This window comes from Diceros bicornis, chromosome 35 (assembly GCF_020826845.1).
Source record: "Diceros bicornis minor isolate mBicDic1 chromosome 35, mDicBic1.mat.cur, whole genome shotgun sequence".
NCBI classification, from domain to species: domain Eukaryota; kingdom Metazoa; phylum Chordata; class Mammalia; order Perissodactyla; family Rhinocerotidae; genus Diceros; species Diceros bicornis.
In genome coordinates this window covers 17,591,873-17,724,841 of record NC_080774.1, presented here as the reverse complement: position 1 = coordinate 17,724,841, position 132,969 = coordinate 17,591,873, and the positions used below count along the sequence as shown (strand labels likewise).

Here is a 132,969-nt window from a genome sequence, read left to right as displayed (position 1 = left end):
AGTTTAATGTGTATTTCCTCCAAACAAAGATGTTCTCCCACACAATCACAATACATCCACCAATGCAGGAAATTAACACTGATGTATTACCATCTGATACTCAGACCTCATCCCAGTTTCACCATTTGTCCAAATGATGTCCTTTTAAGCAAAAGAGTCCAGTGTAGGATCACCTGTTGCATGTAGTTGTCCTGTGCCTTGAATCTTCTTCAGTCTGGAACATTCTTCAGTCTTTCTTTGACTCTCATGACCTGGACACTTTTGAAGACGCAGGGCAGTTATTCTGGAGAATGTCCCTTAGTTTAGGTTTGTCTGATGTTTCCTCACGATTAGATTCAGGTCATGCGTCTTAGATTAGATGGAGACTGTGGATTCTGTGCATCATGAAATATCACAGAAGGGATGCTGTGTCCTTCTTAGTGCATCCTCACATGTGATACGTGACTTCAATTTGTCCTGGTATTGATGTTAACTATGATCCCTTGAATAAGGTGGTGTCTTCCAGGTTTCTCCACCGTGAATCTGTTCTTTTCCTCTTTGAAATTAATAAATATTTCACAGGGAGGTACTCTGAGACGAGGTGAATATCCCATCTCTCATCAAACTTGCCATTTATTTACTTATTTACATCAGTATAGACTCTTGAAGCCATGGGTTACAATCCATTACTGTTATTATTTATTTGGTTTGCCCAAATTATCCTAGGTTTGGCCTGTGATGCCCCTTCAAACTGGCTTCTGTGTCCTTTTGACATGTCCCCATCATTCTTTAAACTCATCCTTCCTCTCTGGCACAAGATATTCCAGGCTCATCTTCTGCATTTCCTGCCCTCGTCCTGCAATCAGCCATTTCTCCAAAGAGCCCAGGTTCCTTTCAGTAGACAATGGTATTTAGAAATCAAGATCCAGATGTGCTTATTGTGACTGGGGTGTCACTGCTCCTAGATCCTCTTAGCAGACAGAGTTACACACACACATGTACGCACACACATTTATATCTGTATTTATCTGTTTCTATAGTCATCTATCTATAGTGAAAACCACAAGTTCACTCTAATAGATCCAATTCCAGTCTAACTCCAAGGGTTAATTCTAGTTTTTTCCCTTTCCGTGTTGGTAACTCCCTTCTCCAACAGTGAGAAACCTAATAGTCTCATGGTTTTCAGTGTGTTCACTGACTTGACCAATCCCCCACATGTAACAATTTCTTGTTGTTGATGCCACCCTCTCCCCAACAAGGACGCCCTTTATACCCCACTCAAGCTCTGACACCTCATACCAGGCTGCCTTTCGATGAGGATGCCGTCCACACTCACATGAGTTCTGGCCACACATGCTGGCCCACCGTCACCCCATTGAGATACTCCTCTTATCCCGTTTGGATATGACGCTTCTCTGTGGAGCAGCGTGCACCCTCTCCTCTTCCCCCTTTGCTGATGCTTCCCTTGCTGGGACCCACCTAATGGCTTTTGGATCCAATTGTTCAGTTGTTCAAGAACAGAAGGAAAAGGAAGGGAAAGGAGGAGAGGGGACGGAAGGAAATGAAGAAGAGCCACCTAAACCTTTAGCAAGCTGGCTTTAGCTACGAGCCATCAGTTCCCCCCTTTAGCTTACTGTAGTGAGGCAGACATTCACGCATTCAATAAATATTTGTTGCGTGTTTACTCTGAACTAAAGAGGACAGAGGGTGAAATCAACAATAAATAGTGTTGCGGGGAAATACTGCCAGACACAGAGGAGCTGCCTCATCTTTTTGGATGGTGGGGACATCATACTTGTTCCATCAGTTGCAAACCTCCTTTCAAATCAATTTGCAGGACCAGCTTGGCCAGTAGAGTTCATTCTAGTGGTTGCAATTGACTCAGTGAGGGTGAGGTGTTCATCCTGCAAAGTTTCATCATTTTCCTGCACGAGCTCCACCCAGTGTTAATAGCATCTTCCCAGACTGAATCATCAAATCCTGGCTGCTCAGATTCTCTCTCCCCAACAGCATCTGGTGGGATGGATAAAGTAGGCCCAGTTCATGGTCTTTTTGACATTTTATCCTATAACTCAGCCTCCCCATGTCAACACAATAATAATAATAGGTAACATTTATTGAGCACTGATTACATTTAAAGCCCAACACCACCTCTTTCCAGCTGTGTGGTTGTGGGCAAGTCACTTTCTGTATGAGTTTCCTGTGGCTGCTGTAACAATGACCACAAACCTGGTGGTTTAAAGTGACCAAAATGGGGGCCTGCCCGTTGGCGCAGTGGTTCAATGAGTGCGCTCTGCTTCGGCGGCCCGGGGTTCACGGGTTCGGATCCCAGGCGCGCACCGATGCACCACTTGTCAGGCCATGCTGTGGCAGCGTCCCATATAAAGTAGAGGAAGATGGGCACGGATGTTAGCCCAGGGCCAATCTTCCTCAGCAAAAAGAGGAGGATTGGCAGATGTTAGCTCAGGGCTGATCTTCATCACAAAAATAAATAAATAAATAAATAGTGATAAAAATGTATTCTCTCACAGTCCTGAAAGGCAGAAGTCCAAAATCTGCATCACAGGGGCAAAATCAAGGTGTCAGCAGCGCTGCCTGCCCTCCGAAGGCTCTGGAGGAGAATCAGTTCCGTGCCTCTTTCCGCTTCTGGTGGCTCCCGGTGTTCCTTGGCTGTGGCTGCATCACTCCAGTCTCTGCCTCCGTGGTCACATCACCTTCTCCTGTGTGTGTGTGAAGTCTCCTTCTGTCTCTCTTTTATAAGGGCACTTGGGGTGGCATTTAGGGCTTCCTCGGATAATCTCTTCATCTCAAGATCCTTAATCTAATCACATCTGCAGAGACCCCTTTTCCAACTAAGACCACAGTGAGAGGGTCCAGGGATTGAAACCGAGAACGAAGGAGTTAAAGATCTTCCTTGGGCTAGAAGAAGAGAAAAAACTTTAAGATAAGCTTTGCTCACTGCAGCTGTGCATATTCAGCATAATCAACTGTTGTTTAAAACTAACCAGGTCCTTCTGCCCCTCCTTAGTACACGAGTGAGCTGATTTTCCCAGGAAGTCAAGGTCCAGACCTCAAGAAAAAGGAGATTTAGCCTCACAAGGCCAAACGCAGGCCTAGGATGAAAACTAACCAGAAAAGTCCAGACGGTCAAAGAAAAAAAGAGATTCAATCTTCAAGACCAAACACACAGGCTGAAGACACCAGCCAGCAAGGCCACATGCCCCACCCCCACCCTAGGGGGTTCTAGGGGGGTTCTAGAACCACAGATGAAAACTCCTGACTTGTTCCCTTCAAGAGGTAGATTTGAGTTTTAACTCCCATCTCCTCGTCTGGCTGCCTTTTGATGATAAACCTCTTTCCTTGCCACAAGCCTCAGTTAATTGGCCCTCCTGCATGTTGGGTAATGGACTTGTGTTTCTGTTTGATGACAGGACTGGGACCTGAAATCTTTGGGGGCCATTGCTCAGCCTACCACACATCCCCTGTCTGAGCCTCAGTTGTTTCATCTGTGAAAAGAAAATGTTAATAACTATCTCAGGGCTGCTGTGAGGTTTCAGTGGGTTCATGTAAATCAGGCTGTTGGCATGCTGGCAGGCAGGCAGTCTTCGATGAATGGTGTGGTTATTATGAATTGATTTCTTGAGTTATTTCTACCCAGGACTGGCAATTGTGGGGGTAATTGATTCCAATGATGTCACCTCTCCAACTGCCAGGTTTTCAGCAGGATTAAATGTGCCAAATGGGCTTTGTTGAGCCAACTCCTCTGGGTGTGAAGAGCCACCATGCCAACCCGCCTTGCTGTTTCGAAAGGCCCGTCTGCTGCTTCTCCCTAATTAACGCCAAGGCGACACCCACCAGCAGGCCCACTTGCTGCCATCCCAGGAAAACAGCGCAGCCCACTACAGCTAAATATTTGAACATTTTTTTCAGTGACTGGATGAAAATAGTATTTTTGGCATTTAAACAGCACAGAGGAGAGACAAGGAAGAAATGCCACCTCCTCCTTGTAACCCTATGGGCAGCCTCAGGGGCCGAGAGGGCCAGCCTTTGGACTCTCACATGGAAAAAATGCTCTAAGGAAACCCAACCATGTCACTAACCTAAGCCAACGTCACAGCAAACTACCATTGTTATTAAACTGGAGAAGATAAAAATCGAAAGTTGGCCTTCATTCCATTCCATTCTATAATCACTTCTAAAGCTTCTCCCTCAGATCAGGCTTTGCCGGGTATTGTGGGCTCAAAGATGGCGCTCCCTCAAGGACCTCACAGACTCCCGTATTCTTAACAGGAATGAATCACTTCCTGAGTTCAAACATCAGAAAATAAGGATGCAACGAAACACACAGGAGCACAGACTCTGAAGTGTGACAGACAGACACGGAATCAACCCTGGCTCTATTACTTCTAGCTGTGTGACCTTGGGCGAATGATGTAATCTCTCTGAGCCTCAGTTTCCTCATCTGTAAAATGGGGATCCTAATAATGCCTCCTTCAAAGTGTCAAGGAGAATATTTAAGAGATAGCATAAGGATTTAAGGGTCCACCTGGGACACAGGTTGGCCCTCGACATAAGTCGCATGGGGATGCTGAAGATGAGGATGTTGATGATTATAGAAATGCCCTCCCAGCTCTTGGTAATTCTGGGTGAAAGCAGGAAGTTGAGTAAAGTGGAAAGCACCCAGTCCAGGCTGTCAGGGGACCCAGGATCTGGTCCTAACTTTGGTGTTTACTGGTTTCAAGACTCTATTTCCCATTTTGAGCCTCAGTTTCCCAGTGTGTTAAGTGAGTGAGTCTGGCACCATAATTTCAGAGGATGCTTCTAATTCCAATAGTGGCTTTAGGGGTATGTCCCTCACCCCTACTGCCCCTGGCAGCTGGCCCTTCTCCAGGACGCAGGCCAGTCATGTGAGCATTCTATTGTCCCGATGAGGGTGGAGCGGAGGCACGCCCAAGGGGACAGGGCTGAGTGGTGAAGCTTCTCAGACAGTGAGGCTCTGGGAATTCAGTAAAGGAGTCTGGGAACATCCCAGGTGCTTGCTCAACAGGGTTGCACTTAATTTTCAGGAACCGGTCCGGCACGCTGTCTAGGTTCTGTGACAAACCTCTCCGGCAGAGGTGTGGCCCTCCAGTGCATGTCCCCATGCCCCCTACTGCAAGGGCACTTAGGCTAGTGCCCTGCTGGCCATAGTTTCATTCACTCATTCACTAAGTATTTATTAAGCACCTACTGTGTACCAATTAGTACAGCAGAGGCTGGGACACACAGCAGGAAGGAGACAGCAAGGTCCCTGCTCTCATGAAGTTCATGGCCTAATTGGGCAGGATGTTAATTTTTAAAAATCATGTACTTAACACTGCCGTGAATGCTATGGAGGAAAAATCTAGTGTGTCCTGAGGCCAGGCCACCTGAGTTAGTCACAGGGGATCAGGGAAGGCCTCTCAGAGGAAGTGATGTTTACACTGGGACCTTAAGGATGAGGAGGAGTTAGAAGGGGGAAGAGCCTTCCAGGCCGAGGGAACAGCATAGCGGAAATGTTGACCGTGAGGGTTAAAGAAGAGGCCAGTGTGGTGGGCAAGGTCAGCCAGCGGCCAGACCATGCCGGGTCCAGGGGCTTGTTCACGGCGTGGGCTTCATGCAGAGGGAAAAGGAGAGCTGAGGAAGGGTCACGGTTAAGCAGAGAAGGGAGCTGCTCCAATACCATCCACCAGTTACCTTGAATTTGGGAACTTAGAAAGTGGAGGCCCTCTGCCACCCAGGGACAGCCTGTGGGTGCCCATACCCCGGAAAGTCATGGAAAACACAGGGCTGGCTCGATGCCCCATCTTGGTGGACTGCGTCCACATCTGACAGCTCAGCAGAATGGAATCAGCATTGACTATGGGATGGGGACCCTGACTCATTATATGGGCCATGAAGGTTGTCTGCCCAACCACGCTAAGCCTCAGTTTCCCCATCTGAAAAGTGGGGTTGCGATAACCCATACTTCCTAGGGACACCATGAAGATGAAGGGAAGTCACACCGGCACAGGACAAGAGGTGTCAGTAACTGCTAAGCAGGTCCTGGCTGAGTCTCCTCTCCTTTGCAGCTTCTGTTTCCCGCCCCCACATGCATGCTGAGGCCACCAGCTGCTCTCGCCAGATACACTGGCTCCTCCATTTATCTTGTTGGGGCATCCCTCTGGGTCTCTGGGCCTCGGTTCCTCCTGTATAAAGAGAGAGACAGGGATGGGATGAGCTCCACTAAGCCGGGTCAGGGGGTTCTGGAACTGCGGTAAGGTCAGATGCAGCAGGGTGTCTTGTCACAGAGGCGTGTTTCTTGGGCCCCACTGCCTGGAGACAACTGGGGATGAAACTTTTACATCAGTTCCCCAGCTGCTGTCATGGTTTAAGAATTATGCTTTGATTCTAAAAGTGAGGGTCTCACCCCATATTTTTTCCGGAAAGCATGCTGTTTGCACATGGGACAGGTCTATCTTCAGAGATTCAGCCGTGTCAAAGGAAACTAGCCCAACCCATGAAAGTGCAGAGTTAAAAACCTCCATTCTCATCGCCCCTGCTGCACCACCAGGAAAAGCATCCTTCAGAATTCTCTAGAGCATGTAGGCCACAGCAAACTGCCAACCTGCCTGGGGGAGGGAATCTATGAATAGTTATTTTGTTTTCTCTTTCTAATAATACCTCGGTCATGGAAATATCCATACTCACAGCGTGATGTGTGCTGTAGGATTGCTATTATTATTATTGATATTTTCATGACCTGATGTTTTGCATTAAATAATAGCTGAAATATATTTTGAGATGTTGCACAACATTGTGAATGTACTTAATGCCACTGAATGGCATGCTTCAAAATGGTTACAATGGTGGATTTTATGTTCTGTGTATTTTACCCCCCTCTTCCCAAAAAGTCATATATGAAAAAAAAGAATTGCCCTTTGAGCAATGCTGCTGTAGAAAAATCTATCGATGGGATTGCTTCCTGGTGACTGAAAAACGACTTAAGCAATAAGACTCTATTTTATCTTCAAAAAAGAGGGGCTGACCCAGTGGGCTAGTGGTTTAGTCCACACGCTCTGCTACAGCAGCCCAGGGTTCACGGTTTCAGATTGTCTGTGGTTTAGATCCCGGGTGTGGACCTACACTCTGCTCATCAAGCCGTGCTGTGGGGCATCCCATACACAAAGTGGAGGAAGATGGGCACAGATGTTAGCTCAGGGACCATCTTCCTCACCAAAAAAAAAAAAGAAAAGAAATCCCATTGTATGTATGTACACATTATCTTTATCCATTTACAATTCCGTACAGTACACTTAAAATTTGTTAAGACGGTAGATCTTATGCTGTGTGTTTTTTACCATAAAAAAATAATGAAAAATCTTAAAAATGAAAAAAAAGAAGAAGGAATCTCAAGCTACGGGGCATGGGGGGTGGGGCACGGGATGGGTTAATTCCATGTCTGGCATCACTATCAAGGACCAAATTCTTCTCTCTTCCTGTCCTGTGATGGTCATGGTCGGCCATGTCAGGTGGCTTCCTCCTGGTGAGATGGCGGCTGCAGCAGCACCACGAGTCTCCCCCAGATATGACGACACCCAGCAAACCCCCCCAGTAGACATTCCCTCAAGTGTCACTGGCAGAACTGAGCCCCAAGCCCCCCCAGCCCAGTCACCCACAAGGGCGTGGTCCCCCCCCAGATGGCTCAGACAAATCAGGGTTTACCCCTGAACTACACAGAGAGGAGTAAATGCCCCACCCTGATCACCTTGAGCAGGGAAGCTGGGGGAATGACCAAGTTAATCAGCTGGGGTGAGCAATAAGTAACAATTCCCAGCTCCTTCTTTAGCGGAGAGGGAAATAAACCAAGCATTCATTGAGGCAGATGCGATGCTGAAATTGTCAGGATTAGGGCACTTATAACACCAAGAGTTATCATGTATCAACTGCTGATAATGTGTCCAAGACTGGGTTAGGGCGGCAGTTGATAACAAACTGGTAGATAAAAACGACAAACAAACACATAGAGAAGGAGATTGGATTGGTGGTTACCAGAGGGGAAGGGGGGAGGGAGGAGGGCAAAAGGGATGATTAGGCACATGTGTGTGGTGATGGATTGTAATTAGTATTTGGATGGTGAACATGATATAATCTATGCAGAAATAGAAGGATAATGATGTACACCTGAAATTTATACAATGTTATAAACCAATGTTACCGCAATAAAAAAAAAATAACAAACCGGTACTATTATCCCCATTTTACAGATGAGAAAACTGAAGTTCAGAGATATGAAATAATTTGGGGCTAATTGGAGGCTCCTTCCTTCACATCGGGCTGGCTTTGAAAAATAATATGAATACCAACAGAAGTTAGAGCCATTCCAACAGATAAATGTACTCCAGATGGAAGCAGGCTGAGCTACCTGAGGGTTCTGGATGGAAGGTTCTGGAACTGAATTCCATTTTCCAGCTTCCTCTACACAGAGTAGCAGGCCTGTTAGAATAAGGTCTGATGAGCTCACCTGATTTACAGATGAGGCATCAATGGAGGCGTAATGGGAGAGTCTGCCCACACACCAGAGGAGGGCAGGATTACCTGCACAGGTTTCTTTCACGGCGATGACCTCCACATTGGCAGGAAGGAGGTAAGCGCCATAGGCCAGGAGTGCTTGGGGGGATAATCGATGTGGTAGCATCCAGGGAAAACAAACAAACAAATAAAATTGAATGACAATAACTAAAAGTGAACCACGATGAAGGTTGTGCTCCCCTTCCCTCCATGGTAGGTGGAATAATGGCCTCGACCTCCTAATCCCAGAACCTGTGAATATGTTACCCTACATGGCAAAAGGGACTTTGCAGATGAGATTAAGGTTAAAAACCTTGAGATGGGGTGGTTATCCTGAATTATCCAGGTAGGTACATGAATCCTTAAAAGTGGAGAAGCCTTCCCAGCTGTGGTCCAGGGAGATGTGGCTAGTGAAGAATGGTGAGAGGGAGATGCTATGCTGCTGGTTTGAAGAAGGAGAAAGGGGCCACGAGCCAAGGAATGTGGTGGTCTCTACAAGCTGGAAAAGGCAAAGAAACCTGTTTCCTCTAGAGCCTCCAGAGAGGAATGCAGCCTTGCTGGCACCTTGAACTTAACCCCATGAGACCCATGTCAGACTTCGTCCTACAGAAGCATATAACGTATATAAAATGTTAATATCTGGAGAAAGTCGATGCGAAGTATAACCTTTGCAATTACCTTTGCAATTTTTCTATAAATCTAAAACTATTCTAAAATTAAAAGTTCAGTAAAAAAAATAGCCTCCTATGGTTGGCCCCGTGGCCTCGTGGTTAAGTTTGGTGTGCTGTGCTTTGGTGGCCCAGGTTTGGTGCCTGGGCGTGGACCTACACCACTTGTCAGTGGCCATGCTGTGGTGGTGACCCACATGCAAAATAGAGGAAGATTGGCACAGATGTTAGCTCAGGGAAAATCTTCCTCAGCAAAAAAAAGAAAAAAAAAAAAGACTCCCAGGCCCCATCCCTGGCCAATTAAATCAGAACCTCTGTCTCGGATCAAGTATCAGGATTTTAAAAAATCTCTCCAGGTGATTCAGACCTGCAGCCACAGTTGAGAGCCACTGGTGCACTGCAAGCACCTCAGGAAGTATAAAACATGATGGAAACGCAGGTTGTTATGATTAACCAACCAGCGCATTACTTTTTAATAAGTTACACAAGTAAGAGTGACCATCGTAAAATTAAAAACCCAGAGAGAAATAAAAATTAAAATCACCCCTCATCCTGCCCCCTAGTGATAGCCACTGTTTTTGGTGAAAGCCCTTTTACACTTTTTTCTCATGGATACCTACACATTATTATTCCTGTTGTTATTATTATTAAAACACAAAACTGAGGCTCTGAGAGGCAGCCCCATAGCCCCAGGGTCTTGGAGCTCCCCGTTTACTTCTGCATCCTTTGTCTTCAGGGAGGATGGGGAGCCCAGCGCAGGGCAGAAGAGAGAAGCCAGAATGGCTCATGTTGAAATGCATGATAACCCAGTGTAGATAAATGTGCATTGGCAATCCCACCTGCTAATTAAGTGACAGCCTTGCACGGCCTCCAGCGCTGTCACATTCCAGCTAATGGGGAGCTGCTCTCGGGCTATCACACCATCTCCTCATTCCTGTTTTCTACTCCCGTGGTAGGACAGCCAAAGACACAAGTCCAAGAACAGCCCTGAGTAACTGTGCGCTGGCCCAGGACCCAGTGTGTGCAGCGTCCACCTCGACAGTCCCCTGCCAGGGCTTCCTCTTTCAGCCCCCTGTGGGCCATCCTCATCAACCTGTCACTGAACATTTAATGTTGCTGAACTCTTGATCTGGCCCAGCTGGTCCGCATCCGCTGGCTTCTTTTAAGAGCTACACCTGCAAGCTGCAAGCTCCTGGAAAAGCAGACTGAAGAGAGATTCGCAAGCTCTGGAGGTTGGGTGTAAGTCCTGGCTCTCATAGTCCTTGCTGTGTGACCTCAGGAGAGTTGCTTCACCTCTGAGGCTCACTTTTCTCATCTGCAAAATGGGGGCAGGAACCTCACAGGTTGGAAGGAGGCTTAAGCAAGGGAATCCACCTAAAAGCATCTGGCACCTGGTAGGTATTCAAACAACGTTAGTTCCTTTTTGTCTTTCTTTCAACACCATCTTTCCCTTTTTCTTTGGGAGAAGGAAGAGAAGGGACTCCAAGCTGGGGAATCTACTCATTCATTCTCAACAAATATTGATTGAGTGCCTCCTATGGGCCAGGCGCTGGAACGACAGCAGGGAAGGTAATGAGTCCTGCCCTCGTGGTGCTGCTGAGAGGGCACAGGCCCTGGAGTCAGACAGAGCTGGGTTCAAATCCTGGCTCTACCACCTACACGCTGTGGTTCCTTGGGCAAGTGATGCCGCCTCTCTGGGGCTCAGTTTAGGCAACTCTAAAATGGGGACAACAGGGCTCCTGGGAGGAACAAAGGAAAAGATACTTGTAAAGATGCTCATTAGAAGTTGAATAGTGGGTGCTGGTGAGGATGACTGTCCAGCAGAAGAAGCCCAGAGGCCATGGCCTGGGGCTCAGGCTTCCAGGACCAGGCCAGTCTAGCCCTAGGCCCTTGAGTCCCACTAGTGGGGTTTGTTTGGTCCTTTAAGGCCATTATACAGATGAGGAAACCGAGGCCCAGAGAGAGGAAGAGCCTCACCCAAGAGGCACAAAATCAGAACCTAAAGTGACCCGATTCACGTATTTCTGAAGTTCTTACCACTCAAGGAGTCTTGCCAACAACAGTGAGCTCTTGCATTGGGGGGCAGCTCTGGCTGGGCTGGTCACAGTGGGTGGCTCTGCCTCTCTTGCCCGCTGGGAACACAATATGGAAAAGTGGCCGTGAGCTTGGCCAAAGGGGTAGGGACCAATGGGAGGGTAACCGTGGGGAAGCTCATGCCCGGGGCAGAGCAGACTCCGAGTAAACACATGTCAAGAAAAGGGAGATGAGAAAGAAAGCATGCTCGCTGGAGATGCCCCAGGTGCTCTGCTCCAGGGCACTCATCATTTAAATCTTCATTTCCTCTCAGGAGGCAGCCCTAGAAAGCAGCACTGTTGGTATTCTTGTTAAAAGGTAAACAGAGGCACATTAAAATTTTCAAGGGTTTATTTGAGCATACATGGATTCAAATTGGGGAGCGTCAAACCAAAGGTGTTTGGGAGCGCTCCACCAACAGGAACCAGGGGAGAGGTTTCTATAGAGAAGACTCAGAAGGAAATGGGTTGATTGGATGTAGTGGTGGCCTTATTTGGGGAAGCCTACTTGACTGTGATTGGTAAGTTCCATTTTCTTGGATTCGAGCACATTGACTCCGGCTTAGGTTTCGGTTTGGTAGCTGGGCTACAGAGCCGTTAGAGCCACCCTGGTCCAATGGCCCCCTTGTTCAATTACTGTAACATTCTCATTTCACAGACATGATGCTGAGGCACAGAGTGATCAGGTGACCCGCCCAAGACCACACAACTTGCGTGGTGGAGGTTGGAATAGAGACCACGATGTTCAACAGGATACTATACTGTATCCAGGAAAAACAGAAACTGATAAAGGAATGAAAGGAAGAAGACATGAAGAAAATAACAGGAGAATGAATGAAAGAGTGAATATTTTTCTTTATTATCTTTTTAATGAAATAGTTGATACATAAAACATTATTTGTAACACTCGTGAGTTATAAAACATTCTAACAGAATGAACACCCTTGAACCCACCACCAATCTAAGAGGACAATGGAAAGTCACCAATAACTCATATCTACTTACACCAGTGGTTCTCCCAGCTGGTTGCACACTGAACCCACCTGGGGAGCTTAGATAGCCACTGATACCCGCAGAGAGCCTGATGGGATTTGTCTGGAGTTTGGTCTGGGCATCTGGATTTTATTTTTTAAGGCATCTGTATTTTTAAGAGCTCCCCAGATGATTCTCATGTGCAGCCAGGCTTAAGAACCACTGATTGTTATTCCCCTCTCCTATCGTACCCCCCTGATTTCCCCCCACCCTCACCTTCATTCCTCCAGGTAACCACCATCCTGAATTTTGTGTAGTAAGTGGATTCTTTTCCATCATCCTTCTGTTTCCAGGACTAACGACGTTTGCGATTATCTCCCGCCCACCACGAGGGGGCGCCAGAGAAAAACCACAGCCTCCTGTCTCTGCGCGCCCGGCGTTGCGCGGGAGGCGGCTTGACCCTCGCGGCGCTCCGTCACCGGTCCGTTGCCCGGGCAACGAGAAACGGCCGGCGTTGGTGCTGCGCTGCCGCGGAGTGTCGCGGCGGGACCGGCCGGGCTTGGTTGAGGCGCGCGGGAGCTCGGGCCGGGGGACTCTTCGGAAACGTGAGTGGGAAGGTGGGGCGCGGCCGGGAGCCGGGACCCGCAGAGCCCGGCCGCAGGCGGCCCCGCGCTGGCTTCCGGGGTTCAGGGAGCCGCTCAGCTTGTGGGTGGCCGATCCGGCACCGGAATCTTAAGTTTCTTGGCTCCTGGTGCAAAGATTTATCCACGGGCGGCTCACAGGGCGAGGAAGAAAGTCTGTCAAGCCCGCCACAGTCTCGAGACAGAGCATCAACTGGCAGCCGCAGGCTAAACTTGGCCCACAGCCGCGGATGGTTTCCCCCAGCTCTGGAGGCCTCGGAGTCTGAGACCTGGCGTGGACCCGGGCCTATGGGCTTATTCAGCAGACGTTCCTTACGCACTGTCCCAGTCAAGCACTGTGTAAACCCTGCACATGCGGGCAGCTGTTGGGTCAGGGGAAAAGGTGTCCCGAGTGAGACTGCTCTGCATTCAAGAGTCCAGTTGTGTTCCCTGATTGCTCTGTGACCCTGGCAAATCCACTCCTCTCTCTGGGTAGCAGTTTCTCCATCTGTAGGATGAGGGATCTGCCCTCCATGTAACCCAGGAAACTTCCAGGTGTGACACCTAGGCTAGGCCCCTTCTGGCCAAAGCCGGGGCATCGTGCTCCCAACTGGCAGCCTCTTGCAGTCTACAGAGCCCGGGCCCAGGTCTCTGACCGACATGAATTAGGATCCCAGCTCTCTTATTTCCTCTGCTTCCCAGCTTTGTGGTCTTGGGCAAGTCACTTTACCTCTTTGAACTTAAGCTGCTTCACCTGCCGAATAATGGGGTGATTATAACAATGAAAAGGTCATGAATGTCAAAAGTTTGGCACATACACATGTTCCTTAAATTACTATCCGTGTTACTTTAAGCAGAGCATACAAGGCCCTGTTGTGCTTGGTCCAGCATTGCTAAGAGTGGTTCCCTGTCTCCATCTCCAGTGCCCTTGATGGTGTCTGCCCATAGCCGGGTGCCATCTAGGCTTATTTAAACCGATGATTCGCAACCGTGATGGCAGATCATTTAAAAAATGCTGATGTCTGGGGCCTACACCAAGACTTGTTTGATTTAATTGGTCTGGAATGGGGCCATCCTCCACCGGGCGATTCCAGCGTGCAGCCAGGCGGGGAGGACCACTTATGAAAGGGATGAGGCCAAGCTTGTGAGGGTTCCTGGGGTTGTAGCGACTCATTTTCCTACCATTGCTGTTCTCAGATGGCCCTCCCCACGCTGCCCTCATACTGGTGCAGCCGGAGGCTCCAGGATCAGCAGACAGCACGACAGCGACAGCGAGAGCAGGAGGCCCGGCTCCGGCAGCAGTGGGATCAGAACAGCCACTACTTCCGGATGTCCGACCTCTGCAGCTCCAAACAGGCAGAATGGAGCTCCAAGACCTCCTACCAGCAGAGGTAACTGTGTAGTGACTGTGATTGGATGATGCTGGGGGGCCATCTGCTGGGGAGGGGATGTGGCCTTAAGGACCAGGAGAGTGTGGCGTGACAGCATGTTTTCTCGAGGGGTTTGCGGAACAGCGTAGATTACCTGCATGAGGTTTTTCCAACTGTAAATTGAAAAAAAAGACCCTCAGTGAAGTAAAACTTTTGCACTGCAAAAGATAAAGCAATAATCTGGAGAATCTGGAAGTTTTCTTGTAACTCCACATCCCCAGAGAGAACCACAGTTAACAGCCTGATTCATGTCCTCTCATACTTTTTCCCATTTGTGTGTGTATATAAATATATACAAATATAAAACAAGATTCTACAATGCGTAGTGTTCTGTGACCTGCTCTCTTCACTTTGGCTGGAGGACACCTTCCCGTGTCAGCATGTTAAGTCTCCCTCAGCCTCTTTTACCCACACAGCAGAGCAGAGCGTTCCACGTGTGGCTGTGGCATGATTGATTTACGGTGGGCTCCTTCTCACCCAGCATGCATGCTTATCAGCGTGAGAAGATGAAGGAGGAGAAGAGGAAGCATCTGGAAGCCAGACGGGAGAGACTCAGGCAGCTTCTGCTGGAGGAGCAGGACTTGCTGGCCAAGGAACTGGAGGAGCTGAGGCTGAGCATGAACTCGCGGGAAAGAAGAATCCGGGAGCGGCACGGGAATCTGAAGTCGGCCCGAGAAGAGCAAAGGAAACTGGTAACTTCTCACAGCCCTTTAGGAAGCTATGGAGCCGGGGCATCCCGAGCCCATCAGCGTTGTGCATGTGGGGTCACCGCTGGGTGCTCTGGTCTGGTGAGATGGCGATAACTCCCGAGCCAGCTGGGAAAAGTGCTTACTCTAAGTTGTTCTTCACGTGTGTTTTGCATAAGTCATCCCTCTTTTCTTTGGCCCCTTAAATCATTACATCTGAGTCCTTTTTCTTTATTCAAGTTCTATGGTCCCACAAAGGCCTGGGACTGGTGTATTTTATCTTCCAAAGTAGTTGTGTGGAATGGTGAGCCCCAAGCTGTGTTTTAAGCCTGCTATATATTTGGAAGCAGGTCTGTAGCATCTAGGACCCATCTGAAACATCAGATTTTGGCCCCCTTTTGTCACCATTGTAAGAGTGATTTGTCATGCTGTCCAGGTCCACTCAAGTGTCTGGCTCCCGGAGCCAGGGGTGCCAGGCAGGCAGGAGGTCTGAAGGCAGGTGTAGTGACAGCGTGCCAGTGGAGCAGCTCTTAGCCTGAGCTGACTTCCATTGCCGGTTCTCCAAAATGTGAGTGGATTTGAAAAGCAACGTCAGCTTTCCCTCTCTGTGTTTTCTTGACAGCTTGCCGAACAGCTTTTGTACGAACACTGGAAAAAGAACAACCCCAGACTTCGAGAGGTGAAAACCAAGGAGATCCCTCCGTTGATTTGCCTAAGTAGATGAAATAATTTTAGCCAGCTTGTTTTAAACTTGGATCTTGTGCTGGGGTCAAACAGAGGAGGGAACACTTCAGCCACCGGAAAAGAGCACCATGCAGAAGATTTGGTTCATTTGCTTGTTTAACCACTGTTTATTGAACATCTGCTGCAGTGTCCACATGTCGGGGCGTGGAGATCAGAGGTGGTCTCCACTCTTAAGGAGCTCACGGTCCAGTGGGGGAGCAGTGGGCAGCTTGTAACAGTGCAGGATGCACGGTGCTGGGCAGGCCTGGGAAGAAGGGCGTCAGGGCAGTGCACCCAACTCAGTGGGAGGTCGGGGAGGCATCCCAGAGGAGTTGCTGGGGTGGAGGAGTTTGGAAGGACATGAGATGTTAACTTGATGGTGTAGAAGTGAGGAAAGGACATTCTAGATCGAGGCAACCGTGCAAGAAGCAGATCTGAGTCATGCGAGCAGAGCGAGTCCAGGGAGCTACAAGTGGCTGGGAGGCTAGGATGTCAGATAGGGAGGGGGAGCCCCAAGAGCTGAGGCTGGGGAGGCAGACGGGGCCAGACTTCGGCAGCCTTGTGCAGCCTTCCCTTGGAAGCACTGGGGAGCGCCTGGATGATTTTACACAGGGGTGGAATGGGATCCCAGCTGCATTTTGGGGAGCAGCAGCTCTGGCAGCCATGTGGAGAGGGGTGGGAAGAGGTGATGCCAGGTGAGGGGCGGCTGTAGCAGCCCAGTGAGTGATGGTGAGGCCCAAACTGGGGTGGCAGGAGAGAGGACAAATCTGCAGGACCTGGAGGTGGCGGGGGTGCGTCATGGCTTGGGTGCCATTGTTCAGTGGAGATTGGGCTAGAGGGAGATGATCACATCACTGAGCTCAGTAACTAATTTCAGCTAACAGTTTGTGTATGCGTTTGGTGGTGTTAATTTATATATTCATGATTACATGTAGAAATTGCCGGTCATGAGTAATGAAGCATCTGGGTGCTGTGGAGTATTGTGCAGTTAGCACTAAACCATGGGGGGACCCCTCTCCCTGGCCATTTGTTGGGCTAAGGGGTCCTCTAAAGTCACTCACTCAGAAAAGTTTATTCAGAACATTCAAGTTAGGTGTAAATGTTCATATTTGTAAGTTGAGACGGAAATTTAAACTTTCATAAACAATTTCCCAAACAAAAGCTTTTGGACAGAGTATTGCAATTCATGTTCTGATCCAAAAGATTCTCTAAACCCAGATTATTAATAACCCCACACTTGTTGCATCAAGTAGAGCGTGCATCTTGTGCTACAGGGATACGTGTTTGCACAGCCGCTGTTGTGTGGAGGAAGTGCTGGGGAGCCAGACAGGGAGCTGTCTGCCCCTCCCCCAGCTCCTGCGGCCCTGGGGCCCCGCGTCCTTTAGACCAGCCAGGGTGGCCTTTGAGGTTGTATTTCCATTTCAGTGTCTGCTGAGCTGTTCCTGCTCAACCCCAAGGGAACTTGACTTTGTTCCAGTCTTGAGGTTGGTTTAGAACTGCCTGGCCTGTGGTTGTCTAATTGATTTGCGTTCAGACTACGTGTGTTGGGCTCACCATGAGCTTCCAAGACCCCTGGGCCACTCTGAGTCCTCACAGAGGGAAGTCATGGTCACGTTCCAGTGCATGGCACTGTGCTGCACGTGAAGATCTGTCAGGTGGACCGGTGAGGACATTCATATTCTGCCCCTTCTCATCCTCAGATTGAATTGGACCTTCACAAGAAGCACGTGATAAACTCTTGGGAAACACAGCAAGAAGAAAAGAAACAGGTGTGGCTTGTGACTCTGGAAATAGTCCCACGCGCTATGGTGGGAGACTGTCTCCATGTCTTTGAATTTGTTTCTTGTTTTTAATGTTAATGAGGCCAATCCAGGAATAGACTCTTTCTCAGTTTACTTAACACATGTTAAAACTGAACGTGTGTTGCTCGTACACATACTTGAATCCTATGTGATCATTCCCGGGGCAGAATAAGACCAGGTGACCAAGGCTGGTCGATGGTAGGTGGAACGTGCATCTTAAAGGGTGTTTTTGTTGCTGGAAGTCTCTTTTGATATAATTTGCGTCATAAACTCTTGACCTTGGCTTACAGTAGCACCCGTGGGGATAAAAGTCTACACCTCCGTGAACCCAGCACTTTGCCTCCGGGTTCATTTTGGGAAGTAGTTTGTTGAACTATAGAAGTGGGAGGAGCCTCGATGCTCTTGAGTCCCCCCTTTGTGGCAGGCACTGTGCTGAGGACTTCCCCAGGCTCGCCTCTGAGGGGACCATCACTCGCACATTCCCACAGTGAGAACCAAGCCCAGGGAGGTGCACCCTCGCCCGCAGTCACACAGCTGCTCAGTGGCCCGGCCTACTCTGGTGTAGACATGTTGGAATGAGGAACTGGGCCCTGCAGATCCTGACCGGGGTTCATTTGGCCCATGCAGCAAGAAGCCACAGAAGGGGAAGAGAACAAGCGGTGTGAAAATGAATATGAAACGGCTCGAAGGGAGGCGCTAGAACGGATGAAAGCAGAAGAGGAGAGGAGGCAGCTGGAGCGCAAACTGCAGGCCGAGGCACTGCTCCGGCAGATGGAGGAGCTGCAGGTGAAGGAGATGGAGGTGAGGGCCGGCCCCTGGCCACCATGGCCTCCTCTCTTGACGCTGTATGCCCAGATTCTAGAATGTTAACGACATGGAGATAATACCTGTTCTTGTAGACGTGTTTAGAGACCTGCTTTCTGAGAGCTGTCTTAGAAATTGGATTTTCCAGTGCACTAAGTAGACTTGACTTAGTCTGATGTTCTAGAACACAGCTCTCCCCAAAACCTCTGCAGGTTTTGGGTCTTAAGGCATAAACTGTGAGGATCTTTGGTCCAGGAGGCTGTTTTTTGTTTTTTAATTTTTTTTTTTAATTGTGAAAATTTTGTTGTACATTATTGTTTATCAGTCACCATATAAGTGCATCCCCCCACCCCTTGTGCCCACACCCACCCCCAGCCCCTGGCAACCACCGGACAGTTCTGTCTGTCTGTGTGTTGGTTTATCTTCCACAGATGAGTGAAATCATGCACAGTTTGTCTTTCTCTTTCTGGCTTATTTCACTTAACATAATACCCTCCAGGTCCATCCATGTTGTTGCAAATGGGACGATTTTGTCTTTTTTTATGGCTGACTAGTATTCCATGGTATGTATATACCACATCTTCTTTATCCAATCATTAGTCGAGGGACACTTGGGTTGCTTCCATGTCTTGGCTATAGTGAATAATGCTGCGATGAACATAGGTTTTTGTACCAGTACCATGCTGTTTTAATTACTATCGCTTTGTAGTATGTTTTGAGGTCATACTCATATTGTGATGCCTCCAGCCTTGTTCTTCTTTTTCAGGATTGCTTTAGCTATACGGGGTCTTTTGTTGCCCCATATGAATGTTAGTATTCTTTGTTCTATTTCTGTGAAGAATGCCCTTGGGATTCTGATTGGGATTGCATTGAATCTGTAGATTGCTTTAGGTAGTATGGACATTTTAACTGTGTTTATTCTTCCAATCCACGTGCATGGAATATTTTTCCATTCCTTTATGTCATCATTGATTTCACTCAATAATGTCTTATAGTTTTCATTGTATAGGTCTTTCACTTCCTTGGTTAAATTTACTCCTAGATATTTTATTCTTTTTGTTGCAATTTTAAATGGGATTGTCTTCTTGAGTTCTCTTTTTGTTAGTTCATTGTTTGTATATAGAAATGCAACTGATTTCTGTAAGTTGATTTTGTACTCTGCCATTTGGCTGTAGTTGTTGATTATTTCTAATAGTTTTCCAATGGATTCTTTAGGGTTTTCTATATATAAGATCATGTCATCTGCAAACAGCAAGAGTTTCACTTCTTTGTTGCCTATTTGGATTCCTCTTATTCCTTTTTCTGGCCTAATTGCTCTGGCCAGAACCTCCAGTACTGTGTTGAATAAGAGTGGTGAGTGGGCACCCTTGTCTTGTCCCTGTTTTCAGAGGGATGGCTTTCAGTTTTTCCCCATTGACTATGATGTTGGCTGTGGGTTTGTCATATACAGCCTTTATTATGTTAAAGTACTTTCCTTCTATACCCATTTTGTTGAGAGTTTTTATCATAAATGGATGTTGGATCTTGTCAAAAGCCTTCTCTGCATCTATTGAGATGATCATATGGTTTTTATTCCTCGTTTTGTTAATGTGGTGTATCACATTGATTGATTTGCGGATGTTGAACCATCCCTGTGTCCCTGGTATAAATCCCACTTGATCATGGTGTATGATCTTTTTAATGTATTGCTGTATTCAGTTTGCCAATATTTTGTTGAGGATTTTTGCATCTATGTTCATCAGGGATATTAGTCTGTAGTTTTCCTTCTTAGTATTGTCTTTGCCTGGCTTTGGTATCAGGGTGATGTTGGCCTCGTAGAATGTGTTGGGAAGTGTTCCATCTTCCTCTATTTTTTGGAATAGTTTGAGAAGGATAGGTATTAAGTCTTCTTTGAATGTTTGGTAGAATTCTCCGGAGAAGCCGTCTGGTCCTGGACTTTTATTTTTTGGGAGGTTTTTTATTACTGTTTCAAGCTCTTTACTTGTGATTGATCTATTCAGGTTCTCTATTTCTTCTTGATTCAGTTTTGGGAGGTTTTATGAGTCTAGGAATTTATCCATTTCTTCTAGATTGTCCAATTTGTTGGCATATAGTTTTTTATAGTATTCTCTTATAATCTTTTGTATTTCTGTGGTATCTGTTGTAATTTCTCCTTTTTCATTTCTAATTTATTTATTTGAGCCTTCTCTCTTTTTTTCTTGGTGAGTCTGGCTAAGGGTTTGTCAATTTTATTTTCTCAAGGAACCAGCTCTTTGTTGCATTGATCCTTTCTACTGTTTTTTTAATTTCAATTTCATTTATTTCTGCTCTGATTTTTATTATTTCTGTCCTTCTGCTGACTTTAGGCTTTGTTTATTCTTCTTTTTCTAATTGTTAGGTGTAGTTTGAGGTTGCTTATTTGGGCTTTTTCTTGTTTGTTAAGGTGGGCCTGTATTGCTATGAGTTTCCCTCTCAGGACTGCTTTTGCTGCATCCCATATGAGTTGGTACAGTGTATTTTCATTTTCATTTGTCTCCAGATATGCTTTGATTTCTCCTTTGATTTCATCAGTGATCCATTGGTTGTTTAGTAGCATGTTGTTGAGTCTCCACAGCTTTGTCACTTTCCTGGTTTTTTCCTTGTAGTTGATTTCTAACTTCATGGCATTATGGTCTGAAAAGATGCTTGTTATGATTCCAGTCTTCTTAAATTTATATAAGCATGCCTTGTTTCCCAACATATGATCTGTTCTTGAGAATGTTCCACGCACACTTGAGAAGAATGTATAATCTGCTGTGTTTGGATGGATGTATATGTTTGTTAAGTCCATCTCATCTAGTTTTTCATTTAGGTCCATTATTTCCTTATTTATTTTCTGTCTGGATGATCTGTCCATTGATGAGAGTGGGGTGTTAAGGTCCCCTACTATTATTGTGTTGTTGTTAATATCTCCTTTTAGGTTTGTTAATAGTTGCTTTATGTACCTTGGTGCTCCAGGGGGCTGTTTTTACTGTGTAGTTTCCCTGAAGGGGCTAGATCTTCCCATTCAGATGAGGGAGCACCCCCCCTTTCCCCAGGCCTGAATGATTCAAGAATTAGACCCTTAGTGCCCACTACTTATTCTAGGGTCTGAGCACTGGGCTGGGTGTTAGAGAGACAGCTGTGAGCAAGGCCCACAGTCCTGGCCCTCAGGGCAGGAGCAGTGTCAGGTGGAGGAGACAGATGTTCAATTACAGTAAAGCGTGAACAGGTACAGGGTCCTGTGGGAGCACGCAGCACGGGGCTCATCCTTGTCTGCAGGGTTGGGAAAGGCTCTTAGAGGAAATGACTCTGCTGAGATGGGACAAATGAGTGAGTTAAGCTGGTCCAGGGGCTCAGAGCCCTGGAGGTAGAAGGGGATTGTGATCACCAGGCGCCAGGCCAGCCCTTGTTGTGTAGTGTCTGCTAACAATGGAGATGAGGGGTGAAGGAAGCTCAGGTTCTCGTGATCTTTATTGGGTTTACTGTCATCATGAGCACAGGCCACCAAACTGAAGAAGGAGCAGGAGAATCTGTGGAAGCAGCGGTGGGAGCTGGAGAGGCTGGAGGAAGAGAGGAAGCAGATGGCAGCGTTCCGGCAGAAGGCAGAGCTGGGGTGTGTGAGAAGGGCTTCCCCCGACCCCACGCCTGCCCTTCCCGGGGGCGAGCCTCTCACTTTCTCAGCCTTGCGTTGGTACCCCTGAAACCAGGGAGGATCCCACCTGTAGTAAGTAGCTGTTAACCTCCATTTAATTCTTTATAAGACACTCAAGACAACCCACGTTTTGCTCATTTTTAGACGCTTTTTGAGACATCAGTATAATGTGCAACTCAATAGACGAACACAGCAGATCCAAGAGGAGCTGGTAAGTCTGAAGAGACATCCTGGCATTTCTGTCCCCCCTCTTTTGAAAAACGTGTTTTCTATTGCTCAGGAATGTGTGTGTCCTGGTAAGAATTATACCATAAAGTGAGAATCTCCTTGACCAGCCCCTGCCACCCCTGCCCCTCCCCAGAGGTGTCTGTTTTGGTGTGTGTCCTTCTAGACGGGTGTACACACACACACACATACAGGGGAGTGGGGTTTGGTTTTGTTGTTTGTTTTTAAATGTACTTGCAGTGGCATTCCTGTTTACCCAACAGTAAGCCTCTAGCTTTCAGATCGGTCGACTTAACTGAGCCTGTTCTTCTTTACTAGCTGCCCGGTATTCGTGTCAGGTATTCTGATGGGCTCCCTCACTGAGACGGGACGAGGGGAGTGAGCGAGCAGACCCCAGGTCCCCCTGTCCTGCCTGCCACAGTCAGGGCAGCGCTCGGGTGGCAGCGCCACTGCTGCTGGTCCTGTCGTGCGGCTTTTCCCCAAGGACGTCTTTCCCCTCTCCAGGCCTCTAGAGCGCCTGCAGTCGCTTACAGCCTTCCGCTGTGTGGATGTCCATAACAGCTAATTCCCACTCGTGGGTATTTGGGTCGTTTCTGGTTTGTCCCTCTTACCTAATAGCTGCAGTGAGCATTTTGTGCATATGTCTCTGTGCATTTGTGTCTCTGTAGTCTATGTTCTTACAAGTGGAATTGCTGCCAAACTGCCTTGTAAGAAACTGTGCTCCAGATGTGTCTGAGGGCAGGGACACCGTGTGGTGGCAGAGGGGTCTCCCTTTAGACAGAGAAGAGCTCCCAGGCCTCTGCGGTGTCGTTTTAAACCATCTCTAAGTGGCTCTACCCTGACTCTTTGGGAACATCCCAGTGTCTTCCGTCTCTCTGTAGAGAACGTTTGGAAGCATCTCGAGTGTCTCTGGCAGGAGCAGGAGGCTGTGGCGGCAGAAGGGCTTTGCGCCGCACCCACTGTCCTCCTCCTTCCTCTAGGAGGCAGACAGGCGCATCCTGCAGGCACTCCTGGAGAAGGAGGACGAGAACCAGCGCGTGCAGCTGGCCCGGCGGGAGCAGGCCCTGGCCGATGTGGCGTGGATGAAGCGGGTCATCGAGGAGCAGCTGCAGCTGGAGAGGGCGCGGGAGGCAGAGCTGCAGATGCTGTTGAGGTGAGAGGCGGCAGCTGTCTGGGCCGGACACTCCTGGCCTCTCGTCTGGTACCTCAGATCCCGTGGGCGCTGTGAGGGTCGCCTGTTGTTATTTCCCCACCCCCCCTGAAAGCCCCAGTAGATAGTTGTATGTCACAGCTGCACATCCTTCTAGTTGCTCCATGTGGGACGTGGCCTCAGCATGGCCGGAGAAGCGGTGTGTCGGTGCGCGCCCGGGATCCGAACCCGGGCCGCCAGCAGCAGAGCGCACGCGCTTAACCGCTAAACCACGGGGCTGGCCTGACGCCTGTTGTTATTGAAACATGTCTGTTCGTGCGGAGCACATCTTTGCTAATGGACCTGGGTTGTGGGGGTGTTTCCTTTAGGTTGTTTAAGGTGGAAATCGTTAGGGTTTAGAGTAAGGATCTGTTCATCTAAAATCTTAGAAATTTGAAAGGAGATTGTTATAAATTATGGACGTGTTGAATGCTTCTTAGGTCTATATAAATGGGTCTGGATCCTAAAAATTAATCTAGTAGAGTGAAATAATCGAATAGCAGGTACCATTTATTGAGCACTTGCATACCAGACACTGCATTAAGTGCTTTACAGTCCTCATCTTATATAATCCTGATCTTATTTAATCCTGACATCCAGCCAAGTGGTAGGTCACAGAGACTGGAGGAGGTCACTGACTTGCCCCAGGCCACAGGGCGAGCTAGCAGTGACCAGGAGCAAGGTGACAGAGCTCAGGCACCGGCAGTGCTCCTCTCCCTCTCCAGGGTCCTGATGGTGTCATTTACCTCAGCGTTTCTTCTATTTTTTTTTTGGTGAGGAAGATCAGCCCTGAGCTAACAACTGCCAGTCCTCCTCTTTGTTTTGCTGAGGAAGACGGGCCCTGGGCTAACATCCATTCCCATCTTCCTCCACTTTATGTGGGACGCCACCACAGCATGGCCGGAGAAGAGGTGCGACGGTGTGCACCCAGGATCCGAACCCGGGCCGCCAGCAGCGGAGAGTGCGCACTTAGCCGCTAAGCCACGGGGCCGACCCCCACCTCAGTGTTTCGATGGCCTGGGTGCAAGTCATCGCAAGGGCTTTTTGTAAGGAGGTGGAGTATTAAAGAAGGGAGCTTAAGTGCCTACTGCAGGACTACTTTCTGTGCGGCTGTCCTTGTGTCATCTTGTGGAAGTCTGTGTGGATAAGCTTGTTTGAAGGTCGGCGCCACAGAAGATGTGTCTGCGCGACGCTTTGGGGCCCTGTTGGCTCTTTCATTCTCTTCTGCCGTCGCTGGTGGCAAGGAGCTTGCTGTCATCCGCTTTGTGTTTCCCTAGGGAGGAGGCCAAGGAAATGTGGGAAAAGAGAGAGGCCGAGTGGGCCCGGGAGAGGAGCGCACGGGACAGACTGATGAGCGAGGTAATCCTGCCTGTGGCAGAGGTGGCCTGGCCAGTCCCTGGGCAGAGGTCTGGGGGTTAGCGGCCACATACTGACCCCGCCAAATGTTCTGATTATTTTAAATGGACATTTAATATTAATATAAAAGTAATATAAGCTTATTTAAAAAAAAGTTCAGAAGTACAGAAAAGTGAGAACAAGTCACCCAGACCACATCATCTACATAGCCACAATCACTGTTTCCTTCTACTCTTCTCTTTCTATGCATAATATTTTTTTCTCCATGTTTTTTATTATACTGTGCTATTTGATTTCGCGCATTCTAAGGTACTATTACCTCTTCTTTATAAATATCATTTTGATGCCTGCATAATGTATCATCACTTGGGTATACTGTAGTTTGTTTTTTCCATTCCCCTCTTATGACTACTCCGTTTTTTTCTAATTTTTTTTTTTTTATGCTGAGGAAGATTCACCCTGAGCTAACATTCATTGCCATTCCTCCTCGTTTGTTTTTTTTTTCTTTTTGCTTGAGGAAGACTAGCCCTGAGCTAACATATGTGCCAATCTTCCTCTATTTTTTTTGTATATGGGACACCACCACAGCATAGTGGGTGAGTGGAGTAGGTCCACGCCTGGGATCTGAACCCGCGAACGCAGGCTGCCGAAGCAAAACACGCAGAACTTAAACCACTCAGCCATGGGGCCAGGCCCAGTTGTTTTTTTCTAATTTTGAGCCATTATAAGAAACACTGCAGTGAACATCTTGGTGCATAAGGCTTTTCCATATTTAGGATTTTTTTTCTTGGGGTGCATAACCAGAAATGGACTGAAGAACATAACCATTTGTCAGAATTTAAGTAATGCATATAAGATACACCCCAAATAAAAGGAAGTCTTTTGGGGAAAAAGTCTTCCTTATCCGTGCATTGAAAGTTATCTTAAAGTGGTTTAAAATGGAAATTATATTTCGTGCATGTCAGTACACTACCTTTGGAAATCCCTGGAAGTCACGTCGCAATTGGTGCTTTTTCACTTTTGTGAATACCAGGTATTCTCCAGTATCTTCTGATTTTCCCCATTTAAGATGTTCCTCCTAGTTGTACCACTTTTCATGTCCCCTCCAGAGAGCATAACTGTCGGGGATGGCAGGTGGCTTCCAGCCGTTCTGGTTCCTAAGTCCTGACCACAGTCTGGGCTGGTGGTAGGCCATGATCCTGCTTCAAACGCAGCAGGTATTTGCTGCTCTGAGCAGTAAATTTAAATCCAGAAGCTTGTGGAGATGATGCAGACTCTACCTCTGGTCATCTGACTGGCTTCTGGCTTCTTTCTTTTTCCTAGAACCCACTGATAGGAAGTGAGGCTCACCTTTGCTCTTGTGTGCCCTTGGGGAGGGAGATGCGTCCCTGCCTCCTTCGGTCTCTTGGTGCTCAGATGTCTCTCCATAATGCACAGTCTGTGGATACTTTGTGTGCCGGGGTGGGGCGGGAACCATGGCCGACATGGTTTTGACCAAATCCTGTCGTTGGGACTTGCCTTCGTCGGGCGTCTTTAGGCCTGAGGCTGAGGATAGGCTGGGTCTTGGTGTAGCTCCAGCTGCAGCCTGTCCACAGCTGGTAGAACAGGTGTCTGTTAGAGTCAAACTAAAATCTTCCCTTCTCCTTTCTGCTGAGGATAGGTTCTGGCAGGGAGACAACAACAAATACAAGAAAAGATTGAAGAAAACCGACGGGCGCAAGAGGAATCTCTAAGACACAGGGAGCAACTTATGCAAAACCTTGAGGAGGCAAGAGAGTCAGCTCGTCGGGAGGAGGAGGAGAGTGAGGAACTGAAATCGGCCAGGAAACAGGAGCTGGAAGGCCAGGTGGGGCTAAGCCCGTGGGTGGGAGGTGGCCTCAGCAAGGGAACAAGAGCTGCAGGCAGCAGGCCTGCCGTGGGTCTGGCATCGTGGCACAGGCCTCAGAGACCCTTGACTTATTTCCGTAGCCTGGCACTAGTACCTCGTCCAAGAAGCCCACATGTGAGCTCAGTGCATCCCTTTTTCCCAGCTGAAACCCTGACCCTCCTGATTGCATGTAGGTCAGACTCCACTCCAGCTCCTGCGTCTCACGTGGGAGCAAAGCTGTCATTACCGTCCATCATCTCTTTGTCCTGTCTGTGCCTGTAAGCGTTTGGCTCACTGGGCCACAATTCTCTGTTCAGTTCAGTACCTAACACATAACACAAAAGATTCTTTCAAACACGTGGCCACATCCAGAGCTTTTTACACGGTACATATGACCACACACGTAACCTCTTCCAATACCATAAATGCCCTTTCTGTTTATTGGCACATGCTATCACTGTTAGCTCTGGTCCTCCAGCCAGAGTAGATCCGCAGGCTTTCCCTCCTGATCAGAGGCAGGGCTCTTCCCTGTGGGCTTTGTCTCAGGTTGACTTTGCTCTTGGTGCCCAGGTTGCAGAGCGCCAGCTGCAGGTGTGGGAAGCAGACCAGCAGGAGGAGGAGGAGGAAGAGGAGGCCAGGCAGGCCGAGCAGGTCACAGACGCCCTGCTGCAGCAGGAGGCGAAGATGATGGCCGAGCAGGGCTACCGGCCCAAGGTAGGGAGCCTGCAGGTGACGAGCCACCTCTGCCGAGCCACTCAGCCTGGCCCCTGCTCCTCCACGCCTGTTCACAGCCCTGGGCTCAGCTCTGCTGCCCAGCCAGCTCGGATTCTTCCTTGCTCCTCTTTTGTATTTCTCCTTTCTCGACCAGTAGGGAACTTCAACATGGGGTCTGTGTCAGTCCTTGTTGGGCTTCAAACAGCCCTTGAGGTGATCTTGCTGTGGCTCCTGCCCCTGCAGCCCACAGGCTGAGGTCCTGACTGCTCAGTTGCATTCCTGTCAACCCCATTTGGCACAAAGGCAATCTAAGAAAAGCTTTGGTGCAGCTGGCGAGAGGTGAAGGAGCAGAGGTGCTAGGTGCTCATTGTCCAGACAGCGAAGCGCAGGTGAACAGGGGCCCTGTTTCCCTTGCTCTCCTCCTCTGGCACCTCCGGTTGCCCTCTGCCTGTTGTCTGATCCTCTCCTTCCTCCTCTGTCTCTCAAAGTACTTGAGTGGCCCCCTGTGCAGGGCACTGCGGGGAGCACAGAGAAGCAAAGGCTGTCACTCCTGCTCTGAGGGAGCTGATGACTAAAGCACTCGGGAACTGAGCGAGGGCCCAGTAGGCACGTGGCCTCTGCCCCTCGTTTACCAGGGCCACTCTGTCCACCGTGGCGCTCTCAAGTGCTGCAAGAGAAAGGGGCTCTCTCGGGCCAGCCCCGTGGCTTAGCGGTTAAGTGCGCACGCTCCACTGCTGGCGGCCCGGGTTCGGATCCCGGGCGTGCACCGACACACTGCTTCTCCGGCCATGCTGAGGCCACATCCCACATACAGCAACTAGAAGGATGTGCAGCTATGACACACAACTATCTACTGGGGCTTTGGGGGAAAAATAAATAAATAAATAAAATCTTAGGAAGGGGCTGTCCCCATTGTGGTCGGATCACCCTGGGAAGCTGATGAAACAGAGCGAGCAGGTACTACAGCTGCTGCAGAACATTACTGTCCTAACCGGCCGGGGCTCGCGGTGCAGGGAACAGCATTTTCTAAACTCACTTGAGCATGGATCAGAGAGTGTCTTGGGATCAGGGTTTCACAGAGCACATGAGAAAAAGGTACTTAGGTCTGGTACCTAAAAAAAGTCATAGGGTGCCTCATATATGGCTTAGGGTCAAAGCTTTTTAGCTGTTAATGAAAACAGCCATTTATATCGTGCTTTGAGCTCTTTCTTAAAATGGGATTAATACTCCAGAGACTGCTGATCTGATCAGTCTTACGTTTTCTTTCTTTTCTCAGCCTTATGGACATCCCAAAATTGCCTGGAACTGACTTCGTTGGTACTGTAAGCACCACGAGCGAGGATGCTGAGGCCTTTCCTATGCAGCTGCTGGTTTTACAGTGTTCTGCTCTAGGGTTCGGGTCACTGTAGACTAGTTCAGTGAGCCTGTTCAGGTCCACGATTAAACGGAGCCAGGGCGTGGCCAGACTTGAAGGAGTTGTGGATGCGCAGCACCCTCTGCCTTCTTATCCAAGAAATGGGCTTTTAAAATAGTCACCTGTTGACGGTGCTGTCACACAGTCATGTAATATATTTATAAATAATGTAAGATTCTAGATCAGTGCTAGAAGTTACAAGTTGTGTTCCATGGCGGGATACACAGTTTCTTGCTGTCTTACCCTAACTGTCAACCTCCAGTGAAGATCCAGCTAGAGATAAGGGGGAAGTTTTTCAGTTTTTAAAATTGCCATTTAAATTTAACTGTTCTATTGAAAACAAACTCGTAAGTCTTGGTGCAGTTTATTTCAGGGTTTATTAATTTAGTGGTCCCAAAGGGATTGCATCTTGTTTTCTAGAAGAAAAGAACTAGGAACCCTGAGACAGTCTGATGTGGTCTATGGACGCTTTCCAGAAAGGTGATGAGAAATGAGTCTTTCCTCCTCTAGGAAGCATTTTGGTAGGATTTCCATAGAGCATTGTGTGTGGCGGGAGTGACCCCAACCTGTATGTTACTGAGCTTCAAAAGGTCACTTGGATGGCTAACCTTTCAGCATGACACCTTGGACCTCTAGGGTCTTGGGAAGGTCGCAGCTACATGCAGCCTTCTGGGATTTATGTGCCCAGAGGAAGGGGCACTGAATCTGAAAAAACTAGATCAGACTCAACCATAGATCAGCCCAAAATTTCTTCTTGCACTGTTAGATCCATGTGACATAGTTCTGGATTAATCTACAAATAGCTACAAGTTCCTTGCAGCAATAATCATATTCTTATGACTTGTATTTTTTTCATATTCTTCCTCTGAGGTTTCAGTTTTCACTATATTGTGTTCAAGATTCCCTATCTCAGTAAATTACAGCTAATTACAGGGCTGTGTTCTGGGTTGTTAAAAACCAGAGTTTATTAAAAAACCCCGAGTCTAAGGGCTGCATTGCCTTTCATTTCAATGTGCCATAAAAACAAATTGAGCTGCAAACTGTATCCTTAATCTGGTTTTTATTTTCTTGTCTTGAATTTCTTTGGATGTGATCTCCTGAGCGCCGTTCTCGTTATGCTCCTGTTTACTTCCCGTTTCAGATGTTCATTCATTGTGAAATAAAGTTCTGGTGTGACGGCATCTCTTCCAGGCTTTGCTACTGTTGCTTTTATTAATTGCTGCAAAGGGGCGTGTGTAGAATGACAGATTCCTGCTGATTTAATCCACAGCTCCTACAGGTTTGGATATTTTCTATGACTGGTCACATTTTCTAGGTTATATTCATTTTTCTTGTGAAAGTGGTATTGTCTCTCCTTTCCATTGGAGCCTCTTCTAATGCCCACAGGGGATTATTAGCAGCCATATGTTGTCTTAGCTCTAGTAGAGAATCGACGTGGACAGAAAGCCTGGTAAACAGGCACTCAAATATTTACCGAACATTTTTTATTTCTTTGAATTTCTTTTCTTTTTTTTTGTGAGGAAGATCAGCCCTGAGCTAACATCCATGCCAATCCTCCTCTTTTTTTGCTGAGGAAGACTGGCCCTGGTCTAACATCCGTGCCCATCTTCCTCCACTTTATATGGGACACCGCCACAGCATGGCTTGCCAAGCGGTGCGTCGGTGCGTGCCCGGGATCCGAACCGCTGAACCCTGGGCCGCCGCAGCGGAGCGCGCGCACTTAACTGTTTGCACCACCGGGCCGGCCCCTGAATTTCTTGTTTTTGAAGCTTGCTGGTAATCTTCCTTATTAGCATTAAAAATCATGTTACATTAGTTCTCTACCCTAATTTATTTAAATATTTCCTCTCTAAGCTGGGCTAAAATATTTGTTTCTAAATTTAGTGCTCCCACTGTCTTACTATTTCTGGTATAGCCCATACTCCTCTCATCTCATATATATTTTGATTGTGTTGTGATTATATATGTATATTGGTTTTATTGTTTTTAAGCACCTTTTTCTACTTACTGTAAAATTAATGATTTATAGATTATTCTTCAGCATATTCTTCTACACAGTTCAGTTCCTTTAGAACAGATGGTGTTGAAGCCACTACTAACAAAATGATTCTTATTTTATTCTGTTTGTAAACGGCTTTTACTGTTTTTGCTCATTCAGCACACAGCCTCTCTGGGGAGGATGCGGTGCTGGGCCTGGGGAGGTTACAGAGCTGAACAAGACAGTGACAGGAGTGAAACCAGCACACGGATGAGCAGTCGTCACTGGCAGGCACAGAGCCAGGTGTAACTCGTGGGGCTGAAGGGACCATTTGTGCAATAAATGTAATTCAGTACCTCCATATCTTTTTATGGATATAATGAATATTTTTTCACAATCTGGGTTTTTACGTAGTTTTCAATGTTTATAAAATCATTATAATGCTTTCAAAAGCGTTAGCATTAACAGTGCTTGCTGACCTTGATGAAATTTAGCCATGAAGCCACATAGAGTTTTATTTTAGAGAGTATGACATTGTAATATCTTCATTTTAGAGAGCATTTACTTTTTTTTTTTTTCTTTGCTGAGGAAGATCAGCCCTGAGCTAACGTCCGTTGTCACTCCTCCTCTTTTTGCTGAGGAAGATTGTCCCTGGGCTAACATCTGTGCCTATCTTCCTCTACTTTTTGTATGTGGGATGCCTGCCACAGCATGGCTTGATAAGCGGTGCGTAGGTCTGCACCTGGGATCCGAATCTGCGAAACCCTGGGCTGCCGAGCGGAGCGCACGAACTTAACCATTACGCCACTGGGCCGGCCCTAGAGGGGGGCCTTTACTTTATGACTTAATATTATGATCACTCAAAAGTTCTAAAATGTAAAAAAAAAAATCTATCTTAAAGGATATAAATGTGATATTTTGATTTAATTTTTTATTGACTTCATTTTTTTAGAGCAGTTTTAGGTTCACAGCAAAATTGAAGGGAAGGTACAGAGATTTCCCATAAACCCCCTGCCCGCACACATGTGTAGCCTCCCTTATCATCAACATCCCCCACCAGAGTGGTACGGTTAATAAACCTACAATGACACATCATAATCACCCAAAGTCCATAGTTTACATTACGGTGCACTCTTGATGTTGTACATTCTACAGGTTTGGACAAATAGACAATGCCACGTGTCCATCATTACGGTATCATACAGAGTACATTCACTGCCCTAAAAATCCTCCGTGCTCTGCCTATTCATTCTTCCTCCCAACCCCTAACAATCACTGATCTTTTTCATGTCTCCATGTTTTGCTTTTTCCAGCATGTCATATACTTGGATCATACAGTAAGTAGCCTTTTCAGATGGTCTTCTTTCATTTAGTAATATGTATTTAAGGTTACTCCATGTCTTTTCATGGCTTGATAGCTCATTTCTTTTCAGTGCTGAATAATATTCCATTGTCTGGATGCACCACAGTTTGTTTATCCATTCACCTATGGAAGGACATCTTGGTTGATTCCTAGTTTTGGCAATTACAAATAATGCTGCTAAAAGCATCTGTGTGCAGGTTTTTGTGTGGACATAAGTTTTCACCTCCTTTAGGTAAACACCAAGGAGTGTGACTGCTGGATCATATGGTAAGAGTATGTTTAGTTTTGTAAGAAACCACTGAACTGTCTTCCAAAGTGGCTGTACCCTTTTGAATTCCCACCAGCAATGTGTGCGAGTTCTGGTTGCTCCACATCCTTGCCAGCATTTAGTGTTAGTGGTCCAGATTTTTGCCATTCTAATAGGTGTGTAGTGGTATCTCATTTTAATTTGCATTTTCCTGATGACAAATGATGTGGAGCATCTTTTCCTATGCCTATTTGCCATGTGTGTATATCTTCTTTGGTGAGGTGTCTGTTAAGGTCTTTGGCCCATTTTTTAAATCAGGTTGCTTGTTTTCTTATTGTTGACTTATAAGAGTTCTTTGCATATTATGGATAATAGCCTTAATTAGATGGTGCCTTTTGCAGGGCCGGCTCCGTGGCTTAGCGGTTAAGTGCATGTGCTGCGCTACTGGCAGCCCAGGTTCGGATCCAGGGCGTGCACTGACGCACCGCTTCTCAGGCCATGCTGAGGCTGCGTCCCACATACAGCAACTAGAAGGATGTGCAGCTATGACATACAACTATCTACTGGGGCTTTGGGGAAAGAAAAAAAAAGGAGGAGGATTGGCAATAGATGTTAGCTCAGAGCCAGTCTTCCTCAGCAAAAAGAGGAGCATTAGCACGGATGTTAGCTCAGGGCTGATCTTCCTCACAAAAAAAAGATGTGCCTTTTGCAGATATTTTCTACCAGGCTGTGGCTTGTCTTTTAATTCTCTAAAAAGTCATCACCATACCCAAGTTCATCTAGGTTTTCTCCTAGGTTATCTTCTAGGAGTTTTATAGTTTTACATTTTACCTTTAGGTCTGTGATGCATTTTGAGTTAATTTTTGTGAAGTGTGTAAGGTCTGTGTCTAGATTCTTTTTTTTTTGCATGTGGATGTCCAGTTGTTCTAGCGCCATTTGTTGAAAAGACTTTCTTTGCTCCATTGTACTGCCTTTGCTCCTTTCTCAAAGATCAGATGACTGTATTTATGTGGGTCTATTTCTGGGCTCTCTATTCTGTTCCACTGATCTATTTATCTGTTCTTTGGCCAGTACCACACTGTCTTAATGACTGTCACTTTACAGTAAGTCTTGAAGTCAGGCAGTGTCCATCGTCCACTTTGTCCTCCTTCAATATTGTTGCCTCTTCTGGGTCTTTTGCCTCTCCTTGTAAACTTTAGAATCAGTTTGTCAATATCCACAAAATAACTTGCTGAAATTTTGATTGGGATTGCATTGAATCTATAGATCAAGTTGGGAAGAACTGACATCTTAACAATATTGAATTTTCCTACTCATGAACATGGAATATCTCTCCATTTACTTCATTCTTTTTTGATTTTGTTCATCAGAGTTTTGTAGTTTTCCTGATATAGATCTTGTACATTTTTTTAAAGATTTGTACCTCAGGTATTTCATTTTTGAGGTGCTAATGTAAATGGTATCATGTTTTTATTTTCAAATTCTGCTTGTTCATTGCTGGTCTATAGGAAAATGACTAACATTTGTACATTAATCTTGTATCCTGCAACCTTGCTATAATTGCTTGTTAGTTCCAGGAGTTTTTTTCTTTTTTCTTTTATTCAATTCTTTTGGATTTTCTACATAGAGACGATCACATCCTCTGCAAAAAGACAATTTTATTTCTTCCTTCCCAATCTGTATAACTTTGACTTCCTTTTCTTGAGTTAGTGCATTGGCCAGAACTTCCACTACTGTGTTGAAAAGGAGTGGTGAGAGGGGACATCTTTGCCTTGTACCTGGTCTTAGTGGGAAAGCTTCAAATTTCTCACCATTAAGTATGATATTAGCTGTCATTTTTTTGTAGATTTTTTTTTTCTGGGAAAGTTGCATCCTGAGCTAACATCTGTTGCCAGTCTTCCTCTCTCTTTCCCCTAAGAGATGGTTCTTTGAAAAGATCAATAAAATCTATAAGCCTCTAGCCAGGCTAAGAAAAAAAGAGAGGATATAAATTACTAATATCAGGGGACATCACTACAGGTCCCATGGACATAAAAAGGATAATAAAGGGGGCTGGCCTGGTGCTGTAGTGGTTAAGTTTGCACGCTCCGCTTCAGCGGTCTGGGGTTTGCAGGTTCGAGTCCCAGGTGTGGTCCTACACACTGCTCATCAAGCCATCTGTGGCAGCCTCCCATATACAAAATAGAGGAAGATGGGCACAGATGTTAGCTCAGGGCTAATCTTCCTCAGCAAAAAGAGGAGGATTGGCAACAGATGTTAGCTCAGAGGCAACCTTCCTCAAAAAAAAAAAGGATAATAAAAGAATATTATGAACAACTCTATGTCCACAAATTTGATAACCTAGATGAAATGGACCAATTCCTTGAAAGACACAATCTGTCAAAATTCACACAAGAAGAAATAGACAATCTGAATCGTCCTATATCTATTAAAGAAATTGAATCATGCTGCTGACTTGTGCCCTCTGAGACAAACTGAACATTCTGGCTTATATATACATTTCTTGCTCCATCTGCGTTGATGATACAAATGGGGTTCTTTGGGCACTTTTGCAGAGTAACTTTGGCTGTTGCCAATTGTAACCTGAGGAGTACCAGCCTTTAGGCCCAGGCCTCTCGTCGCCACCCAGGCCCTTCCTAGGTGATGTGAACTAGGCCTCTGGCTTCCAGCACCCTCTCCACATCAGAAACTCCTGGATCTGTATCTCTAGTCCAGACTCCTATATTCACACTACTTGGACATCTCCACTATGTGTCCAAAGGTCCCTCAGACGCCGCACAACAAGACTATGACGTGATCTCTCCTAAACTCCCATCATTAACCCAAACAACAGCACAACCATCTGGCCCTTCTCCAGTGTGCTCAAATAACTGAATGGCACCACCATCCATTCTGCCAGCTGTAGGAGCCATGAGCCTAGGGGCACTGAGTCCTGCTGCTTTGACCTCCTGAAATCTCCGAGCCCATCCACTTTGCTCCCTCTCACCACCATCTGTCATGGCTTCCACTGTCTTCTGTCTCAAGTCACCCATCCACCTCACTTTTTCCTTCATTCTGCAGTCAGAGATCTTTTACAAACACACCTGAAATGAAAATCTTCCACCTTCTTCAATGGTGTCCCCCTGCACTTAGGACCAAGACTCAAATGCTTCCCTGGCCTACCAGGCCCATACCAGCTGGCCCTCCAGGAGCCCCACCTCCCAACCCTCCCCCACAAATGTGCCACGCTGCCTCCTGCTCCAGGAAATAGAAGTAACAATCAGATTGGTACAAAGATGGTCCTCACCCCATTAGTTACAGTAGCAAAAACTGATAGCCTAGATGTCCAACACCAGGAGGCTGCTTGAGCTTGGGATATTATGCAGTGCATCAACATGAAATGAAAGCCTTAAAAGTTCTTTAAAAGTTCTGGAGAAATGTTCATGCTGTGTTAAATTAAAAAGTTGTTCAAAAGTAGTATTTATAATTTAATTTTTAAGGAAACAAAGTATTACTCTGTGGTTATTTCTAAAAGTGGGGAAAATGGGTATTTTTCATTTTGGGCGCTTTTCTATATTTTATACAGAGAACACAACCTTTGAAATGAGAAGAAAATGTCATTTAAAAAATAAAAAGGGGGGCCGGCCCCATGGCCTAGTAGTTCAAGTTCAGTGTGCTCTGCTTCGGCAGCCTGGGTTCAGTTCCCAGAAGTGACCTACACCACTCGTTGGTGGCCATGCTGTGGCGGCGACCCACCATACAAAATAGAGGAAGATTTGCACAGATGTTAACTCAAGGCAAATCTTCCTCAAGCCAAAAAAAATAGAGGAAGATTGGCAACAGATGTTAGCTCAGGGCAAATCTTCCTCAGCAAAAAAAAGAAGAAAGAAAAAGGCAAATATTAGAGACAATTTGCCAAAACTACCAGATAAGACGAAACTAAACAACTCAGCCTCTGTTCCTTAAGGAGATAGTTCCCACCCACTGGCAGGGAAAATTAAGGACCCATTCCTAAATATGGGTGTGGGCAGTTTCTGGTCAGAACACAGTCCTACGATGGTCTCCAGGGCCCCTCCCCAGGACTTTGGTCTCTGAACAACTTGTTATGAAAAAAGCCAATTTCAGGGCCGGCCCCGTGGCTTAGCGGTTAAGTGCTCACGCTCCGCTACTGGCGGCCTGAGGTTCGGATCCCGGGCGCGCACCGACGCACCGCTTCTCTGGCCATGCTGAGGCTGCATCCCACATACAGCAACTAGAAGGATGTGCAGCTATGACATACAACTATCTACTGGGGCTTTGGGGGAAAAAAAAGGAGGAAGATTGGCAATAGATGTTAGCTCAGAGTTGGTCTTTCTCAGCAAAAAAAGAGAAGGATTAGCATGGAGGTTAGCTCAGGGCTGATCTTCCTCACAAAAGGATAAAAAAAATTTTTTAAAAAGCCAATTTCAGAGGTCATGTGCTGCATGATTCCATTTGTATAACTTTCTGGAAAGGACAAAATTATAGAGATAAAGAGATCTGTGGTTGCCAGGGGTGATTCTAAGGGGGCAGCAGGAGGGAGAAGTCTGGTGATGCAGCAGGTCTGTATCTTCATTACGGTGGTGACAGGAACCTACACGCATGAGAAGACGGCATAGAACTACACTTACCCACGCACACACACGAGTGCATGGAAATTCGTGATGTCTGAGCCAGGTCTGTGTGAGAACATCATGTCCAGACTGTGACACTACTACAGTTATGCAAGATGTCACCACCGGGGAAACTGAGTGAAAGGCACAGTCTTTACTATTTCTGCAACTATTTTGTGAATCTATGATTATTTCAAAATAAAACATAATAGTAATCTAGAGTAGGGGAGGTTTCTTAAGACACAAAGAACACTCACCATGGGGCGGGCCCCATGGCTTAGTGGTTAAGTGCGCACACTCTGCTGCTGGCGGCCCGGGTTTGGATCCTGGGCGCGCACCGACACACCGCTTCTCCAGCCATGCTGAGGCCGAGTCCCACATACAGCAACTAGAAGGCTGTGCAACTATGACATACAACTATCTACTGGGGCTTTGGTGGAAAAAAAAATAAATAAAATTATTAAAAAAAAAAAGAACACTCACCATATGGAAGAGATTGATAAATTTGACAATGTTAAAAAAGCTTCTCTTCGAAAGACACCTAAGAGAGGGAAAAGACATGCCCCAGAATGGGAAAGGATGTTTGTAACACAGATAATCAGCAAAGGACTAGTGTCCAGAACGTTTTAAAGACGCTATGAATAATTTTAAAAAACAGACAGAGAACCTAAGGGAAATAAGGGTAAACACTCAAACAGGCACTTCACAAAGAGGAAATCTAAATGACGAGTAAACATGGGAAGGCACACAACCATGTTATTCATCAGAGAAATGCAAATTAAAACTATAAGATACTACTACAAACCCACTGGATTGGCAAAATTAAAACAGCTTATTACACCATGTTGATGAAGATGCAGAACAATGGGAAATTTCATCTTCTGCTGGTACAACACTTTGGAAAACAGTGTTACAGTTTTGGAGATGCACATACTCCATGACCCAGGAGATCCATGCCTAGGTATGGACCCTACAGAAATGTGTGAGAAAACATATGTGCCAAAAGACATAATTTTTGTAGCAGTTTTTTTATAAGAGCCAACAACTAAAAATAACTCAAATGCCCATCAGTAAAATACTAGATAAATAAATCGTGGTGTATACATTCAATGAATACTACACAACGTGGAAAAATGCACTGTGGTGCTATGCACGCTGACCTAGTCAAATCTCACAATGTTGAGGGAAAGACAAGACTACATCAGTACGGTTCCAGTTACATGTTTGAAAACAGGCAAAACAGAGCTCTTACTTAGGGATGCACACACAGGGAGTGAACCAAAAATGAGGACGAGATTAGCACTAAAGTCTAGGGGAAGGAGGGACCCACAGGGACTTAAGGGAAAGGCAGTGTTCTGTTTCTTGACCTGGGTGGCGGTTACACTGGGTGCCACTTTATAATTCTACATGGGTGTGTCAGATGCATTTCTGTATTTAGAGTTCACAATGGGGAGGGCAAACAAACATGTAGGGGGGAAGAGTGGAGGCTGTGGCCCAAGCTGGCCCAGGTTCAGTCCTGATGCCCCACCACTTAGAGGCCGGGTGACCCCTTTGGGCCCAGGAACTGTGGAGAGTGGCGATGTGTGGATGCGGTAAGATAAATACAGAACGCACAAAGCTCAAACGGCCCTATTTTCCGTGCCAAGAGGATGCTCCCCAAAGCCCCCACCCCCAGGAAACAACCTGCCTATGGTAAAGCGCCCTTGTCTCTGCCATTGGACTTGGGCAGGATTTTCACCTTGTTTTAATTGGAAGAAGCAAGTCAGACTCAGGCCCCACTCCTCCTCCTCCACTGAGTCAGGCTTCCACCCTCGGTGGGGGGCGCTCTCCCCCTCCTCCTACTCTGGGGGTGGGGTGGACCCCCCTGGGGGGGCCATGCCCTGAAGGGAGCCCTCCTGCTTCCAGCAGCAGGTACAGGGCTGCTCCTTCCAGAAGGGCCGACTTGGGGTGAGTCAGCGTGCCATGCAGATTCCGTGAGGTCCCTGAATTGTTGAAACAGTTGAATTGGGCAACGGCCTCCATTCATGGATCAGAGTCTTTACTTGAGCAGTGGTTACCAAGTGTCTCATTTTGAAACAGACAGAAAAGATGAGAAATATTTGTGGCAAAAATAAGGAATTGGAAGACAAAATACAAACTCGGCCACCCAGGCTGTATTTCTTTAAGCCCTCCCACCCCCCAGATGGGCAGAGGACCACACAGAGACCAGCATCCCTCCTCCTGAGTCTGCTCCACATCTCCCTCTCACCTTACCTCTGCCAAGGTGGTGGCCATTCCTCACCCTCATCCCGGCTGGTCCACTCCCTGATTAAGAGCACAGGCCCTCTGCTCCAACGTGCTCCACCACCACTAACTGGGATCTCAGGGCCGAGGCTCGGTTTCGTCAGCAAAATGGGGGTAGTTGCAGTTCCTCTGTGAAATTGTACTTAGCCCAGTGGCAGCACACAGTGAGTGCTAGCTCTATCTCAGCCCCCGGGTCTGAAGGAATAGTGTGGGTGGGTGGGGTGCGCTGGGGAAGTATTGAGAGTGAGGTCCTGGGAAGGGGAGGGCTGGAAGAGGGGAGCAGACAGCAAAACATGGTGCAAGAGAAGGCTACGAGGCCAATCTTGGATCCTGGGGTAGGGTGGGGGGTCCGCGTTAGATTTCAAGACTTCCGTCCATAATGTCTTCTGGGGGTCCTGAGGAAAACAAGCCCTGGAGGGAGACGGGGCGTACAGGACTACACCAAGAGAAAAGGCAAAGGCCAGGTGCAGGGTAACTACTCGGGGGTTCTGAAAGGGAAGCAGGGTGGAGAGCTGGCCAAGGGGAAGGGCAGGACACAAAGAAGTCCATGCTATGAGGGCTGCAGAGTGTGGGGAACGAGGGGCCTGAGAGGAAAGAGGAGATGAGTTCCCAGGAGGGAAGGTGTTGGGAAGGGGTGAGGGGTGAGAAGAGGGATTCTGGAGGAGGAAGAGACATGGGTCTCCTCCAGGAGAGAAGCTGCATTTGGGAGAAATGGGGCTGAGAGGGTCTTAGAGTCTTTAGACAGCTTGGGGGCCTGGGAAGAGTGCAGTCAGGAAACCGTGCGGCAAGAGCCTGGCTGTGGCAGAGGGGAGATGGCGGCGGGGGGGCAGGATGAAGCAAGTGCACGCACGCCTCTGCTTGTCCCCAGCAGCCCCTCCCCTGGGCACCTGCTCTATGGTGAGCTGACACATGCCCCTGTAAAGCAGTGAAGGAGTCTGTCCCACCTCGTGTGGCTCTGGCTTCTGGCTTGGTGGCCGGCTGGCAGAGGTGGGGACCACGGAGTCTCCTCTGCCCGGCATCTGTGGGCACAGGGACCGGCTCCTGGACAGTCTTGCATGCCAGCCTGCTGGGCAGCAGGTCCCCTCAGATGGTCACTGAGCTGTCCCTGTGGTGAGGCCACTCCTGCACAGCCCCACGGGTGGGAAAGCGCAGCTCACGGTGCTTGGGAGCCAGTGGACAGTCCTTCCAGTTGGTCTCTCAACGAATGCTGGAGGGGTCCCGGTGCCCGGCGCTCAAGGGTGAGACACAGCCCAGCTTAAGGGACCTGTCTTAGGGGTCACAAGCCAACCGTGCCCCACTTACCCCGTAGTCTCACGTCACCCACTGGCCCCGCTCTGAGCTGGAGCGTCAGGGGAACATAGCCGCCACGTGGCTTCACCTCCACACGGGGGCCACATTCTGAGACTCCTCAGTCACAGGATCCCCGCCAGGATCATGAAAACCCAACTTGGCCGGTGAAGTGGAAGACAAACCGGACTAACAATAACTCACGTGCTCCCCTCCTTTCTTCACGGCGGGACTTAACCTCATCGAGTGTGAGCTTGCTCATCTGTAAGACGGGAACAACTCCTGCTCCACAGGGTCGAGTGAGGATTAGAGGAGTTAATTCGTGTAAAGAACCCAGCACAGTGCCCGGCACAGAGTAAACAGTTGATAAATGTTAGCTGTTTTTATAATTATTATAAAAGCATGTGTAAAAGCAGAAGGCAAGGAGCTGCGTGGTGGGGGCGCCTACAGCAGTGCTTCTCAGAGTGTGTTCCCCGGACTAGCAGCGTTGACATGCCCTGGGAGCATGTCAGACACACAAACTCCCAGGCCCCAGCACAGAGCTGCTGAATCGGAGATGAAGACTGAATCAGATGACTCCAGTTAAAGGAGGCTGCGTTTCAGTGAGCCATCCAGGGGCTGTGATACTGGCTTTTTTGAGACCCCATGCCCTAGGAGGTTCTTCAGAGTGGGATGGGTCTGACCTGCTGGTTCTGGCTCTTCAGACAAGCTGGATCACCCAGTGAGGATGCTCCATCTTCCCCCGACTTCTCGCTTGGAAAGGCACCTGTGATGGCCAGGTCCTGCCCCACCCCTTCTGCTCTTTGGGAGAAGAGCCCCAAGTCACCACTCCAGAGGACAACTGTTGGGGACTGAGGGTGGCCCTGATGAAGCCAGGTATAAATCTATGTTCCACAGTCCCCCATGTGAACCTGCACAATGGGCCTTGCTCTGAAAGTTAAAAAAAAAAAACTGGTGGCTTAAAAGACTGAACTACAATCCGATCACCTGGTGAGAGGAGGTGAGGGCACCTGTGCTAGGCTGGCTGTCCCTGAATTAAAAAAATTAAACTTAAGGAGTCAACACATCATGACAAAATACACGGAACTGATATCCTGATGCAGGATTTAAGTAAGCTATCTGCTAAGCACACAGGAGGGAAAACGCCATCATTCCTATAAAGTGATAGAGCCCCCAGGGCAGAAGCATATTCAATACTGTCTCATTAGGGCTGGCCCCGTGGCTTAGTGGTTAAGTGCGCATGCTCTGCTACTGGTGGCCGGGTTCGGATCCCAGGCACGCACCGAGGCACCGCTTGTCTGGCCATACTGAGGCCGCGTCCCACATACAGCAACTAGAAGGATGTGCAACTATGACATACAACTATCTACTGGGGCTTTGGGGAGAAAAAGGAGGAGGATTGGCAATAGATGTTAGCTCAGAGCTGGTCTTCCTCAGCAAAAAGAGGAGGATTAGCATGGATATTAGTTCAGGGCTGATCTTCCTCACACACACACAAATAAACAAACAAGCAAATAAATAAATACTGTCTCACTAAAGATGGGGTTATGTGAGAACTTTCTCAGAACTTTGAGCATCTGGAAACATCACCTAATTGATGAGAAACACAGAATTACCACAAAGACACTTACAGTGCCTGTTTATTGCATAACTAGCAGGCACAAACTCCAAAACGATTTTACAACGCTTAAAGGGTTATACAATAATTACAGAAATAGAATGTACAATAAAAATGAAAAACAAGAATAATGTGTGACATGGATAAAACACATTTGGGTAAAAGGCAGTTCATTTTTCCTATGCAGCATTTTCTCTTGTAAAAACCAAGGGGACCTTCACTTGGGACAAGGAAAGAACGAAAATCACATGATTAGGAAGTTCACAGCCGCTGTGGAGGACGAACACGTGTCAGTCTCACTCTTGGTTCTGCAGCTTACATCGCTTGAGGAATTGGATAACAGCTCCTGAGTTGTGCGTTTACAGTTCCAATTTTATGAAATGTTCTATTTCACCTTTGGGCCCAATTCACTGTTCTTTGGCAAATAAGAACTATTTGCATTCCGAGGCAGAAGATGACTTCAGTTAAAGGAGCTTAGGGGTGGAGCTGTCTCCTTCTCTTCAGCAAGTGCCAGTTCCGTAAAGTGCACCTCGTCCTATCAGCTTTGGGATGGGGGGATGGGGACTGGAGAATCAAGGGTAAAAAAATGACATCACAGAACGCAGACATTAGTGCAAGGCTATGGAACCCATGTGCAAAAGGCGGTGAACAACTGTTCAGACAAGGTGCAATCTGCCAACAGGCCCAGAAAACCTCCGACCCAGGATCCCAGACAAGGCTGAGAAAACGCGCAGGGCACTGCAGAAGGGAGACTGGCAGCCCTCCTATCAGCATGTGTCACTCTGCCTGGGAGCTTCTTTCTGGGGATTTGGCACTGTGGGCTAACAGAGCAAACTTCTGTGGTGTCCTTACAACTGAAAATGCTTTGTTGGTCTCCACGTTCCTTGACTTTCCCTAGGGGCACAGAAACATCCTCCATCACAGGTCCTCGAGCATTCAAGTGAAGACACCACTTCACCTGCCGCAGACGACTCATTATTCAGAAGCCTGTCCTCCCCGGGAGGCCAAGGGCACCAACTCAGGACTGCCGCTGGGCCTTTCCCGAGGACCGGCATGGGCCCCAAGGAGGGCGGGTGTTTGCAAGGAGGAAGGACAGCTAAGTAGGTACAGCAGGCAGAAACAGTTATCAGAGGTTACTTGAACTTAAGGTAGAGACATCCTTAGAGAAGGCAGCCCTCAGCATCCAGCAGGAGGATGGCACTTAGGGTTGTGCAGACAAGCAACTGGATTAGTCTTCTGGAGATGTGGACCCTTTTCGCACGTTACTCAGTGTAGCAAAGCCTGGCAAAAGCATCCACACACCGTGACGTAGTAAACCAAACACCAGCGTGGTGCTCCTTTCATAACAGCATACGGTCAAGCTACAAAGGTGTTTGTGAATCAAACAGTTCTGTGAAAACAGAGGCTTATTTAGCATGTATTTAGGCAGCTTTGATTATTTTGATTTCTTCACATGTGTGAATGAGCACTATGGGACAGAATATATGGGTAAAATGAGGACTAACAGTAACTTGACACAGGGTAGGGCACCCATGTTACAGGGTAAGGCTCAGAGGCTAAACCAGGTGTGACCAGGGAAGCCAGGCCCTCACAGCGCAGTTTACAGGGCCCCGGGGCAGAGGCTGTGAGCTGGCACCCTAGAGCCACAGGTCGCCCACATGTCTGCTGGGAAAATGTTTAATTAGTCACCAACATTTATAAACAGAGAGATGGCACAAAAAATATCGAAAATTCTAGTCTCTCTTAAACAAAGCTCTGGCACTCCAGGCCCACTTTTCCACACAGCAGCCTGAGTGGAGCTGGGGAGCTGCTGTCCCTATTGGGTGTCCACGGGCTTTCCCGCTGTCCCGCCCCCTGCCCTGCACCTGGTCACTTCATTCATCGACTTCACTGCTGCCTGGTCCCCTGGTCTGGGTCTGGGTCAGGGTCTGAGCCACACCACACAAAACTGCTACAATCCAGGGACAGGAATGTGCCTTAGCAGTCAGAACAAGAAAGGTCTTTTTGGTAACTTAAAAACCAAGCTCAGTATGTTTCAGAGCTTAAACCCATACTCTTTCATAGCTGTAGGATAGCCGGCAGTCAGCCAGAGCACGCTCTCTAAGGAATTCTTGCAAGTTGATGTCTGCTTTTTAAGTACAAGCAAGGTAACGGAGGAGAAATGAACTCAGATGGCTGTATAACTCTTACCTTATAAGAAGTCCTTAAAGGTGATGAGATATGAGAAGCAGGTCGTGTAAGAAAGCTTTAAATGGTTAAAGGAGTGACCCAGTTTTGGACGAGAGGTACAACACCATGTCAGGGAGCAGATTATTTCTCGTCCCACAGTTTACGGCAGTGACATCTGAATGGGGTGGTACAAAACGAGCTATGGCTTGTGGGACTCATGCTCCTCTTTGCCACACATTTGGAATGAAATGTCTGCTTTCCTGTGGTGAAGGCAGAGCATGGACTACGGGTGATAATGTGGTGGTGCTCCTACCTGGACATGGCCAAATGACACACGACGTGGAGGATGAGTGCTTATCTGACGCCAGGGAGACTTCAGGATGATAGTAAAATAGAAAGAGACAGAAGACCAAGATAGAAAAATTAAATAAAAGAACATCTAACATGATACAACAGTTAAAAGAAATGGAGCGATTCATTGTTTCCTTCCAAGAGAGATTGTTACACTATTTTTAGAAAGTGGCAAAGTCCTTTCTCTACACACGTGCTTGGAGATACCCCAAACTTGGAGATTCTTGCAGTAGGTTGGAAAATTTGCTTATTGCACAATGCCTGGTAGGGAAGAGATAATGTTGATTTTTTTTTTTACTCAACTCTCTCAAGAAAATGTTTCACTAAAAATCTCATTTATAGTTTTAACCATAGGCAGGGGGTTTTAAGGGAAGGAAAAGTTCTAATAAACTTGAAACAATGAAGCTATGCTTTTGGATGTCTATGAGCATTAACTCAACAGTCACTGACAGCACAACAGAACTTCAGAAAATAAACTGGCAAACAGGCACAAAATAAGGCAAGTAGGTTAAATTAATAGTTGAAAATTTGTTAGAAAACATGCAAAAATAATACTGAGTTTTTTTTTAAAAAGTTCTAAATTTCATTAAATGTTTGTTTCTGTAAAAATCGGAAGAGTTCCAGGTCTAAATTTGAAAGCGGACGTTAAAAAGCCTAGAAAACGGAAGGGCCAGCGCTCCGCTTCGCTGTTCAGTTGTTGTTCTCTTTGGTGGTGATGGTGACCAGCTGCTTGGCGGCCTTGGCGATGTCGTACGCACACTGGATGACCTGCTGCGTGACCAGCTGGATGTCCGTGGGCGGGCCGGAGTCCCCCGGGAGGGTCTTCTTGCACTCTGACTGGAGTCGGTAGGCACTGGATGTCAGTAAGCGAAGGGAAGTCCTCACCATGTCGGACTTGGGTTTCTAAACAGAAAAACACAGCCTTCACTGTGAACATCCAAGAGCAGGGACAAGCATTCTTCTGAAAACAACTCAAGCTGTTCCAGTCAACGGCAGTGCTGTCACGCACTTCTTCAGTGGAGGGGTTTGGAACACTGCAAGCTTTGCAACCCACAGTGTGGGAGATGCCGGAGTGTTCTGACTCAAAGGTCAAAGTGCATGCAGTGTCATTTTAGTAGTATGTGCTATTCTGAGGTAGGTTTTGAAAAATATTACTCCACTTGGGTGAAATATTCCAGATAAAACTTTATTCTGTAATGCTTTGCCTTTTAGCACTTGGCTCATACATTCTTGTCTTATTAAAACCAAGATTCATGTAGAACAAAGATATTTCAACGCCCTATATGACTGTTTGCATATTTAAAACTTCACGCTACTGGGCCGGCCCCGTGGCTTAGCGGTTAAGTGCGTGCGCTCCGCTGCTGGTGGCCCGGGTTCGGATCCCAGGCGTGCACCGACGCACCCCTTCTCTGGCCATGCTGAGGCCGTGTCCCACATGCAGCAACTAGAAGGATGTGCAGCTATGACATACAACTATCTACTGGGGCTTTGGGGGGAAAAAATAAATAAATAAAATCTTTAAAACGTCACGCTACAAAAAGGTTAATATAATATAAAGGTCACAAAGAAATTTCTTGCAGTTCATTTAAAAGGATCTGAAGCAAGTAAGTAGGAAGAGACTTACTTTGGGGAATAATGCTGCCATTTCTGTAACAGCTATGTGTATCCTCTCTGAGCAGGGAATATAACTGCAAGAATATTGAAGAGGTTATTCAAAGACAGTGAAAATAATTCAGAGATAGAAAATACTCAGGTTATATTCCCTTAATGAAGGGGCTGAGGCCACCCACTGCCAGCCCGCTGTGGATCCCACACCAACAGAACACACTTGGTTATAAAGCAGGGTCCCCATCCTTTCTTGAAAGTTCATTCAATCCGATAAAAACAGTCTCCAGGTATGAAATGCAGGCAACATACACGACTGGCCAGGTGAAGCCACAGAACAGTCTATAAAGATATTCACACCTCCCCAAGTTGGTCATTTATTTCTCATGTGTTTCATCTTCCTGATTTCTTGAAAGAGAAACAAGGATTTCCATGTAAAAGGCCACAGAAGTTAAAAATAAAGGAATGAAAATAATTCCTTAAAATTAGAATTGTAGCCTACACCTCAACACCCAGGCGTCTTTTAACCAACGGACACTTCTCAATTCCTCCCTTCCATGCATCTGAACTGAGTCAAAAGCTTTACTCTGAGTAAAGAGGAAAAAAGAGGTCTGCTCCATATACTTGTTCAGACACTTATCCACTTTCTCGTGAAGTCATCATGACTTTGTAACAAAAGGCTATGAGCAGTCAGCACTTTCTCTGCTCGTTGACAAGCTCTAAGAAGACAAACTGCATTCAATCTGCCCTTCTTCTTCCCTGCTTCCCGGCCGCCTGGCCTCCTATGGGTCCCTGAGATGACAGCACGAGAGCTGAGGCTTCAGGAGCACTGACTGTGTGCCAGGCTCCGCTCTCAGTGCTTTGCCGAGATTCACGTAATCCTCCCAACAGCCCTATGAGCTTGGTACTATTATCACACCCATTTTTCAAATGAGGAAACTGAGGCCTGGAGAGGTGGAGAATTTGTCCAAGGTCCCACAGCTGGTAAGAAGAGCTCAACTCTGGCCGTCTAGTCATGGACCCCACTGCCACACGAGAGGCCTCTCCGGGCACCAGAGAGGCAACAGATTCACAACTTTCTTCATAGCAAGCCTCTCTCCACTGATGACTGGTGACCGACTTCTTATGTGATAAGAACTGGAAGAAATGAGACTTTGGTTTCATCCAGTATTCTGAGTATTGTGACAAACAACATATGAGGCTAATCTCTTGCATCTTAAAAAATGTTACGTTTCTGCCCTGAGTAGTACGTGCTAGAAGGTGCAGAGACAAAGAAAAGTGAAGATGGTATTGCCACCAGGCCTGGGTTTTGTTTCTAGGAGAACGGACCCACAGAGGCCAGGAGGGAAATGGGATATGGGAAAAGCACTTTAGGAGCCTGTTTTTCGCATGCTAGGAAAAACGGTGTGAATACAGATTTGGCCTTACACAAGAACCCATGTGACTGTGTTTTAAAATTTCCCTTCTAAGATATAGAACCAAATGCCGTTCAGCATCCTTCCTAGCACTTAAAGCCCTCAAGGAACATTCTTTCTCCATTTTTTTAAGTCATGAAGTTGGCTTCTGCTTAAAGATTGTCATAAGCAACCTCTGAACTTCATCTTTGTAAGAAATCTAGTATTAAGACTATTTTAATTAAGACTGCCTACATTTTAAACCATTACACTTCAAGAAAATGGTTTATATTATCCCAAAATGCCTTCAAATGAGAAATCCTGACTTTTACTTTTGTGAGCAATTAGAACCACACACCATGTAATAACAAAAATGCCAGTGCAGAAGGAGTTCCTTAACTTGCAAATATGAAGGGGCAACAACCCATCTGGTCACACAGACACTCAGAAAGAGAAAAAGGCAATGTCCACAGCAACCACTGTATCAGGCATAAATGTTTCTTGAACCACTATGTCCATTAATGTCACATTAACTGAGAACCACATCTAAGAGTCTTGTTTTGCTGGTTAGGGTTTTCATTTTGACCTAGAAATATAATTTACCCTTTCCTTCTGCTACATAGAGAAGAAATTTTTCCTAAGGATGTCTCTCAAAAAACTCACCCTTGAAATATTTTAGGAAGTTCCCAGTAAGCCGCAAAAGAAAGCGCACACCAATTAATGAGAAAGTCCTCCTCCTCTATCAAAGGGAGTTCATGTTCACAACTTCAAATTGTTATCTTTCCTCAAAAAGGCTTTTGTGCATAATATGCAGTAATCTTGAATTGTGTAATTGTGTGTGTATGTCTGTGTGAGAGAGAGAGAGAGAGAGACAGACAGACAAACACAGAGACAGACAGGGAGACAAGGCTGGAGGCCCAGTGGACGGCACCAGGCTCAGGGAAGGCTGGGGGCTGTGGGAGCTCACGTGACCCAGGGAGCAGGACCAAACCTGGATGTGCCCGCATGGGCTACTGGTCTCCTTAGGATGAGCACAGGGATGGATGAACAAGGCGGGAAACAAGAGGAAAAGGGAAGGGTTTAATAAGTACAATGCAAGGTTATAAATGACAGCATCTCAGACATGTAAGTAACCAGAGATTTTAACAGAACATTGAATAATTTATAAAATATAAATTCTCTAGACCAATTCTGCTTTAAATCAAGAGTGAGCTAATGATTAAAATCTCTGCATCATTCTCTCATGGTCTTAAAAAAAAAGAAATCATATCATAACATTTATTGAATGGATTTGTACATCTTAAAAAAAAAGAAACTTCCCAAATTGTACCAAGCATCATACTGCGATCTTTGAAGCCAGAAATGGCCTCAGGGCAGATATTTATATTTTTGACAACTATAGAACAATGCAATGTAAGCAGATTTTTTTTTTTTAACCTGAAATACAAGCATAGCATTTCTGAGCCGGGGGAATGAAAAGTGAGCACGTTGTTAAATGGCAGGAGAGTGCTCGGGAAGGAGTTAATCCTGGTATCAAGATTACTGTAAAGACCGTCCATTGGGGAGCTGTGAAACATTGTGCTTTATGTAATAAGACAATGAAGTTGCTTGTTGCCAAGGCTGTGGCGCTGAGCAAAGGAACGAAACACCTGTAGCATGGGAGGCAGGAAAGGCGTGTGATAAATAGGGTGCCTGGGCAAGGAGGAAAATAAACAGCTATATGCTTTTCATGGAAGGAGGCTGAGAAATTATGCAGGTTCCTCTTTTTCTCTGAGGATCCTCCAGCAGTCCATCCATGAAGACGAACTCTTACCCTTCAGTAAACGCTGACTACTCCTCTGCTACCAAGTGGGAAATAATGACACTGGGAGAAGTCTGAGCTGTATCAAAAAAGGGAAAGGGCAGAAAAAAGGGAGGCTGCCATGACAGTGCCAGGAACACAGAGAACACCAAAGACACTGGCGCATCTTTACGTGGGAGAAGAAAACAGACAGAAGAAAGAAGGGAGAGTACTGTGTTCCCTGAACAACTTTTGTTTGTGCAAGGCACCAAGAGAAGTTCTTCACCGAAACCCTAACCTTTGCTGACCTAATGAAAAGAATAAGATTGTTCTTGGGTTTTGACCAAACTCTTCTGTTTCTCAAACTCAATGGGATGATGTTAAACAATGTTTCGTGAGTGTATGTGGATCAGGCCGGCCACGTGAAACTAGGATGCCACCCAGAACAGTTAACAACCTACCAGAAGTTCTCAGAGAATTTAACTCAGAGAAGAAAGAGATGAGTTAGAACAAGAGCCAGTCCCTTCTTCACAGTAAGGAGTACCTCTGTAGGATACGGCTATTCAGAGTGGGCAGACTCTTCTTTCAGGAGCAGAGAGTTATTTGGGTGATGATTAGATCAACTTTTATTGGTAAACCACTTGTTTCTCAGATGTTTACACAGATGCACGCACATACATGCACGTACACAAGGGAGACAGGTACCAGGTTCATTTCAGGGTCCGTTTTCTGTTAGCAAACTTTCCCCTAGCTAAGGAGGTCAAAGGGAGCAGCAGTGGCTAGAAGAATCAATTGCAAGTTCTCAGGTAGCTTCCTTTCCCTGGCCATCTAGAACCAGGAACATCACTATCCTAAATAAGCTGCAATTCTACTTCTCGAGGCATTTATTTTCAGAGCACTTTTATAAGAAGATGAAAAACTGAAGATACCATGTAAAACAAACCAACCAACCCAATTTTACAAATTTGTTCTTAAGTCTGTTACGTAAACCTGAAATTTTCAAAAACTTTTAAGATCAGCATACTGAAAAAATCCCTGTTCATACCTGGAGCCGCACCTCTTCCAGAGCAGGTAGCCATTCTCCCAGGCAGGATGTTCTAGCCCCCTTACCTGTCATGTTTATTTTCTTGGGCTGCTCTTAAGAGCTCCTGTATGTTTTTGGTGATCTGTTCAGTCTTCCGGATGACGTCTTCAGTGCTTGGGAGGATGGGGCTTGGGGCCGTGTGGGGTTCTGCTGTCTCTGGTACTGAGCCATCACCTTGCCACACCATACTCCGCTGCCTTCCCTTTCTGCTTGACCTGTGAACATTATTACAGAAGCGGCTACATGTAACAGGTGCTTATTGGCTGCTTCTCTGCTTCTAGGAGCCACTGACTGTGCATGTGCTGAATGCACAGGTGGGCTGCTCTTGTGGTTTCCTTTATCCTGTCTGGCAAGAGACTCATGGTGAGGCTGTTTCATCAACAGGCAGCCACAGCTCACATGGAGCTATTTCACTCTTCTGTGGGGCTGCAAATTATGACTCTCATAGAAAGGGAAGATGGGGAAAGGGAGGAATAACTGGAACAGGGAGGGTGTGTGTTACAAAGCCACACCTAATCAAGCCAATTCCTTAGGGTACAAATGCAGAGTGTAACCTAATGTCGACCTAAAGTGAAGTACTGATTTTAAGCACATCACACAGAGACGTGTATAACACGCTGGTAAAAGAAAGAAAGGCCCTATGGCAATAATGTGATATGAGAAGAGGTGTGAACCAACAGCTTATGCCTCCATATTTTAAGACCTTATGGGTCTGAAAATACAGAAAAAGAGTGCAGGTAATGAACTGTGTCTCCTGACTGCGGCCTGCTAGGTCTCTGGTTTAAGAGCCCGACCCCCGGCACATTCTTCCTGCAGATGTACCCCATGTCATCTGGGTCCGTGTCGTTGGGAGTGTTGTCATAGTCACTTTCAGGTGTGCTGTTCTGCTTCTCCAGCCTGGACGCCTGCAAGAGAGAAAAGGCGACCCCCATTAGTGTAGAGCACGAGACACTTCTTGGGAGCCTTTCCCGGGAATCATTACCTGTTAGGCTATGTGGCCTTCATGCCCCAGATCTCATTTGGGACAGGAGCCAACCCTTTATTGAAAATTTAGTAAAAGATGAACGGTGGATCCAGAAATGGTTTCTTTCCTTCTTTGCACCATCTTCTTAGCTCAGTGGCTCCTCCAAAAACAGATCCCTGGTACGAACTAACAGACATGCAAGGCAACACACCCACATTTAGTTCTCTAAGGAATATGGAGTTTAACTATACTATAATGAGACCCATTTAAAAAGTAAACATGCCAGCACTTATATAACATAGACCTTCAGTGCTGGAAGCCACCTTACCTAGTCTAAGACCAGATGAGAAAATGAAGGGCCAAAAAGCTGAGTGACCCACCCAAGGCCAGAGGCAGCAGAAAAACAGGACCAAGAACCCACATCTCCTGTCTCCTGCTATCTGCAATATTCCATGCCTGGGGCTCTGAGGATTGCCACTGCTCAAAACAGTATGGCTCTCCAAGAACTGCCCTCAGAGACAGTTTGTATGAGCCACACAAGAAAACCCATATTATTCATTTATTGTCACGTTGTTTGTGAACCAAAACGGATTAACCTAGTGTGATACTTGGTTTCCAAGCACTTTTATCTGTTTCCCAAAACGCCTATCCCTTACAATACGAAGATTTGGTGCAACTGTGGAGATTCAAAAATGGGACACAGGGCCGGCCCCGTGGCTTAGCAGTTAAGTGCGTGCGGTCCGCTACTGGTGGCCTGGGTTCGGATCCCGGGCGCGCACCGACGCACTGCTTCTCTGGCCATGCTGAGGCCACGTCCCACATACAGCAACTAGAAGAGATGCAACTACAACATACAACTATCTACTGGGACTTTGGGGGGAAAAAAAAGGAGGAGGATTGGCAATAGATGTTAGCTCAGAGCCGGTCTTCCTCAGCAAAAAAAAAAAGGATGATTAGCACGGATGTTAGCTCAGGGCTGATCTTCCTCACAAAAAAAAAAAAAAAAAAAGGGACACAGATTCAAAAGAGGAATCCTAAAAATGTTCCAAGGAAATGGCAGCACTGCTAAGTCTAGAGCCTTCGAGGACGACAAAATCTGAAGAGGACCACGTTCCTTGGAAGGGGACTATGTTAGTTCTGGAGTGTTTAACAAAAGTAATTTTCCCTCAGTATTTATTTTATCCACAATGTTTGAGAATTTCTTCACCTAAAACAGAAATCAGTGGAAGCTGATTCCAAACCTAAACTGAATACCTTGCAAGATACAAATATGAGCTATTTCTAGCTCTATACCTTGAATTTAATCCAAGTTAATCAAAACATGTGACTAAGGAATTTTATTGATGTTGCAATAAAACGTGGCAAAAGATATAGCTGTAAATTAAGAGCCTTGTTTAAATATATGGAGACCCTGCAGCTTTATCCAAAAGAATGGCTACCTTATGGTAAGTCGGCTTAGGAAAGTGTACAAAAAAATCTATTATTTGCTCCTTACTGATAATGCTGCTTGGCCCTCCGAAGGCCCTATGTGGCCAGGCAGAACAGCTAGTCCCCAGGTGGGGAAAGATTCCTTATTCACAACACACTTTGCTCCCTTATCCCCATGGCCTCTCTCTTCTCCTCTCCCAGGGCAAACGTTCTCTTTCTCTGTCTGCTGAGGTCTTTCACATTCCCTGCAATGTTCTATTTGGTCCTAGCCACTCTAATATAAGACACTTGCACTGAACTCCTAAAATTCAATAAAACTTGTACTTTACCCTCTCAAATCCATCTAGAAAGTGATTAGAAGTATTGGCTTAGAGCCATACAGAGAGTCTGTAAAGCTAAGTTCTGTAAAATCGACTACAACTTCTAAGACCCTTTTGTTTATATCTCCTCCAGCAAGCAGTTCTGCTTCACTTGCTGCCTTGTTCTGATCCAGCTTTATGAATCAATCACAGTGAGTTATTGGCTATTAGAAGTCTAGATGGAAGACCAAAGGTGTATCCAGTGCAAGGAACAGTGAAACCAGGCTCTTCCAGAGGTGATCTAAAAAAAAAAAAAAAAAAAAAAAAAAACCAAAACAAACAAGAAAACCCACCTTGTCTTACCTTTCACAGGGAATGTTTGACTAATTTTTAAATTTCTTTTCCTTTAGTTTTTATAAATACATGCGCACACATATGGATAAGTGTGTTTGTATGTGTATGTGTGTGTGTACATACACAAAAATGGAATGTAAAAACTTGCATTTAAATAATTATTCTAGAAAATTCATCCAGAGCTGATCCAGTGGAAAAATCTAGAAAATAGAATTAAGCCCAGAAAATCCCACATTTTTATAATGGATCTTTTTGCCTTCCTTGATGTAAATGATAATTACAAATCAAATGCATTACCCCACAATGATCAAAAGTACCAAGTTTCAATTACACATTTTAGAAGAGTAAAGACTCATATATCTAATAAAAGTACTCAGGCAATGTTTCCCAAGTATAGAAAACAATGTATAGCAGTAACCACCCAGGAAATCAGTTACTTACGCATTAAGTCCTTCATCATTGTCAATAAAAGCATATGTGCAGGATTTCAAATTAGCCAGCATTTAATTTTATGAAAATTATTGTAAACATGCAGAGCTAAGATCTATTAGTTAAAAGTGCTGCTCTCTTGAAGCTGTTAATAGAAAAGTTACCTATAGCTGGCGCTGGTTCAGTTTATTTAAGAGATTTGCAGTTTTCTCTTAATACAGACATGCCATAAAGACCTAAAGTCGTGATGAAGGTGTCAGAACAAGCAAGATTATCAGTTTAAATAACTTAACTGTTAATCTTGTATAAAACTCTGTCTCAGCAAGTAGTCCTTGCACTGATTCTCAAAACTACCAAAAGGAAAAAAATTTTTTAAGAAACATTTCAGGGCCGGCCCCGTGGCTTAGCGGTTAAGTGCGCGCGCTCCGCTGCTGGCGGCCCGGGTTCGGATCCCGGGCGTGCACTGACACACCGCTTCTCCGGCCATGCTGAGGCCGCGTCCCACATACAGCAACTAGAAGGATGTGCAGCTATGACATACAACTATCTACTGGCGCTTTGGGGGGGAAAAATAAAAATAAATAAAATCTTTAAAATAAATAAATAAAAAACATTTCACAGTGGACAAAAGAGGTTTGACTCTTATTAACAAAATTTCAAATGAGATATTTCATTTCTATTTAACTGTCCTTTAGTTTAACTGAAATATTATAATCAGAACTGCTCAGAAGACTTTAAGTATCATATATCAAGAATTCTTTTTAACAGACTACTTCAAAAGTGCACAGAAGAACCCCCAAAGGGCCTCAATGAGCCATCTGGCACTGGCAGAAGGAAAGAACGACTCTCCACTGTTCCCACTGATGTGCAGGGAATGGACAAAGGCCTTGTCTGTAAAGGTGGTCCCTTACCCACAGCCACCTTCCCTCCTCTCACCCTAGTTACACTACCCTTCCACTCACAAAAAGAGGGAGCTAGGACCTGAACGCAGGTCTTCAAAGCCTGTGCTCTTTCCACGACTTTCCCAGCTTGTCGTCACAGACTCTTCAGGTATGAAAGTATTGTTTAAATTGACAATGCCTATGAGAGCAGTCACCTAAGTCCCTAGGATCCTTTAACTGACTTACCAAAAGGCTGGGTATGGAGGAGGTGCTTAATCAATACCTATTGCCTGGCTACTCTAAAAGGAGCTTACCTGAACCACATACTTATTGGGAATGTAAACTGTACACCAGCAAGCTGGTCTTGACCCTAATAAAGTGAAAAAACATCACAACCAGCTTCAGAGTAACAGCTGCCTACATCTCCAGTGCTGGTATGTGTTGCAATCCTGACGCGGGACGTGGGGACTGTAAAATCTCAGTTTGTTAAGTATGGTGCTGACATACAATATGTCAAAAGACCAAAAAAAATAAAAAAGGATGATGTCTTAAGTGTTCTAGTTAGTCCAAATATACTAGTTTTAATCTGATAACTACCTTTGAACAAATCTGACAGATCTGCCCTATGACAATACTTAACCAGCAGCCAGCTAATTTTCCGATTAAAAAGACAGTATGCTCGGAATAAATGTTATAGGGTGAATTGGGAACTTTGTTAAATATTACATGAAACTGAGCAACGTAGAGTTAGACAAAAAGGAGGCCGTGTGCGTGTGTGCACGCCGTTGTGTTGTGAGACACCAGGAGGGAAGCGCTGCCTCATGCAGGACAGAAGGGCAGTTAGCAGAGGGCCAGGAGGGCCAGAAGCACAAAGCCCCCAGGAGCACTGCCCCTCCTCCAGAGAGCAGACCATTCAGAGTGTACTTAACCCTTCGGGCGCTTTCGTCCCTCGACCAAGAAAGTGTGGAGGGGAAGGAAGGCAGAGACGAAGAGGAGGTCACAAGCGCACTCCTCCCAATCTGGAAGGGGAAAAAGAAACACACTCGGGAAAACACAAAACAAACAAAAAACCCCACTACCTACCTGGCTTCAGCCCAGGTTTCCCAGTAAAAGAATCCTAAAAAGCAACTTACTACATGGGATCAGTGCTGAAATTTCTGTGACAGGAGGGCTGACTGCCACGCTAGCCAATGACAGATCCCCAGAGATGTTTAATCCCTTAGTGAAATGCCTCCAGAAAATGACTTGGAATTTATAAGGCTACTTTTCTATAAGGAAGCACATAATACCTAGCATAATTTGTCAAATTTGCCAATAGTTTTTTTTTTAATGGATGGCCGTAAATGAATATTTGTTTTTTAATCAGGACAGATAATATGAAATGAGAAACTACATGAATGATTAAAAGTTGGTATATGTTATCAATCTACTTTTTAGTACATATATAGAACTTTTGCAATAATATGACATTCTTACATTCTAAAAGTTTCTAAAATAAAAAAGTACACTGTGAAAACTAACAAAAGTTGCTTTTCCTAAATTTTGTTTTCAGTTATACAAAAATAAGATTCTTAACTTAGTTCAACCGCATTCATATTACACCAAATATATAAACCAATTGCTTTAGACTGTCTAGCCCCAACCAACCTAAAAGAGTTGAAGTAACAGACTACCAATTACAATATAACAACACTGCAGTTTTACCACACTGAAGCTTGACAAAATGAAACGAGAGTTTAATTTGCTAGACTATATCTTTTACTTTACATTTACTCTGAAAACTTCTTGGAAACTCCTGTTAAATTTGACTGAAGAAATAACAACTTTGACATTTAAAAAGATAAATATTACTCTCCGAAAAAAACATCACGTATGTTCAAAATGTCTGTAACATTTTGTCAAAACATAGGTTTTTAAAATAATCCAAAAGAAATATAGTATTTAAAAACTTCACAACACAATATTTATCCCATTGTAAAATAAGATAGTTAGCTTGTTACAGAATACAATTTTGGAATATAACACTTGTAAAACTGATGTTGAGTTTTTACATTTCATTCTCATGAAAACACAAAGCAGCGTTTTCTCCACGAAGGGGAGGAGGGGCATGCAGAAGCTAAGCAGGCACGCTGACCACAGGTGCAGAGGCTGCAGAGGCCCGGAGGCTTCCAGACCTACCCTGCATGCCAGGCCACAGACACCACCTGCTCAACTGGGAGGAGCAGAGAAGGCACCTTGAATTCTAGGGGCTCCAGTTCATAAAGGGGGCACGTACCTGTCTACCTCGAAGAAGATGGCACTTACTTCTGCTGGTGACTTTACAATTTGTTTTTGTTTTTGGAAGTGGGGAAGGAAGCTTATTACAAAAGAAGTTCCAATACTGGCTGGCTGGGATAGATATTACGAATATGAGGGAGAAAAAGGGGAGAGGGGCTGAGCAAGAGCCAGAATCCCCAACTTTGTTGGAAAACTTTTGGCCAATGGCCCTGTATGCTTGTGGGAACACCACAAGCATCTGTCGACATGTTAATACAGCAAACACAAGGACAACTCCCACAGTCCGATTTGGCAAAGCAGAGACATGGGGATCTGCAGGTTCAGAAGAGGGAATGCAGGAGGCAGGCTAGACAGAGAGTGAACAGCGGAAGCGCCAGTGGTGTTACTTACGTGCGCGGGGAAAGGCTGGAGTCTCGTCCTGCTCTCTTCGGGATGGTTCACTTCTCCCATTGGGAGATATGGTTTCTGACCTGATCCCGTCTCGTACATGGACATGGGCCTACTGCCCCGGGCAGACGGACGTCGCTTTAAGGAAGAGTGGTTGGAACTGTCTGTGTACTCAGAACCAGTTTGCACCTGATATATATTGGTTGTGGCCTGTTTCCTGAGGTTCGAATTTTCACTCTGGAGTGTTTGAAGCTGAAAGAAATGTTTGGCAGTGGGACTGTGTTTTTCTATAGCAAGCAGAAAAAGCAAACACCAAGTAAATGCATATAACTACCAGCTTTAAACAATAAGAACAGTAACAGCTAGCTGGGTTGAAAGTAAAAGGTAACTATCAACAAGAATTCTTTCTTCTGGAATGAGTGACATGCAACCAACTCACTTCACTTAGGCAAATTAAACAGCTTAATTTCTGAATGTGGAAAAGTTGCACTTTGGACTTTTTAAAAACGAAATGTCTAATCACTTAAAAATCGGTCATGGTGGGCCTGGGAAATGTTTGCAGGCAAGCTGTACTCCAGATTATTCTAAGGCTGTTTCAAGCAAGAGCTTGAGATCATTAAGACATCACTTAGGTAACCTGCTTTTCAAATGAGCCCTGAGCAATTTGCAAATGCCAAAAATGCCAGCAGACACCATGGAAGCAGCACAAAGATAACTAGAGTTGCTTTGCAAAGCAAGAAAGACAGTGAAGTTCAGCTTATGAAAAACCAGATAAGCTACTGCTTCCCAAAAAGCCAACCAGAAAAATATGATCAACAAGTTTTTATTACATTATACTCTTGATATTCCAGACAATTAAGCACTTTTTAAAAAACAGAGGGAACCGATCATGGTAAGTTTGCTATATTAACATATCACGAAGAAAACTGGAGGCCTATTGAACTATGTTAACATCTTCATCTGAATGCTCCACGTAGCACGCTCGCTTCCCTCTGGTGATCGATCATCTTTCAGCCAGGGCTGGAATACTGGGCCTCTCTCTCCTTTGGCTTTGTCACCCAAAAACGCGACCTTGGTGGTGCCAGCTTTAACCTCTAATCTGCCTGGCACCACCCCATTTTAGTTAGAGGCTGTCACTTGGAGACCCTGAATGTTCTTGCCATTCCTCACATGCAGGCTGCTTCATGGTGTTTGATGAATTAGGGTTAAGGGATCAGCAAGGAATCGTGTTACTCTTTAGCGTCTGGCATTTTAAACACAATTAACTGAGTCCAGGCTGCACAGTGTCCTTCCCCTCGGGTGCTCCTTCATCTTCCATGACATTTTATAAGCTGGGTGTGGTGTGAGTTCAGCTGTCTACTCTTTGACTGAGATTGTAAAATCTGACCAAATTTCCCACCAGGGCCAAGGCTTAAGTCCGCAAGCAACTGTATTTGCACCAGAAGATCATTACTTCTCAATAGCAAACCCATTCAGTGTTAGGAGTTACTTTCAATTTTTATTTAGAAAGCACCGATCTGTGAAAAATACACCAATAGTGGCTGCTCCTCTTCATTAATTAGCATCTTTTCCAAGCAACTGTTAAATGTGAGAGATCAGATACAAATCATGCTACTTTGTCAACTGTATAAGAAAAATTTTACCTAACTTTGAAATAAAATCAATACATCTTTGCTAAATAAAAATTCTACATACTTTATGTTAATAGTGCCAAACTTTCCTGAAAGTCTGACGTACTGCCTCTGCCACAGAAACGCCCTCATCCTTAGTTTTCTCCAAGAGTGATCCACTAAAGGATGACAGATGGCTTTTACCCCACAAAGGCTTTCAGGGTATAACTTATATCTGCAACTCCCTTTCCAAAGAAAGAACAGCTGCAAAGTGACAAGCAGCCACCGAAAATTCCTACATTCCAGGATCCAGACACACATAAGGTGCCTGCCAAAACTATTTATTAGGGAACTCACAGCCTAAAGCGAAATGGTCAAGGTCCAAAGAGTGAGACACATAACTGACACACGCCCCTCAGTGAAGGACCGGGTGTCTGGTCAACGTGCTTGTCTATGTAAAAACCTTCTCTTAGAGTTTTTTTTATGAGCCCTTGAAATATGAAACTTTATCTTAACACTTTCATGCCTCTAAAACATCCATCCTGGATTTTTCTTGAATGTGTTTTGATGAGCACGAGCTGCTGGTCTCAAGTTTTAAAAATTTTAGTACTCTGTATTTAGAGATGTCCTCGGATAAATTTGAATAATGCTTATCTTAATAAGAACCAGACTACGCTTTTTTTGTTTGGAAGGAGTATAACAGGAATCGAAAAGTTACAGATAATTCAATAGTTTCAGAAATTAAAAGCATTTTAAGAACTGAAGAGATAATCCACGAACAATGGCAAATAATTTCACTCTGCATTTCTTAAAGAAGCTCAAGACATTTGCTTTCAGAGATATGAGGTATCTCTGGCGATTTCTACAAATACTAAAAGGAGCATTATAGAATAAAAAAGGTGATGCTTAGCAGACTGATCTACAGTGGCAAAGTCAGCATGTTTCAGCAAAGGTCACTTCAACAAAATTATTAGTTCAATTACCAGGACAAACTATAATTCATTAAACAAAAGATGTTTCAGAAAACAGAGGAAGTGCAAGCCCTGTATGTTATTCCCAAAGGGCTCTTGGTCTGTATCATTCATGGCTGCCCACCAGCCCTAGAAAGAGCCAGGGCAACCCAGAACAAGCATTTGATTAAAATCTGATTGATCTTCAGGCATTCTTGTCTCCTTCTATTATAGGTATTGGGGCCATTTTTCTCAAAGTCTCACAAAATGATCTAGAACTCGACACCAAAAGAATCCTAGACCAAGGCACAGGCGAGGGTGCACTGTAGTGTACTTCCCTGACATGTGGAGGGGCATGGGCCTCTTTTTAGGTCTTCGGCATTCCTTTAGGAAGCATCAATGAAAAGGCCGCAGCCACAAATGAAATGCACCGTGTCCTCTGTTCTTGATGATAATTCTGAAGCATTACTCTTCAAATGACAGAAGGAAGACAGAGATATATACTTTGTTTTGTTTGTTTAAGGGAAATGTATAAAATCTCATTTTGTAGAGGACTGAATGATGGGAGCAGTACCCAGAAAGTCTTGGGCAGAATTGAGAATTTTTCAACTTCCTTTTCTTAGCATTCTCATAAAGAATTACAGATATAATCTCCCTCTTAAGCATATTCCTTGCCAGTATTAGTCACATTCCTTTTAGGGATTAATATATTCATATATTTCTAACTCTCTCAAAAGGCAGTGAACAAGAAAATGCTGACCAAATAGGACTATTTCTTACTTGTGTCCAGTTCTTGCTAGTGCAGACAAAATGTTTTCTTATATTTACTGAGTACCTACTCTGTGGCAGGCCCTGCATTAGCCTCTGAGGACATCCTAAATTAGTGGAAAGTACTGGTGAAAAATAAGGCAGGGATGTGGGACAGGCTGAGGATGTGGCTGCCAGGGCTGAGGTGGGTAACAACTCAGAATAAGAGCGAACAGGGGCAAACCCCCTTGCATGGCGTGGGGTAGGGTTTGGAATGCTGATAAACACATACACCTGTCCAGGGCTTTCATCTGCTCTGTCTTCACGGTGTGATTATTCTTTAGAATGAGCAATACGGAGAATCACACCCATGGAGTGCCATCCAGGTTCCAAGGAAGCAAAGAACAGTGCAAGGGTTACTACCACTGATACAAACGCTTAACAGGTCATTATGTTTCTCCTACTTGGGAAACTTACTCTGGGTTTATTTCTAATCAAAGCTACTTCATTTGAAATATCCAAATACATACTGCTTCCAAAAAGACAGCTTGGCCCAACAATGTTTAGGTCTGTTACAATAACTGTTTTTCTTCCCTCTGACCATAAGCATTGTGCCTGGGATTCTTCTTATAATATGGGGTTAAAGAGTCAATCATCCTGGCATTTAGTAACATGTTACCTTTTTCTGCATAATTCTCAGCTCGTCACTCAAGTTGTTATTCACCTTCATTAGCTGTTGTATCTTGGCCTCAGAAGCCACTAGAGCGTTTTTGACCTCCATAAATTCCTGCACAGTGACTGGTCCATCTGATAAATCTGAATCTAGGCTCTAAAAATAAATTGGGGAAAATGTTCAAAATCTGAGATGATGATAACATTCAAGACTAACAGCTAAAGAATTTCTAATTCTGACCATGCCAGCTGGATTGCAAAGTTAATCAAACCAAATCAAGGCTTCTGAGAGTAATGTAAAAAGAAAACATACAGGTAGGGTTACTATTTGGAAAACTTTAAAGTTAATATTTTCTAACAGAACAGGCAGTGGGGTACAAATCTACTTTGACAATGACTCTCTAAGTCTGTATACCTTGTCTTGTCTGAGTTTCTCTGCTCACTCATTTTTCTTTTTTATTCCTTCTTTCATTCCAACAGATTTTTATTGAGCATTGGGCAGTGTTCTAGGGTCTTGGGATATATATAGAAGAAAACAGACAAAGATATCTGCTTCCATGGCTTTTATATCCCAACAGAGTGAGAGAGGGAAAAAATAAAAATAAATAACTATACAGTGTGGCAGAAGGGATAAGAGCTGTGGAAACTAGATAAAATGGAGCAGGGTGAGGGTCGGGGGAGCTGAAGTAGGGGTGAAGATGGGTGCATTTTAATTAGAGATGTGGGGTAAGCCTTTGGGTAGGTGAGACATGAGCAACAGCCTGAAGGAAGTGAGGACGTTAGTCAAATGGCTGTCTGGAGGAAGAATGTTCTAGCCAGCAGCAGAGCACAGCTAGTGGGAGCGGATGTGCAAGGTGGAGAGGAGTAGAAGGCCAGTCAGTCCACAGAGGACCCCGTCATGGAGAGTCCTGTCCTGACTGTGACTTTCACTCCAAGTGAACGCGGTGCTTCTGGGGAGACTGCGCAGGGGTGTTTCAGAGGGGACAAGTGACTCCTGCTGTACCCTCCGCATTCCCTGCATCTGCCAATGACATCACCATTCTTACAGCTGTGTGACCTGGAAAACTCCGGACACAACTTTTGTAAGCCTATCTTCCCACTTCAAACATCCAACTTACTGCCAAGACCTGTCTATTCTATCTTCCTGTTCATTCACTCCCAAACATTTGCTGAGCCCCTCCATGGGCCAGGTCCGAGGCGAGGTCCTGGGGAGTCAGCAGTGGGTGGACCAGCCAGGTCCCTACTGTCCTTTCCTTGGACTCACACTCTCCTGTAGTGACTTCTCTTCCGTCCAGACCCTCCTAGCCCAGGCCCTGAGGCGGCCTGGGTCAGTTCTTGCTTCGACCTCTTCAGCAGTACCCTGAGTTCCCTTCCTCCACTCTCTGACCCACCAGAACGGTCCTCCCAAAACGGCCAACCATTGCCTTCCTGCCCTGCCTAAAAGCTCCCTTAGCTCTGCACTGTCAGCTGAGGGCCAGGCTCTTCAGTCTGAAGTCACCTTCCTCCACAGCGTGACTCCTGCCCTCGGCTGCAGCTTTGAGTCCCAGTCCCTTTAGGCTGGCCCTATACATGAGCTTTTCTACTGGGACACCCTTGTTTCACTTTCTCTCTGCCTAGAGCACCCTTCCCTGCCTCTCCACATGCTCATATCCCGCACATCCTTTAAGGTACACCTTAAAAGCCATCCCATATACAAAGCCTCCCCTGATACTCCTCCTCAGCAACAAGTTGTGTCTCCATTCACCCCATCCTCCCAACGTCTGTTTGTGCATCTTACGACATATCACTCCGTACCTTTTATTAGTTACCTCTCCAACTAGGCAGTGACAGCCTCACGGGAAAGGGACTAGGCCTCATTCAGGAGAGTATTATCCAGAGAAGTCACCCGGTAAATGTTTGTTGAAAGAATAAAAAACACCAGTCCCTACTTACAAGTTTCATAAGTCACAATTGCAGCAGGGCTGTGATTCAGCAATTGACTCAGGGACAAAGAACTCCCTATTTTAACCCTATTTACCTCGTTTGACCTTTGCTTGGCCCAAGCTGGCAGTAAACACAACTTTACCTCCATAGACTTTTCATAGGGCTCGCCCTCAAATGATTTACAAATAAGGCAATTTTGCAGGAGAAAAGATTTGAAAAAGAAACATATTCTCGCTTTCTGTGTGCAGTGTGTCACCTCACCTTCTGCCTGTTTGCCTTGCTTGCAGTGGCTTCCAAATCCGTGTCTTCGTCTGATGCCACACTGTCATAGTCTGGCTGGTCGTTGTCTTGACTTTCAATACTGTGCTGGTTATTGACTGTTTTCAGTATCAGCTCCACATTGTCTATCAATAGAAGCATATAATTTTACTTCAGGCTTAAAAAACCTTTTTTCCCAAAAAACTATTGGGAGGATTTTTGGGTTTAGCTATTTAAAAGACTGAAAGAAAAGGACAGAAATACCAATGTTATATTTACACCAATACAGCAGGAGAGAGCAAGTCATCAACCAGACAGATAGCCTACTATAAACTGCACAGAGAGATTTAAGCATCCCTCTGAGCTACTCGCCAAATGTGGGCAAATTAATTAGATAGTTTAGGAAAAAGCTGCTCAGATTAAGGAGGCAGATTCCCAAGTTCCTAATCATTCAAGGAGATAGACTGTAGCTCCAAATCATGAAAACAAAGATGTAACTAATGTAAGATTAACTATAATTCAATTATAAGTGTAACTTGATTACAAGGTAATGTCAAGTCAAACAGAAAAAAAACTGTTAAAGTGGAGCCTAGAAACTAGGTGCTCAAAGAACAGGCACATTGGCATTTAGTCAGCTGAACGCCAGTGAGAGAGAGAGAGAAAAGGAGAATGACCCAGTGGACACACATGTGCATACCAGCAAGGTATGGTCTCTAGCGGAGCAGGAATGATTCTGTAGGTTCTAACACATTTTGAATAAAAGATTTCACAAATTATCCAAGTCTCTCCAATTTCTTTCAGGCATTCAAGCTAATCTCTTATTTCCAATATTATTTCTGGATATTCTGATGGATAATATCTGGCTGATAAATTACGGTTACTTAAAAGGAATTTTTAAAATTAATATTTAAAATATACATATCATCTGGGGCCAGCCCAGCGGTGTAGTGGTTAAGTGCGTGCACTCTGCTCTGGCAGCCTGGGGTTTGCAGATTCCGATCCTGGGCACAGACCTACATACTGCTCATCAAGCCATACTGTGGAAACATCCCACATACAAAACAGAGGAAGATTGGCACAGACGTTAGCTCAGGGACAATCTTCCTCAAGCAAAAAGAGGAAGACTGGCAACAGATGTTAGGTCAGGGCCAATCTTCCTCACACACACACAAAAATATACATATACATATACATATACATACACATATACACATATCATCTGATTACACAGATAATAAAAATTCAATATAGAAAATTTGAAACTAATGATAGAACAATCATTCATAGCCATTGATATATGTTGGTCTATTTCTCGATGGTCTTTTTCCTAGGCACATATATACACACATAGTCAATTTCATTATTTTCAGTAGTTATGGTCTATAAGGTTACCGTGAAGACTCAATTAGCAAATACTGAACCATTGTTCTGAGTGGAAACACAGGGTTAGGTTCCTGGGAGCCTCTGGTCACGATATTTTCACCAACTGATCAACATATAACTTTGTTTTATGTGTTTCTATTTAAAGACATCTTCTTCAATATATATTGTTGATTCATTAACAATGAACTCAATGGCCAATGGCACTGTAACTCATGCCCAAACGAAGCTTATTTAATACACCTAAATACACATATTTTCTCCGTATGCCACATCACAGCCTTCTTGTGCTTAGGAACCCTAGACAGCACTTTGGCACTACACTTGGGGGCCATTTTAAACACCAACAAAAAGCACAAAGATGTGAAAATGTGGCACTAAATAGACCTTGAAAAGGACATTTGTTTACAGTATGAGAGTTGAAATAAAAGGCAGAGCGTGGCCTTGTTCAATCTCAGTTGGGAACGTGTGTTTTGGATGACTCAAATTTTTCGCCATTCTGCACATGTCCACAAATTACCATGAAAATGCTGTGAGTACTGATTTTGGGGTTACAAATACATTTTAGCGAATAAGTGAATTTGCAAATAAAGGGATCTGTGAATAATGAGGATTGACTGTATATTTATACTTACATGTGGTATATTCATTTGTACATATGTATGTATACAACAGTCTTCCTTACAAAATTGGGATTATACTAAACCTTTAAAAAAATGTATTACTTTATACTATATCATTACATATGCTCTGAAAAAAGTCTGTGCACTTTTCAAATATGTGACTAATTGTTGCTCTATTACTATTTGTTTCTAATGTTTTCAGTGTTATTTATAACATACACATAACATCTCTGATTATTGCCCTCAATTAACACATAGAAATGGAACCACCAAGTCAAAGAATAAGTACATTTTGAGACTTCAAATTTATGAAAAGACCCTTATCACTGCACCTTCACCAAAATTTGATAAACTTTCTTAGAACTAGTTTATTCCTGGTTAAACCAGTAAAACCGAGAAGAACAAATTGTTGTCAGTTAATGATTACTGTCTTTGGGGAATGCGATGCTGACTGAAAACAATTTTTATGTTATGTATTTCTTCTGTTTAAATGTTTTACAATAAAAAAATTATTATTTCTGTAATTAGAAAAAACAACGAGGATACAGTATTAGGGCTGGAGAGGAAGTACATTCCTTCTATTTTTTTTTTTGCTGAGGAAGACTCCCCCTGAGCTAACATCTGTTGCCAATCTTCCTCTTTTTTTTGTGTTTGTAAGCTGCCACCACAGCATGGCCACTAACAGACGAGTGGTCTAGGTCCACGTGCAGGAACCAAACCCGGGCCACTGAGGCAGAGCGCACTGAACTTAACCACTAGGCCACTGGGGCTGGCCCAGGAAGTGCATTCGTAAGCACGGAGACAGGACCCTGAGCTACTGAACTAGACTCAACAGGGCACCTTGGAAATAGGTGCTCAGCGCTCTCTTTACAATTTTAATTCTCACTGTAGACATCTAAAGTTTATAGTAACAAATCCTAACTATTTAGAACTCAGTTTTGTAGGTAAGCAACAGCAAGTGAGCCATAATTTAAATCCAGAGAGTTTATTTTCCTATGTCCTTTAACAAGACCTAAGTCAGACTTTTGGGTTAATTGCAGGATGCAATTTTATAGGGAAGATAGGTGACCCAAGAAGAAAAAAATCATATGTAAGGTAAATCTGAATAGCAGTTAATAAAGTTGAAATATTTATAATTCCAGGCTCAAAGAGGTAAACTTTTTGTCACGACATAGTACCAAAAAAACTTACAGGGCTTTAACTAAGCTGTCATGTTGATGACTGCTTTAATTAATTTATAACTTTAAATTTAACACGTGAAACTTAGAAGGCCACAGAAGCAAACATTTAGAGGTTTGAAACAGTTACCTTTTGAACTAGACAGAGGACTGCCTTGCTGTCTCCTCTTGGCGTCACTGAGAATGTCGATAACCAGCGTGGCAAACTCATGGGCGTTAAACCGAGCTAATTTCTGTCTGCCCTGAGAGTGAGAAAATAATTGGAAATAGTCCCAAATGTAAAAATATACACACAAGTATTAATATAAAACTAGTTAGACTATCTATTGTTAGACTTCGGCAAAAACCTTCCAGCGTGATCGAAGTGTCATTAATCACAGCCACAACTGAATCAAACATTAACATTCTCCTTGTTTAAAACCACTTACATAGAGGAAATATATAACATTTAAGTTCTCACAACGCACATTACTTTTGTGAACAAAATGAAATGGTTCTACCTAATGCTTTTTTTCTAATATCAGTTCAGTTTTGAAGAAGACCTAGTAACGAAAAATTAATTTGGAGGGAAATTTTCGAATTTCGAGACAAACAAAAGTATACTCTAGATGTTGGGACTCCATCATTATATATAACCATCAATCAATAAAAATTAAAAGACCTTTCTAATTTACTCAGTGGCTCTTTTTAATGCTCTATTATTATATACTGTGCTTCAATGAAAATCACAGTGCATAAATCTTTGTATTTTTATTTTATTAGAACATATTCCCAAATAAGAAATTCCCAGGTGATAGCATGTTCTTAATTTTGAAGCTTCTGGAACCGGTTAACAAATTTTCTGAAGCCTGCCGTAATTGAAACTCTTATCTATAGTATGAGATAGCCCATCTTGCCATATGCTTACCAGTTTGGAGTATCCTTTATTACATCATTAATTTGATTGATAAAACTTTCTTTAATGCCTTTAGGTTGCTTTCTTTGATTACTAACGAGGTTAAACATTTCTTCACATTTGTAAGCTGCCTGTATTTCTCCTGGGAATTGTTTTATATTCTTCCCCAGTCATCTATTTATGTCTATCATTTTTCTTATCAATCTGTGAGTTTTGTATGTGTGTATAAAAGATATTAACATTTTAATCAATCAAAAAACTTAAAATACCTGTCCTGGGAAAATAAAATACCATGGTATCAGCCATTCCCAAAATAACACTACTAGTTACTTTTCAGACTCAGCCACTTGCCTGGTTCCGTGTTGACGAGTACTCGGGATTGACCGGAAGGAAGGGGACGACGGTTGTCTCGGTTACCAGGGTGCTGTGGTTTTGCGTGGCAAGCCAGACTAGCCAGAGGAAAGAGCCAGAGATAGAATCTCATCACCATGAGTGTGCCACTGTGTCCCTGAGAGCCGCGGCTCCCGCGTTACTAGGGAGACTCGGGGAAGCACACTCCGAAGCCAACATACACAAAAGTAAATGTCAACACACGTGTTATCAGGACAGTAGAAATTGGGCAAGTAAAACACTGAGGCTAGCAGCTTGTCACTGCCCACTGATAACAGAAGCTTATTAGATAAAGCCACATGTTAAGTCACCTGCATCAGTCTCTCGCCTGTCAACTTCATCGTACACATCCATGGCAAGTTCTTCAAACAAATGATTACTTAGCTGAAAGTAAAAAAATATCAGGAACACAAGGGACAAGGGTTAACACTAGGAGAATGAGTGGCGACTGTGACTTATTCACCCTTTTATCTCCAATGTCTTATCCAAAGCCAGTGCTTAGTAAACACCCACTGTTCAACAGACAATAGCATTTCCAAAATGGTACAGATCCTCTAGAAATATCTGCCTCCCACAGCAGTCTCACCCTTTATGATATGCAGATAGGGTTGTGCTATAAAGGAGGTGAGAGGTATCTAAAGCACACAACCTCAAAAGCAGGGTCCGCTTCTCTACTCTTCCTGTGATATCACCCTTTAAAGGCTCCTCTTCTGCTCTTGAGCATTTCCCAGTTCCCCTAAACATAAGGGATCCTAAACCCTTGGTGGGATAAAGATGCCAAAACATGCCATTTTAAGAGGATAAAACACATGTTTGCACAAAAATATCACCCAGACCTCGGTGAATTCTCTCTGCTCTCTTCCTCAGTAGTAGTTCTCCATTCCCCAAAAGAACTGAGCATCCCTAACAAAGGAGAGCCCGTCTCATCAGTATGCTGTGTGGCGTCAGCTAACAAAACAATCCCCACACCAACTGGGGTGCCCACCTGGCAGCAACTGGGACAGGGAGGACAGTCTGTCTTCCTCAACCCAGATGAGGCCAAGCCCCTGCCCGGGCACACTTTTTCCTTATAAAAACACACCCTGATGCTTGGCGGCTGTTACTTTTTAGTTGACACTGAATTTGTTCTATTCCCTACTGTGTTTCTTACAACTGCACATAGTACCTAGCACTGAGACCAGGCTCAGTCAATATCCACTCACACAATGACCAGAAGGCATTTTATGCAGCAATTTAAAATGCTGGCTACACAGACTTCAGGGAACTTGACAAAATGCATTGCTGAGTGAAAAAAGCAGGATATAAAATTCTGTAATTGGGCCGGCCCTGTGGCTTAGCGGTTAAGTGCATGTGTTCCGCTACTGGCGGCCCAGGTTCGGATCCCAGACGTGCACCGATGCACTGCTTGTCCGGCCATGCTGAGGCCGCGTCCCACATACAGCAACTAGAAGGATGTGCAACTATGACATACAACTATCTACTGGGGCTTTGGGTGGAGGGGTGGGAAGGAGGAGGATTGGCAATAGATGTTAGCTCAGAGCCGGTCTTCCTCAGCAAAAAGAGGAGGATTAGCATGGATGTTAGCTCAGGGCTGCTCTTCCTCACCAAAAAAAAAATCTGTAATTATGATTGAGCTTCAGTCTAAAAAAAATGCATCTGAAACACGAATTAGAAGAAATACACCAAAATACTGACTCTCAATCCATTAATATAGTGAATGAGTATGATTCCCCTTCTCTATTTTCCAAATTTTCTCTAGTGCGGTTACATTACATTTATAATTAAAAATAAACCCTGAGAACCTTTTGCTGGATAAGGTGATGAAGGATTGGGAACTTGAACTTGCATCATAAATACCCACTGTCTTTCCTCTAAGAGGCTACAAGTTAATGCTATGATTTCTAACAATAACTACAACAGCAATACTGATTGAAGGCTTACATCCCAGGCACTGTGCTAATATTACCATATTTAATAGTCACAACACCTCTATGAAGATAGGAACTACTATTATCCCACTTTACAGACAAGGAAATTGAAGCACAGAAGTTAGTAGCTTGCCTCAAGTCACAAAAGCCAATAAGTGATGGACCTGAGATCCAAGTTTAAGTTTCTCAAAATGTTAACACTTACTAATTCAAGGACTATACTAGCCTTATTATATTTCTCTCAGCTTCTCACTAGGGAGGGAGGGATACGGATTGTAGGAAAAACAGTGAATTGGCACTGATAAGAGCCCTCACCTGTGAGGAGACCACAGTGTGGGGTCAACAAGTAATAACTGCAGCTCACCCTCCCTGAGCAGTTCTGATCTGCAACCCTTGCTGGATCTTTATCTCCCTTTCTAGAAGAGGACACCAAGGCACAGAGAGGCTAAGGGGCGTGTCAGAGCTGAGATCTGTACCTGCCACTCTGACCCACAGCCCAAGTTCTTGAGAGCTACACTCAACTTTGTTGCAGATATTCACCTAGTGCCTGCTACATGCTAGATATGACAGACATTGCCCCAGCTCTCATGCAGCTTTCAGCCTAGCAAACGCAGGATAGGCAAAGGGAGCTTGGGTGTTATCTATAATGTTTAAATTATTTGAAATAAAAATTGGCTTGCATACTATAAGAAATTAAAAGGAAATCATAGAATATTTAGTACTGACTCCAAAGTTTATCATCTTAATCTTCCTTAAGAAAAGTCAATAAAACACACAGACACACAAAACCGTAGATACAGAACACAGAGACACGAAACAAATTGCATAAAATACATTTATTTCATATTACAGTTAAATACTAGTTATGATAAATTCATTTTATGTAATATTTAGTACTTAACATTATATGAAGTTCTAGTGAAGGGTCTTCTGTGAAAAGGGGGATGAAGAAAAAGTCATAACTTGGTTGCAATTCCAGAGTTAGGCTGTGGGAAAACTCCTACCTACACCGTGAAGGCAGTCGGATTTCAGCCACTTGAGTGATGAAAGGGATGCAAGCTGGGAAAGGAGAATACTGCAGGCAAAAGAGCATTCCTGAAAGAGGGCTTGCAGGTGCCTCAGAGAGCGCTAACTCACAAAGAAATGCTTAAACACACGCAACATACACACGATGGGAATCAGCTGGGAAGTAGGGCAAGAACCGAAAGGTGCGAGTTGGATGACACCCTTAAGGGTTATGGAAAGAAGTGAAGAATCTTGACTCTGATCCAGGGAGCAATGAGAAGAGCTGAGGTGGGTAATCTGGTGGTTCAAATGGCTGGGGAAGTGCCCTGGTGAGGCTTCATTTGTGGGGACTAAACAAAGAGAAATCGTTCCCAGAGAGGTAGATTTCCTGGGGCCCTGACTAAGGCTGAGGTGGGCAGGATGGAAAGAAAGAAGCAGACTAAAGTGAGGTTGTCACCTGCAGAACTGGGCAAACTCTGAGCACATACCTGGGGCAGGACCACCAGCTTTTAAAAACATACATTTACAAAGCTCTGATGAATGGCATGAGATATGCACGACAGTTACTATGGTGGCTGGATCCCAAATGGCAGCAAGTGAATCTGTGGTGCTCACCATTCCAGCATTAGCTTTTATCCTTCTTTAGCATCCTATGAGGCTACAGGAAGTAATTCCAAGAGGTGTGTCCCACTTACTCATTTACACTGAGAGAAACTAGAGAACTCTTACCAGGAGAAACAACTTCCTAACATCAAAGGCATAGTCTTCACTTTTAAAATGATGGAGAAAAATGGCGTTATTTGAAGCAGAGCCAATAAACTGGATATACTAAACTAAACGGTACTTTCAGTCTTCTTCACGACATACTCAATGGTCTGCTTCTGATTTAACAACCCCTAAGAGCATGAAATAAAGTCATCTGATGCAATAGGTAATGGGCTGAGAGCAGTATTAGTAGGACACATGATTTCCCATACTGGGGTTCACTAGGAAATAGACATACTCACAGATTGAAGTTTCTTCTTAGCAGCTTTTGCCAATTCAGACAAATCCAGGCTGCTAAGAAAATGTACAAAACTAATAAGCAAATAAAACCATTTTTGGAGCTCTGTAGAAGATTAAGATAGCCAAGGGATCAAGATATTAATTACAGTTCATGGACATGGTCAGAGCCAAAAATTCTATAGCCCAATAGAGCCAGTGAGGAAACTCTGAACAGAGAACAACTTGGTGAAAGTAACTCCTTGTAGAAATACCATAATCATGTTACATGGTAAAGAGAAAAAGAATCACCTACTAACTAAAAGACAAAACTATTGCCAGGTTAGTCCCCAGGTTCTTTATGTGAGAAGTCACAATTTTTGAAGTTGTTATAAAAAAAGCATGTTGGAAGAAAATATGAAAAGGGCAGAATGTGAAACACCAGAATGGCAAGATTACATCTGGAATAGCAGTTAATCATTTCATAAACTCTTGTCAGTATCTGTGCAAAGGTAATTGGCTAAATAAGGGTTTAAGGTTCATTCCTACAGCCATGAACTCATCTGACCTTATAACCAGGGGTCGGCAGATTATAGCCCACTTTTTGTTCAGCCCATGAGCTAAGCATGGTTTTGACATTTTTAAATGATTGAAAAAAAAAAACAACAAAGGAAGAATAATATTTTATAACGTGAAAATTATATGAAATTCAAATTTCAGTGTGTCCAGAAATAAAATTTCATTGTAACAGACACACCCTTCATTTACGTAGTGTCCATGGATGCTTTCATCTACAAGTGGCAGAGCTGAGTAGTTGTGACAGAGGCCGTATGGCCCACAGAGCCTAAAATATTTACCATCTGGCCCTTAAGAACAACAAAAAAATTTGCTGATCCCTGTTATAGACAAAGGATATACTCTCTTATAATACAGAAATATTCTGTGATACAATCTACAGACACAATATACTGTCACATCTGGCTAAAACTGTGACAATATCACTGACTCCAATTTTCTTATTAGCAAATTTGTTACTTGTGCTCTTTCAAACTTAAGTTTTATATGGTGGTTTACTTACAGCCGTCTTATTTCCAAATTGTATAGCCATAAAAGAGAAAAATGTATGGGCTTTGTTAAACACAAAATATAATACACTTAAACACTACACAACCAAGGAAATATTAGTGACAGATAACATTGTTCGGTATTTCAGTGCCCTTACCTGTCTGCCATTTGAGGTATTATAAAGTGCTGTCCATTTTTGTGATCTGAAACAGAAACCAAGCCAAAGTTTTGTTCATATAAATACTGATAAGATCTGTAAAGGACTACCAACATTATTTTCTCAATTTATGTTTTGCAAGTAGTATCTTCCCATAATTATGAATATGTGGGGGAACAGAAGTTGCCAGATTGGCTACAAATTCCCAAAGACCTGGCCAGTAGCAAGGATCATATCCTCATTTTCTTCTGGTACAAAGGTCCAGACATCATTAAGCAGAAAGCCTATGCTCACTCTAATCCTACGCTTCGTTCCTCCCCAGTATAACTGATGATCTTCAGCCACGGACAGAACCTTTAGGAGCTGAATTAGCTCAGAGCAGGCTTCCATCAGCTCTCCATGTGGAATGGTGGAGCTTCCATGAGCTTTGGTGGCTCACCTTCAAATCAATCAATTAGGATAAAACAGACAGGGCCGGGGCAGGCGGTCTCAGCAGATCCAGGCAAGTGCTCCACCTCCTACAAGGCTTACTGACTCTGTCTTAATCTACCTTCTGGAGGACACTGACCATGTGCCAATGAATAAAGCCACTATAAGCATTCACATACAGGTTTTTGTGTAAACATAAGTCTTTATTTCTCTTGGGTAAATACCTAGGAGTGGGACTGCTGGGTTACCGGTATAAATGTACATGCAATTTGGTAAGAAACTGCTAGACCTTTTTCCAGAGTAGCTCTATCATTTTGTTTTCCAGTCAGCAATTTATGAGTTACAGTGGCTCTGCATCTCTCCCAGCACTTGTATTGTCAGTTGTTTTTTTTTTAATTTTAGTCATCCTAATAGGGTATATAGTGGTATCTCACTGTGGTTTTAATTTGCATTTCCCTAATGGCTAATGAATCTGAGCTTCTCTCTTCAGGTGCTTATTTGCCATCTGTATATTGTTTTTGCCCAGTTTTTATGGGTTGTTTGTTTTCTTACTCTTGAGTTTTAAGTATTTAGGTATAAATATTCTGGATCTAAGTCCTTTGTTGTGATTCTACACAACACATGATGTGATTTCAACATCATGTAGAAAATATCACGTAGAATTTCTTCTTCAAATGTTTGGTAGAATAGTCTCATTTAATGTGCAAAACTTGAAATGTGAACTCCAAACACTTAAAAATATCCATTAAGAATCACCACTGCACAGCTAGCAAACTATGTGAGTCATAAACCCTATTTATTGTATTGCTATATGACAACACTACTTCAGCTGGTTCACAGTATTCACCAGTGAAATCATCTGGGCTGGGGTTTTCTTTACTGGAATGTTTTTAAGTACAAATTCAAATTCTTTAAAATGTAAAATGATAAATATGTAAAATGTAATATGTAAAATGATTACATATTTACATTCTCTCTTTCTTCTTGGGTAGGTGTTGGTAGTTTGTGGCTTTCAAGGAATTGGTTCATTTTATCGAAGTTGTCCAATTTATGTGGATAGACTTATTTATAACATTTTTGCGTTATCCTTTAATGTCTGTGAGATTTGCAGTAATATTCCCCTGTGTGTATTCTTTCTTTTTTCTTTGAAAGTATGGCTAGACGTTTATCAATTTCATTGATCTTTCTGAAGAACTAGTTTTTGGTTTCCTTGATTTCTCTCTACAGTTTTCCTTTTTCAATTTCATTGATTTCTGCTCATCTTTTTCTAGTTTCTTAAGGGGGAAGGTTATATTAAAGATTTGAGACTTTTCTTCTTTTCTTCTTTTTTTAAAATTTTATTTATTTATTTTTCCCCCCAAAGCCCCAGCAGATAGTTGTATGTCATAGATGCACATCCTTCTAGTTGCTGTACATGGGACGCGGCCTCAGCACGGCCGGAGAAGTGGTGCGTCGGTGCGCGCCCGGGATCCTAACCCGGGCCACCAGCAGCGGAGCGCACGCGCTTAACCGGTAAGCCACGGGGACGGCCCTAGACTTTTCTTCTTTTCTAATATAAGAATTTAATGTTATAAAATTTCCTATAAGTATTGCTTTAGCTGCATCCCACAAATTTTGATATGTTGTCTTTTCATTTTTGTTCATCTGAAAATATTTTCTAATTTCCCTTGAGATTTCCTCTTAGCCCATGGATTACTTAGAAGTATGTTGTTTAATTTCCAAGCATTTGGGTATTTTCTAGTTATATTTTTACTATTTATTCTAGCTTAATTCCATTACGGTCAGAGAATATACTTTGTAGGATTTTAATTCTTTAGATTTCCTAAGGTTTGTTTTATGACCCAAGAAATGGTCTATCTTCGTGAATGTTTGATGTGTACTTGAAATGAACATGTATTCTGATGTTGTTGGGTAGAGTATGCTATAAATGTCAACCAGATGCAGCTGGTAGATGGTTTGGTTTCAGTTCAATATCCTTGCTGATTTTCTATCTATCAGTTCTATCCATTACTGAGTGAGGACTGGTGAATCTCCCACAATAACTGCAGATTTGATCTTTTCTCCTTTCAGTTCTATCAAAGTTTGTTTCATGTATTTTGAAGCTCTGTTGCTGGGTGCGTACACATTTAGAATTGTTATGTCTTCTTGGGGAACGGACCCTTTTATCATCAAATTATGTCCCCCTCTCTCTCTGCTAATTTTCCTTGCTCTCAAGTTTACTTTGTTATTGATATTAATATAGCCACTCTAGCATTTTTTTACTTAGGATTTGCATGGTATACCTTTTTACACTTTTTTTTTTTTTTTGTGAGGAAGACTGGCTCTGAGCTAACCTCTCTTGCCAATCCTCCTCTTTTTGGTGAGGAAGATTGGCCCTGAGCTAACATCTGTGCCCATCTTCCTCCATTTTGTATGTGGGAGGCCGCCACAGCATGGCCTGACGAGTGGCGCACTGGTCCGCACCCAGGATTTGAACCTGCAAGCCCTGGGCCGCCAAAGCAGAGCGCATGAACTTAACCACTACACCACCTGGCTGGCCCCAACACCTTTTTGCTTTTAACTTACCTATATCACTATATTTAAAGTGGATTTCTTGTAGATGGCATACAGTTAGGACTTGTTTTTTGTTTTACATCCAGTCTGACAATCTCTGCTTTTAATCGGTGTGTTTAGATCATTAACATTTAATGTAATTATTGATATGTTTGGATTTAAGTCATAATTTTCTTACATAGTTTCTGTCTGGGCTTCAGTTTTTTGCTCCTCTCTCTCGCCTGTCTCTTTTTTGAATATTTTGAATCAAAATATCTTCTGATTATTTGAGTCAATTTTAACATTCCATTTTAGTTTGTCTCTTGACTTTCTGACCATATGTCATTGTATAATCTTTTTTAGTGGTTGTGCTAGGGATTATAATATATATGACTTTTTATAGTCTGCTTAGAAATCATATTTTACCATTTTAAGAAGAATGCAGAAATCTTACCTCCATATTTCTTTTACCCTTTCCCAGAAACCTTTTAGGTAGTAGTTGTCAAATGTATTACATTAACATATGCTAAAAACCCCACCAGACAATGTTATAATTTTTGCTTTAAATTGTCATACATATCTAAAAGAACTTACGAGGAAAACATAGTCTATTATATTCATCCAGATACTGTTTCTGTTGCTCTTCTTTCATTCCCGAAGTTCCAAGATTCCCCCTGGTATAATTTCCCTTCCACCCAAAGAACTTTTTTTTAGTGTTTCTGTTGGAGCAACTAATTATTTTCCTTCATCTTAAAATGTTTTTATTTTGCCTTCATTCCTGAAGGTTATTTTCACTGGAAACCGAGTTCTGGGTGACAGTTCTTTTCTTTCAGTACTTTAAAAATATCGTATGGGCCGGCCCCGTGGCTTAGCGGTTAAGTGTGTGCACTTCGCTGCTGGCGGCCCGGGTTCGGATCCCGGGTGCGCACCAACACACTGCTTCTCCGGCCATGCTGAGGCCGCGTCCCACATACAGCAACTAGAAGGATGTGCAGCTATGACATACAACTGTCTACTGGGGCTTTGGGGGAATAAATAAATAAATAAAATTAAAAAAAAAATAAAATAAAAATAAATAAAAATATTGTAAAAATACTTCCTTTTCATCTCCACGGTTTCTGATGAGAAATCTATAGTCATTCAAATAATTGCCTATATGTTATGTGTTATCTTTTTCCTTGGCTGCTTTCGAGGTGTTTTCTTTGTCTGGGTTTTCAGCAATTTGATTTTCATGTGTTTGACTGAAGATTTCATGAGTTTATCTTGTTTGGGGTTCTCTGAACTTCCTGAATCTGTAAGTTTATGTCTTTTGCCAAATTTAGAGTTTTTAGCCAGTATTTCTTCAAATATTTTTCCTGCACCAGATTCTTCCTGGTCTCTTTCTGGGAGTCTGATAATACAAATGTGACCTTTTGATATCGTCCTACTTTTCTCTCTTGCTCAAAGTGGATAACTTCTAGTAACCTATTTTCAATTCACTCGCTCTTCTTTGTTATTTCCATCTGCTATTAAGCCCATCCAATGAGTTCTAAAATTTTACTTATTGTATTTTTTCAGTTCTGACATTTCTATTTGGTTCTTTTCTATATCTTCTATTTCTCTGCTGAGACTTTCTATATTTCTATCTGTTTCAAGAATGTTCACACTTACCTCTTAGAGCATGTCACTATCTGCTTTAAAATCTTTGATAATTCCCACATCTGTGTTCATGTCTGTTGACTATCTTTTCCCTTGCAAGTCTTTGGGATTTTCCTGTTTCTTCATATGTAAAGTAATTATGGATGGTATCATGGACGTTTTGAATATTATGTTGTGAGACTCTGAGTCTTCCTTAAATTCTACAGACAATGTTAATATTTTTGTTTTAGCAGTCAACTGACCAGGTCAGGTTCTGTCTCCCGGGCCAAGTGGTGAGAGGAGAGAGAGCAAAAAAAAACCAATACCCTCATGCTCTGGGTCAGAGATTAAGGCAACTGCGCTGCCACTGCTGTTGCCACCACTGCAGCCACAGGATTGCCTAAGGGCTACAGTGGGGGGAAAAGGAAGAAGAAAGAGAAAAAACCCCAGAGGAATCCCCCTACTCTCTCTCCCGTAGAAAAGTCCCATTTCCTGCTCCTCAGACCAGACAGAAAAGGCTTCTTTACATCTGTCATGCAGTCCCAGGCTTCAGGCTGTTGTGGAGGCCATATCAGAAGTAAAATAAACAGGACACTCACCACCACCTTGATGGTACTCTAAGTTCCCTAGTCCACCAGCTAGAGTCCTCAGATAGCTACTCTATGCATTTGGTCCGGGGTTTTCAATTGTATTCCTCAGGAGACACAGGGTGAGGTGTGCTTACTCTATCTCACCAGGAACCAGAACCACACCAGGGACTCTTAACTCTACTGTACAACCAGTGCAGAGAACCACCATATACATGTATGTGGATATCAGGGGTTGGCAAGCTTTTTCTGTAAAGGGCCAGATAGTCAATATTTTAGCCTTTATGGCCATATGGTCTCTGTCGCAACTACTCAACCTACTCAACTCTGCTCAGCAATAGATAATATGTAAATGCATGGGCATGGCTATTTTGCAATAAAACTTTATTTATAAAAACAGGTGACAGGCTGGATTTGGCCCACGGACTATGGTTTGCCAACCCCAGTTCTACCTCACAAATAAAGTTGGCTAATGGCAAAGTTCACTTTTGGACTTTGTTCCATTCCGTAGATAGCAGAATTCTTCAAATAACTACAAACGTCATTGCTTTGCTCTTCCATTTCTAGTCCCATTACGCACGAGAACTGTGGCGCACACTCAGTTTTGGTTCGATATGTTCTTTGATTCTTGAAACAGCCACTACTCTAGACCTAAAATAAAGTTTTAGAAACTAAAATTCAAGGAGATTTGACTGATCTTATATCTTTTACATATAACTGAAAATGCCATAGTTATCATTTCAAACAGAAATCCTTATTTACAATTTTCTTGAGAATATGTCAAAGCAGAGGTCATAAACAATAGCGTCTCAACTTGTTTCTCCAGAGACTCACCGACTGGAGGGGTGGAGAGGCTGTTCTCCTTTCACTCACCTGGTTTCCTGCCACAGAGATAGAAGGCTAGTCTGTCAGTCAGCTCATACTGTATTTCTACAAGGCGTTCTGCCAGCTCATGATGCCCTCCTTGCCTACCAAGAGAAAACAAAGTACCATTTATATCGCTCACCAGCCACTGGCTCTAGAATAGAAAAAAACAGAGACGTCTCCTGAGACACCTGAGTGATTTATCAAACGTGACTTTTTGGAACAATCAACCTTTTTGTGTGAGGTAAACTGGCAAGGTCTACTTCGATTCCCACCTTTATAAACTCTTTTCACAATCTGAACTATCCTCTTTCCTTTATTAATTTATAAGACAGAATACTTAATAAGGAATTCAAGGACTTATGAGAGGAATAAAGAATAACTTCATCTAATGAGGTAGAATATAAAATTAATAAATGGTCTAGGGTAGAGGTTCTCAAAAATTAACTAGAGTGCTTTAAAAAATATACAGATGTCCAGGCCCCACCCTTGGAAATTCGGAATCAGTAAGGATGGGATGAGTGTGGACATCAACATTTTGAAGAAGGTCCTTCCTCTAGATGCTTCTGATGCAGTCTGATTCTGGACGAGAGTTTAGTAATCACTTCAAGGTCTTTGATTCAGGGAAAGACAGACCAACCTAATGCACAGCTCACACCTGTAGCCACTTTCACCTCCTTATCTGTTATTTCCATAACAGAGAATATTAAGTTTGCCTTTCTTCATTCATGAAATAAATATTTAAGCTGCTTGAAATCCTTTTAGTAACAAGGCATATAAATAAATTATTACATTGAGAGACAATTATATGCAAGGTACACATGAGAAAATTCCAAGGTAAGTGATAGTAAGTATCATTTACTAAGGGCTCTCTTCCTCTTAAAAGATGAAGTCTAGTTTCTGCCAGTTTCTCTTTCCACCCTTCAAGACACTACAATATATTCTCCAACCTACCACATATCTTTGATTTCTGCAATGCACATCTTTTTTCTCATTTTTTTAACACCTGAAATGAAATGAGGAAGTATCCTACAATTGATGGTACATTATCATTTAATTGGCCAAGTTTTTTTTAATTGGTATGAAATAACAATGACCAGTACAATCAGTGGAATCTTAGACCTGATGACATACTGTATTCCTCAATACCTTAGCTCTTCTTATTCCCAGATACCTCTGCTCTATCCAGTCAGGTCCCCTGCTGTGCAGAACATGCCCTGTCCAACCCTCCCTCCTGAACTTGACTCATGCCTTTCTTCTCACCTGGAATGCCTTAGCTCCTCCTTACACATCCAACTCCAACCTATTCTTCAAAAACCAACTAAAGAAATTTCTTAATGATTTGACAAGGAAGAAGCTCCATATATGCCTTTTAAGACAGGTGTCCACTTTGGCAATGAATTCCACATTATCTTGCCTCATTTAACTCTTTCATGCACTTATGAATCATCTCCTTCATGAGACAGTAAATTCTGGGAGGGCCGAGTTTTGTCATTTCACCCATCTTATCCTCTGCAGAGCAGAGTATAGCGCTTTGCAGTTAATAAAGTTAATTTGGAAAAAGAAGGAAAGATACCCATCTTCTATCATTTAAATTATATTCAAGATTAATCTGTGGATTTATTTTTCCAACATTTCACAGTCAAAATCTTTAAACAAAGAAAAATTAAAGAATTTTACAGTGAGCACCCAGACATCCACTACCTAAAACCTACAATCAACATTCACTATACTTGTTTAATCACATATCTATCCACATAGATTTGTTTTTAAGTTCAAGCAATGACTAAAACTATTAAAAAACTCAGAAGTGGGTTCTGCAATTCTTGATACTTGATTTGGACTCTATAGCTCAAGTACCACTGCATTATAAAGGATTACATGGAAGACTGGAAGCTAAGCACACTGGGTAATCGTTCTACCTTCCCTGACTTTGCCAGGATCTGAGCTCATACGCGTGTGAAATGTCTTATCTGTAAAATAACAGAATGTAAACCTTTAAAGGGGTTAAATGGTAATCACACACAATTTAGCTACTTAACAATGAATCATACATGACATAAATAATCCCAGAGAGAAGTGACAAGAATCTAGGTCTCTTACCTTGCATAATCAACAGGAGTTTTCCCACTAGAATCTTGTGTGCCTGGGTCTGCTCCATATACTGCCAATAATTCTGCCTGTAAAATCTGCCCTGCTTTGGAGGCAACATGGAGTGGGGTGTTCCCTTTTTCCTAAGAATCATTAATAAAAAGTAGACAAAAAAGCAAATTAAATAAAGTCTCCACGAATATAACCCATTTAGTTTCAATTTAATATCTGAATCAAGTCATGCTTTCTTACAGGGTGAAAGAAGTTGGCTTGTGCTCCTAAAGATAACAGCCTTAAACAGGTTTCAAGATTCCCTGTTCTCACGCTTGAATGGAGTTGCTGAAAAACACACAAAGAAAAAAGAGTATCTGTGAACAGTGTAAAGAATGATGTACCACAGCAGCTGGCAGACCACTTTAACCTACGGTACATTACGAAAACATAATCTTTATCTAGCTCAGTAAGGTGGATGAAGTGGTCTTTCCCTTGCTGGTCACAACCACCCCTGAGCTCTAAGGTGGGGTCAGGCCCATTTTACTGATAAGAAAGCTAGGGCTGGAAAGGCTGCCCGAATGCACAACTTGTTTAAGTGGTACAACCAGACTCTGAGGGAGAGGCGTATGAGGAGGTGGTTGAGTATGGCTCTGAAGTCTGAGAGACCTCTATTTCAAACTATATACCCTTTAAGCTGTGTGACCTTGAGGAAGTTCTTTAAGCAATCTCAACCTCAGTTTCCTTATCTCTAAAATAGTGATAATAAAGTCACCTATTCACAGGGTTACTGTAAGTAGACAATGAAATAGTGCTTAGCACGAGCGTGGTACATAGGAAATGCTCACAGAATACAGCTGCTATTATTATTATAATTATTGTTGTTGTTTGTTGTTGTTGTTATTGAACCTGAGGCTTTAGGGTTTTATTCTACACTGTGTAAACTACAGGATTCCGCCTTATACCATACCCTCTCCACAATACTAATCTTGGCCTTGCAAACAATGCTTTAAGGAAGTCTTTCAGGGTGGGAAATAGGCCTGTAGTATATCAAATTCTGTACTAAGGCAGAAAAGCTCTTACACATTCAGAAGATGAGCTGCCTCCCTCCAAGTCTAACCTAGAATTGTCCAAAATGCAATGATCCTCATCATAGGAATGGGGAAATCTACTTTAACATCTATATCTAAGTCTTATTTTTCTTTACTTAATTAATTTTATTTTTAAAAATTATGGTAAAAAACACATACCAAGTCTTACTAACTAATGGAAGTAACAATTATATACACTTCTATGCAGTTTAAAATTCTGAATTGTGAGTGCCTGTGCTCTGTGTGAGCACTTGCAAAAAGCAGTGCTTTGAAGATAAAGATACGTATTTTTCATGGCATGTCTCAAAAACATGCAAAGGCCCACATAAAGAAAACTAGCTATTCATTTTACAACTATAATAAACCATCCCGTGTACTACAGCTTTGAGTCACACCCTGCTTCCTGAAGATCCTACTCAGTACGCAACCTAGAAACCCGAAGAAGTCCCACAAACTTTCTAGTCCCCTCTAGAAACAAACTCGGAGATGATTCCTATTTCAAACTTAAAAAACAAAAAACTTATTGAAATATAATTTTAAAACCATATCTGAAAAACAGAAATGGTTTTCTAGATACTTATTTTTCCTCTTTGCCCTTGTACCTCCACTAACATGAATGGCTGCTACTTGAATTAAGATTAAAGATGATACCAAATGCAAAAAAAACTTAATTATTTAGTGTAGAGAAAGGAGTTTTTTTTTTGCTTCTCTTTTCTTCCTTTTTAAGTTTTTTTCAAACAAAACAACACACTGTTTCATCTAGCCATTTTAAGGATTCCAAAAGGTATGACCCACCTTACTAAGATCTTTGGCAGTCACACTATCGTCATCCCGGCAGGGCAAGCGATGGACAAATGCTAACATCTGATACTTGGCTCTGATGAATTCCTCTTTATTAGGACTGATTCGAAAACAAAAAAGAAAACAGTTCACTTGCAGTTCAGATACAACATTCCCCATTCTTTAGACTGTAAAAAGAAGAGGAAGTGACCCACATCCCCCACTCAAGAATAAAATGGACAATACCAAAATAAGTTTCAGCAGTGTGTGAGACCTGAAGTCTGAAAATATATATTAGCCATTATAATGGTCAGGACTGCAGAATACCTGCTTTTTATAGCATCTTTCTTCTCTGTGTAATTTTCTTAATTGAGCTAGCAACCTTGTGAGGAAGCGGCATTTTGTCCCATCTCCTAGGTGAGGCTTCATGCAGACTGGAGCCCCAAACCTAGATTTCTGGTCTGACTTCCTCTTGTTCAAGCACCTAAGCTTAAATCTGATTACATCAACAGCTTCCAAGTCTTAGTCTCAAACTGGAGAAACCATTGACTTGTGCTGGGTAACCATGCAACAGAGATGGTCCCGGGCCCGGCCTCGTTCTGCATTTCTAACAGCAAAGAGCTCAACACACAAATGGGGTAACCACCTCCTGTGCTGCCCTTGTGGATGCTCGTCAAACAGCTGCACTCCTTTCAGTGGGCCCCATGTGTTACAAAGAAATAAAAGTATTTATAAACATTCCACTCACTGTACTTTATCCTGTGGATTAGCTTTACGTCTTCCACTCATAATAGAGGCAGGGTCCAGCAAACAATGCTCCCATATAGAATTAGCACCATTATTACACAAAGTTTCAACCATCTAAAATCAAGCAGAATAAAATCATATTTTAATTTCTTTCCACAAATATTCAGTGGGAACCAGTGATTGAACTGATTTTTGTTTGAAAACAAGGCGCCATTACAAACACTAGCGTGACTGGGATGTCATGCACAGTATTATTTTCTGATTTTAGAAAGAGAAAGATGCACCTGTACACAGGATTCGGGTTTGACCAGGAGGATAACTAAATACTTCAATGGGTTTGATTACATTGTTCTTATAGATTATGAAGGAAGAGTACGTCGACACTTTAGGGTAGTGTTTCTCAAGCCTGAAAAAGCAAATACTACTTCAAGGTTCTTAACAACCCATGTACCACCTAGACTACCCACTTAACACTGTTCTTTAAATTCACTCACTTAAAATGTTTACTAGCAGTTATGGTTTGATGTGCTAGTTATAGTTTTCTTATACACATTAAAATAATGCAACCATTAAAATAAATATTTGAGTATGACCTACAACTGCCTTGAGTACCACCGGTGATTCATGTGCCATACTTCATGAATTGTTGTTTTAGGGTCAACCCTGGCATTTTAAACTACTCATCTCTGGACTTTATTCAGATCCTATAATAAAATCTGTAAACACAGACCTGAGAGCTGTAAACACCCAATTTCACATGAGAATGAGCTGTCAGAAACTTCTGAGCAAAACTTATTAATAAACCATATCTCCTAATTTCATTTCAAAGTGTGACTCCTGACATGGCCCCAACTGTTTTTTTTTTTTTTTAATTAATTAATTAATTTATTTTTCCCCCCAAAGCCCCAGTAGATAGTTGTATGTCGTAGTTGCACATCCTTCTAGTTGCTGTATGCGGGACGCGGCCTCAGCATGGCCGGAGATGCGGTGCGTCGGTGCGCGCCCGGGATCTGAACCCGGGCCGCCAGCAGCGGAGTGCACGCACTTAACCGCCAAGCCATGGGGCCGGCCCTCCCCAACTGTTGAGATCAGCCCTGAGCTAACATCCGCCAATTCTCCTCTTTTTTTGCTGAGGAAGACGGCCCTGGGCTAACATCTGTGCCTATCTTCCTCCACTTTATATGGGACGCCGCCACAGCATGGCTTACCAAGCAGTGCGTCGGTGCACGCCCGGGATCCGAACCAGCAAACCCCGGGCCGCCGCAGCGGAGCGCGCGCACCTAACTGCTTGCGCCACCGGGCCGGCCCCCCTCCCCAACTGTTTTTTACACTACTGGAGATACTGTCACATCAGAGACCCAAACCTACTTGTTTTAGTCCCTTGGCTTGTGTAGGCAAGTATAAGGGACATGTTGTGCAGCTGCCATAGATTTAGTAAAATATGTACTCAAGACAAATGAAGGCGAAACACTTGCTTAATTCTGAGTTCCAATAGAACTTGAAGAATGTGAACCCCAAAATAGAAGTACACATGACATGACATCGGACCCCAAATAAAACAAAGACCCACTTAACACTTAACAATCAATCAAAACACATTAACTTAATTTGGTCTCTAACTAGTAACTAGAACTTTAAGCAAATTTAAATCAGATGTTTCAGAAATTACTGAGGAATCCCAGTCCACGCTTCTATCAGAGCAGGAAAAAATGTTCTAGAAATATTAGCAGGTACTCAGGAATAAGTGCATTAATGAAAACTTTCTAAGGCAGTTTAGCTTTCAGAAACGTTCATCATAGTATGTGGAAAAGACAGACTGTTTAAAAACAATTTCTGGTGACATTCTAGAAAGTCAGCAGTGAAACAGTACTAAGAAATTTGAATCTCTCCCTCCCTCCCACCCTCTCTCTCTCTCTCTCTATGCTTATGGTACAAGTTTTATGTTAGAAAGAACAAGATCTTGAATGAATTCAATACTTATATATATATAGCATTGATGGTCATGGTACCTCTATTCAGCTATAATTCAAACATTTTTGTAAGATTTAAGAAGTACAGTAGGAGAAATTTTAGTTGCTAAGACAGTAAGCCCTAAAAACTGAAATTATAAACCACGAGAAGAAGAATTCTTATCCTACCTGAAGCAATGTTGGAGGCCATGGTGTGTGTTTAAGATGCCTTACTTGAGAGATGTGCCGCCCTAAACTCCGATGGACACTGCAGCACTCGTCACATATAAAAGTTCCCCTATTTACTGATGCCCAGGAAGGATCTGGAAAGAAGAATGAAATCTCAGTGGCCAGGACACCAGTTGGTTGCTTTTACTGACAGATGGCAAAAGATGACTGAGGTATAGTTTTTCAGAAAAACAAGACATTTTTGTTGTTTTAGTATGTTAATCAACACATCAAGCTGGTAAGCTTGTCTAATGATACTACCTATCTTGGCTGATTGGGTACAATGTTAATTGAGACTGAAAACATGAGTTGAAGTCCTAAATAAGCGGTTCTCTCTTTTCTGGTTCAGGGCCACAGTCTGTAGCCCTAACATGATGTACCATCTCAGATGCATGCTCTTTCACTCAACATAAGAGAAGCAAATTGAGAGGATACAGATGAATCATTTCATATCCATCTCCACAAATGGCAAGATAATATCATCGTGACAGTGAATAATCCACATAGCATTATCTGAAGAAAATGGCGAACAGATTACTACAAATCTACACGCCTATCTGCTTAGCAGAAAGCTGCAAGCGACAGAACTATAAAACTGTTCAGCTGCTGTGGTTCTGAGGACAGACTGGGAAACCTGGCCCCTTCCACTAGGAAACGTTCTATGACATCCATTAGTTGTTTTAAATAAACTTGAGTCCAATCTTGCAACTGATCTGAAAGAACAGAAGCTGTAACAGCAGCTTCACAGAGGCAAAGATGTAAAATAAAGACGAGTAGTATTTTTTGGTGTGTGTACAATACTTTTTTCCTGTGAAGTCCCACAGAGCTTCATTAGACATCCTTGGACACAAAGAATAATTCACACTTAGGAAGCAGTAAGAGTAATTCACACTGGGTAAGTAAACTGAATACTTAGAAACCCAAAATAAAGACAGACCTTCTACATTTCATCAGACTCACAATGGGGTGACAATAGGTGCCACTCAAGCTGCTTGGTCTAAGGGTTATATTTTAAAATTCTTCAATGTCCACAAAAATCTCTAAAATGCATGTATACCATCTTTACCATTTTTAACAGTTTATTCAAACTCTTTCCAACCATATAATGAAAAGTTATGGGATTTCAATCAAAGACAAATCCTGGGAGTCAGAGAGTGTGGTGGTTAAGAGGGTTGGCTCTGCAGACAAGCAGTCCAGGGCCTGAACCCCAACTCTGCCACTTCTCGCACAATGATCTCAGGCAAGTTACTTCTATGAGTGTCCTCACCATGGATCAAATGGGAATAATTACACATCTCAGGGGAGTGAGGATATAAAGAGTAAATAAAGTTCCTTGCAAATAGTAAGTACTCAGTAATGTTAGCCGTTGTAACTTTTCCAAATCCAAGTACCATTCAGATATTTTCAAGAGCACTGGAAAAAGTTTTTCATTGTTAATACTTAAAATGTCCAATGTTTTACATGAACACTGTATTACAATAGTTAAAAATCTCAGTGGAGTGTTCAGGTAGTTGAACTCAGAGTAGGATATATTTTAAATGGACTAGATTCATTAAAAAAAAACGTAAAATTTTTACTAAGATGTGATCATGGTTAAATGTTTGCCACAAAATAAAACAGGAACAAAATAATTCAATGAACTACCACTCTGTCAGTACTACTATGCTATTCTAAAAAGCAAAGGCTGGAAACATCAAGATGAAGGATCCCTACAAAGATATATAACAACACTGCTTTTTGCAGTATGGTACTATGTACTAATGAGAAAAAAGACTGTTTTGAAGCATAGCTTTGGTTTTCACGTGTTATTCAGAGGATTCACAACCTTCTCGGAAGAAATTAAACAGGAACAAAACAGCAAGGATTTAACATACATTAAGCAAGGTTCTCGATTAATAACTTTAGCATCATGGATCAGAATCTCATGGAAAGAATATTAGAATGTTAACACAGTAAAATCAAAATTGAGTTCGTATGAATGAAGTTGGGTGAAACCATTTCAGTTTATCTCAATGTTCTATGCCAGGCCTTCTTAACTTGGGCTCCAGGAACACCACAAATGAGCTTCAGAAATGTCTGTGACCCCACTAATAAATCTCAACAAAAATTCTGTGTGAAAGGCTAAGTACGTGTGCGTTTTCTGGGGAGAAGGTTTTAGCATGCATCAGAATCTCTAACCCTAAAGGTAACTCTTTCACTACGGCTTTGCAGAAAAGGCAGCACAAATTCCTAGCTGCTCAAGTTCACAGAACACTTCAAGGTAGCCTAATTATATTCAAAACAGGAAGGAAGTGACTCAAGTCTCTGTAGATTAGGCATATGAGACAACAACTAAAACGATACAATGGAAGAGAAAATGTTCTGAAATGCACAAAATGCTGCAGAAGTGCAAGACAGTTTTTAGGGTAGCAATGGAGGAGCAGTTTTCCTTTGTCCCCCATCACCCATTGAGAAATAAATACACATTCCAAGAGGAAGTCTGAATCTCGACTCATGTGAATCAAACACATCACAGAACGTTCAACCGAAAACAGGCAAAAAAATAAGGAAGTGGAACAAAGAACATTTTTAGAGAATACGATGGAGTTTGTATAACCCATGCTAACTTGGTTTACAAAACACCTGTTTTTAAAGTCCTCCACCTCTCTCCCTATCTGCAAAGGAAACTGGTAACCTCACTTGCACTGTACAGGCCATGAAATAACCACATAAGGTCTGAGTTATCACAGTACTATTGAAAAGCAGTCTCCACTTCCACATGACAAGATGAAGTTCAGAACAGTTGCAAAAACACCAGTGCTCAATGATTTCATTAAGATGGCTTATTGGATGCTACTGTGCCAAGGAAGCCATCTTACCTTTGAATTACTTCAAACTCAAAGGAGAAAAATCCAAGCTCCAAAAACAGCACAGAGACCTGCCAATTCAGTTCCAATTGCTAAGACGGATCTGAATGCTAAATCTGGAAATTATGCAAGGGGAGAATGGTTTCGGCTTTTCAAATGCCCCCATATGTCTATACTGCCCGAATACCCAAGTGTGTCTATTTGCCAGTGATTCTGTGTTTATTTTGTAAGTTGCAACTAATGTATGACTTAGAAATTCACCTCTAGCTACAAAGGACTGCAAAGGTTCCGCACTAAAGAACACAATACAAAAAAAAGGGAAAAAAATTCAAAACGTAGATGAGATGATCCTAAGAAAATTCACTGAATCTTCCTAACCACTAAGCATGGTACTCCCGATTATCCCGGCCAGGAAAATGAGGAAATCAAAACTCGGCCAAAGGAAGCCACCAGGCCAAGGTCACCCAGAGGCAAAATCTAGTTTGAACTCAGGCCGCTCAGACTCCAAAACTTCAGACACGCGTTGCCTCCTAAGAGCTGGTGGCGTTTGCAAGACCCCGACGTCCCCGGGATTCTCTCCGGTGGAGTGGGCGCCGGCATGTCAGGAGCCGGGAAACCACTGACCGGGTCGTCTGGCAAGTCTAGGTGAAGGGAGGCGGGGGGTGTCGCCCACTCCGAGCAGGGCCCCCTCGCGGGGAGGGGGTCTGGATGCTGCAGGGAGGGGAGGTGACACCTGCAGCCTCTGGGGGCCGCAGCCGGGAAGACGCTCGAATTTTACTTCTGTAATTGGCCTTCCTGTGGATTGCCCAAGCCCCTTCCTGTTGGGGAAGCGGCCCCGTCCCCGCCGCCTCCTGCGGCCCGGGATAGGGGGGATGCGAGGGAAGGGAGGGCGGCGGCCCCCTGCCCGCCCGGTTCTGACAGGCCCGGGACGGGTCCCGCCCCAAGGCCGCCCCGGTTCCTCCTCGTCGCGACCCCAGGCATGGGGTGCGGGGCTCGGCCGCCGGGACCCGCCCGACCCGAGGGGGCGGCCCCAGGGCAGGGGTCCCGGCCAGGAGAGCTGAGGGGAGCGGGCCCGGCTGGTACGACTCACCCGGCCCGCTGCAGTCCGCGCACACCTCGCTGCCCCGGAGCCGCTTCGACATGGCTCCCGCCTCCCACCTGCCGGGAACCAGGGGCCCCGGGACCGCGAAGGAGGCAGCGGCGGCAGCGCTTCCGCTCTAACGGGTCCCCGCGGCGGCGCTGGCGGCGGCGGCGCCTCTCCCCTCAGCGCCTCCCAGCCGCGGCGCAGCACGCACGCGCGGGGAGGTGGTCTTAGGCGACGGGTGGGTCATGTGACCGGAAAGGGCACGCTGACTTGGCGCCATCTTGAGTGAGGGCAGATGTGTTCCGCCTGCGTTAAATCTGCATCTTCTTGAATTTGGGTCTCGCTCTGTGGAAGAGATTCACTTCGTACCCAGCACTGATTAACACTGGGGGAAGCAGCAAAATCTAGTGGGCAGAATTCTGCAGGTACAACCTGCCTGAGGCAATCAATAGCCAAGTCACTTAGTATAACTTTGGCCAAGTTCATTCATTTATTCATTCCTTTAGTCAACAAATATTTCTTGAGCGTCTACTATGTTCCACACACTGTTCCCAGGCGTTGGCGAAATAGCAGTGAGCAAAGAAGAAATTTCTTGTGTTTCTGGAGCTTACGTTCTACTGAGGTAGAGCTACAATAAATTAATAAGACATTCGATGTTTCTTTAGGCTGCAGTTTGAGTCTCATCTGCAAAATGGAGTTAATGTGTTATCTACGTCTAGCCCACGATTTGCTTTTGTATGGCCTGCTACCTAAGAATGATTTTTACATTTTTAAAGGGTGTAAGGAAGAAAAAGGAGAAGAGGAAGAGGAAGAAGAATATTTGATAAAACTCATATAGGACCTGCAAAGCTAAATATGAACTATAGGGCTAAGGACAAATGGAATAATTTACAGAAAAGTGTGGTGTGCCTGCCCCATAGTAAGCCCTCAATGATAGTAGCTCCTATTATTATTGGTATTTGGTATTACTATTATTTTCTAATCACAGCTTTTTTTTTTTTTGAGAATAAAAATAGATAACCTAGAGTAATTTATAGGATGGTGTGAGATAAACACAATGAGGTGAGTTTAATTGGTGTGAAAGCGAGAAGAGATGTGAGTTGAATGCTAATGAATATTTATTGTACTTGTTACATGTCAACACAACTATGATCTCCATTCAGCAAATATTGGATGCCTATTATGGGCCAGGTACTGTTTTAACTTTAGGTACTCTGGTAAGCAGCCATTGTGGAGTTTTCTCTCTTAATGAATAAGAGAGATGGTCAGTAAACATGGGACGATGAAGAGAAAGAAGATTAAGTTGCACAAGGTTTCTGAAAGGATAGGAAGTCCTGGAAAAAGTCTCAGAAGTACTAGTCTTTGCTCCATCTCCCCATTTTTTTAAATGTGTGGTGTGGGAATAACCACATAATTCCCACACATTCCAGTTAGAGCCTCTGGGTGCCATCCTGATGCTCCTGCATCCTGTTTTGGTTCGCAGACTCACAAATCTTCTGGACCCAACATGTGTGGAGAATGGATTAGGCCAGGATTCTTGAACAGCTGTTGTTGCAGGCATCTGAAAAGCTGGATGTGCACAAGCAGAGAAGGCAGAGGGTATGCTTTTAGGATGCATTAAATAACTTCGCCCTGCTATGTGGTCTAGTTGTAGACAGCTGTGCAGAAAGCTCAGGCTGGTGAGTAGCTGTAAGTTGATTTGGTTCTTCATTGAATCAAGGAGCTATAGGGTCTTAGGTTGAAACCCCAAGAATGAACTTAATATTTGCATACTGTGGTCAAGTCTGGGTATTATCTATTTGTCCTTTCAGCCATAATCCAAAATTCAAATGGCTAGCTTAAGAAAATAAATGACACTCATATGTGGAGTAAACCACCATAGGTAACTGTGAATCATAACTCAGTTTGGAGTTCATATACAACAGTGGTTGTCAACTAGGGGTGACTTTTCTCCTCCAGGAGACATTTGGCAATGTCTGGAGACATTTTTGGGGGAGTGCTACTGGCATCCAGTGGATAGAAAAGCCAGGGATGCTGCTCAACTTCTTACAAAGCACAGGACAGCCCCCACAGAAAGAATTATGCAGTTCAAAATGTGCCAAAGTTGAGAAACCTTGAGATAGAACTACCCCCTGATCATGGAAATATTTAATGCCACTTCTCCAGAGTTCATAATTCCCTCTTTAAAATTGTTTAGTGTTGCCCACTTCCAAAATGGCTTCTAACCAATCATGGAAGCATCTGCCCTGGTCCAAAAAGGCTGCACGGGAGTCAGTAGCTGGAATGGTTTGGTCCAGACGCCTGTTGTCACCCCCTGACCGTAGAGCCAATGGAAGAGGCCTAGTTGTGGACCGAACCACGTGAGGTTGCTGGAGCAGGGGGAAAGGGGCTGGTAGTGGGTAGACCGAGTTTTCCATGTCGAGATCCTGGGCTAAGGGAAAGACTTCGAGTTGTTTGGGCGGACTACACTGTGTTTTCCGATGTGGAGATGGAGGTGGGTGGGACTAGGCGAACTCCGGACTGGGTGGCTGGCCTCGCCTACCCCCGACCGCGGCCCGCGGTGGTTCGCTCCGCGCGCTTCCCTGTTTGGGGCAGTTCGGCCCGCAGAAGTCGGTTCGGGAGCTGTCAGCGCCGCTGGAGCGCGGCGGGGCGCGGGGTGGGCGCGGCCGACCCGGTCCCCGACCCGGCGCGCGACCTCCGACCTCCCGCGCGCCCAGCTCCTGGCCCGCTAGGCCCCCGGCCGCGTACCGCGCCCCTCACTCGCCTGCCTCGTTCTCTCTCTCGCCGGCCGCCGGACGGGCGGGCGCGGGAGACCCGCCGGGCTGAGGCTGGGCCAGCGGGCGGTGAGGGCCCGGCTGCGGCCTCCTCGCCATGTCCTCGGCCCGCGACGCCGGCCGCCACTTCCCTTTGCACCTCCTGGTCTGGAACAACGACTACCGGCAGCTGGAGAAAGAGCTGCAGGGCCAGGTGAGGGGCGAGGCGGGGGGAGTCGGGGGTCGTTTCCCCTCCCTGAGCCCCTCTCCTGTCCTCTTCCCTGGGGCCCCGCAGAGCCCCTTATTCTGCAGCCGTGAGACAATCATAAGAGGACATGTGTCGAGTGCTTACTGTGTGCCAGGCCCGGTGCCGGGGCTTTCTATACAGGATCTCTTTTTGCCTTTCCAATAATCCCAGAAGGTAGGTAGTTATTATTACATTTGACAGAGAAGGAAACTGAGGCTCTCAGAGGTTACCTGTCTTGCACAAGGTCGCCCACCTAATAATACCAAGTGGGGATTTTAACTCTGGCCGGCCGACTCCAAAGTGCACTGTCGTAACCCGTTAGGCTCCACTCCCTCTCCCAAAGAGGTAAGAACAACACACCCCTAACCCTACCCACCCTTTCTGTAAGGAAGGGCTTGGTTGGATTTGGAGTCCAGGTTCTAACTTGCCCTATGACCTTGGGCAAGGCATTTTCTCTTTCTGGCTCAGGAAGGCTGATACATACCAAAGTTTGAGAATCACTGGTTTACAAGATCCTTCAAATCCCTTCCTGTTCTAAAGTGCTTTGATTCCTTGTCTTTTATTGATTGCCATCTCTTTAAAGCAGTGGTTCTCAGTTGGAGGTGATTTTGACACCCCCCCCATCCCCCACATGGTAATGCATGGAGACATTTTTGGTCCCAAGTGGAGAGTGGTGCTACTGGGATCTAGTGGTGGAGGCCAGAGATGCTGTTTAACATCCTACAGTGCCCAAGACAGCCCCCTACAACCGGGCATTATGTGGCCCAAAATGTTAGTAGTGTTTTGCTTGAGAAAACCTGCTTTAAAGGCATCTCAACAATTCTGGTAGTTATTGGTGCCGTCAAGTTACAAGCTAACAGACTTAGTAGTTAGGATAAGGATTTGTAATTATTTGGTGTAATTGTTCTTGTTGACTTCATTTTATCCAGTTTGCTAAAGTCCTGGTTTTTGAATGGCTTGAAATTGATGCTATAATTGTCAAGAAATTTTAGAGGGAAGGGAGCATTGGTTTTCTTTTGGTTGGCAAAATTTGAGCCAAGTCAGCATCACCCCGTTTGGTGAATGGTTACTGCTAAGCATGTTCTTACACACTGCCATATTCCTTTTAAATCTGTTGAGCACCCACTGGAAGTCAAAAGTCCCTCTTTTTTTCATTTAAATCCTGTGTCCAGATAGAATAAACTTTTATTGTGGAGTCAATGGTCTTAATTAGATCATGCCCCCAGAGTAAATGAGTCATCATTAGGCATCCCAGTATACCTGATGGTTTACTTCTGTCTCTGTTCCTAGACCTGACTCAGAGGGACTCCTCCATCATTTTACTCTCAGCTCTAAGTCTCACCTGGGACACTTGAAAAATGACCAGACAGTCCTGGTTTTTAGGTCTGCTCGTTTTGCATCTGCACTTCCTCAGTATCAGGGCCACCCAGCTTCTGGCAAAATATTGTGACAAAATACAAGGAAAGTCACAACTAAAATCCTTTTGATAGAGAGGTTCATCATCATCATCAAACCACATACTCTTTCAATACCGATTTCTGAAAACGGCAGGCTTTCTATTCATTGGAGGTAAGGAAAAGAGTTTAAACGAAGTGCAGTTTTTCTTTACAGAAAAACTGATAAGAACGAAGTCTTGGTTTATAATCTAAAATGTGGCATAGTTGAATTCTCTCTTTTTCCTGCAAGCTGTGATAAAAGTGTTCCGTGAAAGTTCTGTGTGGCCCTTACCTTAAAAAACGTTAGGGACATCTGTGATTAAAGAATTATAATTTTGTGGCGGATTTTCCTGGAGTAAACTAGTCCTTAGTGCCTTTGGCGGTCAAGGAGGTCAAGGAAGAATATTCATACTTGCTAATTATTTGGTTTTGACTTTGTTATTGATTATCACTGTAGATCAATTCACAGTGTACCTGTTCCCTCTGAAGAGGTAGTTGAAGTATATTCATAAAGAACATCTTGACGGTGGAAGGGTGATTGTCATTGCCATGTAATCCAGTTACAATCCTGAAACTTGGCCTTTGAAGGGGTGGAGACGGGGCTGGATTCAGGGGTGTGCGACCTGGGCTCAGAAGGGGCTCATGCTTGGTTTAATGCTCTGCTCTTACTGTCTTGAAATTCTTAATTATTTTTTTGAGTATGGGACCTTGCATTTTCATTTTTCACTGAGCCCTGCAAATTATGTAACTGCTTCAGGGTCAAGACGTTGATAATTGATATCATTAAAATATGTGGCAGGAAATATTTTGTTGGTTTCATATTTATCGAGATTCTCTGTTGATTATGAAACGGGTACCTACTTCTGTGACTTGGAGGCAGGTGGGTTAGTGGCCAGTACTAATGCTGATTAAGTTGCGAGCTTGGGCACGTTATTTATCTTTGCTGAATTGTTTCATCACCTGCAAAAATGGGGGAGAGTGACTCTGAAAGCTTACCATTTTGCTGGCGCTATGCTGAAATGTTTTATGTGCAATTTTAGATTTAATTCTCACACCCATCCTTGAGGGTCAGGCTATTATGATTCCCATTTTACAGATGAGGAGGTGGAGGTGGAGGGGCTCAGCTGCACACTGAGCCAGTGGCCGAACCAGCTTGTGAACCCAGAGAGTTTGGACTCTGCCCTAACCCTGTATTCTTAACCCTTCCACTATACTTCCTTCAGTAAAAGTGCCTCTGTTTCAGAATTGCGGCAAATAAGGCAGAGAGCAGATCTGAAAGCGCAGGCAGGTCGTAAATGGGAGCAATACCATTTACCATAGTTGCTGCTGTTATTATTACAATCATCCTGGGTATTGACCTTCTTTTATGTATGTTCCAGTTTTTCTACAAGGAACGCGTATTGGTTGCATAATTAAAACAAAAAATTCCTGTCACCCCAGCAATAAAACCAGCTGTTTCACTTAATGTTTTGTTTGCCAGTAAGTTTCTGTTGTCCATTCCTTCATTCCTTCCATCCCACGACATGAGCGAGACTTGAAGCAGGCACACTGGCAGCTGTAATGATTTTACTTTGTTCTAGGAACAGCAGCACAGAAAGAATCAAGTTTATCCAGATGAAGAGGATGAGCACATGTTTCGGAGCGTGTGTGTCAGCCGCGACCTCACCATCGTGCTAATAGCTGGACTTCGGTGTTTGTGTAGCTTTGCCAGCTATGAGATGGTTTCAAGCTTTCAGTGTTTGCTCAGCAGAAGCACTTTATTAAGTGCCTCTTAGCCCATCAGCTCAACTGTCTTTAATATTCAGTGGGGCCTTGAAGTTGGTTGGTGCAGTTGAAATGATTTGTGTTATGGTTATGTCATTTGTCATTCAGCTAGAGAGGTCTGTTCAACAGCTTTGGCTTTCTTCCCCATGCCGGGGGAATGAATGAAAACTTAAAGGGACAATGCAAAGGTCGCCTTAGACAGTCGGGGGAGAACCCTGGGACTGAGTGGTGTGGAGGGTGGCAGATGAGGCTTGACTCTAGGGCCAGCCCCCTGTTAGGAAGCCAGCAGGTGAAAGCACAAAATCCAGGCAAGAGGAAGAGGACATTCCAGGCAGCAGCAGTGCTGGAGCCTGACAGGGTACCACCTTGGGGTTCTCACCCCAGCCTGTGGCCGGCCAAGTGAGGCCGCTGGGCACACATTCAAGTCAGTGCTGGTTGCCTGGAGGCCTGCCATGAGCCAAGGGCCGGGCATCTAAGAAGAAGAGCCTAGAGTCTACTCTCAGGTGCTCCTCCTCGGCCCTCCCCTCAGGGGCTCAGGATCACCTGGGGAACCAGGCCTGTGGATCCCTTTCCCCCCTAACTTGGGGTGGGGGAATCAGTTCGGGACACAGCTGCAGAGGAGCAGAGCAGTCTGAGAGTTGCACAGGAATGAGGGAGTTGACTGTCTTGAGAGAATGGAGGGCCAGGTAGCAGCCTTTTGCTGGAGGGCCCCCAAGAGGTAAGAGTGATGGTTTATGAAGCACTTACTTTGTGCGAGGTACCGAGCACCAGAAGTGTTGAATAATTCACAGAGGCTAGTGAGGGACCTGGAGGTGGGCCTGTCCTCTGGCTCTGCAGCCTGTACTCAGAGCTCAGCCTTTTACTGCCTCCAGGACAGCGGATGGTAAAGAAGCCTTTAAGCAAGAAAAGTCAGTGGGCTTACATGAGAAAATAGGAAAGAGATGTGCAGAAATCTCATTCTTTTTCTTCTTTTGGGGTGCTATTATAATTAAAAGAGGTGGGTATTTTAATTTGGTACAGCTCATGATTGAAGAAACTTAAAGGAAAAACTTAAACGATCAGCTTCAAAAGTGAATTCCAGTTAAATTCTGAAAGCTCTTGCTCACTGAACTAATATCATTAGTTGAAGACCCTAAGCTCCACTATTAACTGTAATGAAATTGGAACAAATCCCTTTTAGGAACAAAGTGACAGCTTATATAAAACTGCGTCGTGTGGGTGTATGATCTAAGAGCTAACTCTTCTAGTGCTTACTGTGGGGTTGCATTGTGCCTTTACCCTTGTAAGAACTCTGCAAGGTAGGTGTTTTTTATTGTTCCCGTTTTACAAGGGAGCAAACTGAGGTTCAAGAGAAATTAAGCAACTTATCAAACAGTATACAGATGATAGATTAGTTTTATGTATTAAATAAAATACATATATACAGTGAATTTTAAAAACATCTTTTTTTTTTTTAATTTTTATTTATTTATTTTTTTCCCCCAAAGCCCCAGTAGATAGTTGTATGTCATAGTTGCACAGCCTTCTAGTTGCTGTATGTGGGATGTGGCCTCAGCATGGCCGGAGAAGCGGTGCGGGATCCGAACCTGGGCCGCCAGCAGCGGAGCACGCACACTTAATTGCTAAGCCACGGGGCCGGCCCTAAAAACATCTTTATTGAGATATAATTCCCTTACACAATTCACCCATTAAAGTGTATTATTCAGTGGTTTTTAGTATATTTACTGAGTTGTGCAACCATCACCACTATCAAATTCCAGAACATTTTCATCACCCCCAAAAGAAACCCCATACCCCTTAGCAGTCACTTCTCATTCCCCCCCAACCCCTTCAGCCCCAGGCAACCACTAATCTGCTTGCAGTCTCTATAGATTTGCCTATTCTGGACATCTCATATAAATGGAATCATATATGTGGCCTCTTGTATCTGGCTTCTTTAACTTAACATGGTGTTTTTGAGTTTTATCCACATTGTGGCATGTATCAGTACTTCATTTCTTTTTATGGCTGAATAATGTTCCATTGTATGAATAGACCACATTTTGTTTATTCATTTACCAGTTGATGGATATTTGCTTTTTTTCCTACTTTTTGGCTATTATGCTGCTATGCACATTTGTGTACAAGTTTTTGTATGGTTGTATGTTTTCATTTTTCTTTGGTATATACCTAGGAGAGGAATTGCTAGGTCATATGGTCACTCTATGTTTAACTTTTGGAGGAACTGCCAACTGTTTTTCAAAGTGGCTGCACCATTTTCCATTCCCACCAGCAGTGTGTGAGGGTTCCAGTTTCTCCACAGCCTTGTCAATACTTGTTATTGTCTGTCTTTTGGATCACAGCTGTCCTAGTGGGTGTGAAATGGTATCTCATTGTGGTTTTGATTTGCATTTCCCTAACGATTTGTGATGTTGAGCTTCTTTTCATGTGCTTATTGGCCATTTGTATATCTTCTTTAAAGAAGTGTCTATTGAAATCCTTAGCCCATTTTAAAATTGGGTTGTCTTTTTATTCTTGAGTAGTAACAGTTCTTCATATATTCTGGATACTAGCCCCTTATCAGATATATGACTCGCAAATATTTTCTCCCATTTTGTGGTTTGTCTTTTTACTTTTTTATGCTATCAGTTGAAGTACAAAAATTTTCAATTTTGATGAAGTGCAATTTATTTGTATTTTCTGTTGTCTCTTATGCTTTTGATTTTTTATCTAAGAAGGCTTTGCCTACCCAAGGTCACAAAGATGTACTGCTATGTTTTCTTCTAAGAGTTTTATTGCTTTGGCTCTTACATTTGGGTTTGTAATCAAATTTGAGCTAATTTTCGTGTACGGTATATATAAAACTTTATTCTTTTGCGTGTGAATACCAGTTATTCAAGCACCATTTGCTGAAAAGATTATTCTTCCCCCATTGAATTGTTTTGGCATTCTTGTTGAAAATCAATTGACCATAAATGTGTAAGTTTATTTCTGGACTCTAAATTTTATTCCATTGATTTCTATGTCTGTCCTTATGCCAGTACTACACTATCTAGATTGCTGTAGCTTTGTGTATAAGTTTTGAAATTGGGAGTGTAAGCCCTCGAATTTTGCTCTTCTGTTTAAGATGGTTTTGGCTATTCTAAGTTCCTTGCATTTCCATATGAATTTTAGGATCAGCTTGTCAGTTTCTGCAAAAAGCCAGCTGGAATTTTGATAGGGATTGCGTTGACTCTGTGGCTCAGTTTGGGGAGTATTGCCATGTTAACAATATTAAGTCTTCTGAACCATGAACATAGGATGTTTTTCCATTTATTTAGATCTTAATTTCTTTCAGCAATGCTTTGTAGTTTGAGTATAAGTTTTATATTTCTTTTGTTATTTATTCCTAAATGCTTTATACTTTTTGATGCTATTGTAAATGGAATTGTTTTCTTAATTTCATTTTTGAGTTATTCATTACTAGTGTATAGAAATACAATAGATTTTTGTATATTGATGTTGTATCCTGCAACCTTGCTGAACTCGTTTATTAATTCTAACAGTTTTTTAGTGAATTCCTTAGGATTTTCTATATATGAGATCATGTCATTTGTGAATAGAGATGGTTTTACTTCTTCCTTTCCAATTTGGATGGCTTTTGTTTCTTTTTCTTGACTTATTGCCTTGGTTAGAACCTCTAGTACAGTGTTGAATAGAAGTGATGAAAGAGGACATCCTTGTTTTATCTCTTATCTTAGGGGGAATGCATCCAGTCTTTCACCATTAAGTCTGATGTTAGCTATGGGTTTTCCATAGATGGCTGTTCTTTGAGGAAGTTCCCTTCTAGTCCTAGTTTGTTGAGTGTTTTTATCACAAAGGGGTGTTGGATATTGTCAAATGCTTTTTCTTTTTTTTATAATTTTATTTATTTATTTTTTTCCCCCAAAGCCCCGATAGATAATTGTATGTCATAGCTGCACATCCTTCTAGTTGCTGTATGTGGGACGCGGCCTCAGCATGGCCGGAGAAGTGGTGCGTCGGTCTGTGCCCAGGATCCGAACCCAGGCCGCTAGCAGCAGAGCGCGTGCACTTAACCGCTAAGCCATGGGGCCGGCCCCTCAAATGCTTTTTCTTCATTGTCTTAGTTCTTTTGGGCTGCTATAACAATATACCACAGACTGGATAGTTTATAAACAATGGAAATTTATTTCTCACAGTTCTGGAGGCCGGAAGTCTGAGATCATGGTGACGGCAGATTCGGTGTGGTGGCTGGTGAGGGCTCTCTTCCTGGTTTATAGAAGGTGCCTTCTCACTGTGTCTTTACATAGTTGAGGGATGCTAGCAGGCTCTCTGCGGTCTCTTTTATAAAGGCACTAATTCCATTCATGAGGGCTGTACCCTCATGACCTAAGCACCTCCCAAAGGCCCCACTTCCTAATACCATCGTCTTTGGAGCTTTGGATTTCAGCATATGAATTCTGGGGGGACACAAACATTCAGACTACAGCATGCATCTATTGAGATGATCAAGTGTTTTTTATTTTATTTATTCTATTGATATGCTGTATTACATTAATTGATTATCAGATATTAAACCCCCCTTGCATTCATGGGATAGATCTCATTTGGTCATAGTGTTTAATAACCCTTTTTATATGTTGCTCAATTTGCTAGTATATTGTTGAGGATTTTTGCATGTATATTCATAAGAGATATTGGTCTGCAGTTTTCTTCTTTGTGTGTGATGTGTTTTTCATCAGAATAATACTGGGCTTAAAATAAGTTGGGAAGTTTTCCTTCCTCTTCTATTTCTTTGAAAGAATTTGTGAAGAATTGGTATTCATTCTTTGAATGGTTGGTAGAATTCACTGGTGAAACCATCTGGCCCTGAGTTTTTTTGCTGGGAAGTTTTAAAATTACTTATTCAATCTCTTTACTTGTTATAAATTTATTCAGATTTTCTATTTTTTCTTAAGTCAGTTTTGCTAGTTTGTGTCTCTCTAGGAATATGTCCATTTCGTCCAAGTTCTCTAATTTGTTGGTATACAGTTTGTAGTATTCCTTTATAATACTTTGTATTTCTGTAGAGTTGGTACTAACATCCCCTCTTTCAATCCTGATTTTGGTAATTCGAGAGTCTTCCCTCTTTTTTCTTGGTCAATCTAGCTGAAAGTTTGTTGATTTTGTTGATATTTTCGAAGAACCAACTTTTAGTTTTGTTGACTTTTCTCTGTTGGTTTTCTATCCTGTATTTCACTAATTTTAACTCTAATCTCTATTCATCCATTGTTTTTAATCACATTGTTACCATCATATATTATAGCATTCTTCCTCCCTTCTCTCCTTTCAAATGAGAAAGGGAGGCATAGGAGACTCTGAAGAGTTATAATTAGCGGCGCAAAGTATGCTGCTGTGTGGCTCACACCTACGGTTTTCTCTGTGGTCCAAAATAGAAAAAAGTCCACAATTTAATGTATTGGGCCTTGATTTTATACATCATATCTAAGGGTTGCCCAAGAGCTTGAGTGTTAACTCTTAGTCTGAGATGTTAATTTTGTTCTGGGGTGTGAATTGCAGTAAGCTGTTTCGCCTTCTGTGTGATAAATATTGTTAAGCATCTCCTATATGTCAGGCAGTATGCTGAACTTAGCATCTTTCACGTAGATTGAACTCCATAGGTAAGAAAACAGTTTATATAACAGACGTGTAAGAAGATGATGAATTTGCTAATTATTTCTTTCCTGCTAAGCTTCAACTAAGTTCATAGTTTTTAGCCATGTCTTTTTTTTTTTTTTTTTTGGTGAGGAAGATTGTCCCTGAGCTAACATCCATTGCCAGTCCTCCTCTTTTTGCTTGAGGAAGATTGTCCCTGAGTTAACATCTGTGCCAATCTTCCTGTATTTTTTTTGTATGTGGGTTGCCACCACAGCATGGCTTGATGAGCGGTGTGTATGACCATGCCCAGGATCCGAACCCACGAACCCCGGGTCTCCACGGGAACTCAACCACTTTGCCACTGGGCGGGCCCTGTTAGCCATATTACTTTTTAAAAAAACAATGCAAATTAGAGACAGGGTGGCAGAAGCCAGGAAATGTAAGACCTGGATCCTACCCTTTGGAATTCTCTATCTCTTTGGTGAGACAGAAAAGCCATACCCTTGGGAAAAGTCAGAGAATCCTGAGAGGTGGCGTGGGCCCTGCTCCGGGAGACATGTTGGTAGTTTAGCACCTGATAGAACACTGAGGCCTGAGACTGGTTCGGGAGGACGTGTGTTCACTTAGCAGAGTGTGTTTAACCCCTTCTGTTATTCCTCCATAACAGTTCCTATCTTCACTGCCCACTAGCCATGATACAATTAGCAAAACAGGGAGGTTCAATGGCTGTTGGATAGTGGTTGTTTACCCACAGTCCTGCTTACTTTCCTTCGCTGTGGCCAATAAGTGGCAGGTTCTGGATATCTTGGGAGGCTGCAGTTAATGCCTGCACAACAACTAGCATCTCAAATCAAGATAAAGCACATTTTCTAAAAAGCATTATGGCATGTAAACAGTTTTTCTATTCCAAAAGTCCCATGGCAGTTTACTGTGTGCTTGGAAGAACCTTCAGAGCCATCTTTGGAAGGCAGCACCCAGTCATTCAGACTGAGCTCACACCAGAGAAACTGCCGCTTGGCTCTGGAGACCCAGTGCAGGTGCTGGAAGGAGGGCCAGAATAGGAATGAAGAGGAAAAGCTAAATGAGTATATCTAGCACGGGGAAGAAAATCCTCAAGGGGAAATGGACCGAAATGGTGTGTGTGTGTTTTTACATTTCTCTGTAAATATGTCCACATACACACCTGGCAGATCATCCTCGTTGTCTGTAGGATCTGTGGATGCTTCTACTTCAGGGCACTTGGAACTCAGTACACAATAACGAGAGTGGTGTTTTGGTTGGAATCCAGCTAGAGAATGTAATTTTATTCTGACATAAATTATCTTCTGTACTTTCAGTTTTGATTAAAGTCTTGCACTTCCTGTTCTAGACTTGAATGCTGATATGTGCTTGAGAAATGCCCCATGTTCTATGTCATAAGGTGGTTGCATTTCATGAGAGCTCCTAGCCTTATTTGGACTTATTTTGAGTGCTATTGAAAGCTTAAGGTTGTGTTTGATGATCTGAGGCCTACAGGCAACATTTATTTATTAGGCACTTAACTTTATACAAAAAGGAACTTACTAACTGTTGTCTTTATTTATAGCCCCCAAATTCATATTTCAATTGTGCCCATGTGCAAGCATTCATTTTTCCATATATTGCTATAATTAATCTGTAAATACCATTTTCTATTTTTATATTTATTATCTCTCAAACACATTTCTATGTTTTTATATAATATGTCAAATTATATAAATGCCAGTGTTTACTTCACAGAATGTGGAGGCTCTTGATCCACGAGGCCGAACCTTATTGCATCTTGCCGTTTCTTTGGGACATTTGGAATCTGCTAGAGTTTTACTCCGACATAAAGCAGATGTTACAAAAGAAAATCGCGAGGGATGGACGGGCAAGTATACTTTAAAAATACTTCAAAGCCTTTCATTTCAGTTTCTTTTTCTGAATAAAGGCCAATCTCAATCGTCATTGTCCTCAGAGTCATCTTTATCTTAAGGCTCTTTCTCTCTTGGAACTAGAGGCCAGAGTGGGGAGATGAGAGCCTCAGATGCTGCTGGCTGATTGTAGCACAATGGCCCGAATTGTGTCCTGGGCCAAAAGCCCTGGTAGAGGGTGACTCCTCATCCAGAAGGCAGCTCTGAGTGCAAACTCTTCCCACCACGCATGAGTGTGGAGGTGAGATTTCCCCTGGGGAATGTGATGGTATAACTCCAGTGTATCCATCTGGATACGCAAAATCAAAAAGAAATTATGGCTAGAAATAGCCTTTTCTAGTGAAATCCTGGCATTTCACGTTGTAAGCTCTCTTACTATTGGTCAGAGTAATTTTGTGTTGACTGAGCAAGAATACACACAAGCACAAGTCCGATCTACATGTAACCACAGTTGTATGATCACGTAGTTCAGGCCAGCTCTCTGATGACACTGTCAGGATTTCAGCATCAGTGGTAAGAAAGGGGGGTGAAGGGAGGATGGAAGGGGTTTGATCAAGAGGCTGATAGTGCGCTATTTCTCTTTCCTCTCGGTTAAGAGTTAAGAGCTAGCAATAAGCAGTTGTGGTCATAAATGATAACGTGGGACTACAGCCTCTCTTCTTTTTTGTAGAAAATGTTGGTCTTTGATCTATAGAGATAGTTTTCAGACTGGCTTTGGAATTTGCCAGGAAGTCTGAGAAGACTGGGTGATTAAATTTCACCTTTTTGTTTTCCAGTTTTACACGAGGCTGTGAGCACTGGCGATCCTGAGATGGTGTACACAGTTCTTCAGCATCGGGACTACCACAACACCTCCATGGCCCTGGAAGGAGTTCCTGAGCTGCTCCAAAAGATTCTCGAGGTATCTGTAAAAATGTGGCCATGCCATAATTTGAGTTAAATGCTGACACAGTAGCTGGAGACGCAGTTTGACCTCCTGTGTGCCTTCCTGAAGAGTTTTACGAATAGTGAACATGATACATTGAGTACCAATGAGCATTATTTCTTGCCATTCCAACTTGTTAAATGTATGAGGTCTTTTCACAAATTGTGGTTCTAGGTGACTAGGTTTACCCTTTAAGTGCTGTTTAAAAATTATAACTTAAGACAAATGAACATAAACAATTAATTTGTCTAGGTGCCTGTTTTCTTAAAAGTAGCATCTTGAGCATAGGTCGTCTTGGGGAAATCGTGATGAGCCTCAGTTACCGTACAGGGATTTTCAGGGCCTGTTGAGGCTCAGAGGTCTGTGTGCAACTTCTCCCTGCCCGCCCTGTCATTCTATCCATTAGCATTTTGTGACTTCTTCTTCTTTTTTTTTTTTTTTTTTGGTGAGGAATATTAGCCCTGAGCTAACATGTGATGCCAATCCTCCTCTTTTTGCTGAGGAAGATGGGCCCTGGGCTAACATCCGTGCCCATCTTCCTCTGTTTTATATGGGATGCCGCCACAGCATGGCTTGACAAGTGGTGTGTTGGTGCGCGCCCGGGTTCTGAACCTGTGAACCCTGGGCCGCCAAAGCAGAGCGCGCACACTTAACTGCTACGCCACCTGGCGGCCCCAGCATTTTGTGACTTCTAATCCATTGCCTTGGTTTATTTACAGTATTGGCTTTTGGGGCGTTTATCTGTCTTGAGAATTAAAGTGTAGGGGCTCTGTGACACTTAGAGACCTTTCTTCAGAAAATTTACTTCTAGGCTCATGAATTGTTTTGGATGACGGTTGCCATTCTTCAGATAATCTTTGTTACTGCAGGAACCATCCTATCAGTCAACCACGTGCCATATTCCCAGGGTAGCAGGAGACGATAAAGTACCAGTGGTTCAATTTTCATGTTATTTATTCTCAATTTAAGCACAGAAATGAACTCTCCAAAGATATTTGCTAGATAAATCGGCTTTATGTCTTTAGTCAAAACACATTTCTTGGGGCCAGCCCTGTGGCGCAAGTGGTTAAGTGCACGTGCTCTGCTGCGGCGGCCTGGGGTGCGCCAGTTCGGATCCTGGGTGCTCACTGAGGCACTGCTTGGCAAGCCATGCTGTGGTGGCATCCCATATAGAGTGGAGGAAGATGCGCATGGATGTTAGCCCAGGGCCAGTCTTCCTCAGCAAAAAAAGAGGAGGATTGGCAGATGTTAGCACAGGGCTGATCTTCCTCACAAAAAAAAAAAAATAAAAAGAACAAAACACATTTCTTGAGAAAAATTAACAGCTCTGTTGAGAAAGGGAACAATTTTGCTATAAGTAAGACAATCAAAGCTCATTATCTGAGCACTTTTTAAAAACAATATATTTCTACGCAAGCTAAGTCATGCCTAAGATATTCATTTTTCACATACTACAATGAAACCTTCCATGAAATATGAAATAGTTGTATGCTGTTGTTTTTAAATAGGTGTGTGAGTGTGCAAAGATCACGTGGATTTATTATTTTCTTATCTAACTTACTGTAGGAGGAACTACATCATTTGGCCATTTGACAAAACAGAAAATGACTTATTTAACTTGGGGTCATCTTTCATTTAAAAAATTCAATGTAAAGGATTTTCTTCTTTTACCTGTGTTGATCCATAGCAATGAACTGCATTAAATTGTATTCTCTGCTTGTAGTTATAGACAGCCCATAGATGACCTGTGTGCTTGTGGCGTCAGAGGCTCTTGTTGATATTTTGTCTTTCAATAGTGTTTCCTTAAAATATGTCCGCCTTTCTTATCTGCTGCCCCTTTACAGTGTCTTTGCCGATCATTGGAATCCTGGCTGTTTTTACTCTATAGAGGGTAGATTCTTGGTCTTCCTGCCCTGGGCTTCTGTAAAACCATGGCAGAGCCTTGGGGATGGGAGAGAACAGAAAAACACCTGGAATTTCTAGCATTTCTCTTCTTGGATGGCAATTGTGGGATTTCTTAAGTAGCTCTCCAAGAACCTTCTGTAAGAGTTCATGGTAGGTCAGAAAATTATCCTAAACAGGGCTGCTCTGGTGGTGTCAACTGCAAAAAGCCAAATTCTAAAAGTTTAAGAGGAAAGTGGGGGCAAAAGTATTCTGTTAACTGGATGGAGAAATCAACTTCCTGGGGAAGTGATATCTAGCAGCCTATTTCGGTTTCACAGAGTGGTCCCGTAAATATGCAGCACTTGCCAGCACACACAGCCTCTCATGGTCAAGTTCCCAGTAGAACAGATGGAATAGAGTTGATGGGATCCATGTCCCTTCTCTTTGCTTGGAATAGCCCATCACCCACACTGTGGAGCAGAGCTTAAGCGCATCCTTCCAGACTCATCTTTCTGCCACTGTTAAGAATCTGATTGAGCCCTAAATCAGATTTGATTTTATCCCTTTCCAACCTTGTTGCTTTCAGGTAACTTTATTAACTGTCTAGACATATTTTGTATCAAGACAAAATAGCAGCCTGAATATAAAATAAACATTTATTTTCATGGGTTTACACTTTATGTTCCTTTTTTGTTTTCTCTCTTCTCTCCCCTTATCCCCATTTTTAAACCCTATTAACCCTTCTTATGTTTGTGTTTAGTTAATAGTGCCAAGGGTAATTTATTTTAAACCTTTGTCCTTTAGGCTCCGGATTTCTATGTGCAGATGAAATGGGAATTCACCAGCTGGGGTGAGTGGCTGTGGGCTGGTAACTTATTTCTGTTTGCAAGTTTATTGAGCCTGAATATAGATTTATTTTTCCTTTATAAAAGTTACGTGTATTTTTGAAAAAATCTAGGAAATGCATAGATAAGAATAAGGAAAAACAGTCACCGATAGTCTCACTTAAGCACAATTACTATTAATGCCTTGGGTGTTTTCCTTTCAGTTCTTTCCCTCATGCATAGGACTTTTTCTTCCAAGTATCTATAAATATGATACAATTCTGTCTCCTCCTTTTGTCACGTATAGCTGACATTTATCCATATTATTCGTTTTTAAAAATGTCACTTTAAATGGCTAAAATTTTTAGTAAGTAGCTTTATCATAATTTACTCATTTCCTTATGTAGTTCAACTTGATTCTTTTAAACTTGTTACTCTAAGGAGGTAGATGAGATGAATATTGGAATAGCTTGTTTTTTACAAAATGGATGTATTTCTCCACAATCTTATGTAAGGCAAATTGACTGACAGTAATTTTCATCAGTGTTCTACTTTTATTTCTTGTCAATCAGTTAAAGACAGTTCCTAACTCCCAGGTTTTCAGCCATTTTCACTTCCAGACTTCCCTTTCCAGCAAGAAGTCATATTTGTTATGAACATTTAAATGAAGTAAAAAGTATATAAAAGAAGAGAACTTCAGATTCTTCTGTGAAAGTAATGAGTTCTTTTCTAATGCAAATAATCACTCTGATTTCGAGCTTTGTGAAAAAGCAGCACATTTTAGACATTTGATATTTTGAATGGTGCATGTGACAATATGGTAGGCCGCAGCCATATGGCAAGAGTAGCACACGTGAATGAGAAAGGCCAGATGGACACACTCTAGCCCTGATGGCCATCAACAAGAGGGGTTCATTGTTGGATTGAGAGTACTCTTGGGAAATTCATTTAGAGTTTTCTCTGGATAAGACATATATCTGTCCTTTTATAAAGAGCTCTAGAACAGAAAGTCCATTTTTATTTTTTAAGAGTGACTTCCTATATCCTAAGTGTGGGAGCCAAGTCCCATTGTATATGATGGTCGCCATCTTGGCACTCCTATCCTTTTATTAAAGTCAGAATCCTGATTTCCTAGGCCTGGGTGTTCTGCTTGGCCCTTGGGTTTTTCTCAGTGGTATACTTCTCTTCTCCAGTGCCCTTGGTTTCCAGAATATGCCCGAATGATGTCTGTCGCATTTGGAAAAGTGGTGCCAAACTGCGTGTCGATATCACATTGCTGGGATTTGAGAACATGAGCTGGATAAGAGGGAGGCGTAGTTTTATATTTAAGGGAGAAGGTGAGTGATTCCATTCTAGTATTCACTGCTCTTGCTGGGCTGCAGAGTGTTTTTTAACCATCAAAATGCATTCACATGCATGTGCCTTATCTGATCCTGTGTGGGGCACTTTTTTTTTTGTTATTCTTATTAATTATTCAGCTCTCAATTCCTATATCTTATTTCTTGTCTGGATAGTTCTCTTGCACATATCATTTACCACCCAACACTGTTACCCTTTTGACAAGTATTTGTCTCAGGTTCCTCTGAGTACAAGACTGTCTTGTATCTCTTTATAGTCCCTCCATAATCAGGCATGACCCTGCTAACAGCAGGTGAGAAATGGCATGGCTAACCCAGTGTTGTACATAAATATTTTATATTATTTATATAGGCATATATTTAAAAAAGTACAGATGAAACGTGTTGCTAGCAAAGAATGAATATTATTTTAAAATAAGTCTGCATCTTTGGGAAACATGTCCCGGAGCCTCCTAGGAGTTGTGGAAAGCTGGCCAGATAATCCCTGTGTAAGCAGGTAATTGATAATTAATAGTGCTTAGGTTTTATCAGGTAGCACCTGGGGGAAAATTTGAAAGATGGTGCATTTTACCGTATGAGGCTTCCTTGTTTTTGCATCTTCGTGTATTGTGCTCAGTTACGCCCTTGTTTCCATTAACAGACAACTGGGCGGAGTTGATGGAAGTCAACCACGATGACAAAGTGGTCACCACTGAACACTTTGACCTCTCCCAGGAAATGGAGCGCCTCACCCTTGACTTAATGAAGCCAAAAGGCAGGGAAGTTGAGAGGCGGCTCACAAGCCCCGTCATTAACACCAGCCTCGATACTAAAAATATTGCTTTTGAAAGGTATGAATTTAGGTTTTGCATTTTAGTGTCTAGTCCCTTTATTGCTGTCTGTAGTGGCATGTATATGTTAATTGGAAATTATGGGTGGATTGGGATTTTTCTAATATGGCATTATAAACACTCGTGGGTTTGAAAGTTGATCTCTGCTCTAACCAAATAGAAACCATAGCTGACATCCTCCATCATAGATCATTTTTACAGCACGTTGGTTAAGTCTTGGAGAAATGTCTTCATATTCTTTTATGGGCCCTTTCTAATGGATTTTACTTGAATTTTATTTTTTTATTTTTTGGTGTTTGGGGATCCACAGTACTCCCTAGTCCGAAACCATAGAGCCGTGAGTTTCTGCAAGCTAGAAATGATCCAGTATTAAATATGGTTATACTGATAGTTGTCAGTCGGATTCACACTTATCATACAGTTAAATGTGGTTCTTTCCCCCCACTGTGAGGCCTAATAGTTTAGAGCAAGAGTCTGGAGGGGTTTCAGTTCTCTTCCAGACTCTACCTGAAGAAGGCTCTAGAGAGGTGTGTGCCTTGGTTAACCCAGATGAGAACACTGTCTCTGGTCATCTGTCTCTGGGCTGCGCAGAGGCGGGGGGGGCCTCTGTAAGGGAAGCAGAGGCTGTCACAGGTGTTAGCCTGTTTCTACCATAGGACACACTGAACTGAGGGAGTCCGTGTGAGCCCTGCGTGTTTGCCTAGGATGTCACATCCAGCCCTCTGTCAACCACAGCAGCGTAGCCTTGGCTGACATGGACACTATTGTCTTGGATTCAGGCTTTCTTTTCTCTTAATGAGTGTACTAACTGTCCTCTGTTTTTCTTTTCTTCTTGGTTTCCAATATAAAATTTATTAATAAAACTGAAAGTTTTCTGTTTAGTCAAACATAAGACTTAACTGCCCTTTTCCTGTAATTTAGATTGAGCTGTGGAATCAGGATATCTGTTGGTAGCAGAAGAAAAAGCCCAAACGCCAGGTTTGCTGCTGCTTTGCTAGTGGCACGCCCCTGAGGCAGGGTCAGTCCCCCATCGCCAGCCTCCTCACACTGGCCTTGCCGGGTGACAGCTGATGTCTTCCAGGGACAGCAAGGTTTAGGGACTGACAGTGGCCGTACCTGAAAGGCTCTTGGGAAGATGTCTCCAGGCTTCCGCGTTCCCTCTGTAGACAGGGAGGGCACTTCAGGGTAGGGTTCTGCTCGTAAAGCTGGAAGATAGGGGAGGCTGCCCTCGCTGGCACAGCCCAGCAGTGGAGGTGAGCATTGGAAGGACCGAGCGCCATTGGCAGGGCTGCTAACTAACCATGCAGCTTTGGGCAAGTGGCTTAATCTCTCTGGGTTTCTGTTTCCTCAGCTGAAAGAAAAAAAGGAGTGAATCTAGAGATGAAGTCTCTCAAGTCCTTGACTCTAATATGTCATGAGAAGAGCCAGTGTTCCCTCTAGTTCATCAACAGAGTTGCTAGAGTCGTTGTTTGTTCTAAACTGTACTTTATGAAGAGAGTGTGATGGTTACTGGCTGTTACCCGAGTGAGGGTGGATGGGAAATGATGGCCCGTTCCATTTGTACTGAGGACTAAGGCACATTTTGTATTTGTACGGTCACAGCGTTTTCAGATGGTTCAAGCTAACTCTCCTCTTGCAACTGACAGTGGGTTGCTGCAAGAGAATTTCTAGAAGACAGCTGCTTTTTTTTGTGGTGCTCAGAATTAAGTATGTGATCAGTGAGCTTGTTGTGAATCAAGCAAGGATTTGAGGCACTCAAGTGAGGTTTGCTGGTAGAAAAATGGTGCATACTTACTTCTTACTGGGGGTGTGAGTGCTCATTTGATGGAATTTGGAAGGTGTGGCTCTCTTACATTGTGAGAGTCATTTTCATCCATTTCTTTCTTCTAATCTGTTACTTGGAGCTTGATGCTTGCAAATTAATCCCCTTCCTGCATGAATATTTGTCCTGCCAGTATATACTCTCCGGTTGCAGTAGGGATTTTTCTCTTCTCTGAAAGATTACGCTCTGCCCACCTGAAACAAAACATTCCCTGCCACCCTCAGAGCCTTCCTCCAAATCGTGAAGCTGCCTCCAAGCCACAGCGCCTGCTAAGTGGCCTTTGGTGTGGCTGTCTCAGTGGAGACAGGCAGAGATGACAATGGCAAAAGAGGGAAGCTGGGTGTCCTGTCATCTTCAGATGCCTCTGCCTGTAAAGTTAACCAGTGGCCAAGGAGTTGCTAGAATCTTGGTTTTAAAATAAGGTATAGACATTGAGTTTAATAACTAAAGTGCTGTCAGAGAGTGGAAATGGGAAAGAAGTGGCACAGCCAGGAGAGCCGATAGAGCAGACATAGATGAGTGAGGAGCGTAGTAGTTCCTGGGGAGAAACGTGCAGCTCCGTCTTCTCAGCCTACGTGAGGATGAAGTGGAGCAGACCCAGTCATCCTTTGGTACCTTGAAGACAGTGTGCCAGAAAATGATTATTTCCCATGCCAAACTATCAAGTGACTTCCTGAAAGACAAATAACTGAGGATTGAATTCATTAACTAAAAGGAATATCTCCATTGTCAATTATGGATGACTGAAAGGGACTCTGGTTTGTTAATCAGTCAGGTGTGGTCCCTAACCCCTTGCCCCCAGGATTGTTATTTTGCTTCTGAAATGTAAATTGGAGAGAGCTAGCATTTGGCATAATCCCTTTAGGACTCCTCTCTTTTCCCTCCATGGGTCATGCTGCACAAATTGTATACAACTAACAGGAGAATTAAAGCTCTGGTCCCTCCTTTCTCTGATGGGCTATAGTACACACACACCACTCATTATACCCCATCTGGACTAACCTCATTTACCTAATCCCATTACAAGAAAAGCAAACTGTTCAGAAACACAACATGCAAATAACTTCCTACCTTCTTTGTGAGTTGGCTAACGTGCCACCATTTCTGCTTCCTGCGTGATGTGCCACTTCACTCCACAGTCAGAGCAGAAGGCAGGCAGTTGCCCTGCACAGGGCCAAGTGCAGCAGTCACAGCGGAGCCAGGATGTGATGTTCTAGACAAAGGGGCAGGCTGGTCAGGGCTCCCCTGTGAGAGGTAGCCTTTCCCAGGGTGAGCTGCTCTGAAAAAGAATCAGAGCCTCTTGGCTGCTCTTGATTCCCAAGTGCATTTTTTCCAGGAGTATGTTGAGTTGAATAACTGGGTTTTTGGGCACTTTACCAGCGCTGCAGCTGCAGCTGGAATGCTGGGCTACTTTAAAAGCAGTTCCACAGAGCTGGAATCGATGGCTGGGCTGGAAAACTGGTTTTAACTTCCTTTCCCCCTGCTGCACCAAACCTGATAAAATGCATGACTCCCAAGCCATTTTGTAGGCATTAATGGCTTCTTCAAGCAGCTCACCGCGGTGACGAGTCCCTGCCCCACTCGCTGTCTCCCGAGGAGCAGGATGGTCTGTGCCTCATTGTTCTAAGAATTCCTCAATAGAGACGTGGCTGCTTATGGGGATAGAGCTGCTGACGTCTGTGTCCACGTTTAAGATGACCCAGATAAATGCTCTGACCCAGATACCACCTTGTTGCGAGCCCTTGGATGCTGGTCATCTTCACTCACTTCTTTAGGACAGCTGGCCAATAAATGTCACCACCTTTGTTGCCTATGCTGGCAGTTTTTGTAAAGAAGCCAAGAATGGAGGCTTTCTATGCCAGGGGTGAGGCAAATTGATTAATAACTGTGGGAGGGGGGTGGGGGATGCTTACTCCATCTGTCATTGATAACATCCTTTTGTGGACAATAGGACCATAATTTCCTTCACTAACTTAAGCTGGGGGAGAAAAAACTATAAAGGCTGCAGGGATAAATCTGAATGGCATATTGTACATGTAGAAATTTGTGGTGTTCACTTTTTATCAGAACTAAATCCGGATTCTGGGGCTGGAGGACAGATAAAGCAGAAGTTGTTAATGGTTACGAAGCAAAGGTAAAAGGAAACTCTTAAAATAAGATTTAATATAGCTATTTAGCTTCTATGCAAATGAGGAGTCTGTACAGATTTTGTCATGCGTCTGTGCCATGGAGATGCTCTGGGGAATAAGGACTGCCTAGTGTCTCTCACTTGGATTTTTATCTTACTTGACTTTCAGAAAATGGGATAGCAGGTCCTGAGGAGGTCTCTAGTTATGGCAAAGAGAAACGATGTTGTAGAGAAATGAGTACAGGTACCATTGTCCTGGAATGACAATTCCTTTAATTCTTTTAAAAAAAGAAGAGAGAAAAGGTTAGATTTAACATGCTTGTTCACCTTTTTAAATAACCTGAGTGGGTTTAAATATATATATATATCGTAAAATATAGCTTTTATGTGTCTCCGTTCTTTTAGTCAGCCTAATTGTAGCCAGCAGGCTTACAGCCCTATTACGTGACCTCAGTGAATTTAGAATATAGTTGTCGTAGTGGAGCCTGGCATTTTGTCAGCGGGAAAGCTCTGCTCCTGGTCCTCCCCAGCCCTGCAGTACAGCAGGGATTGATGGCTCACCGAGACGGAGCCAGGAGCTGCAGCATCCTCTGGTGACCTCTGAGGGAGTGAAGAAAGCTTAAGTCATGCTCAGCAAGACGCATTTAGAAACAGTCGTGCCAGTGCTGAGCCTGTTTCCTGACTCTGAACACTGAGAATCCACATATGGCATATGGTGAATCCTCTGTTAACCATGATGTTTGATTATGCGGATCCCGTATGCCTCAGTCAGCTTGGGTAACAGAGCATCGACTCTGGCAGTTAAAATAATTTTTTGTCAATATCCAGAATACCTTTTAAATAGTGACTTGCTGGTTTTCCCTAAATCTTCTGGGTGAAGAGATCCTTGTGTACATTCCTTTCTCCTCCTGCCCAGTAGATGGCTGTCCAGGTCAGTCCTATTATAAGATTACTGCCAATCAGTAGAAGTACGCGATGCAGGTGTGGGTCACTTAGTACAGTAGCAGTCCACCTGGGAGGCCTAAATTGCAGGACATTCCTTGGAGAGTTTAGCAACCAGAAGGACAAGTAGGAAAATGCAGCCTGTCGCTGTTAACTCCTCGGTATTTAAAACTGTCAGAGATGCAAAGTAACGCTGATGCATTTCTAAGTTGAGAGCTTGTGTCTTTTCTCTGAAGATCCTCATGATTGTTAACCATTTCTTATTTTTATTTGGCTGGATTTTTTTTTTTTGGCTTCAGCATTCTTGCTCTTGCTGTGCTTATTTTTTGAGTTTTGATTCCCTGTGTCACTGTTTTCTTTTGCACACATCTCTCAAGGTTTACACAGTAAACAATGTGAGTGTGATAACCAAAATACGGACAGAACATCTGACCGAGGAAGAAAAAAAGAGATATAAAGGTAATCTCTACCCCCCTTTTTTTAGCCTAGAGAGAGCCTTTGTCGTTAGGTTTTGGGGTTAATGGGATCGGGTCATGCTAATCCTAACTCTGATTTCCTTTTTATAAAAATTCCCTTAGTCTGACTCATTCTTGGAGGTATTTCCCCATAGTTGGCTTCAGCTGTAATTAAAGCCATTCATGAGGGCTGGTTTATGTGTTATGAACATTTGTTGGATTTGGCTGAAAAAGTAGATAAGGATATTGGAGATTATTTATCACTGGAATGAGTGATTCAGTCCAGACTATCACTATGAAAGATTTGGACAGAATTTGGGCTCTGAGCCAAAACATTGCCAGTACGTGGTTGCCATATCCTGGCTCTGCCAATGCCTGGGTCTGTGGCCTTGTGAAGTTACCTACCCTCTGTGCCTCACTTTCCTCAGCAGTGAAATGGAGGTGCTGCCAGACCTTCCTTAGAGTTATTGGGAGGATTAGATGAGTTACTACATGTAGGCCTTTAGAACGGTGCCCACAGTATGTGGCTAGCCTGCCACATATAATTGTTCAGCACCACTACCACCACTGTTACTATGACTCCAGTTGGACAGATGAGGAAACTGAGGCCCAGGACACATGGGTAGTGCCCAGCCGAGGTGAGACTGGAATCCAGATGTGGCTCACTCCTAAATCCAAACTCTTTCTACTTTTCTGCTTTAATTCTTTTTTGTGTGTGAGGAAGATTAGCCCTGAGCTAATACCTGTTGCCAATCCTCCTCTTTTTAGCTGAGGAGGATTGGCCCTGGGCTAACATCCGTGCCCATTTTCCTCTACTTTATATGGGACGCCGCCATAGCATGCCTTGATGAGCCGTGCCTAGGTCCGTGCCCGGGATCCAAACCCGTGGTGCCCGGGATCCAAACCCGTGAACCCCGGGCTGCCAGAAGCGGAGTGCATGAACTTAACCACTACGCCACCAGGCTGGCCCTCTGCTTTAATTCTTAACTGTTTTTCATCTAGTTTAGAGATCCTAATAAAAAATGTCCTATAAAGGATAAATTAGCTGATGATTATGGTGGATGATTTTATCAGCCTGTCCATAAATGGATTTCCTAATGCAGGTAGCTTGGATCAGAAACTTTAAAATGGGATGAGAATCTTTTTCTGTAGTCACAAGTAAGGTATAATATTTTATATTAAACTTTCCCCCCCTCTGTAGCGGACAGGAACCCACTGGAATCTTTGCTGGGAACTGTGGAACACCAGTTTGGTGCTCAAGGGGTAAGTTGAAGCAGTGAGCTTTTGGCACAGTTTAAAGAAAGGAGGTGACTTTTCTGTGCTTGTGATGGCATTTATTGAATCCTGAACAGGCCACTCTGTTTGAAAAGGCTAACGAGTACTCCCAAGCTGGAATTCGAGATATTCTTTTGAAAGAGAAGTAGATGAGTGCGTTTTTTAAAATAAAGATTTTAGAGGAGGGGTAGTGATTATAGAAATCAGGTGCTATCTCTCTCATCTGTTATAAACTAGGACCTCTCTATAAAAATGGCCTTAAAAAGGATTCAAGACTTGATATATATATATATATATTTTTTTTTTTTGAGGAAGATCCACCCTGAGCTAACATCTGCCAATCCTCCTCTTTTTTTGCTGAGGAAGACTGGCCCTGGGCTAACATCCATGCTCATCTTCCTCTACTTTATATGGGACGCCGCCACAGCATGGCTTGACAAGCGGTGCGTTGGTGCGCGCCCAGGATCCGAACCGGTGAACCCCAGGCCGCTGCAGTGGAGCGTGCGCACTTAACCGTTTGTGCCACCAGGCCGGCCCCCAGGACTTGATATTTTAACAGAGCACCTTAAACATTTTCTTACTTGATCTTCACAGTAACTGTATGAAATTGCTACACTGGATATCGCTGAGGGTCAGAAAAATGAAATTACCTTTCTAGTGTTACAGGCTAGAGAATGACAGAGCTGGAACTCTAAATCTTCCAGATCTCATGTACTTTCAAATATTTCTGTCTCTCTCTTTTTTCCTTTCTATAATCAGGAGATAAAAATGCAAAGGAGAGTGGAGAAATATTTTGAAATGGAGAAATCCATTAGACTTGCCATGTCGTTTGGTGACATGGCACCAAAGAAATCTTGGTAGATTTTCTTGTTCTGTGCAGAAATAAAAAACAGTAATGACTAGAGCTTCCTGATCTGTAGCTGGTTAACATGTCCACCTCAGAGACTGGGTGCCGTAGGCCTCCACTTGTGAGCATCATTTGGCATTTCTGATTCCCCTGAGTTCTGGCTCGGCAGGACCTCACCACAGAATGTGCCAGCGCCAACAACCCCACAGCCATCACGCCTGACGAGTACTTCAATGAAGAATTTGATCTGAAAGACAGGGACATCGGAAGGCCAAAAGAACTGACGATTAGAACACAAAAGTAAGAGAGAGTCAGTGGCCATTTTCAACTTACGGATTCTTATTTGTTTCAGAAGTTGTGCTGTTTTATGGTGTCATGTTCAGTCTTCTATCCCCTTCCTTTAAAAATAATTTTAAATTACTTTATCTGATGAAAGCTAACAGTAGATTGCCCATCTTATTATTAGTCCTTCTCCAAATAGAATATAGATTGGATATAAGAATTCCTTTTTTTTTTTTTACTGCCAACAAGCTTCAGCTGATCAAGTGAAATGGTTCCCACCAGCTATCAATGTTTTCGAGCTTGCTATCAGTTAAGGCTGTTGCAGGGGGAGGTTGTAGTCTAGGTCATTTCCTGACTGCCAGATTTCAGAGTGGTCTGAATTCCACGTGGTTCTAGTCCCTTCATAGCTCCGAATTCAGAGATATAAGCTAACCGGGAAGACTGTGGAGTGGGGAAGCTGGCGTTGTCTAGCCTACTGCACCGAAGTAATTCAGTCTCTCTGCCTGGTGGAGACGACCTCAGTCTTGTCCTGGTCCAATCCTGCAGGTTTAAAGCCACGCTGTGGATGTGTGAGGAGTTTCCCCTCTCTCTCGTGGAGCAGGTCGTTCCCATCATTGACCTCATGGCCCGAACTAGCGCTCATTTTGCAAGGCTGAGAGATTTCATCAAACTGGAATTCCCACCTGGATTTCCTGTCAAAATAGGTACTGTTAATTAAACCCCAAGAGCACTTGTAGGTTCTGCCCATGGATGACATACTGTACTTCGGGGAATTGGAGCACTTTAGGCAAAAGTAGCATACAGTACACATAATGGAGGAGGTCAGAATTGTCCTCTAGTTTAATTTGGTTTAAAGAAGTGTCATGATTCTTGGTTCATCTTGCATATCAAGATCAGGAGATTCCTCAGCCATCAGTTCTATTTACAGATGGTGCTGAGAGGTACAAAAAGCATAAATGTGTCAAAAAAATGCAACACATTCATTGTTTTAATGTCAAACCTTACTTAAGTGAAACTTCAAATTAGACAGTTATTTGAGGAAGACAGTTGACACCAAGATCCTTTGGTACGTAATAATACATATTACTTGTGAGGAATTTAAATTTTGGATAGTTATGTATTCATGACATTTGAATCCTGGCTCGATTACTTACTTGCTGTGATCTATAAAAGTTGCTTAACCTCTCTGAATTTCAGTTTTCCCATTTGTACGTTGGGAAAGGTTGTTAATGAGGATTAAATGAAATCATACTTATAGAAAGTACTTGGCATGGTACTAGCATAGTAAGCACTCAGTAAATGATGGCTATTCTTATTCTCAGTAAAGTTTATTTATAAAAACTTTTATTTTGTTAGAAATTCCCTTGTTTCATGTCTTAAATGCACGGATTACATTTGGAAACGTTAATGGCTGTAGCACTGCTGAAGAAACTGTATCTCAGAATGCAGAAGGGACCCAGGCTGATTCAGGTAAAAAAAACCTGGATTTTTTGACTTTTAAAAAAATTCATACATTCAATCAGTATACTAATTATTCAGCTTGAGATTGGAGTATCTTATGAAGTAGAGCTCTGTGTTGAATGGAAGAAAATTTTAGATTGAGTTTTGGTTAAGTGAAAACACAACATGTAGGGGCTGGCCTGGTGGCACAAGTGGTTAAGTGTGTGCGCTCCGCTGCCATGGCCCGGGGTTCGCCGATTCGGATCCCGGGTGCCCACCCACGCACTGCTTGGCAAGCCAGGCTGTGGTGGGGTCCCATATAAAGTGGAGGAAGATGGGCACAGATGTTAGCCCAGGGCCAGTCTTCCTCAGCAAAAACAGGGGAGGATTGGCAGATGTTAGCACAGGGCTGATTTCTTCACAAAAAAAAAAAAAAGAGAGAAAATACAACACGTAGAATATGACCCCACGTTATTAAAAAGACTGCATATTCTTAAAAAACAACTTTATTAACGTGTAATGTGTATACGATAAAAGGCTCCCATTTTAATCATGACCGTTCAATGCATTTTGACAAATGAATACACCCACGTAACCACCACCACAGTCAAGATAGAGAGCATTTCTGTCACCCCCCAAAATTTCCTCAGGCTCATTTGCCATCAATCCAATTTGTATTTTGGGTACTATTGTAAATGGATTTATTTTCTTAATTTTATTTTCCAGTACTCATTGCTAGTATATAGAAACATAATGGAATTTTTTTCCAGTTTTTTTTATTGCTGTAAAATAGTGTTCTGTGTCTCAGGCTAATTGAAGGACATTCCGGCATTTGTTTTATCAGCGTCATTTTTGTTTTAAGTTTACAGATATCTTGTATACTCTCTTATATGTTCATTATATTTCATAAAAAGGAAAAAATAAAAAGACACCTTGGTGTGACTGTGTTTATATATACATACACACCCCCCCCACCTTGTATACACATCACATTCCTCAAAGGACACACGAGCACACCGGGTACCTCTGGAATTTGGAAATAGCAGAAAGGGTATAGGAGGAGAGATCTTCACTTTTCATTTTACAGTCTTCTGTATTGTTTTTTGTGACTATGCATTAATTTTATTATTAAAAAAAAATAAGGCAAAAAGAAAAAAGCGGTATTCTAGTACTTTTCTCTGTCGGGATTATTCTTCCTCAGAGTCTCTCTCACATAGTAGCAAACCTTGATCTTAATCATTTTAATCTTTTTATTATTTTTTTAAATTTTTATAAAAAGTTGAAGAGGAAGTTTGTTTTACTCAGGCACTGGACTGTCACCTTTGTGTTTCAGCTTCCCCTGTCACAAACTTTGAGGTTGATCAATCTGTGTTTGAAATCCCCGAATCTTACCACGTCCAAGACAATGGGAGGAACGTGCATTTGCAGGACGAAGATTACGAGATAATGCAGTTTGCCATCCAGCAGAGCTTACTGGAGTCGAGCAGAAACCAGGTGCTTTATCAGAACACGTGGCTGGGCCTGGGAGGGTTAACCTTCGGTTTGGCCTCAGTTTTGGGTAACCTGAGAGACTTGCGCTAAATAACAGGTTTGGCACATCCATGGTATTTACATAGATTATTTTATATTTTATGCACCTGGTCTTTTACAAAAGCTTATTGTATGAGGCCATCTGCACAGCCCCAGTCAGCAGCATTCCCGGATGTCTCCTGGCAGACTCCTCTCCCTCAGCTTCACCATGCGGCTAATACTTTTATATCTTGTGGAGTGTGCTGTCTAATTTTCTAGTACTGAAACAGCGAATTCTAGCTAGTTTACCCCATCATATTTTCCAGAATATTATCTCTGTGTCAGTAGTCTCCTAAGGAGGTACGTGGATTTTAATCCCAACTTCCTCCCCAAGGAAGACCTATCGTTGTGTTGTGGTTGCTCAGTAAGTGTGTGATGAAAATGGTGGTTGACTGTTTGCTAAAATTTTGTTTTGCTCAAATGTTTTATTCTGTTGTAAGGGGTATAATCCCAAACTCTCTCTGAGTCTCCAGCTAAAAGTAGGGCTAAAGATGGGACAGACCAGCATAAGAAGAGTTGCCTTTGTCTTCTCATGTGGTTCTTCCTCCAGGCCTCACCTGCCTGGGACAGTCCAGTGTTTGAGGTCCTTCTCCCCTAACATCAACTCCTTCCGTCCCCTCCCTCCCGGCTTCCCGGCTCTACGAGGGTGGGCTCTGCTTCTGCCTCCACCGCCTTTGGTGTGTCCTGGGCTCCTGCTGTCTGTTTGTTGATTGGTTCCGTTCTTCCTTCTGTCGTTCATTCAGCAGGTGTTTGCACAGTGCCGGCTCTGTGCCAGGCTCTGCACCAGATGCTGGGAATTCCTTGGTGAAGCAGCCCTGCCCCTGCCCTCAGGGGGCTGCTAAGCTTTCAGAATGGTACCCACACTCCAGTGTCCCCCAGCGCAGGTTTTTGGCATTCTGCTTTTATTCTTGAGTCTCAGAGCTTGGGTAGTGTGAGCCGCCCCCCACCCCCTAGGCACTTTCCGTGGACTCATCCTTAGAGCCATTCAGTTTTCTGAGACTGCTGGGCCAAGGGCTAGACCCCAGAGCTGGCATATTCTCTTCAGGAAGCCCCCTGGGAAAAGACTCAGCCCTGGACCTCGCTGTCAGTCCAGTCCGCTTTTCCTTTCCCCATATAAGTCAGCTTACTTTTTTCCCCCAATGTCTACATAAACCTTGTCAACCATAAATTTGGCAAAGGGGAGTAGCCAAAGTCAGAGACGACAAATACTGAATTATGTATTCTAATCTTGCTCTAAAAGAGTTACCTGCTTTGTTCAACGAAACATAGCTGTTTTTAATAGATTGATTTTGTGTCAGGTATGAGAAGGTTATAGCTGTGAAGCAGGGTAGCGTCCCATATACCACCTGACATTTCAGTGCCATTTTAGAGATAATCCAAGTCCCTATTAGTTTTTCACACAGCACTATCAATAATGGGCATGTCAATATTGTTAATTCTGTTCTTGCTGCTTTCACTTCCTTATCAGTATGACATCTATTCCTTCTAAGGGGTGTTCATGTCCACCACGTTTGTTTTTCCTAGGAACTTTCAGGACCAGCTTCTAATGGTGGGATCGGCCAGACACATGCTTACGACATCCAGTACGAGAGGTGATTGACGTGACTCTTAATGATTAAACCGAGGCTGGCACAGGTGCTCAGAACATGCAGCACCGGGCCTGGCAGGAGAGACTTGATCAAGTGTTAGCCTTCCTGCTTCCTCTTATGGCAGTTACTCGGCAAAATAGCTCTAAACTCTCGGTGGCTGAGTTTCCAGGAACGGGTGATAGTCTTGATGACCTGTTCACAGGCCATTGCCATTGGCAGAAAGGCACTGAGTAAATGTTTTCTGATTGGTCTGATCTTCTACGAAGAATATATGATTACATGGGGTCTAGAGGCCCTCAGTGGGAAGTTTATACAATTTTAAGGATGATGACACTTGGGGGAAGAGCTACAGAAATGATTAGATTCATCTTTTTTTTTTTTTTTTTCCCAAAAAGCAGAGAGGAACCAGAAAGATTGATCTTACAAAGCATTTTCCTATACTTTGGGCATACATGAAAACCTGTTGAAGGACTTGGGTTTTGCTTTAAAATAGATCCAAGTTCAATTCCTAGCCCCACCACTTAGTAGCTGGGTGACCTTGGGCAGGTTTCCTAACCTCTGGGCCCCGGGCTTCTCACCTGTACCCAGCACCTGCACCCGCAGAGTTATGCAGGACTGAATGGCGTCGTGCACAGGGTGTCTGGCACAGTGTGTGCTTGGTAAGCAGTAGAAATGTAGTTGCCATGATGATGATGGTAATCACTGTTTTTTTTTTGCCTCTCTTTTTCTGACCCAGGGCCATCCAGGAGAGCCTCCTCACCAGCTCAGAAGGCCTGTGCCCTGGTGCCTCCAGTGAGACAAGCCGTTTTGATAGCGACTTGCAGCTGGCCATGGAGCTCTCTGCCAAAGAGCTGGAGGAGCGGGAGCTCCAGCTCCGGCAGGAGGAGGCGGAGCTCCAGCAGGTCTTACAGCTGTCCCTCACCGAGAAGTAGACCTTTCTGCCCACGGGCTGCACGAAGCAGAGGTCTGCGCTGCATGCGAGCACTGCGTCACCAGGGCCCGGGGCCAAGGGACTGCACCTCGCATGTATGCAGCAGAGGGCAGCTGCTCCCTTCTTTACACAGAGGTGCAGGACCAGGGACTCCCAGGCCCATCCAGGATGCTCCCTGGTGACAGGGCTGGGGACTGGCAGGCCCCATCTCCAGGCTAAGGGGAGGAGAGCTTCGTCACTTTCCATTAGCTGTATTGGCTTGCAGGTCACATTTTTACTACCAGCTGTAGATAAAAACCCCAATCCCCAGAGGTTTGTAGATGAATTTTTATCAAGGAGTGATAACACAACCAGGTATTGCAGAGTCAGGGTGCTTTTATATATGAGAGCAGCAGCCTTTGTAGAGTGTGGTCGACGAGACTTTACGAGACACTTCTTTACAGTTCACCAAAGAAATGGATAATCTGTGCCGATCTGCTCTTTTATTTTTACCTTTATACAGGGTTTCTAGGACACTGTCACGATTCCTCCTCCATCTCCACCTTATTCCATTCCTTCCACCCCCAGCCAATCAAAGAGGAGATCTGTACAGAATCTATTTTAGATTAGGGTTAACTATTTGCATCCAATTAAGATATACAAATGACCACGGATGTTGCCTTAGCCTTAAAAATTAGTAATAGTTCAGCCACCTCACTCCACTTGTTGAGGGATCGGATTGGAATTCGTGAAGGTGTTCCTTTGAGAGAGGGTCCTCCAGGCTCAACCCAAGGCAGCTAATCCTGGCCCTGAAGGAGCAGCTAGCAGAACGTGAGGCTCGTTCTTGAAGGGGGCAGGCTGGCCAAAAGGTCAGAACAGCAGAGAACCAAACCAGGTGTGTGATCCATGCTTTCTCTAGTGAAGGGTTTCCACGTAGAGGCCCAGGCAGACCCTACCACGTGCCCAGGCTCACTTCAGAGGAAGGGGTGGACTTGAAACTAGAAAGGGAGCTACTAACGGAACTCAGTGGCTGTGTATTCAAAAGGGAAAATGATTCCACATTGCTTTTTAGAGTTCAACATCTTTCTGGATAAATATATTTTTTAACAGAATCTTTTTATTATTTTTAAAAGATATAAAAATGACTATTCCCATCAATAGCAATACAAGGTTATACATTTTAACCAGATTTTCTCAGGCCTTTTTTGGATACCTTTAGTAGTTAACTATTTTATCTAACCCGTCTGTAAATAGCCATCCCACAACATACAGGCCCCTGGGGAATTCAGCTGAGGGCACCCTCACTCCGCCCACCCGTGTATTCATTCCCACAGGCTGCACTGAAATCACCCAGGAAGCGATATCCTCCTCTGTTCTGCATCAGTTTCCTATCTGTTGGCGTCTTTGGGATGGAAAGAGAAACATAAACTAATGTCCCAGTTGATGTCTGTATCATACACTTAGCGTCGCCAGTAAAACGTTCCTAGTCACAAAGAATTGTGCTTTTGATTCCATATAACCATCTGCCTTTTTTGTCATGGTCTGACCAAAATTCCTTCTCTGCACACGAGGCCAGTATCTGCAGCATCACGTTTGTTTCAGATACGCAGCTTGGCTTTTGTTTACTTAGCATTTACCTTGAGTGAAGACACTCCTCGGGAACGGCTGAATTAGGCCACATCGTGTCCTCACTAAGGTGAATCATAGGTAATTTCCATGTTTGCATTCCATTGTTCTGCTTCCCGATGTCTTTGACTTTCTCCCCAGGAAGTCAGTTAAAAAGGGACTGAGCATTTTGTATACCTGTCCCAGTGTTTTTCATAAATGTGTTCACTCTCTTAAAATGCAAATAAAGACCGCTTCCTTAGAGGGTGCTCGTACAATATTCTAGACAGCCTTTGAGTCTTCTTTCTCTCTCCACGTTGTTTTTCTAGTCACTGAATGTAGCCACACTTCCTGTTGTGCACATTATTGGAACATTACAATGCCCTCCCAGTATTCAGTTGTATATTATAAAGGTGACATGCTCCTCTCAGTCTTCCTGCCTGTCGTACAGTCCACACGCCCCGTGCTATTCATTTCAAGTGGAAACTAAAGCAAGCCAGTGTGAGGCTGCTCTGAGACGCCTCTGCAGCCCTCCTGGAGGTGGACTGGCTCTGGTGGAGTGAGGGAGGCCAAGCCAACATCAGATCTCTAACCTGAGTGAATCTGCCCTCTCCTTTGAAGCCGAAGAGCTGTGTGAGGCTGTTCTTAGAAGTTCAGGTGATAATTAGGGCTGCCAGACTTATCCTGTACCTAAATATGTTGGTATTAAAACAAAAAGGCAGTGACCAGTCAAAAATGTTTGGATTCCAGATATGAGGCCTTGGTATTTCTGGGAAGATGTTAAGGAGCTGCTTTGCTTTTGGGAGAAAGTAAGTAGCAATACTTGGAGCAACATGAAGAAAACTGTTACTCTTAGGTTAAGAGATGCAATACCTATGGATTATTTAATTAAAAAACCTAATAATTTCTTTAGGTTTATTAAAGCTTGGGTGGCCTAATAGCAGCAGCAAACTTTAATTGAGCAACTCTGCACGTAAGACAGTGCTAGAAATTAAATATAAGAAAGTTCCTAAATGCTCCTCAAACAAGCTCATCACACCATATGTGATGTCAAGTGTCCAGGTAGCTAAGTCTACTCCAGATAATGACAGGAAAGAACAAGACTGACCATACTCACCAGCCTTATCCCAGTTTCCAACGCAGATGACATCAAAGATGAGTTGGGGGCTGGCCCCGTGGCTTGGTGGTTAAGTGCGTGCGCTCCACTGCTGGCGGCCCAGGTTCGGATCCTGGGCGCGCACAAACGCATCGCTTCTCTGGCCATGCTGAGGCCGCGTCCCACATACAGCAACTAGAAGGATGTGCAGCTATGACATACAACTATCTACTGGGGCTTTGGGGAGAAAAAGGGGAAAAAAAAGGAGAAGGATTGGCAATAGATGTTAGTTTAGGGTCCGTCTTCCTCAGCAAAGAGGAGGATTGGCATCAGATGTTAGCTCAGGGCTGATCTTCCTCACAAAACAAAAACAAAAGATGAGTTGGACTATGGCAACTTCAGATGACTGCAGTACAGGAAGTGATGGATTCAAAGTCCAGACTAGCCCCATGTCTAGAAATACGTGTGGATTTAAGATTGAAGTCTAGCTGGAAAAAATGTAATACACTAATAAGATTCTAGAGCTCCTAAATCTCTAGCAGCACTTGCAGATTTCTTAATCCCAACTTTAAAGAAAGTTAAGATGAGTGTTTGCTGAGCCAGCCCTGATAGCCTAGTGGTTAAAATTTGGTGCACTCTGCTTCGGCGGCCCAGGTCTGTTTCCTGGGTGCGGACCCACACCATTCATCTGTCAGTAGCCATGCTGTGGCAGCAGCTCACATAGGAGAACTAGGACTTATCCTAATCTTTTTTTTTTTTTTTAATTTTATTTTTTTCCCCCAAAGCCCCAATAGATAGTTGTATGTCATAGCTGCATATCCTTCTAGTTGCTGTATGTGGGACGCGGCCTCAGCATGGCCAGACAAGCAGTGCGTCGGTGCGTGCCCGGGATCCGAACCCCGGGTCGCCAGCAGCGGAGCGCGTGCACTTAAGTGCTAAGCTATGGGGCCAGCCCTTGAAGGACTTATAACTAGGATATACAACCAGGCACTGGGGCTTTGGGGAGAGAAAAAAGGAAAATTGCCAACAGATGTCAGCCCAGAAAAAAAAAAATAGTGTTTGCTCAAGTAACCCATTTTTATGACTGATGTAAGTTAACCAAATGTGTTCATTTGGGCCCCTGGTAGGTATTCTGAGTGCAGCTCAGTTTATGAGCCCTGGGGTTTGGCTACCCCTCCCATGCACTCCCAAAGACGAAGGTCAGGAAAATAATTCCACTTGCAAGTACTGGTTGGTCAGTCTCTGGTGCATAAAAGTTTTCATTAGATGTCTCTCTTGCTCCCAGAACTGATGGTTTTACTCATCTCTCTGTAATAAGCCTCTTTCTACAAAGATTATTCTTTGTCTTACTTGTGCTTGAAATCTCATACTGAACAGATGATAACACTGGAATGAAGATGTAGGCTGCCTTTTGGGTTTGTATGTGGAATAACTATTGCAAGGTTGTTTCAGAAAATGAATATGATCCTACTGCCTGGCTGGTGAGTACTGAGCAGACAGGAGGTCACAGGTTTATGGGCCTAGCAAATTTTTACTGTTTCCTGTTAAAATCCTAAAAATGGAAATAAATTTTTAGGCAACATATCAAAACATGGCATTCCAGACAAGGTGAGGGTGTAAGCTCCTGGGCCTTCACTCTGTTAATGCCTGTGTCTCTCAGAATCCCACCCACAGCTCCTCCCTCCAGTCAGTAACCACTGACTGGTAGGGGACAGGCCAACTTCATTCATGTTAGTTTTCACATCATTTGATCCTCACCATAATTAAGAAAGATAAAGTATGTATATCACCATTTTACAGATGGAAAAACTGAAGCTCTGGAGAAGTTAAGCCTGTTTCTAATTGAATCTGGGACAAGAAACCAGGTCTTCCGACCCCTGGCCCAGCCTGAGAGATCACTTATGGCTCAGTTTTCTGAAATAATACCTCGCCTCGGGATAACAGTGTTATTTCACACATTAATTTAAAATTCCACTTCACAGTGCTTCCTTAACAGATTTAATCAGATTCAAACACACACACCCCTGCATTTTAAACGCTTAGAAAATAATTACCAGGAGTAAAACAGCATGTGAGATTTTAATTTTAATTGACATTTTGCTCCAAGGCACAGAACAGTGAACATGTCAATGGCTCAATGTTAGGTTACAAACAAAATCCTCAAACAGTTACAGTATCCCACATCAGTTATTTCACATTACGAGTTGTTAAAAAAAAAAAAATCCAGTGCTGTGCTTGACGGGAGCACAAGATAAGCATTTCAATTTAATAAAAAGTTAAACCTAGCACCTTTAAAATAAAATAAATACTGATAACCACTTTGTAAATATGAAAGCATCATTTCAATAGGGGAAAAAAAATCCAGTTCACCAACAGTGCAAATTAATAGCAGCATTTTCAAAACTGAAATTAAATTTGTGTAAACACACACTCACCCACCACTCGGCCTTGTACAGTGAACACACACTTCTGCTAAGCCCTCCACACCCAGGGCTGAAAAGAGCTCCTGCTGAGTCTCTTTGAGATGCCAAATCTGAAAAGCTGCCACAAGTTTTAGGCCATGGGCTGGAAAGACTTAAGTGCAGTACAAGAGCCATCAACGTTTTTTGAGCAGGACGGAGTTATTTTTCAGAGGGGCCAACTACTAACATTTCCAGGCCAACCCCAGAGGCTTCCAGCCCAAGGGTGCCCGTGGTCACAGGCCCACCTGATGTGGCCCTGATTTCAATGGGGAGCGCAGAGCTCGATGGAGCATGAGTGACGGCCTAACCTCCCCACAGCTGACACTGCTTTGCAAACAGAGCATTCTGGTCCAACTCTATTTAATTAAAAACATTTATGATTCTTATCCCACCGTGACCAAATGGTTCTTAAACAAGAAGTATCTACATGTTAAGTCTTCCTCTTATTAATATTTCAAACATTAATAATTGGTCCTCTCCCGTGCGGTTTTTATGCCGCTCACAAAGTTATGGTGTTTTCTTTCTCGCGAGCACTCCATCTTTACATTGAACCCTGGAGCTTCAGGTCTTCCTTTAAACAAGTACAGCCAGATACAAAAAACAATGAGAAGCAGACTCAGTGGCCAATTATTTGCATTACAGTGTTAGGAAAAAATAAAGTAATTGCTAGATGCTTTTTCTAAATCATTTAGCATTTACCAACTGTCCAGACGAAAGGTCATTTCCAAGTAAGAAAGTTCTGATTCCAACTTCTCCGCTGACCCACATGCCACACAACTTATTCTGTTTCCAAATACTCATGGAAGAACTTGCTTGCTCCACTGTCAGCGACGCCGAATGGGCTTGTAGACACAAAATGCCAAAAGGATCACGATCACCAGCAGAATGCTGAAAATGGTTCCCATCAACACTGCAAAAGGAAAACAGGTCACCTCCTAACGGCAGCTCCAGGTTCTGTAAGTCATCCGTTCACTGACGATGATTTACCAAATGCCACTCAGTGCCAAGCACTGTGCCAGGTGTGGGGCACAAAGCCATGACAGACCCTCTCTGGATGTCTCCATGTATGTGGGGGAGGGAACATAAGCAAGTAAGAGCATTTCACATTGCTTGAAGTGCGTCAAGAAAACGGTGATGTGACGGTGATAGGGGAGGGGTGGGCAACAGTAGGTAGGGTGGCGGAGGAAGCATCTGAGGAGGTGACACACAAGCCAAGACCTTAACCTTAATGAAAGGAAGGAGCCAGCCATGTGAAGATCTGCTGGGAGAGCACTGCAGGCTGAGGACCCACAAAGGAAAGCTCCTGAGGCCAGAACCAGCCCAGAAAGCCAATGAACAGAGGGAGGCAGTCGGGGCTGAGGCGGACGGAGCGAGGGAAGAAAGGCAGGAAGCGAAGCCAGAGAGGAAGGCTGGAGCCAGTTCATGCAGGGCCTTGTAGACCAGGAAGGAAAGGTGGATTTTATTCACTTTTTTATTGTGGATTTATTAAAGAGAGGGTTGTAGGCAAAAAGCGACATGATCTGATTTAGTTGGAAAAAAAGATCCCTCTGGCTGCTTTGCAGAGAACCATCCTATTACAGGGGACAAGAATAGCAGCAAGGAGCCCAACTATGTTTGTAAAGCCATTCATAAAAACTGGAAAGTCAATAAATAACACAGTTCAGTCTCTAGATGAGTCTTGACAAGGGCCTTCTGATGAAAGAAGCAATTAACTTCACAAACCTGTTACGTTTTTGAGAGTAAATTTCACATCTAAAATCTCCAAGGTGCTCGGGTTAGAAATGGGACCTCCAACGGATCACTCAAGTTGAGTTCTAGTACAGGACCGCATAAGGACCTGCGTTTTAACCAGCGTAACCAGATTGCGTGATGTCAAAGATCTAGGGGGAGTCCAAAATGACGTGACCTTTACCAAGCAAACGTACGTTCACGCGTTTGTATGTGGGCCCATCCCAGGTTCCCGCTGGGGCCTGACCTAGAGCAGACAGCCCAGGCCTTCGGCCCCAGCCTCCGGAGAGGCGGCCGCCCCTGCACCCGCCGCCCCCACGCACCGCCCGCCGTCCGCCCTGCGCATGCCCGGCCCCGCCGCTCACCCAGGTTCTGCCCACGGAGCACCGCGTACGGCCGGCTCCTCTCCGGCGGCTCCACAGGGCTCGGGGCCCCGGCCTGGCCCGCGAGGAGGCCGCACAGGCCCAGGCACAGCCACCAACACACTGCACGCAGCATCCTTCCCGGCCCACAGTGGCGGAAAGCCCACTTCCGCCGGAAGCCCCGCCCCTGTCCCCTCCCGCACCGCCTTCCGCCGCTGCTTGCACCCGCCGGGCGCGTGTCATCGCCAGAGTAACCTACGCCTAGGCTAGAGTGCCGCCCCCGCCCTGGTTCCTCCAGCATTAACGTTCCTCGGGAACCAACGTTTCCGCCCGGGCCAATTTTCGGCGGGATCACCGTTCCGTCCGGGGCAACGTCCCCCTCGGTCGCCGTTCCGCCGTGACAAACGTTCCCCCTCCTTTGAACTTCAGGAGGCCTCTTTCCATAGATGTCCATTTTGGACCTATTGAAGGTGTTTTTTTACGAATCCATGTTTTTTCTTACTAAATCTTCACCACAGGCCTGAGAAATAGACTCTGTATTCCCATTTCACAAATGCCACCTTCTCAGGGAGCCTTACCTGGACAGCCTTTTCTAAAATTGCAGCCCTCCCCCTCCCTCATTATACATACACGCTCCCTTCCCTTGTTCCCTCGTTCCCTCAGCTCTCGTATCTCATCACCGCTTACCTTATACGTTTAACGTACATTTCGTTATTTCCTGAGGACCTGCTATCCTCCCTAGAAGGTAAGGTCCGTGAGGGCAGCAATTTTGTTCTCGCTCACTGCTCTGTTCCAGAGCCTAGAAGAGTAGCATATGTGTTCAATGAATGTCTGCTGAACAAATAGGAAATTGAGCTTAGTTAAGTGTTTGGCCCAATGCTACACAGAGTAAGCGGCAGAGCTAGAATTTGACCCAGGTATAGATCTGAATCTGGGGGCTTCACCGCCTCACACGCTGCCTCACCTCATTGTTAAGGCTGAATTTGTAGTGAGGTTGGTAATACCTATGTCACAATGGATGTGTGATGCACAGAAGAGATGGAAAAGCATTCTGTCAACTCTAGGTGGTTATACCCAAACTAGTGAGATCCCAAAGGGGAGTGTCTTCATTTATTCCAAAAATATTAAGTGCCGGTCACTCCCCTGCTGTCATATAACTTCCAGTCTAGTTAAGAAGACAGATATTCAATAAACAATCACGCAGAGAATTGTATAATTCAAAACTGTGATAGATGCCATAAAGAGAAATAATAATAACAACAGGATGCTGAGTTTAGGCACCAGGGAGACATATTCCCAACAAGCTGGTAGATTTCCTTTGTAGAGCTCTGCCCTGGGAACTGGTGGAACACAAGGCATGCAACAAACCTCCACCTGGAAGGAGGAAGGAGAAAGCTCTTCTTTAGACAAGATCAGGGACCTGACTTACTAACTTCTCTTAGAGATTTTTTCATGGTGGGTCAATCAGTCCACCCTGGTATCTGTGAGTTCCTGATGTCTTTAAAAGTAAAAAGAGGGGGCTGGCCTGGTGGCATAGTGGTTAAGTTCAGGTGCTCCACTGCAGTGGCCCAGGGTTCGTAGGTTCAGATTTTGGTCATGGACCACTGGTTGGTGGCCATGCTGTGGCGGTGTCCCACATACAAAAAGGAGGAGGATTGGCCACAGATGTTAGCTCATGGCCAATCTTCCTCAAGCAAAAAGAGGAAGATTGGCAACAGATGTTAGCTCAGGGCCAATCTTCCTCACCAAAAAAAATAATAATAATAAAATAAAAGAAAGTAAAAAGAGGTAGTTGAGCATAGTGACCAGGCTTCCAGTCTCCATCTTGTTGCCCACTAGATCACTTCTCTGGGCCTCAATGTCTGCATCTATAAAATGAGGATGATAGTCAGAGGACTGACTTCTGAGTTGTTAGAGAATTGAATGAGATAATGCATGTAACTGACATCATACATTGTAAGTGAAGAGATATTAGCTATTAATATTATTATTCTGGAAAATACATCTTAGAAAAGTGGGTTTGAAATGGACCCTAGAAATCATGTGGTCTAACAGTTTGTGGATTATTGAAATGCCTAACGTTATCTTCTTCCTTCTGCTGCCTATCATTTAACTATTTCCCATTTAAACTCCCTTCAATAAAAGGACAAGCAAAAGAATTTAAAGAGAACGTGCTGTGTGTATTGATACTCCATGCGCTTTGACCTTCTTTCCGTCCTGCTTCAGCATTTTTTACTGTTCTCTTTGTCTGCAGTGCTTTTCCCTGAGATCTGTACATGGCAGCCATCTGCACACCATTGAGGCCTCGGAGCTCCCTTTCTGATCCCCCAGTGCACCTTCCACAATCACTCATCTTCACAGCCCTTGTCTTCCCTTCTGTATAGTTCTCATCACTATCTTAAGTCATTTTGTTCTTTCGTTTTTTCGCATTGTTGTCTGTCTCCCGCTAAACTGTGAACTCCACGAAGGCAGGATAATGTCTGTCTGGTTCACCACTCTGTCCTTGGTGCCTGGAACGGTGCCTGGAACAGAATAGTGTTCTCAAATATTTATCAAATGCATGTGGAGCAACAATGTTGAGTAAGCAACAGAGAAACGTGTTTGTCAAAAAAGGTGAGAGGAGGGAAAAAATACGGAAAATAGCCGGTTTCCTCTGCTTAATAACTTCACGTATATTTGCACAGTCCTAAAACAGTAGACCATCCAGAATTAATATAATAATTCCTACCTCCAAATTCTCACAGCCCTTGATCTTTGAT

At 43.9% G+C, this 132,969-nt stretch overlaps 4 protein-coding genes across 15 annotated transcripts; 2 read left to right on the top strand and 2 right to left on the bottom strand.

Annotated features, from left to right (window-relative positions):
• The first annotated feature begins 12,780 nt into the window (after nt 1–12,780).
• TCHP (trichoplein keratin filament binding) lies at nt 12,781–29,922 on the top strand. 2 transcript variants are annotated; one of them, XM_058531611.1, is made up of 13 exons: nt 12,781–12,864; nt 14,077–14,270; nt 14,791–15,001; nt 15,618–15,674; nt 17,419–17,487; nt 18,148–18,306; nt 21,825–21,937; nt 22,121–22,187; nt 23,182–23,354; nt 24,668–24,749; nt 26,407–26,592; nt 27,184–27,327; nt 28,604–29,922. In XM_058531611.1, exons 2-13 carry the CDS (start codon nt 14,077–14,079, stop codon nt 28,634–28,636), a joined length of 1,488 nt encoding a protein of 495 aa, XP_058387594.1. In that variant the 5' UTR covers nt 12,781–12,864; the 3' UTR covers nt 28,637–29,922. The 2 variants fall into 2 exon arrangements, with proteins under 2 accessions (XP_058387594.1, XP_058387593.1); XM_058531610.1 differs by having other exon boundaries at nt 18,148–18,321.
• A 12,209-nt stretch (nt 29,923–42,131) lies between these two features.
• Nucleotides 42,132–90,307, bottom strand: GIT2 (GIT ArfGAP 2). Of its 11 annotated transcripts, none has more exons than XM_058531597.1 (20): nt 90,134–90,306; nt 86,159–86,292; nt 84,022–84,134; nt 83,289–83,394; nt 81,664–81,750; nt 81,424–81,554; nt 79,330–79,424; nt 73,292–73,337; nt 72,096–72,147; nt 68,467–68,539; nt 68,117–68,214; nt 67,001–67,112; nt 63,693–63,835; nt 61,516–61,665; nt 57,533–57,781; nt 55,795–55,884; nt 51,333–51,415; nt 50,537–50,725; nt 46,272–46,335; nt 42,132–45,550 (listed from the first exon to the last, which is right to left on the bottom strand). In XM_058531597.1, exons 1-20 carry the CDS (start codon nt 90,183–90,185, stop codon nt 45,338–45,340), a joined length of 2,280 nt encoding a protein of 759 aa, XP_058387580.1. In that variant the 5' UTR covers nt 90,186–90,306; the 3' UTR covers nt 42,132–45,337. The 11 variants fall into 11 exon arrangements, with proteins under 11 accessions (XP_058387580.1, XP_058387582.1, XP_058387581.1 ...); XM_058531599.1 differs by having other exon boundaries at nt 61,561–61,665; XM_058531598.1 differs by having other exon boundaries at nt 72,096–72,144.
• A 2,544-nt stretch (nt 90,308–92,851) lies between these two features.
• On the top strand, nt 92,852–124,842 carry ANKRD13A (ankyrin repeat domain 13A). Its single transcript, XM_058531608.1, has 15 exons — nt 92,852–93,094; nt 103,702–103,834; nt 104,654–104,778; nt 107,491–107,536; nt 108,704–108,847; nt 109,509–109,698; nt 113,588–113,654; nt 114,968–115,049; nt 116,247–116,308; nt 117,337–117,467; nt 117,996–118,153; nt 118,806–118,919; nt 120,223–120,383; nt 121,983–122,050; nt 122,784–124,842. Exons 1-15 carry the CDS (start codon nt 92,999–93,001, stop codon nt 122,977–122,979), a joined length of 1,773 nt encoding a protein of 590 aa, XP_058387591.1. The 5' UTR covers nt 92,852–92,998; the 3' UTR covers nt 122,980–124,842.
• A 2,876-nt stretch (nt 124,843–127,718) lies between these two features.
• C35H12orf76 (chromosome 35 C12orf76 homolog) lies at nt 127,719–130,351 on the bottom strand. The gene is made up of 2 exons (XM_058531596.1): nt 130,214–130,351; nt 127,719–129,030 (listed from the first exon to the last, which is right to left on the bottom strand). The coding sequence occupies exons 1-2, from the start codon at nt 130,344–130,346 to the stop codon at nt 128,945–128,947; spliced, it is 219 nt and encodes a 72-aa protein (XP_058387579.1). The 5' UTR covers nt 130,347–130,351; the 3' UTR covers nt 127,719–128,944.
• Nucleotides 130,352–132,969: the final 2,618 nt, after the last annotated feature.

Coding starts and splice junctions, on each gene's coding strand:
- TCHP (XM_058531610.1), top strand. CDS start 14,077: ATGGCCCTCCCCACGCTGCCCTCATACTGGTGCAGCCGGAGGCTCCAG. Junction 21,938..22,120: donor CGGCAGAAGGCAGAGCTGGG/GTGTGTGAGAAG, acceptor GCTCATTTTTAG/ACGCTTTTTGAGACATCAGT. Junction 26,593..27,183: donor AACAGGAGCTGGAAGGCCAG/GTGGGGCTAAGC, acceptor CTTGGTGCCCAG/GTTGCAGAGCGCCAGCTGCA.
- GIT2 (XM_058531597.1), bottom strand. CDS start 90,185: ATGTCGAAGCGGCTCCGGGGCAGCGAGGTGTGCGCGGACTGCAGCGGG. Junction 79,425..81,423: donor ACTCCTGTTGATTATGCAAG/GTAAGAGACCTA, acceptor TTCTCTTGGTAG/GCAAGGAGGGCATCATGAGC. Junction 50,726..51,332: donor ACGGACCCAGATGACATGGG/GTACATCTGCAG, acceptor TAATGTTCACAG/GTCAAGCAGAAAGGGAAGGC.
- ANKRD13A (XM_058531608.1), top strand. CDS start 92,999: ATGTCCTCGGCCCGCGACGCCGGCCGCCACTTCCCTTTGCACCTCCTG. Junction 107,537..108,703: donor ATGGGAATTCACCAGCTGGG/GTGAGTGGCTGT, acceptor TCTCTTCTCCAG/TGCCCTTGGTTTCCAGAATA. Junction 116,309..117,336: donor ACCAGTTTGGTGCTCAAGGG/GTAAGTTGAAGC, acceptor CTGGCTCGGCAG/GACCTCACCACAGAATGTGC.
- C35H12orf76 (XM_058531596.1), bottom strand. CDS start 130,346: ATGCTGCGTGCAGTGTGTTGGTGGCTGTGCCTGGGCCTGTGCGGCCTC. Junction 129,031..130,213: donor GCTCCGTGGGCAGAACCTGG/GTGAGCGGCGGG, acceptor TTCCTTTTGCAG/TGTTGATGGGAACCATTTTC.